The sequence below is a fragment of the Hippocampus guttulatus genome, chromosome 19 (genome assembly GCF_054856545.1).
Source record: "Hippocampus guttulatus isolate MCC_2025c chromosome 19, RoL_Hgut_1.0, whole genome shotgun sequence".
Classification (NCBI taxonomy): Eukaryota; Metazoa; Chordata; class Actinopteri; order Syngnathiformes; family Syngnathidae; genus Hippocampus; species Hippocampus guttulatus.
This window is the reverse complement of record NC_141279.1, coordinates 5563217-5678415: the sequence shown is the minus strand read 5'-3', so window position 1 is coordinate 5678415 and position 115199 is coordinate 5563217. Positions and strand designations below refer to the sequence as shown.

General features: G+C 44.0%; 10 protein-coding genes and 1 long non-coding RNA gene across 19 annotated transcripts; 4 read left to right on the top strand and 7 right to left on the bottom strand.

Moving 5' to 3' along the window:
- Positions 1 to 3424: 3424 nt before the first annotated feature.
- mrtfab (myocardin related transcription factor Ab) lies at positions 3425 to 27026 on the bottom strand. 3 transcript variants are annotated; one of them, XM_086138346.1, is made up of 20 exons: positions 26933 to 27026; positions 25528 to 25577; positions 24946 to 25113; positions 12612 to 12677; positions 10365 to 10420; positions 10021 to 10096; positions 9643 to 9801; positions 9042 to 9205; positions 8845 to 8967; positions 8588 to 8656; positions 8329 to 8513; positions 7988 to 8159; positions 7293 to 7676; positions 6570 to 7202; positions 6145 to 6345; positions 5981 to 6073; positions 5713 to 5853; positions 5498 to 5590; positions 5265 to 5325; positions 3425 to 5162 (listed from the first exon to the last, which is right to left on the bottom strand). In XM_086138346.1, exons 3-20 carry the CDS (start codon positions 25091 to 25093, stop codon positions 4609 to 4611), a joined length of 3378 nt encoding a protein of 1125 aa, XP_085994472.1. In that variant the 5' UTR covers positions 25094 to 25113; positions 25528 to 25577; positions 26933 to 27026; the 3' UTR covers positions 3425 to 4608. The 3 variants fall into 3 exon arrangements, with proteins under 3 accessions (XP_085994472.1, XP_085994473.1, XP_085994474.1); XM_086138347.1 differs by lacking the exon at positions 5498 to 5590; XM_086138348.1 differs by lacking the exons at positions 24946 to 25113; positions 25528 to 25577; positions 26933 to 27026 and adding an exon at positions 14795 to 17296.
- A 592-nt stretch (positions 27027 to 27618) lies between these two features.
- Positions 27619 to 31642, top strand: get4 (guided entry of tail-anchored proteins factor 4). Its single transcript, XM_086099398.1, has 9 exons — positions 27619 to 27815; positions 28640 to 28718; positions 28903 to 28984; positions 29069 to 29218; positions 29335 to 29473; positions 29560 to 29700; positions 29789 to 29864; positions 30052 to 30124; positions 30199 to 31642. The coding sequence occupies exons 1-9, from the start codon at positions 27676 to 27678 to the stop codon at positions 30288 to 30290; spliced, it is 972 nt and encodes a 323-aa protein (XP_085955524.1). The 5' UTR covers positions 27619 to 27675; the 3' UTR covers positions 30291 to 31642.
- Positions 28637 to 39388, bottom strand: vps35l (VPS35 endosomal protein sorting factor like). Of its 4 annotated transcripts, none has more exons than XM_086099391.1 (34): positions 39348 to 39388; positions 38625 to 38724; positions 38292 to 38462; positions 38023 to 38130; positions 37915 to 37939; positions 37754 to 37833; positions 37426 to 37554; positions 37235 to 37319; positions 37086 to 37142; positions 36865 to 36961; positions 36710 to 36757; positions 36522 to 36615; positions 36187 to 36387; positions 35920 to 35966; positions 35729 to 35840; positions 35531 to 35647; positions 35386 to 35439; positions 35233 to 35313; positions 35095 to 35157; positions 34779 to 34864; positions 34615 to 34695; positions 34477 to 34540; positions 34131 to 34229; positions 33939 to 34016; positions 33725 to 33839; positions 33442 to 33581; positions 33064 to 33229; positions 32841 to 32959; positions 32581 to 32733; positions 32203 to 32325; positions 30006 to 32088; positions 29361 to 29569; positions 29031 to 29208; positions 28637 to 28944 (listed from the first exon to the last, which is right to left on the bottom strand). In XM_086099391.1, exons 1-30 carry the CDS (start codon positions 39362 to 39364, stop codon positions 32227 to 32229), a joined length of 2886 nt encoding a protein of 961 aa, XP_085955517.1. In that variant the 5' UTR covers positions 39365 to 39388; the 3' UTR covers positions 28637 to 28944; positions 29031 to 29208; positions 29361 to 29569; positions 30006 to 32088; positions 32203 to 32226. The 4 variants fall into 4 exon arrangements, with proteins under 4 accessions (XP_085955517.1, XP_085955518.1, XP_085955516.1 ...); XM_086099392.1 differs by having other exon boundaries at positions 32211 to 32325; XM_086099390.1 differs by having other exon boundaries at positions 30006 to 32325.
- Positions 39389 to 39410: 22 nt separating this feature from the next.
- zdhhc16b (zDHHC palmitoyltransferase 16b) lies at positions 39411 to 45102 on the top strand. 3 transcript variants are annotated; one of them, XM_086099397.1, is made up of 10 exons: positions 39414 to 39912; positions 41121 to 41439; positions 41535 to 41729; positions 41824 to 41912; positions 42173 to 42201; positions 42275 to 42408; positions 42530 to 42615; positions 42707 to 42830; positions 42962 to 43032; positions 43529 to 45102. In XM_086099397.1, the coding sequence occupies exons 2-10, from the start codon at positions 41170 to 41172 to the stop codon at positions 43629 to 43631; spliced, it is 1101 nt and encodes a 366-aa protein (XP_085955523.1). In that variant the 5' UTR covers positions 39414 to 39912; positions 41121 to 41169; the 3' UTR covers positions 43632 to 45102. The 3 variants fall into 3 exon arrangements, with proteins under 3 accessions (XP_085955521.1, XP_085955523.1, XP_085955522.1); XM_086099396.1 differs by having other exon boundaries at positions 41117 to 41439; XM_086099395.1 differs by having other exon boundaries at positions 39411 to 41439.
- mms19 (MMS19 homolog, cytosolic iron-sulfur assembly component) lies at positions 44642 to 53399 on the bottom strand. 2 transcript variants are annotated; one of them, XM_086099388.1, is made up of 31 exons: positions 53284 to 53399; positions 52817 to 52865; positions 52539 to 52639; positions 52093 to 52178; positions 51899 to 51973; positions 51650 to 51719; positions 51431 to 51559; positions 51247 to 51308; positions 50699 to 50785; positions 50531 to 50605; positions 50332 to 50409; positions 50087 to 50225; positions 49836 to 49990; positions 49674 to 49752; positions 49306 to 49431; positions 49130 to 49211; positions 48957 to 49054; positions 48717 to 48869; positions 48305 to 48460; positions 48092 to 48191; positions 47778 to 47883; positions 47569 to 47643; positions 47373 to 47499; positions 47202 to 47308; positions 46976 to 47032; positions 46709 to 46895; positions 46347 to 46429; positions 46103 to 46267; positions 45941 to 46000; positions 45503 to 45603; positions 44642 to 45307 (listed from the first exon to the last, which is right to left on the bottom strand). In XM_086099388.1, the coding sequence occupies exons 1-31, from the start codon at positions 53369 to 53371 to the stop codon at positions 45277 to 45279; spliced, it is 3087 nt and encodes a 1028-aa protein (XP_085955514.1). In that variant the 5' UTR covers positions 53372 to 53399; the 3' UTR covers positions 44642 to 45276. The 2 variants fall into 2 exon arrangements, with proteins under 2 accessions (XP_085955514.1, XP_085955515.1); XM_086099389.1 differs by having other exon boundaries at positions 47569 to 47640.
- Positions 53400 to 53810: 411 nt separating this feature from the next.
- ubtd1b (ubiquitin domain containing 1b) lies at positions 53811 to 61079 on the top strand. The gene is made up of 4 exons (XM_086099399.1): positions 53811 to 54466; positions 58108 to 58335; positions 58421 to 58578; positions 58852 to 61079. Exons 1-4 carry the CDS (start codon positions 54385 to 54387, stop codon positions 59149 to 59151), a joined length of 768 nt encoding a protein of 255 aa, XP_085955525.1. The 5' UTR covers positions 53811 to 54384; the 3' UTR covers positions 59152 to 61079.
- A 4955-nt stretch (positions 61080 to 66034) lies between these two features.
- Positions 66035 to 86660, bottom strand: antxr1c (ANTXR cell adhesion molecule 1c). The gene is made up of 18 exons (XM_086099185.1): positions 86199 to 86660; positions 80045 to 80116; positions 79540 to 79611; positions 79142 to 79223; positions 78947 to 78977; positions 78793 to 78866; positions 78617 to 78685; positions 78155 to 78235; positions 77900 to 77960; positions 77600 to 77698; positions 77456 to 77525; positions 74825 to 74903; positions 73348 to 73443; positions 73125 to 73163; positions 72854 to 72952; positions 72612 to 72776; positions 71834 to 71914; positions 66035 to 69319 (listed from the first exon to the last, which is right to left on the bottom strand). Exons 1-18 carry the CDS (start codon positions 86363 to 86365, stop codon positions 69068 to 69070), a joined length of 1689 nt encoding a protein of 562 aa, XP_085955311.1. The 5' UTR covers positions 86366 to 86660; the 3' UTR covers positions 66035 to 69067.
- Positions 71984 to 85461, top strand: LOC147189761 (uncharacterized). The gene is made up of 3 exons (XR_015097436.1): positions 71984 to 72032; positions 73127 to 73200; positions 85177 to 85461. It is a non-coding gene; the product is annotated as an uncharacterized LOC147189761 (long non-coding RNA).
- Positions 86661 to 87082: 422 nt separating the features above from the next.
- rbp3 (retinol binding protein 3) lies at positions 87083 to 90229 on the bottom strand. The gene is made up of 4 exons (XM_086139157.1): positions 88941 to 90229; positions 88674 to 88864; positions 88064 to 88206; positions 87083 to 87724 (listed from the first exon to the last, which is right to left on the bottom strand). The coding sequence occupies exons 1-4, from the start codon at positions 90129 to 90131 to the stop codon at positions 87399 to 87401; spliced, it is 1851 nt and encodes a 616-aa protein (XP_085995283.1). The 5' UTR covers positions 90132 to 90229; the 3' UTR covers positions 87083 to 87398.
- A 1501-nt stretch (positions 90230 to 91730) lies between these two features.
- On the bottom strand, positions 91731 to 93769 carry gdf2 (growth differentiation factor 2). The gene is made up of 2 exons (XM_086138811.1): positions 93329 to 93769; positions 91731 to 92965 (listed from the first exon to the last, which is right to left on the bottom strand). The coding sequence occupies exons 1-2, from the start codon at positions 93684 to 93686 to the stop codon at positions 92067 to 92069; spliced, it is 1257 nt and encodes a 418-aa protein (XP_085994937.1). The 5' UTR covers positions 93687 to 93769; the 3' UTR covers positions 91731 to 92066.
- A 959-nt stretch (positions 93770 to 94728) lies between these two features.
- gdf10b (growth differentiation factor 10b) lies at positions 94729 to 98211 on the bottom strand. Its single transcript, XM_086139158.1, has 3 exons — positions 97792 to 98211; positions 95875 to 96707; positions 94729 to 95680 (listed from the first exon to the last, which is right to left on the bottom strand). The coding sequence occupies exons 1-3, from the start codon at positions 98051 to 98053 to the stop codon at positions 95489 to 95491; spliced, it is 1287 nt and encodes a 428-aa protein (XP_085995284.1). The 5' UTR covers positions 98054 to 98211; the 3' UTR covers positions 94729 to 95488.
- Positions 98212 to 115199: the final 16988 nt, after the last annotated feature.

Genomic DNA, 115199 nt, shown 5'->3' with positions numbered 1-115199 from the left:
AATTTTACCTTGACCAATTTGGGTACACTACGTCGTATGTCAGCCAGGAGTAGCGTACACAGTTACAAGTAAATTAATATAGTGCAAAACCTTTAATACTACCTATCTTGAATGTAATTGTATTCGGAATCTTATCTGTTTGTTTTCACAATAGAGTTTTGATGTTGACATTGGAGTTCTCACAACAAAAGTTCTCAAAATGACATTAATAATAATAATAATACATTTTATTTATAAGCGCCTTTCAAGACACCCAAGGACACTTTACAATAACAAAAAACACAAAACAATACGGGTTGAGCAGCGGCAGCCAAAACGCGCCAGCTCAAGAAATTGAGTGATACAACGTGCCCCCACACAAATTCTTTTTTTTGCAGCTCTAAAAAGTACTTACCAACCCATGGACCTCAAGAGAAAAAGGGAAGAGTCAAAGGTGGGAATTGGAGCTGTGCCACATTAATTATTGAAGTAAGGGAACACTTAAACATTTTAGTTCCACCCTATATAAATATAAGATAAGATAAGATAAGATAAGATAAGATAAGATAAGAAAACGTATAAAATAGATTTAAAGAATCCTTATGGAGAGTAGAATTCTCTTCTGTTTAAATGGCTAGCAAATAAACGGTGTGTGTGTGTGTGTGTGTGTAATGTTTGGAACCAGGAAGTCTAAATAACTCCAATTAATTAGTGTTTATCTTTTTCTAGAAGTCTATTCGCAAAGGGCCTGTAGGTGTCCAATTATCGTGTCCCCCCCCCTACACATGCTCTCACTCTCTCCAATGTGTTGAGTATTTAATATGAATAATTCAAAGTGTTGATGAATATTCATATTTTAGCTTTTTTTTTTTTTTGTATATGTGTGTGTGTGTTTGTGTCTCCACTAATAACACTTGCTCAAATTCCGCTTCTATAGTTATCACTGACAATCATGCAATTCCTCTGAATAGTAAAAGTGCCAAGTGGAATTTGAATGGTAGGGGAAAAGATTTGTGCTGCCAATGTTTTGAGTTGCGAGCATGGTCATGGAATGAATTAATCTCAAGCCACCATTGCCCTTTTAAACACTCGGTGAAATGAACTAGACAAGCTACTACTTTTTTGTTGTTGTTGTTGTTTTTTTGCTCTAAGCTTTGCTCATGATGAAGCATTTTAATGAAATGCACTCAACATTGTTCAGTTAACCAGCACTTTAGCTGCATTTCTAATGTTTGTGTGCACACGCTCATTTATTCATGCGACCACATTTTAATATGAAGGGTGCATTCGCCGGGGAAATGGAAATGATCATTGCAAATTAAAAATCCCTCACGAGGTTTGGATTCAATTGTGTTTGCTCCCCTTGCATATGAAAGAAAAAAAAATGTATATTTGCAGCGATAAAAAGTTTAATTGACAGACGTGTAAGGTTTGTCCCTTCCGGCATTGAGAAACTGCTTTCTTTTGGATGCTCATAAATGCTGTGCGTGTGCTTTGAATAATAATGCCACATGATGCTTTGCTCATGCACAGCAATGGCCACAAATACTTTCAACGTCACATGTGACTAAATATGTAGAAAATTTGAATTTGAAAACGTGTTTGCTGGTGCAGCAGCACTACAGTTTTAATATAAAAGGATGTAGGTTGGTAAACTTTTGATTGAGATAATTTCCTTAAAATCCCTGAATTCACCTCAAGCGTGATGTAATCCCGCAAGTTTTGATGTCCACACAGAGGAAAAAAGCAAACGGTGCCAAATGGGACGGAGAGTAATGAAAGTCTGTTAGTTACGCGAATGCTCCCTGATGTCCCCCCCCCCCGAGCGATTGACTGCACTCTCACTTGGCCAATTAGAAAAGCAAAGACAAAAGAGGTCAATCGTGTCCACGGGGCGCAGAATTAACAACAGCAGCGCCACCCTCATATGCGGACATTACGCAGCCATCGTTGTTTATTTGATGCTTGCTTGAGGTCAGCTGATCGGCATACTTGTTGAGGAATCAATGTGGATATTTAGACATAGTCAACGGCGCATGAATACGCTCATTGGACAGGAATTTAGAAATGTAATAATGTTCACTTTTGATTGAAGAGATCTTTTAATTTACAATACAGACGGTACTAAGAGCTGTTTCTATTTTTTTGTTACAGTGGCAATAAAAAGTCTACACACCCCCTGTGCAAATGCCAGGATTGTCTGGACATAAATGACACCAAGATAAATCAGAAATTAGGAATAAACTTCAACTGCGAGCGGCATTGAACCTGCTTTAAAAGCCTAAACCAGGAAAAGCCTGCTAGAAAAGCTAATTTATTTGGTGCTGACCGGAGCCTCTTTAACTTGTTTACCTCTTTGAAATGGTTTACAAATGCAAAGCAAAGCCTTTGGCACTGTCATCAGTATAATGTGTGTGTGTCTGTTTCTGTACTAATGCCCTTTTGGACCTCACTGTCATTGGTGACCTTTTCCGAAATGAAAGGAGATGCAAATTTGCAGCTTCATTTCAGACCCGCTACAAGTCATTTCCACCAGCAGCTCCTGTGGGCCCGCTTAGTTCGGGCAGAGCGCCACCGGCATCCTTTTCTCCACACAATCGTAATGAATCTCATTTGCCCGTGCCTTTGTGTCGACCTGTCCTGTTTCTGTCGCCATTGCCTCTGAAGTTCTGCAATTATTTTATTTGACTGACCGATACAGTGGCTGCAGCGACGGTGGACCCGCATCAGTGGGATGAAGGATGGAGATGAGAGCTTCGGCAATCGAGGCCCCGTGGCACTTTTGGAGCTCAGCGCAGTTCATTAGCGGCAGGGCTTTGGGACTTATCGGTTTCGCTATAGGAGGTCGTGAGGCAACATCGGGGAGCTGCTTCGACACGCGTGTGTGCCGTGTGTTGAGAATCTACATGTGAGCTTCAGCATGGGATCATGAGTGTCTTTGAGAGCTGAAGGAGAAGTCGGCTGGTGCTCCAGGGGATTGGGAGCAGCCAATGAAAGTCAAAGAAGACATGCAAAGCTCTCTTTTCAGTCCAGCTATATGGACGGACTATATGTAGAGGTCACTTAACAAAGAACTCCCCAATCGGTTAAACCTCTTAAATTTTAGTGTGCTGATCTGTGGACATATTGGTTGAGTTTAAGCAGTTGGTCCCCTGATGATCATTGGCCACCTTAGCGTGTTTTATTGTGGGAGGCCTAAGGCACACCTGTGCAAAAATCATGTGGATCAATAATCAGAATCTTGATATGGGACAACCCCACAGTGTCTTTTTTCTTACTTTTCAATTGTAAAATACAATATGATAACGGAAGATTTGAAGGTACATAATGCAAATCTTTTGTCGTTTGAAAATAATGTCTATGCAATGGCGCCCTCTTGTGGCGAATTGCAGTTTGTGGTCACCCTTCACTTTGTTTCAGCAATAGTAATGACTTGCACAAGTGGTTACTAGGATTTTTTTGGTTTATTAAAAATAAAAAAAATAAAAAGAAAAAAGGGAAGGTCCAAGTTTTGGGAGGCCCCGCCCTCACCCCATTCCCCCCCCCCCCCGCTGGCTAGCTCCACTAAACAACCAGCAAAGAAAAAAAATTGCCAAATCAACAACTGATAATATACACCCCATATACAGCAATACATAGTGGTCTACCATGTTAACAATAATGCATAACCTCAAACGAGGCTTCAATTGAAACTGTCGCCACTGATAAGGTTCATTTCAACAGCAACTGACAACCAATGACGGTTGTGCGTGTTTTTTTTTTTTTAATTCGCATGGGTGGGCATCAGGTTTCTAAGGTAATGGAGGGAAGCCACTGACAGCTGCCTTTCCCCTCCCAGCCCCTTAGCTGATCACTCACATAACATAAAAAGTGGCTTCGCCCAACATTCGTCGACTGACCTGAACGCCCCTTTAAACCGATTTGACTTAAGTGCAAAGTTGAGGAGGCACTGACACACTTGCGCTTCACGCACACTTCCATCTGATAGTACAATGTTGGATGGGTATTTGTTTCCTTGAAATGACTGATTCATTTTGGGCAAGTGAGCACGCAAAATGGTACGCAACTTGCTGAGGAACCCTCATTGGAATACTGCTCAGATTACTTGAAGCCCACCACATAGTGCAGAATATAAACCATTAATAGAAAGGGCTGTGTGTATGTGTGCGTGCATGGGAAGCCGCTTGAGCATTCATCCAATATCCTTGACATCCGTTGCTGAGTTCCATGTACTTGTGTACGCTTTGTTCTCACTAAGGGCGCACTAGTAGGGTCCAGGAGGCCACTAGTGCATGACGCAATACTCGTGGATGGGGCTGGTAGTGTTACCAAGTGCAGCACAGCAGTTTGCCAGTAAGGTTTAGTTTCATACTATTTGGCCAAAAGTGTCACTAATAGTGGAAGAACGATTGAACAAATAAGACAGTGTCATTCTCTGACTGCACTGTATTATCTTCCTATCGAGGACAAAGTGAACCAGTATATGGTCTTTAAGATGGATATCAAGGATATCAAACAAACACCGAAACAGCTTCCCATATGTGTGTGCCAGAAAGCCCAGCAGTGATAAGAGACAGCATAGAGAAGGTATCAAGGGGGAGTCGGAATACCGCACGCCGTCATCTGAGGCTACAGACACGACTCCAAGTGTAGCTGCAGGTCCGTGCTGTCCAGGAAGTCAGCAGAGAAGACACTCGGCGGTGTGTGCGGAGCCAGGGGAGTCAGGCTGGTCCCCCCGTCTCCTCCCCCTCCCCCAGTACTGCTCCCGCCGCTGGAGTTGGAGCTCCCCACCATGGAGATGTCCAGCCAGTCCATGCTGTCCAAAGCGGCGTCCCCAAAGTCCAGCCCTGCAGTGTGGGTTGAGAAGCCCAGGTCGGACGTGTCCATGGGGGAGGGCGGGTGGTCCAGGATGCCGGCGGTGCTCAGCATTTGGCTGTGGAGATCGTCGATGAGCGTCAGACCGCCGCTGGGCTCCACCCCGAGCAGCGTGGAGCTCACCAGGAAGTCCTCCAAATGACCTCTGCCCGTGCAGGGCTCCCTCGGCGGGGCAGGAGGGGAGACTAAGGGAGAGGTAGGGGTGGGAGGGGAGAGGTGCAGAGGGGACGGTGGGGAAGTGGGCGTGGGTGGGTCCGAGTGTAATGGAGCGAGCGACGGGTCCGGGTTGGCCTTAAAACCTGTGATTTCTTTTTGAGGGCACAAAAGGAAACGAGTTCAAATAAAAAAAATTGTGAGTATGTATCATTGTATGGAAACACAGCTTGAAAATGTTTGCAACATTTTCGTACCTCCACTCCTGAGAAGGATGTCAAATAGGTCGTCCATCTGCTGACAACTGACGTCGTTTCCCTGCAGACCGAAGAGACCGTATGACTTGGGAACGGTGTACACATGAATTTGAACACGTGCACCACAACACAAACTGCAGTAAGAAGAGATAAATGAAGTGCTGCAACAAAGCGAGAGAGCTCGAAAGGGAGTCAAAAGAAGGGCATCCAGTAGCGAAGGAGGGAGGACGTACTTTGGAACGCTGTGTAGGAAGAGAGGTGTTGGGTTTGGGGGAGGGAGGAGTAAACAGAGTGTGTCGGTCATAAGATGGACACACCCGCTCGGTCTGCCCGGATGGAGCGATGAGAGGAGAAACGAGAGGGAAAACGTCAATGAATGCGAGGAAGAACGAAGAGCGGCGAGGGAAACGGAGACGAGCGTGACGCGCGCCGGTCGCGCCGACGGTACCTTGAAGGAGGAGATCAGGCTGCTTTGGCTTTCGCTGTCCGACAGGTCGCTGAAAAAAGGCTGTAGGGTGGGGGGAGCGGTCACGCACGAGCTGGCCGTCGCAACGCCGTTGATGTTCACGCGGCGGTCTGCTTTCAGTTCCTGGGGGAGGTCATAAATAGCACGTGTCGATCAGCTGAATCGAAAGTTTATTTCAATTTATATGCAAGACAAATAGAAAAAAAGTGCGCGTTGATCATCGTCATCATCACAGAGATCGTAGTCGTACCTTTTTGACGAGCCCGCTGGCGCCCTGGCTGTCTTTCTGTTCTTGTGATTGCTTGTAAGTGCTGGGCAGCTTGTTCGGAGTCGACTGCAGTCTCTGGAGGGAAAAAGCCCAATGAAGGACGTGTGCGGTGTGTGCTCACAAGTACGTTTAGTTCCGGCCCGTACCTGCAAAGTGACGCGTCCGTTGCTTTTGGTCTGCGAGGGCCTTTGATTCTGGCTTTCCGCCGTGCTACTGGTGAGGGCGATCAAGTAGTGGTTGCCGTTGGTGTCGGTGACCAGTGTGCCGCCAGCCTTGAGGAGGTCTAGCGAAATAGCCTGAGTGTGAATCTGAGTGCCGCTCTGTTGGTTGATGAAGACTGGCGCCACCTAACGGGGGAAAAAAACATTTGGTTGTGAGTTTCTTTCACTTTTGTCCTGACTCGGCTGATGTTATTTTTCAAGTTGGAGCAGAATTTTGGGATTCCTTCCTGTGCTCGTGTTGCCTGACTATTTCAATTACTGCGCTTGTTGGAACCAGTGTGAGCAGTGTCTCCTGGGACCACGGCGCTTTTGCTTTGGGCCACCGCGTCACACACGCCCGTCATACTTGCCTCAGTCTCAGTTTCCTGCTTCACCTTCACCAGGCCATTGGGAGGCACGGGAGGTTGGATGGCCGGAGCTTTAATGAGTGTTTGAGGTTTAACATCTGAAGACTTCTTGGAGTACTGCATAGGCTGGACCACCCTTTTGCTTTGGGCCTCCTCCCTTACACCCGTCCTACTTTTCTCAGTCTCGGTTTCCTGCTTCACCTTCACCAAGCCGTTGGGAAGCACGGAAGGTCTGACGGCCGAGGCTTGAACGAGCGTTTGGGTTTTCACATTTGGAGACGCGGTCCTCTTGTTGCTTCCTTCCCGCTCCGACGACACTCCTCCCGCCATCTTTCCCAGCTCCAGTTGCGATCTGAGCGTCTCCACCAGCCTTTGCTTCTGCCTCAGCATCCGGGTCAACTCCTCGATCTGCTTGTCCTTCTCCTGCAGCATCTGGTCTTTGTCCAGAGAGGATGAGTCCATGGCGACCGCAGAGAAAGGCTCCGGGGGCTTAACCGAGCCGGGTGAAGACCTGTGGAGGCTGCATGAGCTCTGACCTTCTTCTTTGGGCTTACTGACTGGTAGGGAAAGAGGAGAGGTGGTGGATGGCTGCTGGGGAGAGGGATGCAGGGTGAGTTGAGTCAGGGGAGAGCTCACCTGAAGAAAAGAAAAAGAAAACAGCACAAAACATCAAATATTTGGCGGAAAAGCCTGAGAGACGAGCTTTTTTTGTGACCCGGCGCTCACCATCTCGCCAAACATGTCTCCGTTACAGCTGGTTTCATCTGGACTCAACCCCGCTAATGAGCGTTCAGATGGCGAAGGAGACACGGGCGGGCTGGAGCTGGTGCTGCCAAAACGTATGACTCGACCAGGAAAAGACTGAGTCAGTGGGGACAGAGCCACCTTGAATCCTCCTCCCTCAGCCTGCGAGGGGTCGCATCCCGCGGCCGCAACGGTGCTCGATGCAGAGGCGGCGCTCTGATGGATGGGTTGTACTACGTCATTTTTCGATACGGCCGCAGGGGTGGCGTTCTGCTCTTGGTAGTGGCGGAGCCTCTCGATGAGATCGTTTTTGGTGCCGGAGACGGTCAGACCTCGCAGTTTCAGTTCCTGTTTCAACTCAGCGACCTGGAACAACAGCGGGAGGGACTCACTTTACTCAACAGAGTGGAATGTCTACAATGTTTTGGTTAACAGCGGCATAGACATTCATTTTCATTCAAACTTTTTTGGTTGTCGTTTGTTTTCGTGTCCAGTAGAACTGCTCTGAAACGTTCGGCGAGGTATTTATCAATTCGATTTTTGATGCTACTGTTTATCTTTGATATTAAACTCCAGTTCGGATCAACCCTGAGACCTGAACTTAGTACATATAGCACAGGGGGTCCCCGGTTTATGGCAGTTTCTCTCCAATGGCGGCAACGTAACCTAATATTTACTTTGAACTCATCCAGGTTGGCGGGCAAAGTGGTCGGTTTGGCCCCTCCCACCGAAGTTTGGCCCTGGCGTGCATTCCCATTCGTCGGGGTTGAGGTGCTGTTGGGGGCCGTGGGAACGTTGCGAGTGGGGGAAGGGCTGGGGTTCGTCGGGAGGGGCTGCTCTGGTGCTGGCCTGGGGGGGGGGGGAGAACACACAAAACCAAGTTTATGTAGATGACATCCAGTTCCATGTGGCGCGAGACTGATTGCCTGATAGAATTTTGCTTTTATTATTCAGACTTTAGGAGTGAAAGCAAACACAAGACGATAGCAGTTGCGGGAGGAGAGATTATTACACTCACTTTGGAGGCGCAGGCAGGATGGTGTGGTAGTTGTAGTGCTGCTGTTGCTGGTTGAGAATCTGTAACTGCAAGAAGAGCTGCTGCTGCTGGAGGAGTTTGGCGTAGGAAGAGTCCATCAGAGGCGGGCGCTCCTTGTCCGCCTTCTGGTCCGGAGGGATGTACTGGTGGTACTTCAGCTTCTTCACCTGCAGGTCATGGAAATGAGTTACTGGAAGTGAACATCCTTTAGCCTTGTAAAAAGAGAAACAGGCTCGTTTACTTTGGGTTTGCTGTCCTTTGCTTTCTTGGATCTCAGCGGAGGACGGTCAGAGTTCGTCTTACTGTGAGACTGCAACCAGACATTGTGAGAATTTGAGAGTTCCTTTCTGATTCGATACTGCAGACATGTTACTTCAGATCAATACTTAGTTTTGACAACCAATCTTAGTGCGCTCAAGAGACTGAGTTTTACGGTATTTAGTGTCGCAGCACACACATCGAGAATGAGACAGATTCTGATCAATGAGTAATTCTCACCTTCAACTGCCCAAAGGGTGTGCGGGGGGTTATGGTCCCGTTTGCCACTTTCACGGGTGGGGGTGAATCTGACCCGTTTGCCACAGGAGCAGGAGGCGGCTTTGGAGCGGCCTGCATCACAAACTGAAGAAAAACAGAACATCTCACTCGTTAGATGAAAATACACGCATTTGTTTCATCGTATTCTTGGACAGAACCTGTGTGGGCGACATGTCTCCATTCTGGGCGAGCACTTCGGAGGGCGATGACTGCGGGACAGTACTCACAGGAGAGTCGTGATTGGCCAGCTGGTCGGGTGACAGCGCGTCACTGCTGTCTTCATCCAGAGAGGAGATCTCTCCTCCGGCTCCCTTTGGGGAATCTGTAACAGACCAAATACATCCGGCGGTGTCACTCTAACTAAGGGGGCGGCTTGCAAAAATAAATAAATAGATATATAAATAAAATAAAATAAAATTGGAGAGACATTACACATATTGTGTTCTATTACCGCATTTTGTTATTTTATTTTTGTGCTGTATTGTATTGTATATATATACCATGTTGCAAAAAAAAAAAAAGGGACACCATGTTCGCACATAGCTTGTGACATTTCTCTGCTGTTGTGTAACACACAGTATGTGATGTTACAAATTTATGAGGAAACGTTTTAGTCACAATAATAAAAGGCAGCGCATGAGTTCATGGGTGCAGATTCATGAAACGTACATGTTTGATGTGAAAGCAGATAAACCCCAATTGCCTGGTGTAATTAAAAAATTTAAATTAAAAAAAAAACATGGATGGAGACATAGTTACCAGGTGGCGAGTGCTGATCAGGACAGACAGACAGGATGTTCTTGTGCACCAGTTCGATGGGACCTGGTCTGTGAGAGATCTTGTCATTGAGGTCGTCGGCGAGCCGAGCTCTCTTCAGCTGCAGCTGTTTGGCCTGCAGGGAGGGCTCTGCCGACGTCTCTGCGGAACAGACATGCGCAGGTAAGCCGCGTGCATATATAGGACGAAGACCCTTTCTCCTTTCACGAAAGCAGGGGAAATGCGGGGCGACATTCGGGGCTGAATTTGAGCCTTCGGTGTCAGGTTAATTGTGTATTAACTTTCTTTTTTTTTCTCCATGCCAATTAAAAAAACACGAGTATCATAAAGTCATTTGAAAATGAAATGACAGACCCTCACCCTCCAGAATGTGCATCCTGACCAGCTCAGAGCGCTCAGGACGGCTCCGGATCTTCCTCTTGAGATAGTCTTCAGTCTGTCCGATAGCCATCACAACAAGCAGAGAACATACGATGGGGACATTTGTTATTTCGCAGGCCTGGAATTTACTGCCGCTTTTTCTGGAGCGGAGGTTTTACAACAATGGTACCTTTTTTTGGGGGGGTGGGGGGGGGGGGGGGGGTGCAAATTAGAGACTTACAAATCAGAACTCAGAATTCCCTGTTGCATGTACCAGGTACATGCAAAGGTAACTCATTTTTATTCATTATTTATTCAATTTTTAATTCAAGGGATTAACTCACCCTTGCGCGCTCCAGACTCCGCCGTTGCTCATGAAAGGCCGCCGGGCTCTTCAGTGCTAGGGTGGGGGTAAAAATAAATGTTATAGAAAGTGGCAAATGTGACAAAACTGCTAATGGCTGAAGTGGCTGCAGAAAGGGAAGGTCAGAATTGTTATTCCGAACCACGCGGCGATGATGATGACGACGTGTGCGGGAGCATAAGCACAATCTTTACAGACATGGGCAGCACAATGTATCTTTTACATAACTGTCTGAAGTGCGGCAAATGTTCATATTTAATATAACCTGCCCGCCAAGCATGATTTGAAAGGATGTTCAATTTTAAAAAATTGTATTTAGAATAACCGAGCGGGGTATCCAAATTGTGTTGTTTGAAAAATAACTGCATTTAGGGAAGGATATTGAACAGACAGTGGCAGTTGGGAGTGTTGAAAGAGAGCTATCGTTTGATTGGTCAAGGGCTGGTGAAATCCATGCCCGGGACACGCGCGGTGTCGACATTCTGACCACGAGATGACACCCAGCGTGGGAGGGTGGGAGGCATTCCTCGTGTCACAACCCCCCCGGCCGTTCTTAAGAGGAGCTACATACCGAGCGTGATGTAACAAGACGCCTTGACGTCACGACACGACCTTCTGTCGCAGTCACCGGGTGACACGAAATGACACGGAATGGGATGTTGACATTTCCAGTGGTATACGGTCACCTCTACGATCGAGTGTGCGCCGACTCCCTGTTGACTTCGAAATTCATCGTGACACTTTGCCAGTGTGCATACTTTTGGATGTTATTATTCCTGTATTCATCGTCATCGCTCCCTCCACTCTGCGTCATCTGTTGTTGTCTTACCGCACTACTGGTCTTGCTCAATGATTGTATTTTGGATTTATGTCCAAAAAGAGTATTGTGTTGTTGTTTTTTGCTATTGCTACACACTACTGGAGAAAATATGGAACACAGAACAGAAGGGAGAGATAAAAGATGTTGATGTTGATGCTGCGTATGTGCAAACAAAAACGTGCGAATGACTTCAGATTTTTCTCACTGGCATTGTGAATTCAACGTACAAGGCTGTATCGTTTTGTTGTCAGCCTCAGTGAATATATATGCATTATTTTCCATAACAACTCAGAGAGTGCTTTTGACATTCATGTCATGTCTTTGAAGAGTCATCTGTGTCCCCGCAAAGTCTATCAAGGTCGGCCGCTTGCAAGCAACAGCTTTTTTTTTTCTCTTTTCATTTTGCCTCTGTACAGTGTCAAATTATGAACAAGCAGGCAAGTGAAGCAAGTCCCTTTCTTCAGACCAAACGGTCATTAATGAGAAAGTTTCTCACTCGCACTTCCTACGGCTGCAAACCACAATTTGACACTGTGGCTGAAGTGACAGTTCAGTAGAGTGTATGACCAAGAGGATCCAAGTTTCTCTTCTCCCGCAGCGCACCCTCAATGTCAGGAGCTGAAATATCATGTTTGGTTCCTGTGCACTTTATGGGATCCTTCCATTGCAATAATTCAACATGGGGTCTTGCTCCATTGGAGGTGGCAGTCAAAAAGGACTGCAGAGAACATTCATGAAACTCGGAGCAAGGGAGCGCTCTGTTTAGTCTGCATTTGCACATACTGACAGTGGCGTATTCCGCCGAGACACTTTAATGAGATTGGCAGTGGGCCTTGTAACTTGTAAATGGCTGCACATAGGTTTAACTAAACCGACTTAAGAATGCACAAACACACACACAAAAAAAGAAAGACGCCGCAGTGCATTTTGCATGTTCAATGCATCTTCATTTCCTTTCTGTGAACATTGACCTCATCTTTACATCATGATCACTAGATTGAGAGTTCCGCGATCTTACGTTCCGTGTGGCTACATTCTTTTTTTTTTAATCTTAACCTAACCCAACTCTCTGATGTGCAAAAACCCCGAAACAGGAAGTTGGATGCGGCAGAGGGGAAACTGCTCGTTTTGATAACGTATGTGCAGAAACTGAATGAGACTAGCTCAGAATTTAATGACTAAGACACACAATGCAGAGCTGAAGTCTTTTCGAAGAGATAAGAAGGGTGGCAACTAAAGGGGGTTATCGTCATTAGTCACAATATTTTGCAGTAGACGACTGTAGTCTCATAGGTCATTGCACTTGCTCTTTGAGCACCTTTTGAATATGTTTCTAGAAGGCACCCGAAAGGCTTTTCTTAGTATCCGTCATCAGCGTTTGGATATTAAAGATACGTCAACACTTACGTGGCATGATCCCTTGACTGACCAGCTCCTCTCGCGTGCGCCTCTGTTGGAGTTTGAGCTGGAGGACTGCATGGAGACGGAGGAGGTGAGGGAGGACAGAAGGGCAAATCAGGGTTAGTCGGTGAGATCACCCCCAAAAAAACAAAAACAAAAAGAAAAAAGGGGGGGGGCTGCAGTTTGTTCTTTCTTATTGTCCCACGGATCCAGAGTCCATCGTCCACATTTAAATTAATAAACCGGCACAGGAATCCAGATGCCTTTAGTTTGACATGCAGAAGTCACACTTTCTAGCAGTTAATTCTCCCTTCAACTCAGCCCAGTCTTTGTGAGGTTTTCTTTAAGGCGACAAAGGAGGCGGGTAGAAGGAGGGCATGAGTAATGTACAACACACTTCCTCTTTCTTATAGATTGTTATAGTTTTCTGCCCATGTGCATGTGCATAGATAGCCCCTAAAATGCAACAAACCATCCGATGGTACGGCAAAGCAAGATAAATCAACAAAAGAACAAACAAGATAATACTTTGGAAGAAAAAATAATATGGGAATCGGTCCAGAATAAAGTCGATCGGGCCATCTTTTTTTAAAACAGGAAGCTCTAGTTACATAACACAAGAGACCGAGAAAGAGAACAAGACATAAGAGAACAAGCGTATGTGTATGCATATGTGTGTGTCTCTCTCTCTCTCTTTATATATATATTATGACACACACACACACACACACACGCGCGCGCGCACACACACACACACACACACACATATATACACAGCAGCTGTCCCTGCTGAAAGAGTCTTCGTGTGAAGTTGAACATAGCACCAAGGCTTGCAATTCAAGCACGCCTCTATCAGCCTGCTAGTTTGAGGACAAGCAGCACCTGTTACTTTGCGCTGACAAATTGACAATATTTGTACTGGTCGGGCCAGCGAAGCGTCCGCGCCGCCGCATTCGCGCTCTGTTATGACAAACGTCTGGCCGGCAACACGGTAAACGCCAGGAATTAGCTTAGGCCCGCGCACGTAAATGTCCTTCCTCGACTCGAAAGCCTCCCGAGAGATCTCAACTGCTCTGTTTTATTTACAAATGTATACACACTGCCTCTTTGGGGATCAGAACAAGCACAGGAGATTCACCCTTCTAAGTAAAGACACGTCAGTTCGTATTCACCAATGTAAACACCGAGACCGAAACACAGCCACGCGTCTTCAGTTAAACCGTACGCCTGCACAATTGTGCAGCGGCTCAGAGATTAATTCTCCCTAAGAAGTAAACACACTTAAGAAACTCACGTGCCGCCCAAGTGTGCCATAGAGGAGGAGGCCGCGTCAAGAGGACGGTGCCATGCCAACAGGCACTTCCCGAGATTAATTTTATTTTGGGAAAGAGAACCTTACACTTTACCTGGACTTTTATCTTGGCATCTGACCGACACCACTTAACTGAATTATTATTTGTTGATCCATTCCTTGTCACTTGGTGGACCCGCCCCTCAATAATTGGCGAAACACCAAGAAAACAGTTCCAGCAGTTTCCACAGTGCATCTAAACAACGTTCTCGGGTCTTTTAACATCGTTTTTCACTTTGACCTGCGGGGTATGTACACACTGTCAGTGATGATGTTAATATTGGCAAACTCTGGAAATCTCCTGTTATAAGCAGACGGCACATTCAGTGGCTTCACACTATTCCGTTCATCTGTGAAAGCCGACAAGAAATACAGCGGATCAAGATACACAATAGGCGGCAGAAGAGCTCTGATCGGACGCCGCCATTTTAAAGCCAGCGTAGGATGACGTCACTGCTCATTTAAGTCAAAACAGAGCACGCGCAGACCGGACGAAGCTTGGCTACGCTCGTTCGGATTGGCCAAAGTCATATATTGGCGTTGTGAAAGCGAATGAAATGTTGGTGTTTCTAAGGAGCATTTTCATTCCATTTGGTCACTCGGATTCATTCTAATCGGAATACATGACTACGTGTAAATTGGCCAAATCTGCTTGCGGGTCATGTACTGTGTTGAAAGTATTTGCGAGGGATAGAATATGACATTCTTCCAAACGTTACTTTCGAACTCCAGTTAACTATTTATATCACGCAAATGCGGACCTAATGGGAAGACTGAACACAAATCAGCTCGAATGTCCTGTGCCTCGATTGAGTGCGTGCGGCGATGGATTGCCCACCTTCTTTCAGGCTATGATAGACATGTCTATCATGATCCATCCTCACTCCCGCCTTGTCCATGTCATTGCCCATTGGAGGAGAACCCAACGGGGAGCGTTCAAAGGACAGGCAATGGTTGGTGTCCAGCATAATCATTTAAAATGGAGATGAGTTAGTTGGCAAGCATTTAACTTCAAAGCCACCTTCCTCTTCTTTGATTCGACAAAATAGCCCAGTTGTCCCTGTAATAAGCGGTCTTTGGAGCGGTCTCGGAGAAAATGTGAGCCAAATGTCCTATCGAGGTCCGGAGCAAGCCAGGGCAGAGCTCTAAAAATGAAAAGGGAGGGAGGCTCCTCTTTCAATGCGTCGCTTCTCTATCAATGTAATCGATTGGTCTGCCTCGCCGTCTCGCGCCTGCGTTCCCACTCTCTTCTCTGCAGTGGCGGCCGGCAAGTCACGATTAGGGCTGCCAAGTGAATCTTCCCCCCTGAAGGCTGTAGAAAAGAAATCCACAGGGCGAGTCGTGGGCAGGAAAAACAAGCCGTGGGAGGAAGAGAGGACAGCAGAGAGCTGAGCAGTGCCCAGTGAGCCTCTGCTGTGGCTGCGGCTCCTCCTGCATCTCAAGCGAGCGCTTGCACACATGCAGTAATGTGCGCGCGCGCACACACACACACACGCAGGCAGGGGAGTGTTGCCGATAAAGTTCTCTTGCTCAGCTGTTGCCATTCATTCAATGCTCCAGGCCGAGGCAGGCAGGCAGGCAGGCAGGCAGTCACTTGCGGAGCAGAATCAAGCGCCATCATCATCACTCTTAAACAAGAGTCGCAGTCAGAAATTCCTTTTCCCAATTGGCAACTGATAAAATTTGTCAAACTTGGTTGAAAGGCGCAAGTGATAAGTCAGACACTTGATTAATGGAATTGTGAGTGCTGTGTTTATAGTTTTTTGTACAACCGCGGCACTCGTGGTAAAGCTCAAGAGGAATGACTATCGAATGTGGAAGCTTATGCTCCCTGGTCTTGTTAAAAAATAAAAAAAAAAGTGACTTGCAGTCTTGTTTCACCGAAAAAGAGGCCGCGGGGCGTGCTTGAGGCTGACGGTAAATTGCCTCCCCTATACGCTCCACCCTCAACTCTGTTTTAAATAGCATGACCAGCTGGCAGTGAAGGGGGGCTATATTCAGCGTGGGATCACCTGTGAACTTACAGGGTAAGGTTACTTTCAGGAAAACACACACATAAACTCATACTCTAAGAAGGAATGAATGGTTTCGTGAGCCAAAACACTGCTTCTATTTCATATGCAGCACAGAGCAAAGTTTGTGAATTTATAAAAGAGTACGATCTAACACACGCAGACAGAACCGACCAGCACGGTCAACCACTACATCACACAGGTGACTCACAACACCCTCACGCAGAGCTAACAGCGGCCCTGGACGAGAATACCTCACAAGAAGGCCTCAGTGTTTTCAGTCCAGATGCTCACAGTCTGATTCACAGTCTGGACAGTGCACGTGCGCGCGCACACACACACACGCGCGCGCACACACACACACACACACACACACACACACACACACACACACACACACACACACACACACACACACACACACACACACACACACACACACACACACACACACAAAGGGGTGACAACACACATCGGTACAAGGAAGTAGCTGTATGGGCGGAGCAATATAAACAACACAGTACTCATCGATTATGTCTCAAGTGATTTTTGGGACACCCCATCAAGAAAGGCCCTGGATTGCCTCCAAAACGCCCGTAACGATAAGTGACTCGGATATTGGATAGATGGGAATGCTTGTGGCAGAGATTTGACAAAATCAGTGGAAATGATGTCAAATCGCATTATGACATCATCCGGGTGCCGCAGTTTCGATGGGAATTTTTTTTCAATTCACAGCATCTCAAAGTGCTCTCGCTGTATTTACATAAAAATTTTGTTTTAGATAGCTACTGAGTTTGGAGATGGGAGCACAGGGACATTCGCACGTGATATAAATAAAACAAACCCCTGCCCTGCTCGCAGAACTGCAGAGGAAAGGGTACGCTAACATTAGCATGCGTGTTTAATTTGTGATTACTCGCCGGGTATCCTCAAATGTTAACAACTATACTAAACTCGATGAAAGAGCGACCAGATGTTCTGGTTCTCCTCGCTTGTTGTTTATTTGAGCGATGTCACTCTTATTTATGGGTTCAATCCCGTGGGGCTTTCCCAGTTTCTCACAAAATTATTTGGAAGGGGATGTCGTTTTGCAATGGTTGAGAAGATACAGAAGACGACTGTAATAGGGCTGCTCCCATGAGGCAAATCACTTAAGATGCACACCAGACATAGAGTACCAAATTTCGGCTGCATTTATGCGCAGTTTGAAGACAATTTAACAGCCAAAAACATTTCGCGTAAGCCGTGGCAAGGGCTATCATAGCTAAGACTTTTGAGAACATTCCATGAAAGGTATTTGGCCTTGGACATTCTTATCTGGCTCTTTATTTATCCTCCACTGAATGACTTTTTTTTTTTTTAAATAAAGGAAATGTGAGCAGCAATACTACACTGTCTGACAGACTTCCTTTGGATTCGTAAAATGAACTGCAATGCCTCCTCCGCAATTTCGGAAGGTCATTTTAACCTGGACCGCTCGGGAGCTGAGTGTTAACAATAACTCCTTGGCAAATAGTCAATACTTGATAAGATTCGGTGTCAAGGAACCTTAAACTATTCCCAACAAGCCAGCACCGTAACCCTTTTCTGTGCACCGCTTCCCGTACATTTTGCAAGTTATTACAAACGCTACACCGAAAGCGTTCCAAATGTAGTAAACACACCTCATCCCGTAACCGCTAACGAACAAGACCAAGCAAGCCTCAATCAACCCAACGGCGCGCTAAAGGGGATCCTGTCAGAAATGCAGCAGTCTAAGTGAGAATGGCTGTCCATAAATAGAAGAGGCTCATGTTTTCACTTGGCCTGCAGAGGATAAGTTATCCATGCAGTGACTAGCAGTGAGGTGGAGAGGAAAATATATGTATATGAAGTATTTTCCAGGCTATAGCTCAAGCTTGGTGCCAATGATCCATCAAAAATTGTGTCAACCTCAGAGGTCCACGGTGCTCTCTCTCTTTTTTATTTCCTTGCTGAAAGGACTTCCAAATGCTGAAGGCAATGCATGGCAACATGCCCAAAAAAACCTAAAATAAAAAAATAAAAAATAAAATCCCCAAAACAATTAACAGAACCAAAACACGAAGCAGGCGAAGTGTCAGTCACACCAGCTATTAACATTCCAGCCGAGAAAACAGACGGTGTTGTTCTCCTTTTTTTCCTGGTTTCCTCCCTTCTGGGTCTGCTGCGGGGTTTATTAGCAGTGTTTGCATTTGGCCGGGACCCAACACAGTAACTTTTGGGATTTCTTATTGTTGATCTACTGACATTACTTGGGACTGGGAAGAAACAAAGCCCGAGAAATCAGGAGCAAAAATAAAAAATAAAAGACAGTGAAGCGAGTCAAAGTGTCTATTTTGGAACCAGGATGCTTCATTCAGGAGAACGTGCCTGCTTAAGCTGTCGTCAGATGCATGACGAGACACTCGACAAAGCGTTGAATATGACGCTCGAATGTAATCGGAGCGATAGAAAGGCGGCACTTAATCACTTAGTGTACTCCCTCCATGTTTGTACTGGAAAGGCCAACGTACCGCCAAACCCATCAAGTCAACTCCTTGCGCATTTGCGAATGAAGCCAAGGGAATCCAAAAGATATCGGAAGAATGCTGCAGTTCCACACAGCCATCCAGTTTCCAGAGCGCTTTTCCTCATGAAGACTCGTGGGTGAGCTAAATGGCAGTTCTAGAATTCCCGACTCCCTCCCTTAAGTGCCAATTGAGAGATTTGTTTTGTTTTTTTTCATCCAACAACACGCTATTGTTGATGCCACCGTTTCATTCAATTAATACAAAGAAATCAACCAATAAACGTGGTGTGGAAAGACACTTTGGCCCGTCACCTCCACCCACAGATTGTATCATTTTGTCACCGCGGCGACATTTTAAAGGTGACGAAAATGAAGCTGCTATTCTGTGGATGAAAAATATCTGTGCTCAAAAAGTCCAAAGTACACTAGCGGGACAAAAGAAGACTTTGGAAGTCACCTGAGTGCTGATCATTTTTTAGCGGGTCTTGGAAAGTTGAAGAGTTCTTTCTTAAGCAGGGCTGCAGTTGCAACCTTCACTCTTTGTCGCCGCACGTCCATGAACGCGGTCCAACTGAGGTCTAAATTGAACACTGTTGAAGGACACTGCGCAGAATGAAATCCAGAAGCGGAGAGGCCAGCTGGCAGCTGCTCCGACATAATAACACGGACCTTCGCTGTACACCAGCACGGACCCGAGATGAAGCTGTTGTGAGCACATGGGAAATTCCGAAAGAAAGAAGAGTGAACACAGCAGCAGGACGACAAGGTTGGGCAGTTTGTCACAAGCGGTTGCATAATTCCAACATCTGAAAGTAATTTTCTTTGTCCCAAAGCCCCCTTAACCTCCTACCCTACTTGCAGATGAACTTTGCTCGCCATGTTTCCTCTTCAACTGGCTTTCCAATTCAGTCGCGCTAAAACGGACCGAGGGTGGGTCTTACTAAGAGTGTTTCATCAGTTTAGAAAGAGAGAAGGTTTTTGGCCAGGCCTAACTAATTCTCTTTTCGACATGGCGTGTATGTGTGTGTGTGTTCTTTTTTCTTTAAATTGGTCTGCGGTATTATAGTCCTCTTTCTATTTCTGCCTGTAACATCCAATAATTAAAAAACAAAACAAAACAAAACTGCACACTGACTTCTTTCCCTCAAGCCAACCTGTAAGAGTAGTACACATTTCCATTATTGTTATTATTTTTTTTGGTGTGTGTTAAAGGTGCCCCATGAATGGGCCCCCAAATACCTCAATATACTTCTTTGTATAACTTCTGAATAAACGTTGCCAAAGATGCTTGTTGCATGCGTCAAAGAGTGGCAGTAACGCACCTAAAACCAATATTTAAAAAAAAAAAAAGTCAGTCAGAGAGGTTAAAAGGCCACTTAGTTGAGGCACAACATCTTTAAGAGGGCTCAAACGCCATCTTTTTAAAACACTTGCCCGGACAAGTGATTAATTGCACCAATTATCCGGTTGGTGTGCAAAAGCTAATCCTAACTTTTGTTGTGCAATATACGCAAGACAATTTGGACAAATTATAGTCTTGGTCAAACACTTTCAGAGCAATCATTAACACTTCCACATGCTTTCATGGTGGTTTGCGGACTGCACCATATCATGACGCATGATTTCAACACTTTGGGAACCTTAAGGCGTATGTTCAAAGTGTGTTGTTTCTTCAGCGGCATGAGTGGGCATGCGTCTGTGGGTGTGCGTTGGCCATCGCTCCTGTTGTTGCTAGGAGCAGAGCGCCGAAGCGCCGCTGAGATCTGATTTTGGCTCATCCTTCACTTCTCATTATCCAACAGAGCTTTCTTTTGTATCGCAAATCAAAGTATGCTAAAGTATGTGTACTGGATGTGTGCAAGGGCTTGTTGAAATACGACACCGTCGGGGCAGGAGGGCTGGCAAAGCCTGTACGTGCACGTCCGCGATTCCAAAAAGTGACATGAGCTAGGTAGCCCGCCTTGGGTGATGGTACAAGTCTGTGTGTGTTGGGGATGGGACGCTGTTGCAGAAACGTGTGCATTTATTCTACAACAATGTCGATCTTGCCACATCCTGCCCCTCGAACTGCAGTTGTTCAAGTTCATTCAAGTCCCTGTCACGGCAAATTGGTGCATCACAAGCATGAACGGCAGCCAGGATGTACAGGATCTACCTTTCAATTCGCTACGTGTTTATTTACCCAAATATTCCAAAAGAAGGATATTCTAGACCTGTGACTTTAATCCCATGATACTGCAATATTTTTGCTCACGTCAATATCTAATATCGGTCCACACCTAAATGTCATATAAAAACAATAAACACTTTACACATGGTGACACTGGACAAATCCTTAAAAAATCAGTGCCCCAAAAAAGTAACTGCAGCTCTATCGTACTCCGAGATCTTACAAGACCCCTGTTCAAACTTTTGTGCAACAACTTTGGTAGAATTCCAAAGTGCATGACCTCAGCGGTGTTCAACTTCAGATGTTCCGCTGTAAAGATTATGACCTCATTTTGGCAGTGAAGTCAGGACAAACATTGGTTGCACAGCAGTCATAGCCCCACAGGCCGGTCTCTATTAATTACAACTCAAGATTTTTTTTCCTGCCATGCTAAATCATCCTTTTTCAAGACATGGAACTATTTTCCTAACCCATTCTTCCCCCTTCCAGTCTGACAGAGTGCCGTGTGGCTCTCCGCTATTGGCAGCCTCCCCATCTGTTACATAACAATGTTCCCCTAAAACGTAGAATCTCGCCGAAGAGTCTAAACGCACTTCCGACTCCAGCATGTTGCTATCTGTACATTTTAGGTGTGAGGATGAAAACCCCTTCGGATTCCTATCAGCCTCAACCCAGCCCTCATTACCTAACATCCCCATGCCAGCTGAACCTATCTTTTGTCATTATGCAAAAGGGCGGGGAGCAAGGGATGCGATCTGTATCTGTCTTTGTTTACATGCCAGGATGATGTGGGCTACAGAGGAAGAAAAACAAAACACTGATGGAATTTCAGCATCAAGTCCTCCCTGCGTCTTGCCAGTGCGGACTGAAAGCAGCTGAACACGGTGGCATTAAGGAACCAAAATGAAACGCTTGGCCTTTTATTAAGGCCGTGGTGGCACATGGGGGTGAAAATAAATTAAAAGTGTCAGATTAGAGCAGAGCCTGTGTTGTAATTGGAGCTCATTGGGTCATTTCAACCCTCACTTCTTTCTACCAATCAGCCTAGCGTATGATACATGTCAGCTTTAAAATTGGAGCCACAATCATCCCAAAAAAACAACCAGAAGACGCAAAGTCATCAGTCTAACATGTATGCATGCATGGATGCATGCAAGCAATCTCACCACACCCGTACTCAGCAAGCGACTACGAATTAGAATCCGCTACGTGACTTCTCCAGCACTGAAGTCGTTTAAAATACAAAAAACTTGACACTGACGTTACCTGACAGGAGAGTCATATCCCTCTGGACCATGCCGAAAGGAAGCGTCACCCTCCGGGAGAGATTAGTTTTTCATCCTTCCAACACAGGCATGGTAAACAATGTGCAGAGGGGGGGGAATTTCACAGCTGCAACAACAAAGTGTTGCAGAAAAGTCACATTAAACACAGCAGCCACTAACTCCACAGGTTGCACCTCGCGTTGCCTTTCTGTAGACTGTCTACAAGTGAGTGCATGCCCCGGCAGAGAGGGCGTGTGTAGGTCGGAGTGGATGACAAGGTCCACCAATCAGTTTCCATCTCTCTCAAGAGGTTTTTTTTTTCTTTACATTTCTAACTTTGCAATGTCATTTACAAAGAGAGCATAAGCACTCCTAGTTGGTTGTCACTTTATAACTTTTATGTATGTATAAACAAAAAGCCTCGTCTTCTTCACTTGCACACATTTTGAGCTTTTCATTTTCCCCTCACGTTCCTTCGGTTCCCTCTCCGCAGTTATGCAATCGTGACGTTTCAGAGACCTCGCCCCCGCCTTCCTCCCTGCACGTCCTTCTTACAGCTTTGCTGTGCGGCGCACCGTCCCATACGCCAAAAAGCTTCTTCAACTTGCTAACAACAACCACCATGTTGTCGTCGGAGCACATTTAAAGCGCTAGATAACAGGAAAGGTTTTTCCAGCCTTGTTCTCATTTGATCAGAGACAAAACACACACGCAATATATCTTGCAGTCTGTTTATTGCTAAGGAAAGGATCCTTGTGCAAAGAATGCTATTGCATAACTTGGGTGTGAGATAGAAAGCTTTGATCAGCTTGACATTCCACTTTGTCTCCCAGCCTACACTACAGTATGCATGCGCACATGCCGCCTGAAAGCATCTGCGAGCGTGATTGCTTGCAAGACCGCTTGCTGCAACACGTCTGCCTTGCGCTGCTAGATTGGAGTAATAAATAAACTGATGCCAACAGAGGATGTTCAGCATTGGGGAGAGTTACCCGGAAGCTATCTGTGTTACCGTGATCATAGGCTTGAGGACATTTCTTTGATATACTGTACTTTTAATAAGCCATGATAAAATGTTCAATAATGAAACGTCTCAAATCCAATCTAATGCATTCACAGATGAAAGGTTTACAAAACTCCAGTGCTTATGAGTCATTGTGGATAACTCCGCCGCTGCTGGAAGTCCCAAAATGTGGTAAATGATTTACAAATCTATCCTTGCCCAATTCCCCTCCAAGGCAAATTCACAAGACTTCAAACAACCGTGTCTCCGCTCTGCATGGAGCAACACAGAAGTCGCATATGGACAGGCACAGTATGTACTCCAATCTGGATCAATGTAGAAAGACAATGGACACTGTTAAACCTGGCAGTATTTCACCATCGGCGGGAGGGCCACAGTCAACATAGGGTATGAATGCAAATCTTTGTGTGTGTGTGTTTGCGTGTGGTCAACACCCGAGTTTGACCAAACAATGTGATTGTGATGGTAAACGGAATGCTAGGCACGAGTGCAACCACAATGTTGCTACCTGTGGAGGCCTCAAAATGAATCCGTTTGACAACTCATCAATCATCAAATTCATGGACAGCTATTTTAATCTTCAAGTAATCGTTTCGAACCGTGAATTTAAAATTGCCCAACCTCTCTGATTTCAGCCGTCAACATGAATTATTCTCTGATTTCTGTAGTCCTAGTGATTTTTTTTCCCTCTTCGCTAACAGGAGAGGAAAAAATGTGTCTAACTGGTACATACTGGCACACAGGGCACATCGATCAGTCAATGGAAGCGTTGGCTCATCAATTTTCTGTTCGTGGCAGGCTCAGACATTCCTTGCCTTACTTTTGGTCAAGAGGAGCAAACATTTGGAGTCAAATTCCCTCTGCTTCTGTGAACGACTTGTCATTTGAGAAAAAAATAAAAATAAAAAATCTCAACAAAATGAAGGAAATAACTACAAAGGACAACACTTAAATAGTAGACTTAAATAGTTAAATTAATTCCGACAACATCTCAATGTGTTCCAATGAGACTCGCAGAAAATATGCTCATAGCATTTCAAGCCAAAACCTGCTCAATAAATAGTATTTTACACTTACTTTTCCTCTTCCCACAAAGGTGCTTGCACTGAGAACCCATTTTCTTTTATGATGTAAGCAAAGGGACCTCAGCCACACCCCTTCATAGTTATCCTCTTTGAAAAATCCCAAAATGTCCACTGCGGTACACGAGACGCTTGTATCCGGTGGATGGGAGATATTGACAAATGTCCTTCACAGAGGACAAATGCTTAATTCCGCTTTAGTTGGTGTTTTTAACCAATACCAAATATGTCAATAACAATAATTGTCTAATGAACAGTTATCTGGAAAAAAACTGGTCCTTGGATGTCTCACTCTGCTGAGGAAAATTCTCAGTTAAAAAAAAAAAAGGCTGTTGTACTCGAATCGACTGTAAAAGAGAAAAGCCTCGCTTACATTCCGATGACCTCACTCTTTGACTCACACGCGCACGCAAAGCTTGTCCCCAGTCTTTAAACAACCTCCATGCTGAGGTAAACTGTCCACTGAGAAATGAACAAGATGTACAAACACACTGACATTTACCTTTTGGTTCTGGCAGCAGTCCCCCCCCACCGTCAACGTACTATTTTACCTAAACATTTTAGAACATGTTATCTGTTAACATTTAATACACTTGAAACGCAGGCAGAGAACTTAAAACCAAAGAAAGCAAACCGCAATGCTACGGGAAATGTTTGATGTAACATTTGAACATTCCTGGCTGTCACACAAACGTAAATAGACATTTACCAGTGAAAAATCTAACTCAAATGAGTCACACAGAACATACAAATGTAATAAAAAGGCCACAGAAAACACCAAACCCGTTTAAGGAACTGCTTTCTGCTCAGTGCGATTTGTTGAACCGGGGATGGAAAACAAAAAGGGTTGAATTTGGTGGGTTGCTACGTTGTTTTTGTCGTTTGAGGGCATCAAGAACTCACCATTCTTACGTTCCTGCAGCCGCAGCTCCTTTGGAGCAGGCTGCAGGGACAGCTCCTGGAGCTCGCTGGTCACTGCCTCGCTTTGCGGGTTGTGGGTGGAAACACCCGCCCCCACGACTTCCATGCTGTCGGCTTGTGGCTGCAGCATTGTCAGGGCGGCGCGAAGACCTGAAACCAAATACACTTTATATTGAAATTACATCCCAATTGCATGTTATTCATGGCATATTAAGGCAACAGCTGCCTATAAATAAAATCAGAATGCACTCTGAATATTACTGGCCAACACAGTAGAAAAGAAGAAGTATATATTTTTTAATATTGGCAACAAAAAAAAAGCTTGATTTCAGTCATGCTCGTGCACACACCCTTCCTAGGCGTCTTTTTTTTCTTCTTCTTTCTACCCACCAATTTTGCTGCTGTAGACTGTAAATCTCCCCAGTGTGGGAAAATAAAGGATATCTTAACATGGACGACGAGCAGACAGAAGGAAAGACAAGTGCAGCAACATATTTTCGATTTCAAGCATCAAGATGAGGAGTGAGAGGTTCCTGCTGAGTCATGAGCGGGAATCAGGCTTACCAGATTCACTTTATCTTAAAAGGGTGTGCTCCCATTCCAGCAGGTTACAGCTGTTGAAGAAGATCAAAGAGACAAAAAGCATTCTTTAATATTATGGCCATAATCTTACTCTGATCCTACATTACTGGGCATCCAAAATTTTCTTGCCGGGGTACCCCACAGGATGGTGCCATTCTCCCTAAGCGGGGATTGATTAACCAACGCCCCTGTGCCCGAAATCAGCTGAGCTACTTCATCCATCACAACATACTCACACGGTGGATGTTTTATTTAATGACTCCATGCTTTAACTTGGGCACACTAACTTCATCCTCCATTGCAGCCAGGTCATCATAAAATGAGAAACTGCTTAAAAAAGTTAACCCACTCCATGAGATGCTGTAAGAAGTTGAAATACTGGACATCATATGAAACTTCAGAAAAAGCCACGGTTCTGACTTCCAAATTTAAATCTAATCCGGAGGATTTGTCAATGACATACAGATGTGGTTCATGACCAGCCAACGTGATATGCACATGAGCTGGTGGTACGCTGGACATCATAGGTTGTGGATGCAGTCCAATGCTCATTGTTTTGCGCCAGACTGCACCGCCCCAGCACTAATTCATCATCATCATGAAAATAGTTGATGTGTGTACATACGGGTACAGTGCTTCAGGTATGTGCATGTTTAATTGTCAGCTGTTTACTTTAATATTACCGGTACAACAATGTATGAAGATATTTGTAAGCATTTAAAATGCTGTTAACAGTGTTTTGGGATCATAGTTTGTTGTATAGTCATGGTTTAAACAATTATGATCCCTTTTTGTGTTAAATACACACATCATCACTGAAGATGCTTTTGTAATACACGTTTTGAATCGTAGAGAGACTTTTTATTTTAAAAAAATCTTTATGGCGACCACATTAATCAACCAACTGTCCGAAATGATTCCCAAAGCAGTGGCCGTGAAACATTTACCAAGTGTTCGCTCAAGAGTCCACGTTGCAGGAGGCATGCCCGGAGTTGTCATGGGCGAGCAACAAGCCTACAGCTGTCACTGACCAAAACAGACACACGAGCTACGCTATTGTTAGCTTGCCGGGTGGGAATGAAGTCCAGCTAACCAAAGACAAACCAGACGACAACACACAAAAGTATCATAAAAATTCATGTGTAGCATCAGTATAACTATGCACGAGAAAAAAAACACCGTCTGATGATGAAACCGGTTAGGCGTCCACGCTCGCTTCGCAGATCCAGCCCAAGTTAGCAAAACCAGATTAGCATGCCACAGAACACTGCCACTAATTCTTAGCTAATTCCCTGCTCACTGCTCGCGTCTATCACGCAGTGGTTTTCGAGATGACGCACTATTTAACGACGTAACTGAGGTGTATCAAATATGTCATGACTCTTACTCATAATGCTCGCCAGTAGTGTGTTTTCGTCTGCGAAGATACAGCTCTTGACACCCCGGCCGCTGCACTTCCTGATGACAAAGGAAACTTTAACCTAACCGGAAAACCCTCCTCTACGTGGTGGAACTCTTCAATATTCTATCTTGCTGAATTGTTGTCACTGTCCCGTGGGACTATAATATTCTGTTGCCATGAACGCGCACTAAAAATATATATACCGTTCAATATGCTATATTTTATTGCAAACGTAGTTAATGCAATTTGAACGCATGTGAAGGACAGGAGACATTTCCCTCAAGCTATTTGCTTCCGCCTGGTGTCACATAATTGTATTGCAGGTACTGAAGTGAGTGTCAGGGCGGCAAACAACGGCCCAGTGGTGCTTTAAAATACAAATGATGAAATTTACGACTATTCTTTTTGCAAAACAAGCCGTCTTTCAGCTGATTTGCTTTGACTTCTGCACACTTGTTTGTCTGTTTATTGAACACACAAAAGTACATTTTTCAAGATGGGGATTCTAATGTGTATGAGGATATCAAATGCACTTTACTACGATAGTTACGCCATACCATCGTTTTCGTGTGATATCGTCGGTGATTATTGTACAAAAATTATTCTTGTTTTGCCGGTAAATATTACGGCAAACGAAAAGGGTCAATCTTACTTAAGCTTCTTCCGGTTTCTGCTGTCAACAGTGAGCTACTCAGTCAAGTCAGCAGCACCGCTGCGGAGCTACGACGATGTCAGAGCAGGAGTCCCTGAGGTGCTCCAGTGGCAGAAACCGCGGCGGCGTTCAGAGGGTCGAAGGCAAACTGCGAGCCAGCGTAGAAAAGGGGGATTACTATGAAGCACACCAGATGTATAGGACGTTATTTTTTAGGTAAGATTTCACTATCAGATTCTAGTTTGCAGTTGGTGACTCCTCGAGGCCTGCTGTGTTCCAGATCTCTCTGCTGTAAAACATGCTTGTATAATTCCCGAATCTGATTGGGGAAATATCATTACGGTCCCGCCCATCCAGTTGGTCCGGCCGTTTGTTTGGACAACGGAACTGTCAATTAACTACGGTCTGAAAATGTACTGCTAGCGAAGTGCTTACTAGTAGCGTCGCTCCGGGTATAAGAAAGAAACAATGGAAGTTTCAATGTGGACTGACTACACGAGACAGCAATATCATAAACGACGATGTGTTATGAGTTTAAAAATGCTATTTGTTGAGATCATTAGCGCGTATAAAGCAATTTGCGGTTACTCTCCAGATGTGCTAGTAGCTAGCTAGGTAGCCGTCTGGAGTGTGTTACCTTGCATAACATTCTCCAACATTTTACATTGAACATGTAATAATTTTGTGTCTACAGTATGCAGACACAACTGAAATACAGTTGCAGTTTGTTGATGGTTTGCACATAATTCCAGCTGCTAAACCGATAGACAAGTACCCACCATCTCCGTTATTGTAACAAACAGTTTTACTGCCATTGCAAGATTTATAGTCATTCCTGGAAATCCAAACTCACACCAAATTGTTTAGAGAAGAAGAGATTCCCAACTATCACCCTGCTCCTTTTCCTTATGAAAGTGCATTATTGGCAACCATTCTTGTGGGCCACAAGGAGAGCACAGGCATGGGCTAATCTTGAGCTTGTTGTACAGACTGTTCGTGCCCTACACATTTGTACAGGTGACTCTCTTGCCTGTCAATAGGTACATGTCACAGGCAAAACACAGTGAAGCCAGGGAGCTGATGTACAATGGCGCCCTACTCTTCTTCAGCTATAATCAGGTAAATACAATCCAAGATGGACTTTTTCTGATTGGTGTCACTTTTTAAAAGGTTTGGTTTGCAGCCCTTACCCTAGTAGGTGCTTTGTACTTTCTGCAGTTGAGTAGGTGGGCCTTGGCCACTATTATATGAAAATGTGGCATTTTACTGATGACAGTTTAGTTTGCTGTGCTTCCCTCTGCAGCAAAACAGTGCAGCAGATCTGTCCATGCTGGTGCTTGAGGTGCTGGAGAAGTCAGAGAGCAAAGTGGAAGAGGATATTTTAGGTGAGTGTTGAATTCACCCAACAAATGGAGACATTCTGTCCCATACCTTCGGTTGTCGTTGATGCTCTCGCGTTTGGCGAGCAGAAAGCCTGGCCAAGCTGTTCAGCCACATGGATCAAAACTCTCCTGAAAGAGTAGCCTTCGTGTCCAGAGCCTTGAAATGGTCCACGGGAGGTTCCAGCAAATTGGGGAACCCAAAGCTACACCGGCTATTGGCTGTCACCCTGTGGAAAGGTATATCAGCCATAATGAATTCAAATGGGGGGGGGGGGAAAAATCCAACTCGTCTAAAGCAACCAGCCATGTCTCCAAAACAAATATCAACTGAAATCTTTTATATTTTTTTCTAGAGCAAAACTATAGCGAATCTCGTTACCACTTCCTGCATTCCTCTGACGGGGAGGGCTGTGCGCAGATGCTGGTGGAGTATTCGTCCTCCCGAGGTTTCCGCAGCGAGGTCGACATGTTTGTGGCCCAGGCAGTCCTCCAGTAAGTATGCGTCCACAAAACAGTGTAGTGTAGTTGAAAGGTCATCTGCGCATTGAAATTGTTGACCATCCTTTTCCATTTGACAGGTTCCTCTGCCTAAAGAACAAAAACAGCGCTTCCGTGGTGTTCAGCACGTACACAGAGAAACATCCGTCCATAGAGAGGGGTCCTCCATTTGTGCAGCCCCTTCTTAACTTTATTTGGTTTTTGCTGCTGGCAGTGGATGGGTGAGAAAACGCATATATTAAAAAAACCCTATTGTCTCAAAAAGATGGCATGTCATTGCTTCATTATTTTCCTTTTCCGTCTATTTAGGGGTAAATTAACAGTTTTCACAGTGTTATGTGAGCAATATCAACCTTCCCTCAAGAGGGATCCCATGTATAATGAGGTGAGTACGCCACATGTGTTTGGTAGCATTTTGTGAAGCTGTCGGCAAATAAGTGAGGTTTTGTAGCAAATAACGGAACGTGCATTCCCCCAGAAAATCTGCAAATAGGTGAATTACAAAATCTGTGAGGCTTTACCTTACCTCATAGTGTTTCTTGTGTCTTTGCCTCCTCTCTGGACATCTCCAGTACCTCGACAGAATAGGGCAACTTTTCTTCGGCATTCCCCCCAAACAATCTCCGTCGTATGGTGGCCTACTCGGTAAGTGAGCCGAAGACCCCAAGACTGTGCCTCGTATTTGCAAAATGACTTCACGAAATTGCTGTCCGTTGTAGGAAACTTGCTGAACAGCCTGATGGGAGCGGGCGAGGACGACGACGGCATCGAGGAGGCCCAGGAGGACAGCAACCCCATCGAGCTGGATTGAGCCAACGACTGAGGGAGCGAAGAGCAAAAGAGGACACATCCTCGGAAATACACACACACACACGCACACACACAAGAATGGGGAAGACCACGCCACCTCCACCATTAGTGGGCGAGGCGAGGCAGCAATTCTTATACTTGCTCCAAGGGATGGGTACCTTTCACAATTGAACTGGTTCGGTACCAGTATTCGATAGTGGCACTCAACGTTCGCAATTTTGATGGTGATAGGTGTTAATTTATTTCAGAATAAAATCTCAAATGTTCCAATTGTCACTGTATAAACTTTGACAAATAAGAAAACAACAACATAACTTTTAAAACAAATAAGCCATTTTCGGTACCCATCCCTACTTCCTACCCTTGAATAATTTCAGCCATCCAGTCCTAAAATGTACTGGACTGCATCCAGCTGCAGTAAAATATTTTAGTTAATCATTACTTTGGGCTGTGTTCTGAGTTTTGGTTTCGAGGCATTCTACGAAAGCATTGTTGACATGACGTTCCCTCCCTCCAGTGTTGCTTTCTTACATTGTCACCGTGAGGTGCCAATCTATTCCCGTTATCAGCATATTTTCCCCACCCTTAATTCAGATGTCTTGAGTAGTTATTGTAGTCAAGAGCACTTCTCATTTTCTCATCTGAGCGTTTGTCCATCAGCCGAAGGCAAAGCTTTAACATTGTGTGCCTCCGATCTCCGTTGCTTTTGGGCTGCTGGTTTCCAATCTGCAGGAGGAATTAGTTGTCTTGAAACGTTGCTCAATTTTTTTCCGACACTTTGAGAGAAACGCGGCAGCCGGGAAGGGGGGCGGGGTGAGATATTTTCTGTTGGGGAATTGCTTTTTCCCCCTTTATTATTCATGTCAGACATGGATCACAACTTAGGGTTAGGGTTAACATTTTTTTTGTTTAATTGGGCACTTGTACACAATTTTTGTATACATATTAGTGCTCATTAAAAGTTCCACCACGGCTACCGAATCTAGAATTGCTTGAAAATATTGTGTGGGGTGGTAGGAAAGAGCATCGTTACCCCTACCCCCCTCCCCTGCAGTGGTCAGTTTTGCATTGGAGGCAAAATAAAAATGAACACAGTTTCCTAAGAGACTTCTGAGAGTTGTTGGTTGTCACAGAGCTACCGTCTTATCATAAAGACAATTGTGTTAAACATTTTCATGAGTTTGAAACATGTCAAAACGTGCTTTTTTTGTTTTTTGCAAACCTGACATAAGTCACTGCTGTTTGATTTTTTTTTCTCCTTTGAAAACACAAGAGGGGCATTTGCCTTTTCCACCATACACTAACTGATTCAATAAACTAACATTGAGAGGATTGAGACTGACGTGAAACAAATGTTGTCCTGTCCATTTTCTTTATTGTAGCAGAATGAAAATCAGGATTGATGTTACGAGACAAATTCAGCAACTACATGGTTCTCTTCATAAGGATAAGCTCAGAAATGATCAGTGCCATAAATAAAATGGAGGGTTATGATAAATATATTAGTTATATAAATGGCACTGTGTGATAATACAACCAGCCTGGTGCTACGCGAGTCAACACAGCTGGTGGCTACTCTTGCATGTGTTACATTTTAAATGCTGCTGACAGGATTGACCAACAGCTCTGAGGGCCCACTTGGTTAGCAACACTTGTTAATGCTTGAAAAATTGTCACAATCCTGCAATTGGCTGGTGACCAGTGCAAGCTATACCTCATTTCTTGTCCAAAGTCAGGCGGCATGGGCTCCAGCTCATCCCAAGACCTTGTCAAGGACAAACACTCTCGAAAATGGAAAGCTGTAAACAAGTATGATCATAATTTGCATCAAAACTAACCAACCGTCCATCTTACATTTCATTAAGGCATTTCTTAGTGCTTTCCATCAAGTAGTGGGTCATATTTTTTTTTACACAAATACTTGTTGATGCTGGCGCTCAAGTCCGGGACTGCAGCGCGAGCCTCTGGATCATATCTGACAGGTGAGACATGTCGGCCTGCTTTGCCTGATGTTTCATGTACTCCAGCGTCCGAACCTAGACATAGAATTGGAGTGGGCATATCCATCATTTGAATTGTAGATATTGTGTGGATTGATTGTTTATTATGTTTTGAAGACATTGGGAAGCGACTTCAGCAAGTGGTTATCATATTTCTTTTCAAAAATGATTACAAATCTTAATGCGTGTACTGAGCTTTAGACTGTCCAGCGGGTTATGCGGAGAGAAGTTTGGCGTTTACCTTTTGAAATTGAATCTAAAAATGTAACCTGTTTTGTGTGCGCAACTCACGGAAATGCGTGTCTCACAGTATCCGTGTTTGTGGCTGAGGTTCCACAGGTTGACGGCCAGCTGGCTCAGCTTGTTGTTCCTCAGGTCTCCGTGGGCGAGCAGGACGCAGAAGAGAGAGAAGGCTAGAGTGCCTTGGCGGCGTGTGCTCTGCTGCTACCCAAAAAACAGAAAACTTTCGGGGCAATCCTTTTCTAAAACATGACAAGCCCTGTCCTTGCATGTCGGGAGAAGCTCATAACACAGTTTGCGCTTGGTCTCACCTCCTCTCGACCGAGAGACTTCAGGTGGTCGAGGATCTGTCCGATCAGGGTCTCGCACATCTTGTTAATTTCCGACAGGAACTTTGGGTCCCCCCCGTAAAGAGTCTCATTGGAGTCCACTGAAATGTTGAGGGAAAATAACAACCGCGCTTAGAAGTTTGCGATGATTCAAAGATGAAGCTGTAACGAGTTGGTTGAATGGTGTGTGTGTGTCTGTGTTTACTTTTTGGAATCGTGTACAGGTACGTTTCCTGGCTCATGGCAGCCAGCAGGGGGATGGCACAGACGTACACGCGCACTTTGGCATCACTGTTGTCCTCCCAAGTGTAATCCTGCACCATGTTGAGCACGCCGCGGACTAAGTAGAGCACACCATACTCTGGGTGATCCTATAAGCATGAGAATTTGGAAGAAATTAAATTCCAGTCTATAAAATGAACTCATTGAATTGACACCATTGCGATGAAATTAACAAACAACATTTTACACTGTACCAAGCCAATGCCAAAAGGTAAGCAAAGCTGCACTGCCAACAGTGTTAACCTATGAATATTTTACAGTGTGGTGCAAGAAAAATGCATTCTTTAAAAGGTGTTATTACCGGGACAACTAGAAGCGTAGCCAGGAAGTTGTTGATGAAGTCGAGCAGGAAACTCTCTGAAGAGCGAAGCTTCCCTTCCACGCTGATGGAGCGCGGAACCTCCGGAAGAATACCGACTGCTGCCTTTAAGAAAGCGTCCGCTGCAGGCCAAGACCGAAGTGGAAAGTCAGCAATGTAACTCGAAGTAAGATTTTACGGGAGAATAAGAACACACACTAAACTATGATTGAGCTTCAGTGTGTAACACAAATGTTGACTTTCTAGAATAAGGGACGCTGCTCACCCTGCGATAAACACTGGTTGCCCAACGCAACCTGACCAGACAGCAGATAAAGGTGAAGACGACTAAAGATGCTGCCCAGGGACGGGATGGTGATGAAACTGTAGGCAGCACACGCCTGGACGACGGGGAAGAGGAAACAATCCATCAGCTGGCATGAATGGGCTACCACTGGTCTTTCAGGGACAAAAACACATAGGATGTCAAGCAAACTCACCCGGACAAATGCTGCTGTTTTGCGGGAATGATTGCCTCTCATCACCCTCCTGGTCTCCATCGCCAACTGATTCACCGTCTGAATATGACAATACAAATGAATGGCTATGTGTGTGTGTGTTTTGACACACATACTGTACACAGAAACAGCTGCAAATCGTGAAAAAAAAAATCAACTCAGATTCATACGGACGTGAATGAGGTGCACCAGTACTGGCTCCAGGTTACAGAATGTGGCTCTGGCCTCCACGCAGAAACTCAATTGCTGCTCAAAGTCACGACCGAAGGAAACCTGGACACCAGGAAGGAGAGACAAAACAGTGACCTCCAAAAAGTCTTGAACACTTGTGAAATCACAGAGCGGGGGGCAATAATTTCAAGATACCCTCAAGAAATAAATGGAAAAATCCTTCAACGAAAATCTACCCATTGTAACAAGTCAGGTTGACATAACTGTAAACGTGAGGTTGCACACAAATAATTACCAATGAAACACGAACCTTGGCAAAAGTAAGGAATTAGACACAAGTATAGCTCACCACACGCATGAAGCCAATGATCAGCACGGACAAAGATCTTTTTTCATCCTCCAGTGTGAGAGCGCTGCAGAATGCCACAGACACAATCTGAATCACTCCCCGAATATACGAAACAATCGGTGATATGTTTTGCCTCACTTGACGGAGTCATGCATGCTCTTGCAGATGTGCATCACGGCGTTGAGGATGACGGGGTCTCTGGTTGGCTCCAGCTGGTGTCTGCGAGTGAACCAGACAGCAAATGCATGAAACCTACTTGGACGCCCACCAACTACACTTTGCATACCCGAGAGAGCTCTTACTTGATGAAGACATCCATGATGGACCTGCACACTTCCACCCTGACACCGTCCTTCTGGAACATGTCCAGAAATGGCAAGAAACGTTCCTGGAGAACAAATATCGAACGTGATGACACTGTTGCATATCGAGATGTTCAGCCCCAAGTTCAAACTAATTCCTTGCTTGCTGTTCATGTTTACAATGTTGTTCTCGAGTACGATTTTGAACCCTCGTATGTCGCTAAACGAAAATATTCAGTGTGCTGCTCCGCTGCGAACCAAATCACACTAATAAGCATTGAATTAACACTCTGTGCCTTGCTGCTGCTGAACTCACCATGGAGAAAAGGACTGAGAAGTCGTGGAAGTGGGCGAGGATCTTCCTGATCACGGACTGTAGCTAAGTGCAGAATCAAAGATGGAGTCACTGGAGAGCAAGTGATAAGAGGAAGGTGAGCTGTTGAAGAGTACGAACTTGAGCGTAGGCATCCTCAAAAGCCCGGTCGGGCGTCATGTGTTTGATGATGTCTGCTAGAACGGTGTTCACCTCCCGTTTCTTAAGAGTAAACACAAATAGAAACGTTTTTTCGAGAGTTATTTTTCTTCAGAACGGGACCCATTGGCTTACTGTGAAATTTCGGCAGGTGAATTCCACCCAGATTTCAGCACAGTTGACATAATCCTGTGTGTCAGAAAAAAAAAAAAAGAATCTGTCAAACTTGCTATTTATCATCATGGGTTTCAGCACGCGTGAGAACGCAGCATCACGTTACCCGAGGATTGCGGACTTTGGTGATGACCTTCCAGGCTTCGTTGAGGATGGTCAGCCTCTCTGATTCTGGAGGGTCGGCGCAAGCCAGACAGCGACCCAGTGATCCGAATAACAAATGCTAAAGAGGAGATGACAAGATAAGACATCTCTTTTGCGATATTCTCCATAAAAAGGGGTCATTTTATGTTTTCATGCTCACCTTGGGGAACCCGGCCTCGTCGCAGTCTTTGATCATACCGATAAAATCCATGGCTCTGGTGGCGACAAACTCGGGCCTAAATGCCCTCATGACTGAATTCAACAGCAGGGCACTGTGGGGCATTCGATTCATCTTCATAATCAGACAAGCATGTAACAAACCAGACCATGCAGATTGTCCATAATACGCACTTGTTACCCAGCTTCTTACACCTCTCCATCATTTCTGTTAGAAGAGTCTAGAATGGAAACGCACAGGTTTAAAATAATTACCTTGAAAGCGACAATAGAATGAGCCGATGAAGCCAATGAGCGTGTACTAATTTTGCTCCACTCCTTTAGCGAGATAAAATCAACATATTACAAAACGGCTCTAAAATACAAGGCAGTGCATTTGTAAGCCACTGCAAAGTAAAGATCCACATATTTCTTTTCAACTCGCCGAGTCTCAGTCCACACCTCTGGTGCTCTGTAAGCACTACACTGCAGGATCCAGTTGATCGCGGGCGAATAGAGAGTCAGGTACTCGGGTATCTCCACCCTCTGCGCGAGCAGCTGGCTGCGAACGCTCTCCCCGCTGATCTGACGGAAGGTTCCGAGCAGGTCGAAGAAGTTGCGCTTCAGGCTGTCTTTCAAGCTGGGGGCGACCTCCATGCCAACCTAGGCAGACAAAGCGCAATGAGTGTTGATATTATCCTTGCTGAAGGCACTGTCAGAATGAACAGTGCGTTGTATGTGATGCTGATGGCATCTGTGTGAATGTTCGGAAAGATCGGGAAAAGCTGTCAAATTACCCTGCAGAGGTAAGCTCGGGTGTAAACAGCCACCAAAGGGTCTCCAATCCCTCTGATCATGGCGGTCAGTCGTGGGAGAGTCTCCTGAATACCGCTGTAGGGGGTGGAAGAGTTACTCCATGTGGCATTGCTCTGAATCAAATTGAAGCAGCTCACAAATGGCCGTACGGGATCCAAAGACTACTCACGATTTGTTCAGGAAGCGACTGCACTTCAGGATAGAGGCTTCGACGTATCTGCTCACAGACTTTATTAAGGAGGAAAATTCCTGAAGGAACTGCCCTAATAGTATATCACAGTAATCACATTTTTTTTGGGTGGGGGGGTGGTGGCTTGGGGATACAGTCTGGGCAAGAGTTCTCTAATGGAGGCGATCTTGAAGAACCAGTTGAGGCACGTCTCCTTGGCTGTGTCGTTGACATCGTCGACCGTAAAGGAGTCTGACAAAAAATAAAAATAAAAAAAGCACAGTTTTGTAAATCCTATTCTGAACCCAATGGTACAATATGTATCACAGTAATCAGTTAGCAAATCAGCAGCAACCAGTGGATGTGGAATCCATACCCGGTAAAGGTCTTGGGTCTGTACACATGCTCCAAATTCTGTCATACACAAGCTGGCCTACAAAAAAAAAGGGAAAATAAGTAGGGTGAGTAAAACAATCAGAAAGAGCAAATTAATTGAACCAAACGATAAAAAGATTCACTACATACCAAATGTGTCGAGTATGTCAGTGATGAGAACAAACTTGCTGGGGTAAAATTGGATTACAGAGGTGTCGGAGAGAAGCTTGGAGCACTTGGACACAGGTCAGCAGGAATAACCAAAGTCATTCTCGGGATCTATTCATTTCAACTTTATCCCAATTGAACTTTCCATCAGTGACACATAAACTATGATGTACCTGGATTACAATCTTCAGGGCTTTGACCTTCTGGTCCGAGGCCCAGGCCTCTTTCAGGGACTGGTTCAGCTCTTCGATGCGGTGAGCATATTCCTGCTGGGAGAGATTGAGCAGCTCTCTCTGGGAACCCTGCATGCACACAAGTACACACAAATGCCGCTTTTCATCATTTAAGAATACACAGAAGGGGAGATATTATGGGAATTTTTAACTTAAGTGTACTTTATTACGTATATTGATCCTCATTGGATAATACCTACCATTCAGATGATCAATGCAATTTACTTCACTCATGTGAAATAAACTAATTTGTGATACAAGCAATTACCTCTTCTAGATCATCCAGTTCCTCCAGACGAGTGCGGACCTTTTCCGAGACAGCAGAGGATCCCGGATTCTGGGAATTTCCTGCAAGGTCAGACAGCACACAAAGAAAAAATAAATAAATCATCATCGTGGTCAGTCAATAAAATACAAACTCTTTCTTACCCATCTCAGAGCCCATGCATAGATTCTAAAAAAGAAACAAACAGAAAATTAAATAAGATGGTTGAAACAATAAAATTTATTCCCCGAAGCGCTCAGAGGACAACTCACGATCGAAAGTTTTTCAGTGGTGGTGAACCTCGCCAGGATTTCGCCTCTCTTCGTGGACCAGGGCTCAAAATCTGCACCCACTGGCTCGTCCTCCTTCTTCCTCGCATCCTTAAAGCACAAAACCTCAGCTGAGTACGATTCGCAAATAAATGCAACCCTAGTCCTCATTCATATAAACAATCATCATTCACAATCAATTCAATCCATGATATTGTTTTGAGTGTCTGTCAAAGAAGCAATCAGTGGGGTAGCGTAATAGTGCAACTGACCCCGGCGAAGGGGACATGCAACGTAGATGGAGTCTCAGCTGCAAACATGGAGAGCGGATCTGTTCCATCCAACATGCAGCTGAGGGGGTCCGGCGCCGCTAAAGAAGAGGAGGACGAAGAGGAGGAGGTGCTGCCCTTGCGAGTTCCACGGCGAGCTTTGGTGTCTGTCACCTAAGGGCGGGTTAACAGAGAGGGGACAATTTATTGATTTACTCTTAAGTCCATTTTAAAAATCAAACGTGGCGCTGAGGCAAAGAAAGTTTGCCCATCTGCTCAACACTCGATTCCGCTCTCAATCCAACTGGTCAGCCAGATGAGAAGCAGGCATCTTACCAAAATAGGTTTGAGGGGATGAGAGTCCGAAAATTCAAGTGACGTTGCCTCCAGACGGGCACTCTTCAGCTCAGCATCGTAGTTGCGCCACCGGGAACGCCTGAATGAGAGTAAAGTTAGAAATATTAACCATGACTACATACTGTATATGTACATTATACTCATATAATCGAACAATATATGTCACACAGGAAGTTTTTTTTTTGCCCGCTATTTGGAGATGCAGAAGAGGCACTAAATAAATGGGCCACTCTATTAAGACATTAAATGAAAACATTCTGATGCGGGTACATCTGAAGGAGTGCAAAGGACAGCATCGCCTCATTCCATCACATCACTAACATCACATGGAAACTTACTTTTAAAATATAAAAATGCGTTGGCAATAGTGGGTTTGGTGAATTTGTCTGTCTGTCTGTCTACATTTGTATTTGACTTCAACAATTTTCTATAGGTTTTATTTCCTACAACAACAATAATGAGAAACGCCTGACGGATAAATTCGAATACAAGAAAACCACACATCCCACAACACAACAGAATAACCACAATAACTCCCACGACATGATCTTGCTTGTGCAGGAAATCCTGACGTCCTATTTCCATTTAAAATAGCCTAATAACTGGCACAGAAACGCAACGCACTTTGACAATACGAACAAAGAGTTTAAATTGTGGCGTAAGAACAATATTTACATTTTAGGTAAAAAAGAAGGATCTTACCACATCACCGCGGCCATTTTCAGTGATCACATGACACTCTCTACTTCCTTGTTCCGGCCAATGTCGTGCTTTCAGAAAAAGCGTGGAATATTTAATATACGCAATATTTTTATAGATACAACGCATTTCTTTATTACGTGTATTGTATTCGCAAAAAGCTTGAATTGGTTTTATCGTTCAATCGAGCTAAACTTCATTTCCCATTACACGGCGATCACTAGGCACCGTCGAAGCAACCGTAAAGAAAGATGTATTACCATGTTCAAACTTTACGCTCTCTGTTATTGAGAACAGCGAAGAAGAAGCTATGAACAGCAACTTAAACAGAAACCGCCAACAACAGCTACATATCTTTTTAAAATGATATCCATTTTAAAACTGTATCGTGATTAAACTGGATATACAGTATTGCAGGTTCCCTTGTTTAGTGGCACGTCTTCCTGAAAAGACGATCTTGGGAGCTGTTTGGTGCTGATGTAAAAATTGACGTTTGAGGATCCTCCAAACATGACGTGACCGTAAGGCTGTCACTTGCTCCAAATGTCCACACAGTTCACCTGAGCAGGTAACGTATGTCAACATTTTCAACATTTGTGTTGTTTAATATGTAAAAACGGATTTAGACAAAGTGATTTAGTGTGTTGTGTGTTGACAGCTAGCATTTGGCTAACACTCCAGCCATAGCAGGTTATTACATACGAGAGCAAATGTTTAATCTTAATTAGGGGGAAAAATATTCATTTGGTCAGAAAATAAGAGGTAATTTTGATTTCTAGTTTGATATAACTTGTGGTTAAGGTGACTAAATATGAAAGCTGGGGCATGTATCCAATCATCACAATAGAAATACTGTGTATTTATTTTGTTTGAAATAAATCTATTCCAATTGTCATTCGTGTTTACTGGGCAATAATTAAACAATATAATAGTTCTTGTCGGTAATGAAACAAACACTGACATAGAAACAGGAGTTCAGAACATTCAGTGACAGATTCTCCTTGCCCATTAAAAATCAATTTGTATCAGTTATTCCTAGGACGACACGTTGCGACAGTATGTAGAACATCTGCCTCACAGTCGAGAGATTTGCATGTTCTCCCTGCGCAAGCACAGTTTAGGCCACAGTTTACATGCGACCCAAATGAGTTCCTGTCACGTCCACATCCAAAATGAAACACGAGTAGACAGATATGTGCAAAGTGAAATCTGATATACGACAATTAATGTTTATGTCACCCCTGATATTTCATATGCTTGACTTTTCATACTTCTGTACAGAAGTAACAAATTCCTTAGTAAGACTTTATTAACGATCATATTTTCATGAAAGTGTAGGGTCTTCAAGGAGCAGCATATACAGATTGCCACTTTCTTTGGCCTCGTATAATTAATTGTGTCCTCCTCAGGAACAAAAAAGTCGCATCTATGTAATCAATATGACGTGCCCAGGATCAGGTGGTCCCTTTGTTCATTCTTAAGACATTCACTCTCTTTTGTGTTTCCGTCTTATTAGGTTACCACTTTCCATCCGGACACTAATTTTGTCCCTGTGAATTATTAAATTGATTACTTTGGGTGGAGGACCTCATTCTCCTTGACTGGCAAGTGGCAGGTAGTAGTGTGGTTTCCCAGATCCAGGATCCTTATTTGTCTTTCTGCATCTCCCATGGAAGAGTCACTTGTCGTCCAGCTTCGCTACGAGGAGCTTCTTTTTTACGCAGCCTGTGTTTCTAACTGTTGCTGCGTCTGTTTGTGTGTGTGTCTGGAAGGCAGGGTGTGTGGGCGAGGGGGAGGAAGACGAGGAGGGGGCGGCGGTGGTGGTATGCGAGTGGGCAGCAGCTGGAGGTGGCATCTCTCCCGGGCCATGCGACTAGCACTGGGATGGTGCCGACCGTGCCGTCCAAAGACAGGGGGCCGAGGCAGGAGTGGCCAGCCGCGGCCAAGCGTCGGGCTCGGAGAGTTGTGGAGCTACAGCAAGCTACTGCTCAAGTCTCTTTACTTCAACAGCCTCACCAACTCGGACACAGTGCTCGACTGCGCTTTCGAACCTGTGTACTGGATCGTGGACAATGTGACTCGTTGGTTTGGAGTGGTGAGTACTCAATAAAATTAAGATCAAGTCAAACTACTCTAAATGGCTACGTGCTGAAGTCTCATGTGACACCCCTGACATCTTTCATTTCCCAGGCATTTGTCACTCTGGTCATCCTTCTGACGACCTCGGTGGTGGTCATCGTCTATCTGTACGTCCTACCCACAATCATCGGCACCTACGGCGTGCCTTGGAGTGTCTGGCACCTGTGCTGCGGCCACTGGCTCCTGGTCATGGTGGTCTTCCATTACTATAAGGCCACCACCACCTCCCCCGGACACCCGCCCAAGGTACCCTGGTGCTCCTCTTTCTTTCACAAAAATATAACGGTAGGACCAGTTTTCCCCAAAGATTTTGACTTGTTATGGTGTTGACTTCTTTTAGGACAACATCCACATTCCCTCTGTGTCCATTTGTAAGAAATGCGTCAATCCAAAACCGGCGAGGACACACCACTGCAGCATCTGCAACACGTAAGCTCTACGTGCTATTATTTTCACGACGATGATGTCAGTGAGATACTTTTTATTTTAAACACTTTAAGAGGTATTCAAGTTTGATTGTTCTCCTGAACAATCTTTGCCATTATTCAAAATGGCTGCTGTGAAATAGCATCTAGCTCGACTTTGGAGGATATCTGCTGGCATGCATGAGTTCGAACATGACACCTTTCCAATTTCTGTCGTGTCATAATGTCAGCTCTTCAGTAATGTTGCCTCTGCTTGAATTCCAGCTGTATCTTGAAGATGGACCATCACTGTCGTATCCTTGCAACAAGCATCTGTGTCTCTACTTTGTTATATATTCATGTGTTGAACTGAACACACCCCCCAAGCTTGGCTCAACAACTGCGTGGGCCATTTCAACCACCGCTACTTCTTCTCCTTCTGCCTCTACATGACTCTGGGCTGCATTTACTGCAGCGTCAGCAGCAGAGACATGTTCCTGGAGGCCTACGGTGCTGTCGAGGTGAAGAATGTGATGATTGCCGCATATCATTGGAGATTTGCCATGCAGATAAAACAAATGGTGGTATGATGATGAGTAAATATGAGCCAGTAAATATCCAATAAATTCACATGTCCTTCAGAGTTACTATCAGACCCCTCCCCCACCGTACACGTCCACAGAAAGGACTGCCCACAAGAGCATCATCTTTCTTTGGGTGCTGACCAGGTGACTGCACTTTAAACCCCCCCGCCCTCCCCCATGCCTGCCATACAAACAGAGACGTCATGATGGTCCGTGACCGCCTGCTTCCCCGCAGCTCTGTGGCGGTCGCCTTGGGAGGGCTGACCCTGTGGCACGCCGCGCTCATCTGCCGAGGGGAGACCAGCGTGGAGCGCCACATCAACCGCAAAGAGAGCAAAAGACTAAAGGAACAGGGCAAGGTACAGAGAAGCGGTGGGTGGGGCTGGACGTTTATGGAAAAAAATGATAAAGCATGATTATTTTGGGGATTGATATTGAAATCGCTCTTAATAAAATGATCACTGATATAAAATGTATGATTGGCTTTCAGGTGTTCAAAAATCCATATCATCACGGAAAGATGGACAATTGGAAGCGGCTGCTTGGTGTGGAGACCCGCAAGTAATTCACATAGATGCATATTCTAATTCAAAAATCTGCAAGTAATTCACATAGATGCCACAAATGACTTCTTCTAAATGAAGGTCCTCAACTCACTTCAACCGTTCTGTGGTACCAGGATGCCACCAGATGGAGCCAAAAGATAGGTTCCCCAAAAATTCTGCCAATGCCAAACCATGAATAAATTTGGTTTCACTGTAAAGATACCGTATGAAAATTTGTAATCGTTGTGTTCCACATTAACAACCATCCATTTTCTATACTACTTAGAGTGGCAGGTCAGCCTGAGCCCATCCTAGCCGATTATCGGCAACCAGTATCCAGTATATTTACTTTTCTTCAAGCACTGCGATATATTATTGATCCCAAATTTGCAAAGGTAGAATTTTTGTGACAGCTCATGTCTGGAATTGCTTTCGATTGTTAATGTGTGGGTTCCTGAGGGTGCTCTCTATTTCAGCCAACTTCTCCATAATGTATATATTTTGTTTTCCAGTCAGTGGTTCACGCGTGTTCTCCTGCCCTCGAGTCATCTTCCCACAGGCGACGGCATCATGTGGGACTGCACCTTCTCCAGGAGAGACCCCATGGCCATCTGAGCCATCTACACCTTAAGCGCCATCACCTCGTCTGGGCAAATAATGAGCTGCATGTTGATTTTGGACCACCTTTGTGCCTAATGCAGCCAGCCTTCCAAAGTTAACTCTGAGATAAACTTGTTTTCTTATTTCTGAATTTCACTTCCACAATCAGCCAGCATATATACATATTTTTTTTATTGAATGGAACCTTCAAGCATAGCTCATCTTATCACTTAAATTTTGCTCATGAATTATCTGTTGTGAGAAGGGCAATCTATACTCAGTGGACACAATATTAGGAGCACCCGGAGACCATGAATTGGTCGCAAGCCAATCTCACTGGCACATAGCATGCACATTTTTGGGATGTGGGATGAAGTTGCAGTACCCTGAGAAAAATGCAAGTAGAGAGAGTGTGAAAACCTCACAGGACCTCAGCCCAGATTTGAACCTATGGCCTCTCTGTGAGGCAAACTGCTACCCACTCATACACCACCAATACTGAATATCCAATGAATTTGTTTTAGACCATATTGCATTTTCCAGGTGTCCCCAATGATGCGGCCACTGAGTCTCTATCAAGTCGGTATTGAGAAATGTCACTGTTCATCTACTGAGAACGTTTGCACGTGTGGCACTTTAGAGTGGGGCGACAGGACATAATGATTTTCTCAACAACAGCTAATTGCAGTTATTTTGACAATGTATGTGGAAACAATGGTTTGTGTATGTGTGTTGTGATGCTGATCTCACCTTTATATGAAAAGTTGTGGTGCCAAATGCGCGCGCTTAGAGGCAACATAGCACGATGTCCCGTTTCAACCAATTATCAAGACTGTGAATTGCTGTTCTAATACTGACTTTTTTTTCCCCAGCGCAGCATATGTTTGCCACGGAAACGAGACAAGTGACCGAGTGATCTGCCCACCCCAAAAAAAAAAAAGAAAAAAAAAGCTGTGCTCAATTAAATCACTGACATCCGTCTGCATTTTGATTTTGTGACTAAAAATGACACCAAATGCTTTACATTGTTTTAATTCATTTATTAAGCGTTTTAAATTAATTTCATTGGTTTGACAACAAATAATTATATGGTATCGCTGCGTGTTCTAAACGTGAAAGCGGACAATGTTTAACATGACAGACTGTAAAAATACGTCAAGTCGCAAAGCAATAAGGTACACTAAGGCTATTAAAACGGGAGTCAGTTCATTTGGGTAGGTTCATGTGGTTTTGTATGTTATATGGCTCATATTTAATAATATCTACTGCATTCACGTTTATTCCCGAGAGCCATGCTTTTCAAACGTAGTCCTTTGGGGTGTAGACAATCCCTAAATTATCTTAAAAGTAGAATGATTAAGTCATACCTTAAGGCCTTGTTCACTTGACACAGACGCTCGACTGCATTACATTCTTCAGAGGACACACATTGAACAAAAACTGTGTGTTGCATATATAAATAAATGTTAAATGATGATGTTGCAGAGGTCGGCCCAGATGTCTCAATTGTGCGTCACTCAAATGTTCATGAAAACATGAGGAGTCATGATGAACCACATTTCAGTAGGAAGAAAAAAAAAAACGATCCGTAATGAAGTGCATGTGAATGTGGGAGTCCATCTGTCTTTTGCCATAGAATGTGTTCGGTGGAAAATAAAAATCACCTTCCTCCAGGACTTCCCAAAAGGAACCTTAGAGAACGAGGGACATGAGATGTTATGAGGCAACTGCTCAAAAAGAACAGGAACATTCCTGTATTTCGACATAGCCTCGTTGATCGCCATGGAAAGTCTTCAACTTTGAAAATTCCTCAAACCAAACTGAAGCCAACATGAAGTGACTGGTAAAGTGTAAATGGACAAAATGGTGTTGAGTGACAATCTTACCACTCTCCCCGCGCCTGAACTGCCTCTCTCCTCACCAGCCTCTTCTTGTCGTCCAGAGGTCTAGCCAAGGCCCGCAGCACTCGGGCCCGAAATGGCAACACCTACGAGTTAAAAGTGACGCTTAGACTTTTACTGTGACATCATGTTTGGACAGCTGCTAGTCTCAGACGATGTATAGGAAGAAATACAGGAATCAACGGCCATTACCATTGCCTCCATGATGGAAAACAAAGCTCAATGGGAGAAGCGTAATTATTGTACACATTCTGATGCATTTAGAATATTGCAGTATCATTTTGCGTTGACACCATCTTGTGGCAATGACAAACATTTTGAAGGAAAGGCGTCAACTTGTAACTGATGAATCATCATTATATGTGGCAGGGCTCAGTTCTTATCCCAAAGTGAATCAGACAAAATGCAGCATAAATTCTTCACCTCATGCTCAGGGAAGCGGGAAAGGGCGTGGATGCACCGCAGCGATGCGATCTTGACATTCTGCAAGACAGCAGATATTTAAACAAACCTGGCTCTTGTGCGTGCCTGTGCGAAACGACCGGCTTAATTGAGGCTTAAACACTCCCGGGGGGTCTCGCTAACCATGTTGGGAGCGGATGTGAGGGGCAGCAGTCTGACGACCAAAGCCTCCAGCTGTTGGATGAGCGCCGGCGGTGGGTCGGCAATGACGGGCTCCAGACAGGACAGAGTGGACAGCTGGACGCTCTGGTCTGGATACGTCAGGGCCTCAAGCAACAGCGACAGCAGCTGAATACGCACATAAAAAGTATTTTAAAATCACAAACTTCATGAATTTATTATTATTATTTTTTTTATCTTAACTCACCGCTGGTAGTTCAGTAACTTGAACCTGTTTGGGTAGTTTGTTGACTATGTTGGACAGAGCCTTCAGGTAGTTTGGTTTCTTCTCTGGAGGAGAAATACACAAATCAGAAAGAGAAAAATATTTAAGAGCAGCACAGTGGTATAGTGGTTAGCAGACAAGCCATAGAAATGATGTTTTGTGTTTGAATGGTCAAGTCCACAACTGCTAATGAAAGTACCGGTAATTCCAATATAATAAACCCTTTCAGGGACAGCGGTTACTACAGTGGACAGCTTATCAGGTTATCATTATTTGTGCACGAAATGGTTGATAGTACATACAGTAAATGAACAGAAATATGACCAATGTATCAACAGGTCCACCTTGGGGGGCCGCGTTGAAACCTTGCACCAGCTTGGCCGAGTTCTCGCTGAAGAAGCGTTGGCGGTACATGATGCGCACGTCTGCGTGACAAGCGCGGCTCAGGACGTCCGCCGAATCACTCATCAGCAGCGAGAAGCCGTCGGCCGCCACGGGGCCCAGATCGGCATCATCAAGCAGCGAGAAGAGCTTAGGTGACATGAGAAAATACAGTTGGTTGGATATACACTGCAGGTCGAAGTAACCGATTCTACTAAAATTATCTTCACCTTGTCAGTCAGTGCTGCGCATGTTGGGTGATAGCGAAGAAGCAGAGCCTTGGCAACCTGGAGACACGAGCAACTTTGGTCAAATTTTCAGCTGTCAATATGGCACTATCAACTCAAAATTTCCCATTGAAATGTCAATAAACTGTCCGAGGCACCCACCAAAACAAATGTCGTTTTTAATGAAGGAAAATAGTTAAGGAGTTCACCTTAGTGTAGAGTGACTTACCCATATCATGAGCGTGAATGCCTGCATGCGGACAATCGAAGCTGCTGAGTTCAACTCACTCGAAATTCTGGTCATTGTCTTTTGAAGTAGACTGTCAAGAAAGTCACCTAAAGAGAAGATTTTTTTTTTAACTTCAACATGGGTTCCAAAATGAAAAAGTAATTAACAAACCCGCGGGGATCTTGTTGAGCAGGCCGGCAAAACACTTGGCAGCGGAAATGTATGACATCACGTGGCTGCACGTGCAACTCATCTCTTCCAGCTCTGAAAGCAGGCGCTCCATTTGGGGCACCGCCGCCTAAAAAACAAAGACAACTTTTTGAAAAGAAAGTAAAAAAACAAGACTGTCGCTGATTTGCAGACTCACAGTGCGAGGTAGCGAACACACACATCCCATCAGCAGACAAACCATCTGAGATTGCCTCCAACAGTTCCCATGCTGCTTCGGGGAAAAACAAACAGTGACACAAGGAGGTGTTGTAAAGTCATCGAGTGACAGTGTACAGGCCCTTCTAGTCTAGAATATACATTCGGATACTTCCCGCTATTACATTCCAATCAAAACCAGGTACATACATTTGCAAGCAGCTTTATTTGCGAAGGGAAGGAGTTGCCGGGCAAAAAGGAGACGTCACCGTCCAGGAAGAGCGACACAAACCGCACAGCTGTCTGGCCCGCCAGTCTAAAAATAACGAGACAAGACGAGGAACCACAACAGGAAATATAAACCTTGTGAGCAACGTCCGACGGGAAATAAACTTGGCAGCTTGGATGACATCACAATGTACGACAAATCACAAAGCAGACAATGTTGCTTTGAAATAGAATTCAATGTGTGATGATCACTAACTGAGTGTAATTTGGCTTGTCAAACAGGTGTTTGTACTCACGTGGGTTGCAGCCTGGAGCAAGCTGTACTGATGACGCCGACCATGGTGGACAGAACCGCCTGCTCTGTCAGAGGAGTGTGGTGAGCAGATGAATTCTCGCCTAAAATGGCAGCACAATGTCAGAGACACAACATGAAATTCACCTTTAAAAAAAAAAAAAAAAAAGTCACTTCGCCGCGACGCCCGGTGGAAAATAATTGTGGACTCGTGCACCCTTAAGTGCGGCTTGCAGCGCTAACGAAAGCAGTCGCGGGATGATGATGTCGTAGAAGCATCGTCCGGAGACTTCGGTGTCTTCGACTCGTTCGGCTATTGTCTTTAAGCTGCTGCACGCCAACACCGCCTCCTCTGATGAGAATCCAAGTTCGCCTGAAACAAGACAGTCGAGGGGGTACTCATTCCAACATGGTTCCAAAGTAAAACAACAAAAGCTGTGGAGTTGAAACCGCTTTAGCTTTGTTTGACATGAATAAGATGGCAAGCGCTATCTCTTAAAATTCCAGATATTTCAGAGTGACTTTAGAGGATTTTTTTTTTCTTCAGAAATATTGTTTACATTCTAAAATGTAGAAATTTAGCTGCAGTTCGAGGGTCCATGTATCAGGAAAATGGATGAGGGGTTCACCGGAATGTGCTGCACCGAGGACTTCCAAGAGGACGGGCGTGCTCTCCTGAGCGACGCTGGGCTTGATGGAAACCGCAGCTAACACGGACAAACAGCGTTGACGCACGGCCGGCTGCGCGTGTTGCGCGGAATCTCCATCTTGTTGTATCGACTCTGAGATTGGGGAAACAAACGAAAATCACAAATAGCAAAAATCAGCGAGTATGACACTCCTCTATAAATGGTTATGGGGTGTCTTACCAGAAAAGATCACTTTCTTTATCCTCGGGATCATATTGGTGATGAAAACGGTCGGGTGCAGTTCTGCCAAGGCGCCAGCGCACGAGATCACGGCAAGGCTGATGGGAGGAAAACAGTGAACGTCATTTGTAAGTGGAGAAGAAAAAAAAAAGACAAGGGAAACGTGAGCTGACCTGATTGTGTCGTCTTCGTCTGACAGTACCAGACGAGCCAAATGATCGACAGCCAGCTCGATTTGAGAGTTTGATAATAAACCTAAAAAAAGAAAATAATAAAAATATTGGTTTGGGAGTGCATACCAAATCTGGTTAGGGAAAACGGTCCCATTTCAGACTTCACCGCATCTCACCTGCTTGTCGCGCTAGAGAGATGAGCACAGACATGGCTGTGACCTGCAGGCTGCCGTTGGTCTCTGACAGAGCTGCGAAGGTGACGCTGCACAAGGACGGACAGACGCCTGAAAGCACGAGCTCTTCTAAGGGACACACAATTAGGGAGATTTTGATTTTTTTCAGGATTGTAAATCTCAGTTAAATGCCGTTTGTTTGGCTCAGTGGTTGATGCAGTGGAATTGAAGGCAGGTTACATTTTTGAAGACATATGACATTTTGAAAATGCCTCTCCGAAGTTTTGTGGAAAACTGTTTTTAGTTTCAAATAAATGAAACAAAGTTGCTCATTATTTACAACCTCATGCCCTATAAGTCCTCCCACTCACCGTTTTCTGACAACTCGCTGCTTTTTACAGACTGAACGAACCGCTGCATCACCTCCAATAACGTCCGTCGATGAGAACACTGCTCATACAAAAAACGCAAAGAGGCGATGTGACGTAAAGCAGCATTGACCAAACGGTACAAACCACGTCGGGGGTACCTACCTGGTTTTTGCTGTTGTACTGCTCGATGATCGCTGGCATGACAGCTGCTACTATGATGTGACTCGCCCTGTTGGAAGCGCTGCAGGCAGCCTGGAGTAGCTTAGCGGTGGGCCACACTAGCTTCAGGTCGGGCTCGCAGAGGTGATGCTTGCAGTCTGGAACAATGCCGTGCTCTCATTAAATAATTAATCAATAATATCAATTAATTGCCCAAGCCCTATGTCTTAGTGTGAGAAAGTACAATAAATCACCGTTGAGAACCATCTCCAGGAAGATGCCGAGGGCATCTTCAGAATCTGAGCTTTGAACCGAGCGAGAAAGACAGGAAGTGACCGCGGTCAGAGCGGCGAGGCCCGCTGACTCGATCCTTTCACTCGAAGTTTGGAACACCTGTGAAGATAAAAAAAAAAAAAGGGGGGGGGGAATAAATGACAAAGTAAATATGTGGACAAGGCTTCCGAAAGAAACTTGATACTGTACATTGGAAATAACAGACCTCTCTGCGCAGTGATGCCCACAGTCCCTCAAGGAATCCTGCCAAGTCCTTGTGTTCATACCGTGCCACGCAAGCAGCCTAAAAAAGATGAAATGAGGGGAGCGGAACAACATGGTACAACATCCATGTCGCTAAAAGACTTCTCTCAACGACTTTAATGCTGTGACGATGCTCTTGGGAGATGAGTGAGATTTCTCACCAGGGTCTGAAGAGAGTCCAGCTTTGCACTCTGAACGTCAGAGTCCAGCTTCTCAACGATTAGGGGCAACAGAAACTGGAAAAATAGTATAGATATATTTTTGTTCTGAAAAGGAGCCACAGTGGTGGCATGTAGCAAAATGTAGGTATGAATACAATATAGACAAACCTCAGCAAATTTCGGAGTTCCCGTGAGGACTTCCCTCAGTTCTTGTATCAGTTCCTCTCTGGTGATGCCGTGAGGGTCATTGGGGGGCTGAGAAACGTGGTAGGGGTACAGAGGGAGGTTGACAAGAAGCAGCAGGCAAGACATTGAAATATGTCTGCCCATCTTTCCAAAAGGCAGGATGTGGCTTTTGATAGAGTCCGGCTTGTTTTTAAATACGACTTTACTGATTTGATTTTTATAAACTGGAAGATGGAGTATGTGTACATAAAACCTTGCACTGTAGTGGCCTTAACACAAATAGACATGGTGCCGCAATTAAGGAAGGCAGGTCAACAGTATATTAATTTTACATAGAAAACAAACTATAAAATAGCGAGACAACAAAAGTCCAAAAACGAAACTTTCTCTCAACGGCGACAAAAAGGTGTGAACTCACTGGACTGGTCTCTTCTACAGATTTGTCAAGGTCGCTATTATGAGAACGTAACACCAATTGTGTCTGCTTTCATCAATTGCTCACCAAAGCAGCTGAATAAACAGGAACTTACCGGAGTAAAGTCAATGGGGAAATAGCAGGACGTCACCTCAAAAAGCTCCTCTGCAAATTTACCTGGAAAAAAAAAACAGAGGAAATTACTTTGACGCTGAAGAGATGAACATCTTGTTGCGTCTAAAAGTGTGCAAGACCCCCACTCCCCAATGAAAAAAAAAAGGGTGAGTCACCGCTCTCACCTAGACTGTAACCTCTGTGGATGATCCTCTTGGCAATTTGGAAGGCTAAGAGGAGGTTACGAGGATCCCGCTCACCATCCATCGACTGGACAAAACCAAACACAAAGTCGGCTCCTAATCCCTTCAATTCTGTGGACAGAAATTAGGGAATTAAATGCATTCCACATTCTGAAAACGACTCCGAACTGTCAAATGTATTATTATTATTATCATTATTACCAGCCTCTCTGGTGTCCATGACATGAATGAGCATCTTATAGACACACGCTCTGTCGGACAGCAACAGCGACTGCGGAGAAATACACAAACCATAAGCAACTAATTTTTACAACAATTTTTGACCACACGAGCTGTTGGTAGCACATGACAAAGTGGTGGAGGGTTTCCTGCATTCGGTAGCGCTGATGGTTTGTTCACGATGGAAAATTGCAGAGTGCTGAAATTGATGGGGGAAAAAAAAGACCTCACCTGAACATGAACATCCTGGAACAAGGATTTCAGTATGGAAACTGTTGCGCCGGGAGGCAATGTTGGGCATTGGATCTGGGAAGGAAAAAGAAAAAAAACATTGAATCGGATAATAGTGTGTTTTATTATTACCTGAACTAACCATATTAACTAGACCTTGGTAAACAATAAAAAGTAGTCCTGGCAAAGCTCACCAATGTCCTGAGTCCCTGTAAGACAGGCGGTGTGGTGACGTAATGGTCTTTCAGCCGGTTCTCATAGAACGAGAGAAGAACTTCCACTGAGGAGACACGGGTTACAGTTATTTTACACAATAACAGAACGGTATAAAGACGTTTGTTTTCAAAATAGCACTATAAATGTAGATACTGTAAGTGTAGCAATAGCAGAGCAAGTTGCGGGATGTTGGGAGATTGTCCCAGCAGTCACACAGGGCACATATTGAGATGAACAACCATGTACACTCACATTCACACAAGTCAGGCAACCATGCACACAAGTCAGGCAAGCGTATCTCCACACCCATTGAACTTCATATTCTCTTTATTAAGTACAGTACATGCTGGCCCTGTCTGGCCCTGTGCAAACGGAGAACCTCCAATACATTAAAGTGAACCATTGACTGAATGAAGAGAAACACCTTCTTTCTGTGTGAGGTCTTCATAGCACTCCTGTAACACCTCAGAGAGCAGTTTGATTCCTCTGGCTCGAGTTTGAGGCTGAGTGCTGGTCAGACTCGGTCTAAAAAAAAATATATATATATATACATGAAACCACTTGAATAACTGTCACGAAACAACTACAGTTGCACTCCATTGTGCTGCTCCAAAACGGCAGAATGAGAAGGAAAACATCCCAGTGTAATCAAACTGTCGTTCAAGGTCTGCTGTCTTGTTATTTGAAGTATCAACAGCTCACCCCAATGCTTCCACCAGCTGCAGAACAGTAAACTCTCCATTTTTGAGACCTGAAAAGAAATATACGAAAGTATAAACACACAAAAAATGGTAAAGTACACAAATATTCCCAAATGATCGCCAATGATCACACATTCACATTCGCTCGAAGCATGCAGGTCAAAAGTTCATTTCGCTGCAAGATGTTAGCAAGTAACGTGCCGTTAACATGTAAGCACGATGCCTAACTACCACTTTTTTTGCAAGACTAATTGCCCATGACAGTAGGGTTAAATACATAAATATTACACATATCTTTAAAAGGATCAAAAGTCAGATGATGATAAAACGTGTACTGCGATTCAATTAACAAACAGGATGTTGAAACGCTAAGTTAGCTAGTTCACGGGCATGCTGCTTTGCACGCACTCAAGGAAACGAAAGCAAAAGTATTAAACGGAGGGTCAAACTGAACACGTATTCCTCCACCTGCGGCTGTATCTTTGGCTTTACTGTCTTGCAATACCGAGACAAATTCATCCACCAGTGACACCAGCACGGGACTTTCTTCAGCCATCGTGCCTTTTCATGCTACTGGTGCACGCATGCGCACAAAATCGAGTTGCGACATCGAAGTGTGGATAGACTTTAAAAGATTAAAAAAAGGCACAACGTGTACAACTAACCACGTTTTACGTTTAAATCCAATTCCACGTGGGGACAAGAATGTTACAACTTCCAACTTGTAATTGAAACAACATTTATTATTATTATTTTGTGACGCCTTCAGTGAAAAAAGACATTTATATTTTCACCGTGAGATGAGTGGCACTTGAATTAATCTTCCTGTTTTTCAATAACAAAATTGATTATAAAAAATGCAACTATTTTTTTCGCGTATTAGTGATAGTTGTGTTCACTTTAGAATTCAATATCAGCTATTTTTAAATAGTTACAGTTTATCCTAATTCACGTGAAGTCATCATCACGTTAGCGAATGCGCAGGCGCAAAAAAAGTTGGAATCGAGCTCCTCCGTCAGTAACCTTTTGCTGGAAGAGGAATGATATTTAAAGGTTTAAATATGGAATTGACAACGGACGCCACATTGGACTATCGAAGTAGAGAACAACAGGAGCGGAAAAGTAGCTACTGACCGTCTCCACACTGGGAAAAAATTGTTGTGGAAAATACCACTCGTGCTCGAAGTTAATGTTTTCCTGACGCGGAAGCTAACTAGCTAACGTGATTAGCTTGGGGCGAGAAAGGTATTTGGACGATTTGTCAACATCACAACGAGGGACAGCAAGAAAGAAAGATACCCTTTGATATGCCCTTGCTCTCTGGCTGGACGTTTTGAAAGAAAACTGAGTCGCTCGGTGAAGCATCAAAGTCTTGGAATCTTGTGGCCCACGAGTTGTGACGCTCTTTAATCGTGTTTGAACATAACTGATCCAGGTAACACGCAGTGATCTGAACACGCTTGCAACACCAAAACCCGTTGCCCACCCTCACTGCTGGGCTACAGTTTGTAATGGGGCCCCTGCTGAGTTAGTCGCACGCTTGGAAACAACAGTGCATCCCCTCTAACCATGGGAGGATGTGTGGGGAGATACTGGGAACGATGGGATGATACACAGAGCAGAGGCTCTTCCAGAAACGGTGGTCGTGGAGGTAAGAACACCATGTCAGGACTACAACACATTCCCAATGAGAAATGTGATGATGACCACTTGTGATTGTGTTTCAGCTTTTGCTTTGCGTTGAATTACTGCGTCGTTTAGCTTCTGATGCTGACCAAATGTATGCAACACAGAAAAAAATGTATTGTTTAGAATTAGCCTCTGATGTATACATATCCAATTTTATTTTTCATCTCGGTTGCAATTAATTAAGTTTATCAATGATGTAATGGGTCGAGCATGAGGCACTTTCACTTCCCATTCCCTTACCTGATGTTAATGTGGGGAAACTCGGCACACATCTGTACCCTGCTGGAAACCCTCATATATTTTTATTTTTTATTTTACAGCATGAGGAGACTCGTGCACAACATGACGAGGTTTTTGAGAGTCGGAATTTAGAGCTTGTGATACCGTATCGCCAGCCTTATTCTTATTTTTTAGGTGATAAAGTTTTAAAATATATATTTGGTATATTAGCTCATTTTTTAGATAAATATGCAGCAATACACAGATTGAAATGGATTTTGAATAGTAATTTTGCAAACCCAATATCTGTGACACAAACAGTATTTATTGCAGACACCCCCGAGAATGCCTATGATGTGGTCAGTATTGTTGAGGAGGTTTATTATGTCTATTATCTTGGAATTGAACATTCTTCAAAAGGTAAACACTGGCGCCAAGCCGTGTTTTGATCTTCTTTCCTACATGGAATTTGGATGGCTGCAGGAGCACTTAACGAGAAGTAAATATTATATTAGCCACCAGACTAAACTGCAGCAGCACACAAACCGGCATGCTATCTGAATGGCTGCATAGTTTCGGATCCGGAGAACAATTCAAGAGAAATTTGGCTTGGTATGCCGTGTAAAGATTCCTTTTGATGATTTGGCACTTCGACGCTTTGAAGACAACATTGATGAATGTTGACGGTTCGGTGACGGTTATTTTTAGAATTTACAACAACAAAGCTCATCTTCTGAAATAGGCGTTCCCAAACGTTTTCTGCTGAAGACCCAAATTAAAACTGTTGTTCCTCCCTGGGACCAGAACTTACTAATGTGAAATCACGTGTTGCAGGACATTGACACATACTTGACATCAACGAATGCTAAAGTACGCAGCAGGTCAACGTTTAGCAGCAACCTTGGAATCAAAAAGCCATTTCGCCCTTTACTGTTAAACCAGGAGGCCCAATATAAATAGACACACAAGTCCATGCCTGAGTGCGGGAACCCGTTCTCGAGACAGTTAAAGAATCCCCAAGAGACTGTCGTTTGTGCTCTTGCTTAAAAAAAAGTTTGTGTCCATATATAATCGCTTCCACTTGACATCATAATGGTGTCAATATCACATGAATGTGGGTGTTTTTTCCCCGAGTGTAGTGATCACAAGCCAAGCCTGGCTTGTAGCCACTGTCTCCATGCACCCCCGCCGCCGCACCCCAAACAAAATGTCTAAACTTGTCCCCTCCCTCCATGTTGACTTACTGGCATCACCAATTATTGTACCCTCTCTTTCTTTCTTCCTGTCTTTCTTTTTTTTTTTTTTTTTCAACAAACACATTTTTTATGAACTTGGTTTTGCCTTTGTCATTAGTCAAGTATTGTCACTGCCTTGTCAGAGTTTCAAATCCATTTGCCCCATGTCTGACTGTGATCTTTTGTCTGAGCTCTCTAATGATTGTGTGCAGTCTAGTCAGGAAAAGGCAAATCTGCTACTTGAGGAAAGAATTAGCGAACCACCACAAAACCCTGGAATCATTGATAACTATTTACAAAAAACCCCAAAAACAAAAACAAAAAGGCACTTCAATGCCTTCTGGGTATCTAATTCCTTCAACCGACTCAAGGCTGAAAAACAAATCTGTTTGCCGGTCTAAATGTGCATTTTGCACCCCAACAAAACAAAATGAAAAGCAAAACTGAGAATTACATATTTTAATTTTTTTCTGATAATTGATTGGCGGAAACATTCGCTATACTGGATGTGCCTGCCACAACACGCTTACGTCACTAATGGTGGGGATGAGATTGGCGCTATGCCGTGGAATCTATCAAATATCGGAGTTTGGCTGGTTCCTGCTGAGCTAATTTTTTGAATTTTTGATTTTATTTTACATCAGTTCCTACAGTTACATTTAGGAGACCACCTTGGAAGATGGCACACTGAAGGATTTCCTCCGCCACACATCAAGCATGGGCACAGAACAGCAAACAGATAAAAAGGTTTTGCGAAAAAAAAACCCTGTTGTAATGTGGCAGGGGCTGGAGACTGAGCTTCTGTGTGTGTTTTTTTGTTTTTATCTGTAGTCACAGACGACCGAAGTGTTCTCCTGATAAGATAAGCAGCGGTTTAGGGAAAATAGCCCCTATCTTCTTCAAGTATACATCCTCTATGTTCACATTCTACAAAGAAAAAGACATACGTTGCAGTACAAGTTTGCCAGTTTGCTTGGACCATTTTCCCCCCACAGGAAATAACGACAAAAGAAATGACCTGTAACCAGTTCCCATCAAAAAAAAAAAAAAAAGTCAGAAGGAACATTTTGACATTCTTAACTGTCACAATGTACAAATAAGCTCATGACAGCGACTTGTGTACTGAATGACCTGCCACACGGCTAATTTGGGTAAGAGGCAAATCCAACTTGTCACGACGCTACTGATGCCACAATGACTTCCATTTCCCCGTTTGGCTTAACACTGGGCGACATAAACTCTGGGGTGTTCCACCAGGGCTTCCATTGTATTTGTCTGGATGCAAAACAGTCCTCAAAAAAAAAAAAAAAAAAAAAAAGATTTAGAAATACAGCAATTGGAGGCGTCTTATTTTTCATTTACAGGATACTGTGTGCATTTATATATTTTTGGACCACTTTGTGATAGGAAATAAAATCTTTTGGCCCATTTTTAGGGGGGGGAAGTGTGTCAACGGAATCCTGCATGCCGGTGTATATATTATATGTCAGGAAAACTTGAGTGCTTGCGCATGTGCTAATCTTACACCATGACACCATGTCCTTCTCCCTAAGCTGCTTGCATGATAAATAATTAGTTTGAAAGTCCTAGTTTCAAGTCCTCTTTTTTCCATTGCATCCCATCTCAATAACCGAGAACCTGGTAGTAATTCACAAGTTTTAGTTGATATTTTTCCCGATGTGAGTTTGATGATAAAAGCTAATGTGGCTGTGATCACATTTCTTTTTCAAGAATGGATTGGAAACTGTTGCGGTAAAAACGTGCATGTGTCCAGCAGTCTTCCCTCCTGTTAGATAAGTGCTTAAGGTAAATATTTAATGACAGGGGAAACACAAGTCAAGTTCCATCGATAACAGCGACACATGCTTCATGCATATTGCAAACTCGGAATGGAGTCCAGACTAGATCCAGTTGTGCTGGATGTTCTCCGTCGTCTGACAGCTAGACGTGTCGAGAGACAACAAAGCAAAAGGCTGTTGTTGATTTAGAGACATCACCTGCACCCTTCCTCCCGCAGTCAATCACATCGCTTTAGTTTTCTGACAACAACGTATCCCACAAAGCAATGCGAAAGCTCTGTCGCATTGTGTGATGCGGCAGCCATTTTGGAACTCCCACATTAACATTTTGGTCCCCTTTCTGTTGACAGCTCGTAACGAGCCACTAAAGAAAGATCGACCCAAGTGGAAGAGCGACTACCCGATGACCGAGGGCCAGCTGCGGAGCAAACGTGACGAATTCTGGGACACGGCGCCCGCTTTTGATGGCCGCAAGGAGATCTGGGATGCCCTAAAGGCCGCCGCAGTGGCTCTGGAGTGTAATGACCACGAGCTGGCCCAGGCCATCGTCGACGGGGCCAGTATCACCCTGCCACATGGTGAGCCAGAGCACAACATGCACCGGTCTCCAAAAAGAACCAGTTGATCTCGTTATGCAAACACCGATAACGATCATTTTCCCAGGTACTCTGACGGAGTGTTACGACGAACTCGGCAATCGCTATCAGCTACCCGTCTACTGTCTCGCTCCACCCGTCAACCTCATTTCAGAGCGCAGCGACGACGATCACAGCGACAGTCCCCAGCTCTCCGTAGCGCCGAAGAAGGAATTTCAGCTGAAGGTACAGATGACACTTGTGTTTAATTCCTTCCATTCTGATACCGTTCGCCCCAGTGAAGTCTGCATGTAGCATCCTGCCCTGCAAGTGCCACACCTCCCAAAGCATCTTCTGTGTTTATTGTGCCAGATTACAGCATTCATTCAGTATGACAGCTGACGCACGTGTCGAAAGAGCTGCTGGCGAGCGCATTGTGTACACACTGTGTACACAATTATGTTACCTACAAAGTTTCTCTGGGCCGGTGTCATTCTTAACATTGCACGTCGACTGCAGGTGCGCCTGTCCACAGGCAAGGACCTGCGCCTGAGCGCCAGCATGACGGACACTATTGGTCAGCTGAAGAAGCAGCTGCACGCCCAGGAGGACATCGAGGCCGCCCACCAGCGCTGGTTCTTTTCGGGCAAACTCCTTACGGACAAGACACGGCTGCAAGACACCAAGATCCAGAAGGACTTTGTCATTCAGGTCATTGTCAACCCTCAGGCACAACCCAAGATGTCACCTACAACCACCACCCCCACCCCAACCCCCACCGCCGCCGCCACCAGCAGCAGCAGCCCTGAATCGGAGTAGTTGAGGTCAAGAACCAAAGCAGTGTGGAGCGTTTTATTCTTCAAAACGGATGAAGCCAGCACAACGCATGCAGACTCTGGCCGTTGCCCTTTTATCTGAACTAAAGCTTGCCAGGTGCCAATGGGGAGAACACGAGGTGGCGTTTATGTGCGCGTCAGCGGACTCTAAAACGTCGCCGCGATCCTACTTCTTTCCAAGGGGAAGGCAGAAAGCAGGACGACACTCTCCTTTAATATTTTCTTATATTGTGAAAATGTTGTTAATTGCGCGTGGTTTTTTTTGCACATTTTAAGAGAACTCTTGTAGGAGTTTGTGTGCCTTCTGCAAGACAAAACAAAAAAGGGGTTCATATCCACATGGATAGTATATTTGCCGGTCTAGCCCTTTTAAAAACTCAATCCGAGCTAGGTTGCGTGCATTTATCCACGTGCGAGTGCGCGAGTGCATACTTGCAGGAATATATCACCCTCACGTTATTACATATCTTCTTCAGGAACTGCAGTCGCTTATTCAGGAAATCAAGAATTCCTATCCAAATACGATGTAATGTCTGTTCCTGACACTCCCAAGGGCCTTTTCGTTTCGTTCGAGCTGTACTTGCCCCCACCAGTCCGCTCACCAGTTGTCATTACGGTCCCGAAGAAATTGCCCCTATTTCCTGTCCCAGACTAGGAACAGTCTTTTATATGAGTTGCAACATTTGGAATGGGTATTCGATTCAGATTCTTCACTCGACAGTGCGTAAAATGAATCATAAATTAACGGTAATCAATTCATTGTTGTCTTTTTTTTTTTTTGGATTACTTGTCATGGGATTGAAGGAGCTTCCTGAATGTTCTGAACTCCTGTTTCATAGTCAGTCTTAATTATATCAACAATTATAATCAATATTATAATAGCTGTATATAATATTGGACCCATATTGCCCACTCTAATTGGTCATATTAAGTGAAGAGATCTTAAATATGGCCTTTTAAAGGGCCTTTTTTTATAGTCTTAAATTGGTATTCCATCCGTAATACGCTCTGGAATAGAACATATCTTAATTTGTGGCGCCTTGATTTCGACGACTCTGAACTAATCCTCCTCACGCTGACGTTTTCAAAAGCACAAGACTGCATAAAAAGTAGCAACATAAAAAAAAAAAGCAGGTTTTGATGAACCATTTTCAGATAACAGTATGTGACTAACTGTCACTGCACATCATGAGTTTGTTTTGTCTAGAAGGCAAACTATCCTGTTTGCTGCCGCAAAGAAAAAGAAAATGCAATGAACAACGTTATTGCTATTAAATAGCTATCAGGTGAATTTTTCAAGCTGGAAAAAAAAACCGCGTAGCAAAAGTGCAACTACACTTGAACTCAAATCAGATTCAGTGCAATGCAGTGGCTCATCTTGTCTCATACACATTGAGTTTCTGGTTGCTGTCACACTTGATTTATGCTGTTTTTATGTTGATATTGCCTCTTAAAACAGGCAACATCATTGGTTTGCAATGCCTTTTTTAAAAAATTAATTTTAAGTAACACCATTGGCTACATCTGTTTTTTTAGAGTACAATCATGGAAATACATTTTAACCACATCTCACCATGGCAAGATTTCAATTCCTTTCAGCTTGTTAGCCAGAGCTTTTTGCTATTGGGTAGGTTTCTTATTCATTGTATGCAAACGTGAGTAAGGAATGTCATCTTTGTGCAATAAATATCCTCTAGACGTAGGCCTAGATGACCGTGAATTTGATGGAGCACCAGCTGTTTATGCGAGTTCCATATCCAAACGGGAACGAGCACAACCCTTTTATCTATAGAATCAGCAGATGCCTGTGTCAACTGTTTGTTTACCTTTGACACTTTGTATTCCAAGCTGTCGCTCTGACCTCTCACCTGGGAGCTCATCTTTTTCAAAATTAAATAAGAATTCTTACAACCTGCCCATCTCATGTTGTCCTTTTTTAAAAAATTAAATCGTGCTCTTGTTTTTAGCCATAGGGTCAGTGTATCATCACATCTCCTCAATGTGGGAGCAAACTGGAGGAACCCCAAGCACGCAAAAACACACAAGCTTCACACAGGAAGGTTGCAGGCAGCATCGAACCCACGATCTCTGCACTTTGAGGTCGATGTGCTCACCACATCACCGCTTCAAAATTACCTCCAATACGACACCTGAAGTAAACGGCATCCACTTCTTGCACAACATTTTTTCATTCTAATTCATTGGTCTCTCTTCGTAACCCCGATACGTCTTAAACTGACATTGCAACAAAATGCCAGTGTTCTAATTTACCACAAGGCGGCGCTCTTCACTTACATATAATGAGCGCAAAAGGCAGGAAACCGAAGATCTGAGGCCATCGATGTAGTTAGTGAATCTATCCTTTCAAAGCAGCGCACCACCAACTTCCTCCCTCCTCCCTCTTTCTGCAAACCCAGTTAGTCACTAGAGGGTCTGTAAAAGGTTGTGGTGCAAGTAGGCCTAGGGGGGAAAAAAGCCCCTATTGACAGTGGAATTTCACTGGGAGCTCCATGTTTGTGGTCACTCTGCAAGTCTCAGCTCATTCTACACTCTTTCTAAAGCGAGAGCCCCAGTGTGACCCGATACTAAGGAACTAACGAAATTACTAAAACTAAAAACGGAAAAAGCACATTCGTTGACAAGAAAAATAAATTGCATCTTAAATTTCCAAACCTATCTATAACTAACTATATTTTAGCGAAAATGTCATTTGAATTTCATTCATAAGCTTTCAGGGTTGGCACTCGAAGCTACACAAGAAGGAAGGTTAACCAATAGTTTTAGAATAAAGAGTTTACTTAATTACGCAACACTTAGAGACCTATTTTTGATCTTTTTATTCTGCACTTGATTAATACTACTCCAAATGTTAAATAAAAACCCAAATCCATACTACTGGTTTAATGGGATTAAAAATGGGGTAATTTCAGTCAGACTGAAAATAAAAACTAGTATGTCTGCTTCTTATTGGAGCTCATTTGGAGGGTGCATTATTTGTGTTTATCAAAAAAAAGAAAGAAACGTAACTGAAACAGTATTTTACGTTTGCAAAATATGTTTAGTTTTCATCTATGAAAATTTATTTAATATATGAGTCTTTGAGGTTGATTTTAAATGTATTAATTCGATATTAATGCACGGCCGTTGTAAATGCAGTCGAACAGTAATCTGGGAGTTGTAGTCCATTTAATCTGTTTTCCAGACGCATCCAACAGCAGCTAATTAAAAAAAAAGCGCGAGCAGATGACGTAGCTCCTAGGCGACGAGTTTACGACTTTTGCCTTGATTGTCACACCTGCTTTTTTTCCGTTTAACTCAGCCCGAAACGCAACGCTAGGTAAATAATGTTTTCATGTTTTGGTTCATATATAAACAAACTAATACAGTATCTAAAAAAATAGTACAGTGTTCAGCCGAGGTTAATACTTCTCACCAGGAATTCAAACCACAAATCTGCTTTCGATAACTTCAGACGTCTGTGGACTATTATGTAGTACCTATATGTATTATACACATCTTCACATCACTACACAATACTTACCATAGTGTTGCACACAATACACACCTTTCCCAAACGACAGGGATTAAATACTGCCTATGAGTACATGTTGAAAAACCTTTCACTTCCACTTAAGTAACAGTGTCCTGAACAAGCTTTAATTGCTTCTGTTTTCCATCACATTCAACCTTTCCCAAAAGTAAACATTCACAATGAAAAAGTGCAAACAGTACCAAATCTATTTTTGCTTCTCCCACTGAGTGCCATTTGACACTGTCATCCAAAGGAGAAGTCTCCATGTTTTCCTCATTTACTTTCTGCCTGTTAACTTGGTGTTAGTTAACCACACAGGAAGTGGCGCTCCTATGTAAGACACCGAGGATTGTTTGTGATATAATGTGTGCTCACAATGGTTTATTAATATATCAAATTGTTATGCAAAGTTTCCTACCAGAATAGCACAAGACTCTAACCAGAATAGATAGAAAGGAGTCAAATCCTCTCAAAAGCCAGTGTTTGTAACGTCTAGTTTTGGCGGCTTAATCCTCCGTCTCCTATTCTCACCACGCTTTTATCTACTTACCGAACGCTCAACTAAAGCTCAACCGTGTGTGTGTGTGTGTGTGTGTGTGTCACTTGTAGAGCTTTTGCTGTACCACCACAGTGAACCTGGTCACCCGCTGTACCCTGACAGGCTTGGCACAGGGCCCAGTAGTAATGCAGCCAATAGAAGGTTGAGCATGGACTGACAAGGTAAATAACATTGATAGTGTTTTTTTTTCTCTGCCAGGTTAATAAACCCATACATTTACCTTACTACTGCCGTGATTGGAATATTGTAGCTTAATTTGCAGTCAGTCACCTAGAGAGATTCAGTAACTTTTATTCTCTTCGCAACACTCCATCTAAATCATTAACTTTTGACAGGAGTGAGGCGCACTCTTGATTGAAAAACACACGCATCTTCATAAAAGTGGCCTACATACAGAGCCTCCAAGCCGCACCACAGGGCACGGCAGTGGAAAATGACAATTTGTGTCACTGCCTCTTGTGCTATCAGGTTGCGCAGTCGGGATTGCTTGGCTTCCTGCGACATCAGACAATCACTGTGGCTCGACGGGGAATTCACATTCATCACATTTTTAGGAGGGGGGGAGCAACACAGTGACGTCTGAGTAGAACCACTAAAATGGAAAGATGCATGGATAGCTTCCTGAACTCCTGCTGCTTGTGCATAAAGCATCCAAATGTCTTTTTTTTTTTCGAGAAAAGGGAAAGAAAATTTAGTAACGGTACAATTCCTACGAAAAATAATTGCGATCAACTCTCACATTTTCGATATCAGTGGTTCTGTTGAACATTGATAGTCCACAAGACATCCTTAAACGTGCCACAGGAAATTATCCAGTTTCACTTTGCAAATAATTTGCTCATCTATCGAGGCCAAGCGATGTGCAGCGACGACGTTTTGTTTGATGGTGTGCCATGAGATTTCCCGAATGCAACTACTGTAACGACTTCCACACTAAGCTGCATTTCGCGCAGCAGCCTAAAACCAGACAGCACATTGTTTTTGTGAAGTCTCCATGTGATACACTTGTTTGTTAGGGTTTGAAATTTTACCTTCCTTGTTTGTGTGTGTGCGTGGATGCGTGGGCTTTTGTTTTGTAAGAGATCTGTTTGTCCCCCTTCCTGATGACTGTTTCTGATGCTAATAATCGTCTTTGTGTTGTTTACTGGACACAATCTGGGTCAAATTAAAAGCAACCTGGCGAGTTGTTGTGATGGAGCGCACACTATTGCAGGATTCCAATCTGGATCCTCTTGAATGTGAGGCAGATGTGACAACCACTACTCCAATGCATTGTCTCTTTATAGTGATGTCATAGGTTTTGCTTTCAAGGGATATGCTACACGTCACCACTGTTCAAGGGGGGTGCGGTGGGGGGGGGCTCTGTTACAGATGGGAGTGGAGGGAAACGGTGACTGTGGGCTTGGGGAGTAGATTCTGTGATACAGCTAGAAAAAACAAATTCAAGTTAAACAACAAATTTCTCCCTCGCAGCAACGCAAAGTGGTTCCGAGGCCGCGAATGATTTGGTGTTGACTTCAGTCGCCATGGTGACCAGGAAAATCCAGGCAACAGTCATGCATCAAACCAACCTCTCGGCATGGTGTTTTTCTGTCAGGTCAGTGGTTTTCAGTCTGGCGGTAACGTGAGACGGAGATGAAACATCAGCGCATTCCCAAATTCTTCATTTGTCTGGGTCACTAAGAAAGGAAGGATGAGAGACAGCGCCGCGGAGGGAAAACCAAACGGCCGTAAACATGTCATCAATGAAATTAGAGACAAAGAGCAAATTATCCCTCCTCAGTTTCTCCATCCTCATGTTTTGGATAGAGTCCATGGCTCAACCCACTTTCCTCAGCATGAAGAGGGGAAAAAAAACACAGACTCTACAAAGTATTTAACTGGAATTGCCATTGGGCAATATCGTACCATAAACACATTCTAAACACATTTGTTATTCCCCACCATAGCAACTCGAAGGTGAAAAGTTAACTCTTGCAACTATTACAGATTCTTTATGCATCCCGGATTCCACAAAAGTGACCGCACAACCTATATAAATTACTGGATATCAATCAATCTAATTTTTAGTACAACTTTTCATGGGACAACACTGAAGAAATGACATTTTCCTAGCAGGTAAAGTAGGCAGTGTACAGCTTGTATTTCAATGTAAATGTTCTGTCCCCTCCAAATAATTCAACACACAACCAGGCAACCTACGAAATTAATGTGTAAATAAATCCCTGGCAACAAAAGTGAGTACACCCCGAAGTGAAAAATTTGGGCCTGATTTGTCATTTTCCCTCCCTGGCATCACGTGACCCCTCCGTGCTACAGGTCTCAGGTGTGATTAGAAAGCAGATATATTAAATTTGGTGTGACCACACTCACACACTCCCATACTGGTCGCTGGAAATTCATCTCATGGCAAGGAACTCTCTGAGGGCGTGAAAAAAAAAATGTTGCTCTGCATAAAGATGGCCAAGGCAATGAAAACATTGTCGAATAGCCTGTAACTGAGCCTGCAGTACACGGTCCTTGACCACATCGCGGTTGAACAGGACAGCTTCCACATAGAACAGGCCTCACCATGGTCAACCAAAAAAGTTGAGTGCGTCCTCTCTAGAGCTTGTCTCTGGAAAAGTCGATGTCAGTGTTGCCAACGTTGCTGCAGAGGTTAAAGGGGTGGGGCTAGTCAGCTTAGATAGAAGGCAGCCTCTAGGTGCACACAGGCGTCTTGCACTTGACAATGACATTTGGTTTCAATCCACACATAGAGTCGAAACTGTCTGATAGAAGCTTGGACGTCAACCTTTATTGATACAGTTCAAAAGATCAAACCGGTAAAGAAATCATATATGTTTTTCATATTTGCTTCGGTACTGCTTTTTTTTATACTGCAAATGTAAAAACACTGATTAGTATAACACATGCCTCTTGGGAATATCCTGTCCCCCCCCCCCCCCCCACACACACATGTAAGCCACTGCAATTGTTCCCCTTTTATGGAATTCCTGCAGTAGGAAAGACTTACAAAAGGCCACAGATACTCAAGGTTGACTGTGTTTTAGGCACTCGGACAGCTCCCACCCCACCAATCAAAACAGGATGTGGCTGCATAAATGGAACGTAGTATTATCATTATTTTTTTTACATGTACAAATTCATCAAGTGCATTCAAAATCACTGTGACGATAACAATGATTACACACACGATAGAAGACGAGTGGTTAATGATAGAGTCAATAAAAATGATTGTACATCGTTGATAATAATAATAATAATAATAATAATACATTTTATTTATAAGCGCCTTTCAAGACACCCAAGGACACTTTACAATAACAAAAAACACAAAACAATACGGGTTGAGCAGCGGCAGCCAAAACGCGCCAGCGTTCACTCAACCCGAAGGTCAGAAAGAAACCACAGGGGAGGGAGAGAGCGTTATAAGTACTTCAAAAAGGCATGTTGATTTATTTTTATTTTTTACCCTTGATTTTGACACGTGTAATTTTGGCTGTCAAATCAGCCGGGCAAATGGCATAGCATTTCCTTCAGCAAAGTGATTTAAAGCAACAATTGATTTCTGTGTTGTACATCACAAAGGGGACAGAAACAAGTTCGAGAACAAAGCCCAAAAATAACCACTGAACAAAAGAAGAATCCATAAGGTGTAATAAAGGAATGCTGCTTTTTTCAACGCTTCTTTTATCGCTAAAATAGCTTACAAAATACACTCACTGAACACTTGATTAGGAAAAACAACATTATGAGACGTCACTACCAAGAAGACAAAATGTTGTGGCCTGCGAGTGCATATAGTACCCAATTAAAATGTTAAGTTCTGAAAACATTGCAGAGGTGATGATTGCAAAGCTATGAGGCCTCGTCTGACTGGCAATCTAGTCGTAGACTCTGCGCACAGTGTTTATGTCGGTGGTTGGACACCTTGTCGATTTTTCAAGTACCGGTACTCTCCTCCATTTCTCTCAGGAAATAAATTAGATGCTCTGTGAACTGCCCTGCAGTTGCAACGTGACCTTTGCTGATTAAAAAAGAAAAAAAAAAAAGAATGTAGACATAGCACTATACAAAAGTAGAGAATCGGGATTGAATCCGGGAAAAAAACAAACAAACAAACAAACAAACAAAAAAAAAACACGAGGAGAGTCATTAACCTGATTTATGGCAGATTGAATTCATGAGTTTTAAATGCCATGGATGCAAACAAAAACAGCGTACTGTGTTCCAGCAGTCTATGTACGTGGATTAAAAACAAAACAAAATAACCAACAATTACATATTGTCATGTTGTAAATCAAATCACGTGGTATAAGGACAAACTCCAAAGCCTCAAAGAGAAAATTAAAAAAAATAACCAACAAAAACACACGTTGAAAATATAATGCAAAAACATACCTTAGAAAAAAAACCCCCTTCTGTACACTTCCCTGTCAACACATATTACAAAAATGTATGTCTTTCAACATGACTTTTCCTGAATTGAGAAATTGCTTTTAGCACGTTGTTGCCTAAAAAAAAATAGAACATTTTGACCAAAATAGCACCGACATTTTAGCTAACTGTCTTTGGAACTCAACCCAATCAATTCTGGGGAAAAAATAAAAAATAAAAAAAAAATCCCAAATTCGAAACCCGATTATTCTTTAATTCTCGATGGCAAAGGCATACCTCAGTAGTTGATTAAGAAAACATCCAATAAATCATATTTATTGCTTCTATTGACTTTGGTCCCAAAAGATTTTGCTGTCCTGCAACAATCATCCTGTTCAACGGTTCCCTGCATCATCCCCCCGTTCACTTTGTATGAAATAGAACATCAAGTTAAACTGCTTGGCAAGTCATTAAATGGTGTGCAAAACACTGAAGAAAAATGTGCTTGTCGAAAAAGCCCAGTCGGGTATTTTCATAAAAATTCTCAGTGAGGGGTTGGAATAATACAGAAGCGTAGAGCTGCCATTGTGGAGTAAAAATATTTTGACTGGCAAATATGTTGAGACGTAGTCACGCGTGCATGTAAATAAAAATCGTTATTTCTTTTTATTTATTTATTCATTTATTTTTTCATAGGTTCATAAATATGTTTATATTGTTCAATCATCATTTTAGTTTTATTTTTTCTGGAGTACATGATTTACAGATTTTTTTTCCCCCATAACAAAAAAACTAAACTTCAATCTTTTCGAATTATACCAATAAATTTAAAAATTAAGTAAACATTGTTTATCCTTTACTTTTATGCTTTTATTATGGCTGCAGTGTATGATTTACATTCGTCTTTTTTCGCCATCATGCATGCGCAGGTCAACACCTTGTGGCATTCTGGGAAAATGCTGCGTACGTTCGAACGTATTTGCCACTCAACATATTTTTACTCCACATTGGCAGTTCCATGCTTCCGTATGTAAAACATTTGTTTGACTGTTGAATTACAATCCTTTCATAAATTTAGTAAGGCCATCCATCATACGGCTTTTTAAAGACTGAAACGGCCCCCTTATAGTGTTTAATGAAGAGACCGCTTGGTGGAACCGACATGGTAAACAAAAATTCTTTCAGGGCGTAAGAAGCATGACAGGCAAATCTTGGCCAGTGGACTTGACGGACTTTCCCATACGAAAGAACAAAATGATCACACTGGTGTTTTTTTTTCTGGGCGAATAGCAGAAGAATCCCAGGCTGGAGGACTGACTTCAGACTGAAGGAGCTGGTCAACAGAGTGGTCAGTCTGTGACGTTTAAGTGGGTCCACAAGGGGGGTGGGGCTGGGGGGGAAGCTGTGGGGGACGTTTACCTGGGTCAATCAGGGTCGCAGGCTAGGCGGCGGACGTGACGGCGGTGGGCAGTGAAGCCCGGGCGGCATGCGTGACGGCGGGGGTCCCGGCGGTAGCTGGACCAAGGGCGGTGCTCTGGCCGGAGGGCCGGAGGTGACGGGGGACTCCGGCACGTGGCGGTAGTCGGGCGGTGGCTGCGAGGGCGTGTGGATTGGGGTGCGCGGTGCCGACCTCGCCGGTTGGGACTCTCCTTTCACTCTCGTGAAGTTGATACACCGACCCTGAAGTGTAACAAAATGAAAAAACACAAACTATATGGATGTCAAATACCAAAGCCCCAAACAGCATATTTTGGTAAAGTAAAAAGTAAAAAAAAAAGTAACAGCCTCATATGACTTGTTGTTTTCTGTGCAACTTTTGTGTTTGACTTAGCTTGTATTGTTTTTGATTCACCGTTTTGAATTCTTGCCTCGGATTCATCCATCGTTTCCTCATGTTGAGGTTTTGTTCGTCGCGCGTCTCTTTTCAGTCCCAATAATTTGTTACATTTGTGTTTTGAATTTTCTTTGTCTTTCACGACTGTTCCTCGTCTGGCTTTGAGTCTTCCACCTCCATCCATCCATCCATTTTCCGAACCGCTTGATCCTCACTAGGGTCGCGGGGGTGCTGGAGCCTCTGTCCCGAATTTCCAGCTTTGCATTCAGTCTTTTGAACTGGCTCTCGTCCTTAAAGTTACGTCCTCGAGAATATTCCTTGAGTTGTTTTCATTTCCACAAAGCTTGACTACTCTTTTCCTTTGTTGAAACTGTAAATGTGTGTACGTGTGTGCGTGCGTGCGTGTGCGTATGACATCTGGTCAGTCAAAAAGTATAAAAGACTGCTGGCCAGTTGTGTGGCACTGGTATGACTTCATTTACCCTTTCGAGGGCAAAATGGCCTCTTGGGGAGACTCGAGAATAAAATGTGGTCAGGCACTCACAGCACAGTCTTTTTTTTTTTGACCGTGTGTCTGTGTGTAGTTGTCTTTTGTGTTTGGAGCTCAACTTCATGCACGCTCTGACGTCAACAGAAACGATGCGGTTCGGAGTGGAGGTGACTGGGTTTATTGCTGGGAAGAGCCGAAAGGACTGTTTGTGAAACCATCAAGCTTAACTGTCCGGAACTTAACCCGTCCGACATGTCGCAAACATACAGTACAGTTTAGCGCAGTGGTTCTCAACACTGTGGGACTCGCGTCTTCCTCTTGTTGAACATTGCACCCACCTTTATGGAAGTTAATTAAGAATCAATTTTTTAATGTTTAAAAATAACCTTTGAAAATACATGCACAATATATGTGTAAACGCTGTATGAAAAAAAAAAAACCTTTCCTGAAAACATCCCATGTTAATTCATCAGTATTCTAGCAAACGCGTCTGCAGCCGAAAATGGACCGATTGCTCATCGCGCCTTTCTTCCTCGGCCCGTCTCGTTCACTCCTACGAGCTAATGTCTCCCTCGACTCGACTCCTTCATTTTCACACCTGCTTCGCATTACGGACCAGAAATGGGTTTCAATGGTTGTGTGATTGCTGGCGCCGTGTCATCCTTATAGCTTGATGCCGCGTGGTTTATTTTTAAAGCCCGGCGACTTTGTATTAGAAATAAGATAAGATCTTCTCTGAGTTCAGAAATATCTTATAAGTGATCTGATTAAGTCTTCACCAAAGTTAAATACTCGGACGTGTTCATGTGAAACTATTTCATTTCCGAATTTATAGTCAAAATATTGTTCACCTTTTTCTCAACTTTTATCCCGCCAGCTTTTCAGCACTTTCCAAGCTATCGTTTGCTTTTATCTGTTCTGCTCTAATCTTCGTCTGTCCCCATGACATCAGATCGCGGTCCAAGCACCGGTTAAAATCATGCCGCTCTTTGCAGAAAATGTTCCAATAATTCTTTTAGCAGGAATTTCTCGTTTAAAGCGTGTTGTCTTGGCATGGCAAACATGTCCAGCCCTTTTTTTTTTTGCCCCCAGAGACTAAAAATCGCTGTCAGCTTGCAACCTTGCAGGCACAAAAAGAAAAAGATTCAATTTTCCTTACTGGCGCGTTGCAACCGGGTGACTTGTGCTGGCTGGGCATGATGCAACGTTTGCCTTTAAGAAGAAATCATGCCATTTTTTTTTCCACTAAAGTCATATGCGGTTTGCAATAAAGCCCTAAAAAGAAATATCTCCAGGCTAGCTCATTTCCAGGCACTGGAATGCTGTGTTTTACTCGGAGTGGAAACAAGCAGCTTTTAATGTAATCCTTCGATTTGAAGTCGCGTTACCTGAACTTTATTTGGGGAAAATGCGCTTGACAAATAACACAGGCATTTTTCAAATAAATAGTGGCGTGCAAGCGGGCATTAACGTTGCCACAGAATGCTCGCTCTTGCCGAGTCAACAGCTGTTTCATTATTGCTGTAAATGACATTCTTTGGACTTTCATTCGACACACAATGTAAATCACTCAAAGCTGACTTACTGGAAAACTTCTTAGAGGTTTGACATTGAGTCTTCAGTGTTGACATGTGGATGGGTAATTAGATTCACTTTTGGAAACAAAGCTCCAGGAACTATTTTCGGTTCCTGGCAGTGGCAATATCCGCATTGTTTTTCGTCCTCTCCAATCATGTTAAAATGATACACATGGAAAAAAAAAAATGCGCCTGATCAAAAAGCGGCGGACCTTAAGTCGGCTTGAGGGCAAAAATAAATTCAGCCGGAGGGCGGTAAGAGATGAAGCAGAGTCGTCCCGTTGGCTACTTACGTGATCGCCAGGCTGGGGTCGCATCAAAGAGACCTGGTCGTACCCGCGACGAAACAGTGCCCAGATAGCATCCAGTTTCCCCTGAATGAGACAGATGAGAACATCGCATCTTTCGACTCAGTACTGAAATATCATTTGACTTTACAGATGCCGTTGGACGAGTGGCAAAGTACACCCTGGACTGGTTGTGAAATGCACGGTATGTACGAGCCGCTGTTCTCTTCGATTAAGCTAACATTCAAGTTTTGGAAATGTGAACAAAGAACATAACAAGTCCACACAGGAACTGATATTCCATACCAGAACCTCAGGATTAAACGATATAAATCCATGCTGCTCTATTTGACTTGATGTTTATTTAGTCACGTGGCTGATACCCTTCATTAAGTGTGGCACGGCACACTTAACAGAGGCAAAAAAAAACAAAAAAACAAACAAACTGGCATAGCGCCGTACCTACAGATGTCGATGGGAATCTGGCTTCATTCCTCTCTCCCAGATGATCAGTTTATGCAACTCATAACTGGGATTTATGATATTCAATGAAGCATTAGAAGGGTAGCCTACATCTTGAAACGGAACCTAAATGGAGGTGTGCTGTAGGGGGGGGTTCTTTCCTGACATAAGGGGAGTCCAGTCAGCGCGCAGAAACACACAAGGCTGTACAGTTTCACAGGCAATGTGTACAGATAACAGTAAGCGCTGCGTCTCCCATGAATGGCCCCCGTGTTGTTTACATCGAGCTCTCCTTGCACACGAAACGAAACGAAAACCCTACCTGAATGGGGGTGTACCACTTCCGGTTCTGAGGCGGCTTCTTGGGAGATTTCTTAGGTTTGGGCTCAAAGGGTTCGTATTCCTGTTCTGGCATTTTCACCACCGCATTCTTGGGCTTCTCCAGCTTCGCCCCCTCCTCGGTTGAGCCCTTTCCGCCCCACCGCACCTTTTTCAGACACAAGTGCGAAACGTTACCCTTGATTATTTTGATTGCTACTATCGCCTGCGAGTAATTTGCATCACCTCCATCCTCTTGATCCCTCCAATTCCTCTGCCTCCGTAATATGAGGCGTCCACAGTGGGCCACTTCTTCTTTGGCTGACCATCTTCGTCATCTGACTCCTATAAGAGCCAAAAAGTAAAATTACCTTCATCAGTTCACAAGCAAGGCTTGTTGTTACTTGCGCTCCTTATATCGTGTAGTTTTGTTGTCTAATTTGTGTTCAGGTTATTGAGAGATGTGCGCATAGCTTTCCCCCATTATTTTCCACTCAATGGTGTTTTTCCAACTTACAGGCTCGGGAGGAGGTGGAGGAGGAGGTTCTTTGATCACCTGGAAAAGCAGCACAAATTTGACATGTTCCCAAGAGGTAAAAAAAACAACGTGGTTTTGTTTTCGCTTCTCACAACCACATTCATCTCAATAGCTTCCTTCCTTTGAGCTCTCAAGAGTGTTTTGGAGAGCCCTTGTGTTCCTGTCATTTTTTCGACACAACGTTTCCTTTTCGTGTTCTTACCACCGTGCAGCAGAGAGGCCAGAACCACCACATGAGCAGTAGGGCCAGGAGGAGAAACAACACCAGCAGGGTGATGAGAAGAATGGTGCCATCAAACTGTAGACGAAACATAGCGTAAAAGAAAAGGAAGCTGACTAAACTTGCAGACATTGTCTTATCTCAGACATTACCCAGGGTGGCACTAAAAAGGAATCCAAATCAGTCAGGCTGCTTTCATCTCAGGACATGACTAAAGCTAGTTCTTTCCTAGCGAGACCATCTTATGTGAGTAGGACAAGGTACAGTAAGGTCAATTCCTACTCAAGATACCCGAACTGAACCGCTCACTCGAATTGGTCATCCAAAAAGGTGCAGGTATGGTCCCAAGGGGGGTAAAAGGCAACAGTCAAAAGCACAATAGCAGTATGTTAAAGGCATCACCCCAAGCTATTGAGATGACATCCAGATGTAGCCCTGGATGCGTCCATGAGGAAAAAAAAAAAATCATGCACGGTAACACATCAAATTCAAGAGAAGCGATTGCACCCGAGGTAGTCAAACTAATAGATTTTTGTTGAAGGTGTGACCATTGCTGCAGTCAACAAACAACTTTCCAAACGTTTCATTGGCTTTGACTGTCAGTGGTCATTCTCGTGTTTCGTTTATTTATTTTTTGTCTCTCTTCAATGACAGCAGTACACGTCATCTGGGTAATCCCTCCGCGAATCCGTCAGTAACTTAGAGCTAAATGCCTGCGAGCCAAGTATGGATCCCATTACGGACGACAGATGAGGATCAGATGCCAGGTTGACTTAAGGCTTTGTCTCTCGCGGGCTGTTTATCAGAGATCGGCGGCAACACCGTCGCCGTCAGCCAGTCACCACCGGCGGACCGATGAACGGTTTCCTAGAAGTCAAATAGTACGTCGGTGAGTTCCGTGAAAATAGCTGGCACAAACAAGTATGACGCAATACGACTCCACTGCTTTCGTGGAGCATAATTTGGAAATGTTGGTCCGCCAATATTATAGACCTCCGAAGTGGGTGATTTAGAGTACGGTTACTGTTTATTCAAAGACGCTGTACCTTCCCCCAAAAAATGTGAAACTGCTATTTCAAGGTCAAAAAAGGTCACAAATGCAAAGTTGTGTTTCCATGAACAAAGATTACATACGTACATAATACACTTTTTGGTTGAGGTGCTGCTACAGTATCCAAAGGGTCACATTTGATGTTAGTCTTCTGCTGCCTTTATTATCTTTTGTTTCGCATGTTAAGTTGTTTTTGTAAAATTCAGTAGCTATGTTATCGCTCGATTGAAGTGGCTGACATAGTAAGCTATCCTTTCTTGGATGGGAACGCAAGCCAGATGATGTTTCGTAAACCGTAACATTTGGTGGACACGCGACTACAGTTGAAGAGGACAGAAAGATGGTTGTAGCACCGGACGCTAGCAATAAAGATATCAAAACCCTCCAGACCAATAAACTACCACTTACACACTCTGTGGTGGTGATGTGTACGTTGCTGCTGATGAAAGACAGACCGTCGTTCATGCTCACTTGAAGATAAATCACCCTGAAACAAAACAACAGCCGCAATTTAATTTGGGGGGGCGGAACAGGAGGGTCAATACCAAGCACGTTTTTTATTTAGTCTGACGTATATTCGAATGAAGTCATTGAATTTGATACCAAATGTCACTGAACCTCCAAAACTAAAGAGGTAAGGTCAAACTCGCCTACAGCCACTAAACACAAAGTCAAATCCTTCCCTTCTACAACGGTGGGAAAAATAATTCTGGGAAATCCTCGTGACCTTTGGTGATCCTTCGGCATTGAGTTACGAAAAAACAGGGACGAATTTGGATGCGCCCCCCCCCCCCCCTCCACCAAAAGTCCCTCACTTGTTTTGTACTGACAGAATGAGTGAACGTGAAAGAGGTTTCGCAGATGGAAAACAGGCGACCAGCTGATAAACTCGGTTTCACGCTGACATACAAAAGCGGTCTGGTGAAAAGGGGGCGATAAAGGGAAGGCTTAGTGGGTGCAGTTCATCAACAGAACCACGCATATGACGTTGACACTGTTATTACGTGAGTTTAAAAAATGGACGTTTGATGTGTGATATATGTGGGGAGGGGGTGGCTTTTTCCAGATGTGGTTTGCTTGTTTGCGTCACATATACTGATCGTAATCAGGAGCATATGTGATGAAGTGAAAGTGGAGTACGTCAGACAATACAGTGTCTGGTTGTCTAGGTTTATGTTAACAGGCCACGTTCTGCTTGGGGTGGGCGGGCAATAATTCTACCGTGACTCAAACCACAAAAAGTAACTTGTACCACCGCTTAAAGCTGTCCTGATGTTAAAAATTGGTTTGTATGTACCTCACTTAAATAAAAGATCGATGCAGTTGATGAGTAGCATACATCTGGAGGACTCATAAAACCCCCAGAAGAAGCATCGTGTAGTATAAATTGCTACCATCTCATCTTTTGAATGTATATTTATGGAAACACGAGAAATGAGATTCATCCATGTTCAAAATAATTTCCATCTGGCTGCATTTAAGAGGCTTAAAATAACGCACAAAATGACAAGATTGCGGATTTCTCCGAAGTAAACCAGCCTCCGATTTTTGTAACTGACATTCCGACGTGCGCAAATAATATTTTTAATGGCCATGTGTGCTGAAAAGTTGCGAAAGAGCACTCCCTGCGGCCTTTCCACCACGCTGTGAAGTGAGACGTGTACAAACTCAACACATGACCTCACGTTTGTAAGACCCCCACTTGCTGTGTCGAGGCTTTGATCAGTGAGATTGATAAAGCTGATGAGATGACAAGGTTTTTTTTTTTTTTTTTTAAGGGACGCGGTGAAACGTGGGGGATCGGGGGGCGGGGCATAGATGGTTTGTGAAGCCATAGTGACAGCAAAAGTCGAGAAGCAGAGAGGAAGAAGGCTGGGGAGGGAAACGGTTGAAGTGTCAGATGGTTAGGTGGTGATGCATGAAGCCATGGAAAGTTTTTAACTTTTAGAGGATTTTTGTTTTTTTGAGTGGGACACTCTTGTCTGTGTTTTAGGCAGGAAAACACTTCATTTTTATGACTTCTTTGCCACGGCATCAATCATGATGTGTGATGCATGATGAAATGTCTCTACAATGCCGCTGCCACGTTAATAACTTTAACATCGTCTGGAAATTTGGTTGGTAACTCTTGTGAGGAAGTACAAAATCAGGAACTACATTTTATTTTATTATTTTATTTTGTGTTGCCTTTCATATTTGCAAAAAAAATGGTTAAGTTGTTAAAAATCGGGATCTCTAAATCTTTTTTTTCTTTTTTAACTTCCCCATTTTTTTAGAGGCGGATCGAATGTTGATTTTGGTTTAGGCTCAGTCCAAAAAGTAAACTCAAAGTGATTCATTCGTGCGTGTATGGATCTTGCGTGCAACGCAGCATTACAAATACTGTAAGCAATTTATAAACTCAGCGGCTGGGCTTCAAATAAATACGCAACGTCGATGTCTTCATTTTGCGACGACAGATTTTACTGCTGTGTTCTCATTCAAGACGGAAGCAGAGCAAATGCACAAAGCTGCTTAGATTTTAGTAAGCCGCCCTGGAATTCGGCGAGAAAAGGTACCTTGAATAGGGTCAAGTGGACATGTTTGTTCCTTGTGTTTGAATATACACATGCATGCGACGCTGTTTTTCCGTGTTCGAAGAATGCATGCGGATGACGTTGAGCACCTGGTATTCATTGCGGTAGCGTTTAAAGGGGACATTGTGGGAAATGTACTTGAATGCTGCATTCAAGTAGTTGTGTCTCTGGGGTGTAAAAAAAAAAACAAGTGGCAAAACTGCTTTCATTGTCTTGCGTGCTTGTTTTCTGGCCACCACGAAAGCTTTCCACTGAGCCAGGTGGAAGAAGAGCGGATCGTTTGGCGGTCTGCTCCGCTTGTTATTTTCACAAACGTGGGGGTGCTCACCATTGGCGCAGCCCCTCAAGCAAGCCGGTTTCAACCCATACTCATGCAAATATACTGTTAAAAAAAGTCTAATTCTTGGTCCTTGGGTTACTTTGATGCAACCGGTGATTCAAATTGTGACAAAGAGAGACTTACTTCCCGACTTCGTCAATGACAGGAGCAGGACACAGCAGGAAGGTGTTTTCTACACTTGCAGGCTTCTCATCTACAATGTGAATCGGGCACATTTTATTTCCACGTCCTTTCGGTTCATTCCGGAGCATTAGAGTGTCTACTTACTGATTGTGACGGTGTCGTTGATTTTAAAGCTGCACAGCACCTGGTTGATGTTCCTGCCATGGAGGAACCCGTTTCCTCTCACCACCACTTGGAAAGTCTCTGGTTACATGCCAACATTTTGGACCCATGAGACGAGTATGCCATGACAAGAGCACATTTAATGCTGCCTTGTTCAAGTGGCAGTGGGTGTGGTATGAACAGAATTGAATGAAAAGATTGACAAATGAGTTCTTTTTGGATCCTATTTTTAAAGTCGAACCAAGTGCCCAGACCGTGAAACAAATATCTGATCCACCCCACCTCCTGCGCACACGCTGGACGGCTCAGCTGCCAAGATCTCAATGCAAGATTTCTTGATGATCTGAAGGGAGGAAAATTAAAAAAAATAAATTTAAAAACAATTCCACATCGTATGTCATTTACACGGCATGTTCCAATTTGGATCACCCGATATGTCATTAAAACCCCAGAACCGCACGGTTGGAATCAAATGACGTCATATCTCAACGGCGACAGCGGCACAATGCAAATTTGACAATGAAGCCCTTTATTTACCGAATCGATGACACCCCGGAGAGCGTGGAAGCCTCCCAAAACAGGAAACACATGTTCTATGGTGTCTGCAATGGTCGCCAGCTATATTTACCGATGGAGGGAGGAGGGGTGGGGGTGGGGGGATCAAGTGGGAATGCAAAGAAGAAAAGAGGGAATTAATTAGGATTCCAAAAGTACTTGATCGACACTTTGCACAAGGTTAAAAGACGTTTTGGATCATTCTCTCCATTCCAAAAGTTCTCCAACTACAAATGTCAACCTCCCAATAGTAAACAATAGTACACAATGTGAATTGGATGAGATTCAACTTAAGTGATGATTAAGCTAAAGGCCAGATCCGGCAAGACTGAATGTTCTCGTTGATATATCAACCGCGATGGCAAAATTGAGACATCTGGCGGAGTTGGGGACCGGTACGCGCTCTCTATCAATTTCTAATTTGAAACGGGTAACATCCAATACCTGCGTCTCATTGAAGTCTTTCACGCCAACGCAATACACGATGGCCCCAAGCGATCGGGCTCGCTCGGCCTGTTGTAAAAAAAACAAACAAACATGTCAATTACTCCCGTGGAAAACAAGCAATCAAACAATGGGTGTTCCCTCGGCTTCCCGAAATGTGCAACGTGTGAAACTACCTCTTGCTGTGCGGTGATAAGTTGAAGCTCCTGCAGTTCTCCGTCTGTAAGCGCGATGATGACGCTGGCCTTGCCTGCAAAAATAAGATCAGCGATCTGTCTGAAGTAAATAAGTAATGCACCAATTTTTTTTTCTACTTCAGTCGCTGCTTACCAAAGTTCTCCTGGTATATCTGCTCATTCGCCTTTAATGAGAAGAGAGCTTGATCAGAATGTGCCAAAGCAGCGCAAACTTCGGATTTGGATTTTAAACGCAAACACGTGAGACTCTGCACTAGGGTGCCACTTGATTCTCTTTTTGGTTAATGTCCTTTTATAAATAATACAGAGCGGGGCTTTAATTGCCTACCTTTTGCAGTCCAAGGTGCATAAATGTGTCTCCACCCGGGGTCTCCCTTTTAAGCGCATTCAGCCCCTTTTGGATGTCCACTCTGCAAAAGATACCATGCACGTTCGCTTTGAATACGTCTCCTCTTTTCATCAAGTCCACAAAAAACAACCAAACAAAAAAAAGCCAAGCAGTAACAGCTACAAGATCGTAGGCGTTCATTTACAGCAGCGTGTCGTCAGGGGGAACATCTGCTTTCACTCCAGTCCCATGCTTTGAATCAAGTTTGATGACGATTGCTTCCTTTTGCGTGAGAGCACTGTAGTGTCATGCGGTTTGGGCGCCGAGCCTCCTCAGCTACTTACTTTTAACGATATTAAAGTCATAACGTGGAGGGTGAAAATATGTCTTTGTCTTACCTTTTCTCCGTAAGTTTTAGGATGGTGGATGCTCTTGAGGAGAACGTTATGAAGGACATCCTAAGCATCGGACTGGGGGGAAACAAGCAAAAAAAAAAAAAAAAAAAGGCCCTGAGGACTTGCATTTTGTCAGCGGTCAGGAAGGGAACAATAACGTTTTCGGGAAACCCCAACACACAAAACGAGAGACAAGTTATGCTGCTCAACTGATCGAAAGGTTAGCCTGCTAAGCGTTTGAACATACGCTGAGATGTAGCGACGTAAGGGATACTTTGAATTTTATTACTCTGCAACGTGTGTATGCATGTGCGTGTTTCTCTGTGGAGAACTTCGTCACGGGGCTTCAGGAAGTCCACTACGGAGGAAAGACATTTTCCAAAGTGCCCGCAGTCGTAAACTGGTTTTATGCGACCTCATACGGTCCACTTGAATTCTTGGACGCTCACACAAAACATGGCCTTAAAATAGCACACTCTCTGGGTCTGCCGCTCGCATTGCATCTTACCTTTTGAATTTCTCTGCTAAATTTTCCACAAAGTAGTAGATTTCATCCCAGTGATTCTGCACACTGCCAGATCTGAAATGCAAAAACAAACCATCAATCAACAAAAGTGTTGCTATTGATAATGTGCTTTCACTTGGTCACAAAAAGCTTTCAATTGAATGTTAAAAACAATACAATTAGAGTTAATTTGAATGTTAGCATATTTTTTCTTTGTAAACTGTAATAAATTAAAAATGACCTCGCATGAACAGCTTTGTTTTCTTGCTAGAATGCCGGTGAGCAAGTTCCTTTCCCCGTAAGCAACAATATCTAGGCTCTTAGATCTGGTGAAAAATAGCCAGCAGGGGACTGTACTCATGTAGACCCCCCCCCCCCCCCCCCCCCAAGAGGCTAAGCTAATAAATTAGCTTAAACCATTAGTGACTTGTGAATGGTAGGTTGTAAAGCATTTCTCCAGGCTAATTATGACTGAAAGCATACCCAGAGCTCCTTTTTGCTCCCAGGGGGGCATTACATGACTGGTCTATAAATGGACATAATAAAACATCACAATGGAGCAACATTTCTTCTGGATGAAATGTTTGTGTCTGCTAATTGGTCATTTTGATCAATGGTCTGAGCCATCCTTTAGGACGCTTCCGGCACAATGTGAGCAGTCATCAAGTTCGTACCGTAGTTAAGTTGAGAGAGAGAGATGACACATGGGAAATGAGCTAAGCGACTGTGGTAAAACTACAGCGCCATTCAGATGATGACGCCTACACGGAGTCAAGTTCAAGGGAGACAGAATGTTATTGTAGGTGCTGACTGACTGATGTAACAATATTAGACGAAAGCGCGCCGACAAGTGTGTTGCTGTTTCTCTCTGTAAAGGACAGAAGGTCAACACTGTTTTTCCCACAGCGCTCACTTTGGCTTTCCTCCCTTCATTGAAGACGGGGCGCGCAAATCGGCCCGATGATTTGATGTCTCTTCAAGATTTGCACCCAGAGCAAAATGTGAGTCAGTTGTGACAACAGTTCAGAACCACTGCCCGAGAAGACTGCGCATGTTTGCCCATGTGGGCATGTGAAGACTTTTCGAATAACCCCACAAAGTTCTTTGGACTGTGCGAGGAAGTCGAATATCCAAGAGGAAAAACCCACACAAGCGCCGCAAACTCTTCGAACCTTGTGGTGCGAGGCAAACAGTGCCACCCACTCATCCCAGGGAGGGTGCTGCAGCAACATCAAATGCTGTACATTCTCTGAGCTCATTGCTTGGGGAATTTTTGACGGATCGTTTTTGGCTGTGGGGTTGCATGGTACATAGAGAAGACTTTGTCAATGCCAAGTCTCATCACATAGGTGATGAGCTGAAGAAAGTTAGAGGCATTGACTCGTATTCCCAGCGAAGGGAACAATCGCTGATGAGCAACACTACCCCCTCGGTGACTCCGAGTTTTAGAATTCCCCGTGTAGACCACACATGCTGCAAATATCTCCTACCCAAGACAGAGAGGTCTTCCACAATGACATGGACCCCATGAACTCTTGCGCCCGCTTGTGCACAGAAACAAATGGCAGCCGGCGTTCTACCTCAGCATTTTGTCTCTTCTTGGTCTGATAAATCCCACTCTTTCCACACACACACCAACACAAACATGACAAGACTTTCTCATGCTGACTGGGCTGAGGAGGAGGACAAGACTTTTAACAATTTTCAAATGGCGTAAGCGCATGTCGAAGGGTTTCTCGTTCAGCCACACCGATTTTGGAACTGTGTACAGAGATTGTTTCCCTTCCTGTACCAGAAGAAAATAATGCCTATTTTCTGCTGCAAGTATTCAAATACACTCCTCTCTGATGATTTATTTAATGTGGTTTATTTGCTAGTACTTGTTATTTTACTTGGATCATACCCATTGTGTGAGGTGGCTGCCGTCGTGGGACTGAGGTCTAGCTTGCAGTTTCGCTCACCTGTTCAAACACCACCGGGGAAAGGAAGTGGACCATTCTGTGCGATTATTTTATCTGGAGTGCATTGCCCCTACTAATTTCTTTTGAAATCATATTTCGGTGGTTTGAGCTGAGCCCTAAATCGGACTGGTTTGGGGTTTTGCAAAGGTGATGGGGGCGTCAGAATGTGCGGACAAAGCGATTGAGGCCGAGTTGCATCATCGCAAACCATTAGGTATCCCTAAAAACTAGAAGAGGTTTTGACCAGGCTCATCAATAGCGGACATCTGGTTCTGTGCGTTCTCACATTTTCAAAATTGGTGAGGATGTACAAAATCCCCACTTGTGTACAGATGTCCTGCAGGACTTTTAACACCATTCCCGTGTTAATTCTCATGAGACGATTTTTGTCTTTGTCAGCGTGGGAGACCTCCTGATCATGGCATATTATTCCTTTGTGGAAGAGTGGGTCCCATATTATGGCTTCATCGCTGGGCAACGACATTTCATGGCCACCGACAGTCATAGCACCCGGTGAGAACAGCCTGTTGGAAACAATGTCGTGCATCGTTTTCCCACACATCTCAGCAGCAAGTTTTGCTCTGTGAAGGACTTTGTCTGTGGGATCACACGCAGACTGGAAGTGAGGCGATGTGAAAACTCTGCTGTCTCATTTGCCTGCCAGATAGCGTGGTGACGATTTACCAATCATCCGAGGGCCAAGTTTTTGTGTTTGTGTGTGCGTGTGCGTGTTTTTAACCTTCTTTCAGCGCAGCTGGCAAACAAGTCAAAACAGCTCAGAAATGCACTATTAGCGCCGCACTTGTGATGCGCTAGCATTCTAACCGTAGCGTGCTGAGTGGGTAAAACGCAGCGTGTCGATGTGAAAAACAAAATGAGTCAGATACACTTCTGTGTAGACTCGGGGGAGGCTGCAAGTCAAAATGAGAGAGAAAAACAAAGGAGATGGTGAGGAAAGACTAAGGCAGGAGATATACACAAACATTATTTCTTTCTTGCATATAATTCAACCTCTATCTTCATGTTGACCTGGAATCCAGCTGTTTGCAGCTGTGTCGTTGTTGTCGCCTGGTAATACGATCTAAAGTCGACAAATAATGGAAAATTGTATGTAAACAAGAGGTTGGGTCTCTGGGGTGCCTGCCCTACTTATTATGGTCTGTTTCTAGCATTATGTATTTCTGGCAAAGGTAATAGTCAAGGTATGGGACCCCAAGCCAGGGTGGACGGACGTCGGCGAGGGTGGATGACAGCATGTGTGGGGGCGGGGGGAAAAAAAGCCCTGTTGGGCCGAAGGCTTTGTGGCTTTCGGCCTCATTCTCACGCTTCAAAGTGTGGACGAAGGAAAAATAAAATGTGAAAAATCCCTACAGCGACCAAGACGGCTGTCTGCCATTCCAGCTGGGCCTATCCAGACCACCCCAGCCTGCAGCCAATAATGGCGCTCCAATTCAACTGACTGGGCACAAAGATTTGTTTGTTTAAAACCACTAACCTACTTTTACAGCTAGTGCTCCGCTCTGACTCTTTGCTGTGGCACTGCTGAGCTAATGCACATGCATGCAGGTACATGCAACTAAAAGGGAATGTTTGGACAAAATCAAATAGGGCAAGTCGAGAGACCTTTCATATTTACATTGTAGCTTTATTTTCTCTGAAACATTTCATCTTAACGATTAAAAACCATCGGTATTGAGATTAATCCAATGATCCAACTCTGCAATTTACTTACATTATTTTACTATAATAGATTTTATTACAACGCTGACATTGGGATTTAGAACCAGCCAAGTGCAATTAATTCCGTAAAGTGCTTTTATTTTTTATTTATTTATTTTTTACAAGGCAATAAATGCTGCTCGAGTGGTCCCACACCAATTTGTATCTTATTCGACATGACATTAGCATTTAGCGCCGAGCAAAGTTGTGCTCTGTACTCGGTGAACTGCTGTTTGGAAAACATCTTTTCTCGTCTCATCTTATCAGTTGTTTTAGCCTACCGACATGAGCATTTAGTGCCACCAACAATAATTACACTGGATGGTGTAGAAAAAGCTGACAAACTAGTGCTAAGTTTCATAGCGTATATGGACTCATACTATCTGTGTTTGGTAGTATCTAATCTTGTCGCACGTGCTGACACTTTAGAAGCTGATATCAAGAGATTGCGACCTAAAAATAGCATTTATCGGGGGTTAAGAGGCGAGAACATCTTTTTTCCATTTGCTTCCAGTGCATGTGGAAACATTTTCTGGTTGCATTACATCATGCAATATAAATCCTGGATCCAATGCACACCCCAAAATATGTAGACAGGAAGTAACATTCATGCCTAATTAAAATTCTGGGTTTCTGGGATTCCATTTAAATTCCCAGGAAGAGATTACTATCACTCATGAAAAGTACCACGACTTTACATTCTCTTCTTTCATACGGATTAAGCCCGGTTCATGCTGTGTCTGCGAAAAAAAAAAAAGCCGAAGGGATAAAACTGGGCGAATCTTTTAAGATTACTAGAGAGCTTCCTCTTGTTTGAAGTCCACCAGCCATGTCTGCTTGTGAGTTTCAAATCCTCCCCGGAGCAAGCGCTGAAGCTGGCACGAGAGTTAACAATAGCAGCGGCCTGTAGTCACGTTATTCTTAGCACGTGCCTTCGTGTTTTAGGCAACAAAAGCAAGTCAACAACGGACTGCACATCTGGACTGCAGCCCCCGTGTTTTAACTTCTAATTTGAGTTGTACCGCAGTAAGAGCACAGCGTGTCAAACATAAATCTGTGTGGTTAGATTGTATATTCCTGATAAAGACATTCGCCCGATGCCTTGAAACGTTACATCACACCAAAAACTGACCTTTGAAGGTTTTGCCTGTCCTACATTTTGTTCAATTTCCAGTAACTCCTGGTTTTTCCCTTCACACACACCCATAGTCATTCATACCTTGTCTTGCCTTCACAGATCAGTACTGTAAATGGATAGATAGGTTATATTTGGGAGGATAGATTGATGCTTGAACAGAGAATATAGATAGAGAAAGTCAGTCCTCTGATTAACACCCAGTAAAGTTCAGTTGTTCCTGTAGGCTTTTCTGACATATTTTGCTTTCTAGCAGAAGGTTTTGTGCTAACACCGATTGCTAACACCGTTCATAATTCTGTCTTTTTTTTTTCTCACAGGTCCCAGTTCCGGTGAACAAAAAACGGACCCAGAGCATGACGCGACCTACCACCACCACGCTTCATTGCAGGTGGGGTGCTCTTCTGCCGTGTTTGCGACAAACATACCTTTTGGATTCATGGTCGCAAAGTACAACCTTGGTTTCACTGGACCGTGACAAAATCCCCCGAACACGATTTGAACAAGAGTGTCAATGTTTTGCGTATATAAAGAGTCGGATAGAGATGCAGAGAGGAATGGATAAGCAGATTGTTTTTAGATTGAGCGATGAATGGACGATTCAGTACCCGGAAGAAGAAATTGACAGATGTATGGAAAATGTGGATTGATAAATGTGGCGAGGTGATGATGTCTATTAAATCTACGTTTAGGGGTTGATTGTCTCACTAAATTTGAAACTATGTGTGGAAGTGCCATCCCTGCGGACTATTCGCTGCTTACTGTATTATAAATGACAGTGCCCTTATGAGTGGCTTTTTATGATCTGTGAAATCCCCCAAATGGAAGAATGCAATTTTTTTTTGTTCACCATTTAATTTTCTTCACTGGCAGTCTGCGTCACACCGCTGAGGTCCAGTGCCCAGATGTCACTAAACCACAGCATTTTTCCAATGCGCGACGACAGAAGCACTAATGACAGAGTGATGGCTGAGCGTTCTCTTTGCAAACATGTAAAAAAAAAAAAGAAAGAAAAGAAGTAGGGATATGCGAGTAGGTCAAAAAGTAGTGACACTTCTCGATACGTTTTTGTTTGAAAGGATGAGTGCATGAATTCTACATTGCGCTACAGAGTACATGACGGTCATCCAAACAGTCGCTCCTCTTTCTGCTTATTCAGCAAACCACAAGACCTCCTCCTCTGCTGCGTCACCCCCATGCACATGGAGGTAAAGATGCACATTGAAACTCGTGGCACACTCATCTTTGTCTTTTACAAATCAAATGTCGCACACAAACCATGCAGTAAAAGCACCAACATGTTTTTGGATAATATGTATTAACGGAAAGGACCAAAACTTACTTATCAAGCACAAAATAGAGGTCAAAAGCGCCTTGACAAGAACTCTCTTCCTCCTCTTCCTCTTCATCCTGCAGCTCCGGTTCTGCTTTGACGGGCGATGAAATGAGCAAAAATAATCCAAACAAAAGCAGAGCAAGAGACATGCTCCACAATAATCTTGGCACCATTTTTTCTTTGTTTGGGGGAGGAAAAAAAAAAGTAGTTCCTTAGCGGCTTGGAAAAACACACAGTAATACACAAAGTGCTCTCACATCCCACCAGGCAGTTGTAAAATGAAAGGGATGCTTGGAAGAAACCAAGAAAAAGTGTACCCGGTGTTTTTGCGAAAACGATTAAAAATGGAGGGGGGGGGGGAAGTTTCCTGTCAGAGAGTCAAAACATGAAAAGGAGGTGAAGAAGCGGAGCCTTGTTGGCACTCGAGGATCTGGGAACCCGTGGGACAAGCTGGACTCAAATGGACCCGGTTTCATATTTCATCTTGAGGAGGAGAGATTGAGAGAGCGAGTGAGAGGAGAGAGAAAACGGGTCAACTTCCCACTTTGCTCCTCCCATGTCAAACTGGGAAGAAGAGGAGAGGAGGAATAGGCTGGTGATCCCTAGCTGGGATCTCCAAAGTGTGACCCTTCAACTTTACTCCCAACTCAAAAGATTTTGTGTATTTTATTGATTAAAATTTTTTTTGTCACTTTCCATCCGTACAAATCAAGTTTGCCTGCTTTAGTTGTGCAAAGGTGAGAAGCTGAGTGAATTTTACTCTGAGGCAAAGCCCTACCAGATTCAGCACAAGAATACGAGCCACACAGAGGTTAAAAACGGGACCATCTCTTAATGTGATCCTTTCAATTAATATGTAACATTTATAGTTCAAAAACAGCCAGCACACATTTGATTAATATTTTTATTTGGTCTCGCAACAGGGACAGATGGCCAAATAGGTTTTCGTCTCATAAAGTTACCATCAGAAGGGGGTTTACCTTTCCCAATTTAAAGTATCCATTAAGAAATACCAGCAACAAACACTCTCAGTCAGACTTAGTGCCAGTTTTTGAAATGCTGTCATCCACAAAATACTGTTTTAAAACGTTGCTCTATGTCACAAAGAGACTAAGTAGGTGAAAATAAAATAGCATTCTCTTCTTTCTCTCCAAACAAGTCGAAATCCAACAATTTGGTCAAAGCAGAAGCGAACCTTCACACGATTCACTTCTGAGCACCCAAGTGCTTGTTTAAAATGCCCTTCGCTGTTTCGAGGGCCGCCGCCGCTGAGACGGGTATGTGAGGTGCAATGCCACTTCTCTCCCAGGCTGGCGCCAAGGTGGCATCAGAGTGCACTGTGGGGATGCTCAGGAAGACGTCGCTAGCACCGACTTGGAAGGTCTTGGCGGGGTGGCATCCACCAAAAGTGGGCTCTCCCACTATCATAGCACGGCCAAGCCTCTTCATGATGAAGACGAACTCCTCTGCCGCCCCGGCTGTTGCGCCACTGGTCAGGATGATCAGACTCTTCTTGGACCCGTACCTTGTACCTGAATTAAACAAGAAGGGTTTAACGCCAAGAAGTAATGAAGTATGAATATTCTTACTGTACCAAAGTAGGTTTTTCAGGTGTCTTTACTTTCTACATTTTAATACAAATGCAGTAGCTTTACTTTCTACTTGAAGCAAAGCTGGTTTTCAATGTAATACTGGTTGTGGAGGAGATAAGGAACTTGCAATGAGTCATTGGCTTAGATGGTTTAACCACAGGAGGACACTATGTCAGGGATCTCAGTAAAAACCTTACGCTTTAGTCAAGAATCCAGGTTAGCAGTACTGTATCGCAGAGCAGCATTAAAAGGCGATGGCCTGATGCCATATCCAATTACCCGTGAGTTCAGGCAGTGTCTGGAGTTCTGTAGTGGTGCCAGACTGTCTGTCTGTCAGCGTGTCCAGTACAATCTGCTGGTCGGCGTCAAAGAAGTAAGAGCAAAAGCCAGCGATCGCCGTTGTAGGCCCCCCGAGATTGTTCCTGCAAATGCATTTATAGGTCAAAATGAAAAGTATGATTCAGGCGCACAGTTAGATAAGATGGTTCCACTCCACAACAGCGTGACTCAGCTGCTCCTTTGCTGAATTCAAGCACTCCTACAACGCAACTCTTGCGTGAAATTGGAGTTATAATTTAACCCCAACTAACTGCAAGGAAGTTGGCTGTGTGAACCACTACGCTACACACACCCAGATGATTCAGAGTGAATGGTGGACGACACACAACTGGTTGCCAGTTGATTACAGAGCGGTGATGAAACTGGAGTGACAACGCAACACCTACCAAAGTGAACGCTACCAGTCGTTGATCTTACGGCATCAATAGAATAGTTAATGTACTTTTTTGAGGACACCGATATACAGTCTATCTATACCTGCAACCATTTTAGTTAGCCATCCTGACAGACATTTTGAAAAGATATTCGGGGTTGGCCAAAAACTTCCCACCTGAGGTCAATGATCATTGCGTTAGTGTTGACAACTTTGCTCCATACGTGCTCCACAATAATCTGGGCAATGGCCTTGACCTCCTCGAAGTCTCCGAACATGTCAAAACGCAGGTAGCCAATGTTGTTCTCGAAAATGTCCGTGTGGAAGGAGACTTTGATGAGATCAATGTACATCTCCGGAGTATAATTCTGAGGAGGCAGGAAAACAATACTTTCAAAGATGCGACAATGACAACAAAAATCAGTCTGTGCTTTGGGGTCTTACAATGGGGGGCAGGACTGGGGTGTTGCTGGTGGTCTTCAAGTTCTTGTCACCAGATAGGGTCTTCAGGTCTGCAGACAGTTTCTCTTCAAGGCCGCTCTTCGAGACAACCCCGCTGTAGTCGCCATTCTCAAGGAGCCCTTTCAGCTTTGCCGCAACATCAGCACCGGTCTCCTCAAAAGCATAGTTGTCAGCAATCAGGGCCGCCGATCCCCCAATGATGGCTGGCACCTGGACGCGGAGTTGAACTATCTTGATGGCTGTAGCGAGGGCGTCCTCTGCGTTGACTTGAACATCAGGGGTGACGCCCGTTTGCTCCCAGGTTGAACCAGTGATGGGGTTGATGGACTTTGCGGTGGGCAAAGTCACATAGAAGTCCGTATCGCCCACTTTGAATTGATCGATTTTGACTGAGCCGCCGGCGGTCTTCTCTCCAACAACGGTGGCCCTCTTCAGGTTCTGGAGGCAGTATGCGACATCTTCGGCAATGCCCTTGGTGTTCTTGCTCGTGAGGATGATGAGAGGTTTGGTGTCGTATCGCTCGCCCAACAGCGTGGCCATCGACAGCAGCTTCGTGGTGGTGTTTGAAGGACGGTCATACACACTGTCGATGTGAATCGCAGATTCGGCTGCGGTGAAGTACGAAACAATATAGGAGAGTCCCGTGATGTCCCCGCTGACTGTGTGGCGCAAATCAAAGATTAGAGCTGAAGTGGGCAGGACTTTGTTCCAGACTAAGTCCACCAGCATCTGGCCGATCTTGTCAGCAGCCGCCTCCCCGAGGATGTGATCGATCCTCATGTACCCGATGTTGCCCTCCAATATGTCCAGCTTAATGGCATTCTGGAGCATGGCGACCAGCTGTTCAGGGGGCAGGGCGGGCATTTGTGGTGCAACCACAGGGACGAAGTCTGGCTCGTAGGTGATCTTCAAGCGTGGGTCACTGATTGTAGTTTGGAGTCCAGCGCTGAGAACTCGAGACAAAGACTCACCATCTGGAATATTGAGGATCTCTGTATTGCCGCTGGCTGCGGCGATGGCCTCCTTCAACCCTGCCAGCTTCTCTGGCGAGCAGTAATTGTTTAAGACAATATTTACCATGTCGACGATAAGGCTTGGAGGAAACGCGGCATGGATGAATGCAACGTTGCCTAAAATGACGAGATACAGCACCGCGAATGGAGCCTTTGCCATTGTTCTGTCAATTTAGCCACACTGAAGATGAGTGCGGCTGGTGAATGGTCCTCTGCCCGCAAAGAGGTTCTCTGTCAAATGCCTCTGTTATGGCTGCACGATTTCTGTTAACGCACTCATAAGAGGATTGAGCCCACAATAAACCTTTAATCGTATTACACCTTTTGGAAGGCAATAACACGCTTGCCAAGTGGGCGTAGAAACCGGGAAGCGTTTCTAAAGATACTGTACTGTATGTAAAAAAGGTGTTTTGAGCATCGATACCAAATTAGCATTATAAAAAGAGGTGAAATGTGGAGAAATCTCCAATAAAATAATTTACCCTGAACATGTCTGCAATGGCTTTTATCCTAAACAACACAACTTGTTCTAATCTTTATTTTTTCATTATTATACTTCATTATTATATATTATTATACATTATAAATGATGTACTGGTACAGTACATAATTTACCGATTTGGATTAGGAGCCAGGCATCTTGTTGTTGTATATGGTAGTTTGTCGCCCTCTACTGGTCAAACAGAACACATACAACAGACAACAATCCTGCATAGTGTATTTCTGTATCAGTGACAAATGTAAAAACAATAATCTTGCGATTGCATGGGACCAAAGGCCCCCTATTTGTGAATTAAATGGAAGATTAAACTATATATTTAAAAAAATCATTTTCAAACATATGGCCAAAAAACAAGCCCTGGGGTCTTATGCATCAATGGGTTAATTATTGATTTTTACCAAGACGTTATTCTGCCCTGCTCTGAGGAAAAAAAAACTCTGTTCCAAGATCATTATTAGGCAGGCTTGAATGTAAAAGACCCCTTTTCAAAATTGACAATGACAACGTCCTGTTTAGTAAATGGCCCAAAATTCCAAGCGTGCACTTTTAAGCACTCAAATATGCTCAAAAGCCTGATCACACTTACATATTACCGAATTATGAAAGCTCGCGGCAGCGGTGCACTTGAGTTACAGTTAAGTGGTTGCGTCTGGGTCACTTCACAGCTGAGTGTTTGTGGACTTGTGCCATAGCTGCTTTTAATCACTTTTTCCTTCATGACGGAAACAAAAGTGAACTTGCTCCATTTTGAACTCCTTAGTTTAGTTTACAGGACGATAGAGCCTAGTTTGGTTTAGCTGAGGACCTCCGGGAAAGTATGCGCACATTATTCTCTATTGGCAAGGCAACTCTCGGAAGCTTGGATAATCTTTTTAGTCTCAGTAGGTACAGAATGCCAGCCGTCACAGCCGCTAATCTGATAAGCTTTTTAGCCTCCCGAAAGATTTAACTAATTTACAGTAATAAACAAGAGTTGATTCATGGTATGTTTTCGGTTTGGCCTCTGTGGTGCAAGTCCAGGGACTAGTCCGCATTCATTCTTCATCATCCAACCCCCTCCTGTGTAGTTTCAATAAGTGTAAGCCTGTCTGCTACACGACAGACTGCTATATTTTCCCGATCTTTTATTTAATGCACGGTCAGCCCAAGATTGATTAACACAATAGAAGTTCTCAATTTTAACTCACTCCGAAATACCTTTTTTTTTTTTTTTTTTTTTTTTTTGGTGTGTCAGACTCAAACCATATTTAAAGTCTGTTTTCAGTGATTATTATGCACAGTTCTTTATTCATGTATTATGTCACCTTTTCATCATGAAATGTAAAATATCCTGCATCATCTCTGAGCATTTCCACATCGTCAAAGAAACCGATGTACTGTACAGGACTATATACAGTAACTATTAATCCTATCAGTGGCAATGGTCCGTTGACTACTGGACACATTCTGTACATTGTGATCCCGTAGTTGGAAGCTATATCTTGAAATTACAAATGTACAGATTTACATGTATTCCTAAAATAGCAGGACACCATAAATATGGTTTTAATCATAACAATAACCTATGTACTGTAATTGTGGCGTTCTTTCTGACTACCGGCATCCACACTCTGCCACCTTCATCTCCTCATACAAATGTCTGATCGTGACAAATCCGTTCTCCTTATACATGACAGTGATAGGGTCCAGTTTGATGGGGACGCAGCACGCCATGTTGGCCTTTGTGGGGTTTCGGATATTCATCAGCGTCTGAATGAGAGCGTGCTTGGATGGGCTGGAGTCGTCTGTCAGCGGGTGGTAGCACAAGCCCCGACATTCAAACGCATCATATTCCGGAGGTGCCACGATCCAGCTGTCCCAGCCGATGTCCTTGAAGTTGACCCTGAGAGACGTTCGCCTGCAGTATTCCCGCTCCGCCTTTCTCCTCTTGCGGCGATACTGAGCTCCGGGAATCTGATTGGCGATTGGATTCTCGGTGTTCCAGTTGGGCTCTGAGTGGAAAATGGTTTCTTCTTCATGGAGCATCATCTCTCTGAGTTCTTTCTTGGCCTCCCGCCTCCTGCCGCCAAGGTCATCTGAGAAGACGATCAAAGCTGCTGAGGTGTTATCTCCCACTGAAAGGCTCAAGCTCAAACCGCCGCTATCATCGTCATAGCCGTTCCCTTCCACCACCACATCCAATGCAGTTATTCCATTGCCGGACAGGACTGCGTCCTGTACGGCTGGGGTGACATCCAACGTCACCCACATGTTCTGAGACCCTTTCAACTCTGTGCAAGCCAGAGGCTGTGGGTTGGATTTCAAACCGCCGTAATCCGTTTTGTGGACATTGACAGAGGCCGTGAATCTGTGGGAGGTCACCCTTGACCTGGCATCCGGGAGGAAGAAGAGTTGTAATTCGGCTGTGATGACCTTTTCATGGCCGGGTATGCTGATGTTGAACAGCAGCATGTGTCTTGACTTTCCGCCGTTTGTCAGGGAATGTGCGATTTCTGGAAGAGAGATACGGACAGATCAGAAGAGTCATGCTAAAAAAAAAAATTTAAAAAAGGCAGGGAAAGCCAAGTGGAACATCTGGACTTTAAATAGTGACAGCTGACTACTATTTAACATGAGTTGACGATTGAGGCGTCCGGGTTAAATGTAATAACAATGGTTTAAATTGGTCCCCCAGAAAAAACTGACGTTGAACATCGGCATCTAGACGTTTTATACTGATTGTAGTTCACCTCTTCCAATTTGTTGGATTTGTTTAGCTAGGTTTTTATCACACTTATTTAAGGCTTGGGACACTCATTTTGTTGACTTGGATTGTTGCTGCAATTTTGACTTTGGCTCGCGCTTCCCCAACGTACCTTGGACTGTGAAGCTGCGAATAACATCGGACTGAGGGATCACCGTGGTGTCTGAAGCATACTTGTTGTAGAGCTCCATCATGAACTGCGGCGGGTAAATTTTTCCGTGCCCCTGAGGTACATCGGAAAGGTTGAGTTTCCTCAGGAAGTTTTCTTTGATGGTTCTGAGGAGGTTTGCCATCCTGGAGTCCACGTCCTCCTCCATTACAAGATCCTCCTGTGTGGAGTGCTCGGAGTAAAATCCCTCGAGGTCATCGTCGCCGTGGATGTCGTTGCCGAGCGGCTTGCAGGTGCAAGAGCCCGTGGAAAGCACCAGACCCAAACACACCTGGAACAAGAACCTCCTGGAGTTGTGCATTTTTCAAACAAACAACTTGCTAGCTTTTGTGACGGCAACGTTGGACAAAGGAGATTCCCAGTGAAAGGACCATGGCAGTGATGTCCACTCCCATGCTCCCAAGAGTAAATACAGGGGTGACTCGTGTTGACCAAAATAGTAGCATGGCCGTGCTTATCACCGCCATTGATGGCTTCTTTTAAGCTTTGTTATCACTGGAGGGCTGGACGCTAATGAAGACAGTGTAAACACTTGATGGCGATAATGAGGGTGGTCCTGGAACAGGCGAGGTTGCTTGCGCACGGGGTGAAAGAGTCAAGGCCAGCGGAAACAATAACAAAGAAAAAGTCTATTAAAAGATACACATTGCGTTCTTTAGCACCCTGGTTGCCGTTTGCACGACTTGGAAGGAATACAGTAAGGGAATCCTCACATAGCCGCAGTTTGGCGTTCGCAAAGTCATCGATTCCAAAATTGCCTTTTATATACACACTGGTAGTGATTGACATAAGAGCATTTCACACTTATTTGTATTTGTTGCCCTCATCACAAAAACTGTGTGTCATAAAGATATAAAGATGGAGGACGGAACAGCACGTTCTGGTGTTTTGCACTCAAAACCCAAGGCAAAGTGTCTGCGGCCATTGGCCCAAGTCCCGGCCTATCTTGAAATTCCCATCTTTCAAGCCATGAACCCATCCAGCGTTTTTGTCAAATCATTTCCAGTGTGGCACATTCATGCTTTTTAGAAGTTCCCACTGGAGTCGTGACAGTGATGGAAGTTAATGATCTAATCACGGAATAATGGAGGCTTGCATGAGGGAAAACAAACACAGCAGGGAGATCCAAGCTAGGGAAAAAAATTGGAGACCCCCCCCCCCCCCCCCCTGATTTGCGGAAGGAGATTAGAAACTACCACAATTGAGGATTGTGCCGGCATTGTTGTTTCACGAACTGATTGTCCATTGGTATGAATATGAATGGAAATGGTTGATTGGTCATATGCACCCTGAGATTGCCTGGCAAAAATTCCACTCAGTCATGTGCAGAAAAACAGCTGAATTTAATGCATCATCATTTTCAGTAAGGAAAACAGTAATGAGCGCCATTGTTGTCTGAAAATACTGAAAACAAGACAGTGTAGTCATGCACTTATTACTGGCAGATACATGCGAAAAAAAACCCCTCCCCAAAATGTATTAAAATTTACTCGTTCAGCAAATGGAATCAGCGGTTACATTAGCATTTCATAGTGTTTACTATACATATCACAAACTGTACACAAACGTTTATGTATTAGATACACTGTACTGCATGATTGCCGTTTCCTGTAATGTTTCCAGAAATGAACAGGAGAGGGCAGCAACACACAAGATTTCCTTCGTAACCGGACTGAAAAAAAGTAAACTCCTCTCTGGTTACTTTCTTTCCAGTAATTTAAAAAAAATCACTCATTATTTACAACATATAAACATTGCTAATTCTCATGCATCTTGAACATACTCTGACGGCTAAATAGGATATTTTAAAGTGATATAATACACTTTTTTTTGGAAGGATTAGTGAGTTCACTTGAAATGATATCATTGGCTTGCAATGGTATGCACTTATTTCAGTCTTAGACGTCACACTTTTCCCAAAGATGTCCAGGGCTCACTAAAAAGAGTCATTTAAGGTTGCTGGGAAAAAGAGATTGTAGCTAAAAAATAAAATCAAATCAAGGAAAAGCCTGAGTTTCTTTTCAACCAGTGCCAATGAAGTCCTGACTACATATGACCACTGCCTGCACTTCTCAGCACCTCTCGGGAGGGCTCCATCGGCTCCTACCGGCAGGCGCAGGTATCCACGGACATTCCTGGATAAACCTTGAGCACCATATTCCTGTCCGGGTCCAGGAAAAGCACACTGAGAGGACTCATCTTTTCAGGCACGCAGCACGGTTCCGGAATACCCGGCACGATTCCCACAGCTCGGACGATGCTCTGGATAGTGGCGTGATTAGATGGGCGTACCACCTTGAGGAAGCGAGCATGAGTGTTAGTACTTGATATGAGCTAGGTAGGACAATTCTTGGGACATATGGACATTAAATATCAGATTTTTGTCGGCTTCACATTTGCACCATATTGTATTAAAACTAACTGCAGTGAAAAATCCAAAACGATCATAACCCTGGTCCCGAACGCGGCCCCTGCAAAACCTCACTCACCTTGGGAAATCCACAAGAACCAGCACAGTAATAGGCGTCGAATGACTTTGGCGCTAAAACCCATTCACTCCATCCTATGTCGGCAAAGTCCACCCTGAGGTAGCGCCTTGCGCAAACCCTGGGCTCGCTCCATTGCCTCCTGCGGGCCTTCTTCATCGTCCTCTCGTCAAAGTTCAGCACCTCCCTGCCCTCCTGGTTCTGCTTCCTTCCTGCTTTGCTTTTGGATTTGGCAGGAAAATAGGTGCTCTGCCACAGTTCGTGGTTCTTCAGCGTGTTGAACTTGACCTCTGGAATGTCGTTGGTTTGGATCTGCAGCTGGAGCTCTCTCCGGATCCTTGAGGATGAGGTGGTCGCATCCTCCCCAATGGGGTAGGGTCCGTATCTCTGCAGGGTTGTGGCCACGCTGTTGGGCTCGCCAATGGCTTGATCATCAGCGTAGAGAATTATAAACGGCATGTTGTCGTCAAAGAAACGCTCCTGGTTGTTAAGACTTCGATGCTGCTGATTAGCCCTTGTCACCAAATCGGTCTCCACCATGATGATCAGGTCTTCTCTCGCTTGCTTGGTCACAGTGGTAACATCCCTTGATTGCCACGCCCCTTTCTTAAAGGCGCTGAATGTGAAGTTTCCCAGTAGCGTTGTGGAGGCCGAGTTTGCCGACACGCCGTGGAAGAGAATCTGCAGGGCAGGCGGATGGAAACGAGCTCTCTGGAAACGCCACGGCCGCTGGTGTCGGCGCTTGTAGAAGAAGTGAAAGGAGGCCGAGAGGATGACCTCCGAGTCTTGGATGGAGGAGAGGTTGAACTGGAACATTTCTTTTCCACGCAACACTCCTAGGGAGTGTGGAACACAAGAAGAATGAACAACATGGACATGGACGATACATGCAAATGTTTCCTGCCATTGTGTACCGCTGTCTCCATGACTCATCATCCCCTGACCTCAACCCTATTGAGAAACCGTCACACATCCTTAATAGGAAGGAACTCTTCTTGGATGTGCAAGTGTCACCATTGCATGTTTTCTGCCTCTTTACTGCACAGCCTCAGACTGGAATGTTTGATTGACAATCATGATATCATCCACCACTACTGCCATACACATTTGAGGGATATAAGATAAATCACGGAAAATATGAAGCACAGTAAAGTGGCTGTGTCCCTCATGACACAAACCTCTTCTCAGATCACCGCTCACTTTACTTTTCAAGTGAGTACTTCCACCACAGTCCAAAACCCAAACATTGGATCCGTGTGATAGCATATGGAAATGCTTATGGGCTTTGTCTGGGTGTGATAATAGCCTCTTGTGTAACACCTTGGACTTTTACAGCTACTGGAAAAGTCAATAGCTAAAAAAAGACCCCAATTTACTAACTTGTCACAACGCTGACAGGCCATAGAGATGTGTATATATATATAGATTTTTAAATGGTTTAATCCATTGCATTACGACATCCTCTATACCTGGACCTCATTTGGTTGCAGATGTATCTAATAAAGTATCCAAAAATCCATCCAGTCAATTTTCTGTAGCGCTTGTTATCATGAGGGTCATGGGTGAGCTGGATCTTACCACCTTTGGGTGAGAGGCTACCAGGGTACACACCAAGGGGCAATTTAGTCTTCATTCAACATGCATATTTGATCTCTCCGTCTATCTATCTGTTTACTGTCACTCAAAATGTGTCTAAAGTGATTCTGTGGATATATTTAAAGCTGAAATTCTGATCCACATCAAAATTGCGGAATAATTAACTCACAATAGCAATATTTTGTGTCCAAATATGTGCGGACAATACAGAGAGTGAAAGGTACCGTGAATTAGTGTCATCTCCTTGTAAATTTAACGTTCGTTTCAGTGATTGAAACCGCGTGCGCTCGCGTGTGTGTGTGAGCGCGCGCGTGTGGGACTCACTCGGGACAGCCGTGAAGCTCCTCACGGTGTTTCCCAGTTTGTGGCTGCGCGGATCTTTGCTGTAGCTCTCGTAGACTTGAAACATGCTGCTGGTCACCGCATCCCGGCCGGATCTCGGATGCGCAAAGACGCGCCGCTCCGACGCGATTTGACGCACATCCTCGGGCACCGTTTTAGTCCAAGCCAGCTCCAGAATCACCAATAGACGTAACGCGTAGACGAACCACTTTGCCATCATTGAATTTGTTCTCCAATATTCCATCGAAATTGAAGATTAGCTAATTGAGCGTTTTCCAGGTATTCCACATCGGACCGTCCACGGCGTGCAGCTGTTCTCGCGGTGGGAGGAGAGTGGGATGCATGCAGTTTTGCTGTGGGATGACAGAAGGTGACAGCCCAACTAGTTTACCCCTTCTCACGGTGTGCAAAGTAGTGATGTGGGCTTGAAGGGGTGCCCACGCATAAATAGAACATCACGCCCACGCCCATGTACGCAGCTGGCCTTTCCACCAGGGTGGGTCGTTATTTCGTGATGGTTTGTGGTCATTGGGCATTGAAAAAAAAGGCTGATTAAGTAGGAAATTACAAGGCACCAAAATTAGAATTTGTGATTCCCTCAGAAATGGAGTATAAAGTAAATCGACTCAGGACTACACTATGTGTGTACTATTCTTCATTTTGTGGGTAAAAAAAAAATCTGGTTATAATGACATTTACGTTATAAAGCTGTTCATTGTAAGCCAAATTGGCAAATGGAAAATGAATGACGTGAAATCGGGTGAAAATGTTAAAACAAGGTTCGATTGTTTTCTGTTGAACCAGCAAAATTTGTTCAGAAAAGCATGACATGATTTTTTTTCCTAACTATTACGGTACTCAGAAACAGACATTGGACACATAGTGTAGTTCAAGAGCTAATAAATGACCGATGTTTCATATTTTCTCCCACTAAATAGTGTATTGTAACATTTCCTTCGGAACGACATCAGCTCCACATGGACTCTCCGTAAAGCCGACAAATTGAAGGGGGAAAAAAAGGTTTTACAACACTGATTAGCTGCCACATAGGAGCGAATTGAAACCACTGTGAGTACATGTCACGGCCACATTCGTCTTCATGGAGTCTTTCACTTTATGGTTGGCCGGCTCCACTTATATGGGAAGTAAAGAATATGTCAAAGCGGAGTTTTCTGGCCGTCGCGTAATTTGTGGGATTGAAAATTCAACCCAATGAGCACAAATTCTCAATGATCATAAAAGGCACCTCATTATAGCGGCCTCACCGCCAGACTTGCGCTCACGTCAGCCTGGCTCCCAATATAGCTGCAAAACTAAGTGGAGGGTGTCGAAAGAGTGGAAATCAAGCAAAAATTGCCGTTCTAAGGTGCTTTGAAACATACATTCCACTAGACTGCAGTCTCCATATGGATAAAGGCCTTTTCTTCTGTGCTTTTAGCGAAACAGCTGGCCATTGGAAAACTCATCAAACAAATGACTGATCTTATCTTGGAGTTATCCTGATGGGAAAGAGGCTTTATTTCCTTCACACGAGTATGGCTTCATCAAAAGCATGGGTGAGCTGAACTTTTTTCTTATCAGGGGCCTTTCTCAAACATATGTGCATTTGTAGGCTTTTAAAATGCTAATTCTTCTAAGGTGTTATTTGTTTTTCACGTGCAGTTAAATTTTTTTGTTTTAATTTTTGCACTTTTTTTTTTTGCTTTGCTAACATGTAATTATTACCATGCATCATACATTTGCTTAACAAGTACGTCAAGTTGAAGTTGACTGGTCTATAAAATGTTTATTTCAATACAGTGCCACAGTCCCTAACTTTTTGGGCCATGGACAGAAGGTCCTCGTGAAAATTTTAGTTTCCCACGGCGCCCCTGATGATCTTTCACGGCACAGAAATTTGCCGCGGCCAAATGGTTGAGTGTCACTAGCCTATGTGGTCCATGGGCTGCAGGTTACCCACCCCTCAATAAAACGCATCACAGAAGTGAATTTGGCATCTCCACAATTGGTAACGCGAGTCAGTCAGAAAGGTCATAAATTCAAAATGCATTACGTCATTATTTGCACATTAAGAATCATTGACACATTTTTTTTTAGCTTGAATGACATCACGGATGAGTCACCTCTCCACTTTCTGCTGGTGAGATAGACGATGAGCCAACCCCTCAGTAAAGACAAAAATGCCCTCATTCACTGAATATTTGCGCGGGGTTCTCATCCGACCCACAACCGTGAAGAGGACAGGCAAGCCCACCATGTTACTTTTGGCACAGGACCCGATCCTTCATCGCCTCCACCCCCCTCCTTTTTTCTCTCCCCTTTGATTTGTTTTCATACTGTTGGCTGGGGCTGAATGAGCAGTCATGCTGTTCTGTTGGATATGGAAAGGGCCATGACATCCTTTCAAATGATGGATGCCAAGCTCGCACACAGACACAGTGAAATAAGTCTTGCTGATATATGCTCATACTCAAACGCACGAGTCACCGACGGGGTAGTGGTTCACTTGGTTAATGTCAGCGTGGGTTCAGTACGCACTCAGTGATGGGCATTGACTACTGGGGACCGGGGTTAGTATCGTGTGGGATTATTTTTTATTGAATTGAGTTTTAATTTTATTTTGACTTTTGTGTTTTGAAATGATCAGAATAATACTGCCTGAAGGAGTTGTGCCAGAGCATGGATGTCGCTTAACAGCGTCCCAACTGGTCACAGACAAGTACTGCAGTAAAATGAGTACTGCATTTCCACTCCAGTCCTGCAGGGTGCAGTACCACCAGTTTTGGCTAACTGACAAATAAAATTAACACTCTTATTTGTGCAACACGTACACACGAAAAAAATAGAGACATAATAGGGGGCATTGTTGGAAAAAAAATGACTGCTGTTTTATCCGACAACAGGTTTAGTGTGACAGACTCTCAAAAGTCAAATCACCTTTTCTTTGTTTTTTTTCAAGGGACCACACACCACACACGCACCCGCGCGTACACTCACTCCTTACCGACAGTCAATCGCATGAGTCTGAGTGCCTCCCATGTGAGCAGCTTTCATCGGTTAATGGTCATCACTCCCCTCACTGTTTTGGAGATGGCAATTTTACCCCAAAGCTGCCCCCCCCCCCCACCCCCCAACCATTTATCCTCGGAGGGCCCCTGTCTGAGAACAATCATCCACTATACGTATTTGTCAGCTATTTGAAAAATTGACAACAATCTCAAATTGCACTTATTAGTCACATCGCAAGCTGCTGGAAAAGATTTGAAAAACCAGCGAGGAGGTGTGCACGTGTTGCGGGTCCAACGGGAATGTTTTGCAGCGCCAGATGCTCTTGTTGTGATTTCACACACTCTTGCCCTTCACCCCTGCCATTGCATCAAAAATTGAATGCTTTCTACCTTGAATCCCGTGCACCAAGTTGGGAGAAAGCCTTTCAACTTCTTTTATTAACGTCCTTTGCCTTTGTATGCCTTCTTTCTCCCTTTCTGCTCCATCACTTGTCATCTCACCTTGTCGATTTGGTTTTCGTGCAGGCGGATACTTTGTCTGTCAGTGCCCCCGTCGCCCGCCCACAATTTTGCACGCCGCAAGTTAGTCTTTCCTCACGCAAAAGAAAGGAATTAGAGTTGCATTTCAGCCCCCCTGTTCTTCTGGCCAGGGTCATTGTTTTCATTGGCTACCTCCCTTTAGGTTGATTGAAACAGGCCCTTTTTTTATTTTTTCATGTCTATAAGTTGACTCTTTTCATGACTTTTTGACTGAACGCTCGCACTAGGTGGAGATTTAGGAGGATAGATACTACACCACACTCAGACAGGGGATATGAGATTGATGCCACACAATGAAAAACACCGCACATTCCGTCTGATAGGAAACAGCAGGCGAAACCTAAACGAGCCATTGTGGTAGTTGTTGATATTCTTACCGGTGTGCCGAAGACAACTGCAGAGGTGGTGACAGTTGTTAGTGAATTACTTCCCGTCTCTGAGCTGAAGAGCGAATAAAATGAAGGCGGCAGCAGGCAGTCCGAGTCATTCAGCCGTTTGACTTTTTTTGCTTGGTAGGTTACAAAAGTTGTGCCTTCATGACATTTGGGGAATTTGGGAGTATTTTGCATTCAACTTTTTTCACCATTCACACCTATAAATAATTTTGAAAAATAATCTCACTGCAGGCTAAATTAGCCTGTTCCTAACAAGGGCGATCAAGCCTGACGTTTTCTCATGAACACTCCGATACTCTTCAGGGTGAAGCACACATCCAAATAATGTCAAAACAAACTAATATAAAGTCCTCACTTAAATTGTTCCAGTGCCTGAAGGTGTTCATGGACCAGGTCCATGTGGACTAATGGCAGACAAAATGAGGCCTCGGGAATGTTTGCTCTTTCGATTGCTTCCTTCTACTATTATTGTGTCATATATTCCCCATTTATTGTTTTTTTTTTTTTTTAACCTACAGTTATTGTACATTGACTTGAACTGCACACGCACACAGACACACTGTCTTGCAGCGCAAGCTCATTTAAAGTTCCGACTCAATTATTTCTGTCAAAATAGTGCCCCCGCCGCACACAATGCGGCTTGTCTCAGGTTGCTGGAAACGATCACATGACCCTCTGCTGAACCCCCGGCATCAAATGCTCCAGATGTAGCGCGACGTGATTGTAAAACGTCAAGTCGAACCGCAGTGAACCCAGAGGGCCCGTCGCCGCACTTTGCCCTTCATAAAGTGTCACCGAGCAACTCCCAGAGCTCAACCCCACTCTTTCCCTTCACACTTGCCGTCATTCTCCGTTTTCCGTGCGTCAGGCCTTCATTTAGCCGCCGAAGTCAGCCTGCTGCGTTCTTTTGCCAAGACCCTCGCGGCGAGTAATTCCATACATTATAATTTGAGATGGAGTTAGCCGAATTTGTCGCTTCACAATTAACTTTATGACGCAAGATAACATTTTGGCAGAAACATTAAAATGAAAGCAATGTTGCCCGGGTGGCATGAATAAATAACGACCTTCCAAAACGCGATGCTAAATGAGAACCCCTTTGTTCTGAATTGGTTACGGTGCTGAGAGTTTTGAGTTAAAACTTTCAATCTGTTGCGTGTGATCAGATTTTCGCAATATCCCCATAACATTGAGTTTTAAACAAATATCATTTCCCAATCGAATGTGACGCCAAACGAAACCATATGAGTCGATAAAAGCCGGAAACTTTCTTCATCAAATACCACTAAAGTCTTAAACTGAAACCACTTCAATGGTTTAGAAATGTTGCCTTTTTTGAAGAAATAAAAAAAACAGTTCTTTGTGTTTATTGACCGGCTCGTGGCTTGTAATACATTACAGAGAAAAGAGGCACTGTTGTTGCCTTGGCGACTGAACACTTATTTTACTTGGATTTGATCATGCCGGACCAACCGGACACTTTATATTATGTTAGCTTTAGCATCTGTGCTAATGTTAAAATCAGGCAACGCTTCTTTCAAGACATGTTTTTGTAACACGTTTTGACAATTAAGGGAAACCTTGAGTAAAAATAAGTATTGTTTTGAAATGTCGCGTTAAAAAATAAGAAAAATCTCTTATTTACGAGGCCCCTGCGTTGACAAGCACCATAGAAACGGGATGGATATTTCAACCTCTTTTCAACCACTTAGAAAGTGTCACATTTGTTTCTCATATGACTGTAATTTCCTCAAATGTGTTTCTCATTTGTTTTTGTTTTTTTTGAGCTCTCAATTACTGTCCCATTCACATCACAGGAGTTGTAACAATAAATGCTATCGCATCGTTTGGGTTCCTCCACCTCTCCGAAGTGAGAAACGCGCAACTGGGGGACTGCCACTCAAGCAACCGCGTCTTGCGATCAGTTTATTGTTTAGCTTTCGTGGCCCCGTCAATGTAGCGCTTGGCTGGCTTTCACAGATCTTATCCGCCCCGCGCCCAGATGGAGCCGGCGACTTGGCCAGGAAGCGTCAGATAAAGTATACGCCGCATCAAATGGAACCAAAGAGGAAAGTGAGCCACATGCGCAACATCGTGTAAGGTGAAGAGTTAAAGAACCCCCTCAGGACAACTGGGGCCTAATGGGACGTGGATAATGGGCAGTTTTCAAACAAGTGCGCTAACCTTATCAAGATCTCTCCACCGCAATCTCATTAAAAAAAAAAAAAAAAAAAAAGCCCTTTTTGATGTCCTGCACTACGAGAGTTCATAAAATATAGTGACACGAGGCGTGAGATGTGACCAGCAGAACTCGATCTGGAGGAAAAATAACATCCGCGTGGAAATGTCCCAGACACGCTCCTTCACCAGACATCCACGATGAACCCCCGAAAACCCCTTTTGGGGACCGCCATTCATTTTTTGATTCTTCCATATGCCTTGTTGACCTTTTTTGTTTTATCTTTGGAAAACAAATACCTATTGTTTTGAGTTGATCCTGCCTTGCCTCCCTGCATCGGGGTCCCCCACCCCCAAGTTGTGACGGCCAATGTGTGAATAGGAGCAAAAACATGGCATGGGAACACGGTATTAAAGAAATGACAAAAAACGCCGTGGACTCAAGTTGTGGCTGACTGCAGACGGCAGACAAGAGTTATTTTGAGTGCCTTTGTATTTCAGGCACGCTGTTTCACATCTGTAAGCGTGTTCAAAAGAAGACTCCCGACAGGACTGCGGGGACATTCATCAGTCCTATTCTAGTTGGACTGCTTAGTGACCGACAGCAGCCAAAGACTCAGCAAGCGGCCTGCTTTATTTCATCATGAAACTTTTACACACGGAAAAATAACGAGACATGGAGCCGAGTGGCCTGAGAAAAAGAAAAAAAAACAACCCCCTGAGACAAAAGACGTCTGTTGAAAAAAACAAAACAAAAAAAAAATGTCAATTAGCAACTTGCCATAGTCTCCACTGAAAGAGTGTTTCTGGTCAGGAAAAGAATGAGTCAGGGTTCCATTGTTCACATTTTTTATGTTTGGCTTTAACACCCGCGAGCTCCCCTACGGTGCATCTAACGACTTTGCGACCAAGCGCAAAGAATAATGGAGCAACCGCCATTTACTCTTCCAGTCGCTCTCCCTTGACTGATGCCGCAAAACTAGAAGGGAGTCATTTTTCAAAGAGAGCGTACAAGTATCGAAAGGTGACACACATTCCGCCGTTCACCTGAGTGCCATCCGTCTCCATTTACAGGAAATGTGCGCTCACAAAAAAGGGACTACGCCGGTCTGGACTTGATTCGGAGGCGAGCGGCGAGCCGGCCAATTTGTCATCATTTGGGTGACAAGTGGTCTGAGTGACGCACTCCCTCTCTGACCTCGCCGTGTGCTTTGAACTGACAACGCATGTCACGGGGTGTTTGCGGGTGAAAAAGCAGAGGAATGACAGGAGGCAAACTGAGGACGTTTAGAGGGAGAAGAAAAACAAAACAGCGGGTCTGGCTTAAATGGGAAAACTCTTGCGCCTATCCTAGCTCAGCTGACAGTAGACAAGAGGATTTGGGATACACCCTGGACTGGTCGCGAGCCCATTATGTTTAGTAATCATGGCTACTGGTTCTAGGTAGAAATGCCCCAATTTTCAGGATCAGCAAAGATGCCGAGCTAACCGCTCAGCTGGCCCGAGCTTCCAAAACCTTGAAAAGGGCATGAGGAAATGCGCATGTCAAGACATGGCGACCGCTCCTTTACCACCCAGTTTGGCTACTGTAACAAGCCTTGCTTCGTTAGCGGGCAGAAACGTCTCTCCCTGTGCGATCGCGGCAGGGCGCAGGCCTTGGAGCAAACTTGCGCTCACTTTGCACCGCAACCAAGGGGAGTCTCCATCTTATGAATGTTTAATGAGCGAGGAGCAGGGGCCTGTCATTTTCCCACGCATGCACAAACTTAATGAGGGCCGTCTCACACGTAGACTGAAGCCAGGAATGGGAGGAATGAGTCGAAGAGGTGTCGGAATGCTTTACGAAGGCCTGTCATGTATCTGCATGTATAAATATACAGGTGTCTGCATAAGAAATCTGTGGATGCCTTTAATTTTCGATTTTTAATTTGCCTTGTGGCTAACAAACCATTTTATATAATAAGCTACCTCACGGGAACAGGACTCTTGTCTTCTGTTTTTGAAAACATTGTTGCAAGGTAGATTTGAAAGGGCCCGATAATTTGGTAGCGCGACACTTGTTATGTAACGCAGATAGCAGTTCCAGTTGTGCCCCAGCTATTCGGAGATTTTCACAAGTACGTAGACGAGTTTTTATTGGTGCTTTTATGAGATACTGTACATCCACTTACTATCTTGGACAATTTAAGCCATGAAAGGCAGCCAAACATCTGAGGTGGCATAACCGGAGGAGAGAGTGTGAATCGTGAGTGCAGAAATGAAATATGTGCGAAATATGACATGCAGGACCGGCGGTAAACCCCCGACGGTTGTAAATTGTCTGGAGGTGTCTGAGTGATAAAAGACTCGTGGAGTGAATGCGGGGGCGCCGACACAACAGCCTGTGGGCCATACTTTGTGCTTCCTATGCGTTTTGTGTTTTTTGGGGGGAACTAAAAAGAGTTTGATCAAAAACAATCCAAATTGGGTCAAAAAGGCTGACTTACTCATTTAACACCAAAACATTGGGTCAGTTGAACAACCCACCAGACAACCCAACAGATTGCCTTGTTTTGTACACCCACACTTCAAAATAAAAATCGGTGTTTTTTTTTTTGTTTTTGTTTTTTTGGTGTATCCCAGGGGTGTCCAAATCCAGACGTTGATGGCCACTATCCTGCATGTTTTAGATGTCTCCCTCCTCGCAGCAAACCAGGTTCAGGCTCGTTATCAGGCTTCTGATGAACTTGCTGATGAGTGTGTTGGAGAAAGGGAAACTCCTAACATTTTAAAATAATAAAATGTTCACTTTTTTTTACTTTTTGTGCTACGAATATTTTCATCATCCCTAATCACGGCCATTCATTGACACGGCACTGCAAATGTCCCAAGTGTGAACTCATCTCTGACTCTTGCAGGGACACCCACCACGCATGAAAAACGATGGCGGTCCCGTGCCTGATCATGTGCCGAGTCGTCTGGGAGCATGCGTGAGGAGATTCAGAGGTAATCTACGTTCTCACCTCCTAAAACAACCTTTACAGACACAAAGAGGACTGGCGGTGATGGATTGGAGTCGGAAAATCCCTTCCTTACTGATCCTTCAAAAGAGAAAAGCCTGCAAAACTCTTTAAGGCACATCCTCTCAGCACGTAGACATGAGGCGCATGATTCAGATACTTTATTAAGATCTTGAGTCACAAAGCCACTGGAAGACGTTGTGATCCACAGCCGATGGGGCGCCGTGTCCGATGGGCTGCAAGGAAAATGTTTGATGCCGAGCATACATCTGGGATACAGCTTTGGTGCAGAGTACTCTGTGCTGGAGTCCGGTCCATGTCCTGCAGACATTTCCTCAGCACTGGACTGAACAAAGATTAATATCAGGATGCACAAGAGTTTGAGTTGAGCCAAAAAAAAAAAAAAGTATTGGATGCAAAAAAGTAGCCATGAGTCTCTAAAAAGTCATAAATCTTCAAGTGGATCGCATTACAGGTGCAAAGAGGAGAGTGCGGTCAGTCTGAGCAGACCAAAGCAGAAGTGGAGAAGAATCCATGTGTTTTTTACCCTGCTTAAGACCGTCTTTGGCAATGTCAAAACCCCCCATCCATTCACATATATTTTTTTTTGTACCGCGTATCCCGTTCAGGGTCATGGATGAGCTAGGTCGTATACGGACCTAAAGGCAATTTAGAGTCTTCAATGGATATAGTGTGTGTGTTTTTAGAACATGAAAGGAAAACGGACTATCTGGGGGAAAAAAAACCATGACCAAAATAGAGAGAACTATCAAAGCCCACACAAAATTTAACCAGCGCTGTACGCAACAAAATTAGCCTAACTCTGGACATGATACAATACAATACAATACCATACATGCTGATTTATATAGCGCTTTCACAACGGTTTGAACGCGCATAGCAGCTCGCTGATGAGATCGATCGCCTGTTCATTCGCAATTGTACAAGTTGCGTTTAGTTTGGTGAGTCGAGTGATGCGCGACGGTCTTAAAAGTACTTTAATGTCAAGTAATGTAACACAACCTCATGTAAGGTCAAAGCAAACTAACAAAACACGGCGCAACGTAATGTCGAAAAATTGGGTGCCATGCCCTTGAGTTGGCAAATTTTGCCCGTTAGTCCATTTCGGTGAGTGTTGGTAGTACAGTACTCTCTGACATTCTCCCTTGTAGTTTCCTGGGTTACGCAGCTGTCCTATAAAGCTGCTTTCTTTGTGTAATGTGTGTGTGTGCGTGTGCGTGTATGTGCATTGAGCTTGTTACTTTTATGACATGCTCTCTGCTTTTTTAACCGCTGGCCGTTTTTTGACCATTGTAGTCCGTGCTCCTTCAATAAGACTTGCATGGCTGAACACAAAGTCAACAATTGGAGAAAGATCGCCACAGTGTGTGGGATTGTTTCACTTCACTGGGCACCAACACGCACCACCGCTCCCAATGGTCCCGAGTATTTTATTTCAAGCGTTGCTCGTATATGCCGCTTTTATCAATAAGTCACCCGGAAATTCAGCCTCAGGATGAAAGCATGAAAGGAAACAGTGCGCCGTTTGTAATTTCAGTTTTGACTGCAGCCTTGAATGACTCAAAATGTGTATTCAAAATGCACAGAAATCGTTTTCGGTCTATGGATGCCATTCGCCGTTTCAGTATTTCGAAGAACACTGACCCCCCCCCATGTTGCAGTTCATCTTTAGCGCAGCTGCTACATTGAAACTAAACATTATTAATGAAACTGAGAACAGCAATGTTGTGTATGGATATCCTCAATAAGTAGGAGCAACCTCTCACTGACCTCTGTGACTCTTGTTTTTGTCTTTCCTGATGCCAAGGGGGCGTGGCCGGCAGGTTAGGAAGTCGAGTCAGTGCCGCCGTACTCATTAGCAACGGGGTCCATTTAAAGCCGGTTCTACGGAGTTGGCTGTGTCATAAAGCATCCCTTCATGGGCGTACAAACCCCACGTCCGACTGTCACTATGATGCCTGTTGCCCGGCTTGGCCAAACACAGTCTGCAGGAATGCGAGTGTTTAATCAGAGGACAAATGCCATGTTTTGAGCAGTTTGTTTTTACGCCCCAGCGGGAGTATGTGATTGCAGTTCTGTGTGCGCGCTGGTGTCCAGATGAATTTGTGCAGAAGGCACATGTGTTTACTTTATGGATGTGTGCATTAATGCTCGTGGACAGGCCAGTCAATACGAGAGTGCACGTTTTCTCAGAATGCATGTGCCAACCTGCCGTGTGTATACCGCCGACTGATAATTTGTATACACCTCGCTCTTTTTGAGTTTGCGCTGCATTTGTGTATGTTGGGCTGTTGGCCCAAAGTGGCCACCCATGGTGCTTTTCGGGCCTCTGAGTAACACAGCTTGAATCAACAGCAACACAAAACGCATCTGAACCCTGCTGAGTTCTTCTATGGCCATTTACAAGAGGTTCCCTCAAAATACAAACAGAGCATATATGGACCAGTCTACTCGCGCTAAAAACTATGTGGCTGGCCACCTACATGCATCCATCTATGGATTATCTCGGCTGATTATAGGTCGAAGGCGTGGTCTGGACCGTAATAGTAGTCAACCGCATTTATGTAAGTGGTTCGACACAAACCCTTTGACTAAGCACAAAAAACCTTGGAAATTTCTTAACTGCCTGTGGCGGAGTGGGGGGAGCACAGCGTAGTGAGTGTACTGGGCTGGCCTCCCAGATAAAGTCTGACTGACCTGGAGCATGTCCATGAAAGATGTTCTAGCAAAACTCCTCTTTGAGCCAGATGCAGGCCTGATCTGATTCAAGCAACACAGGCGATGTACAATAAAATTTGGTGAACTAACGTATTGTTGCGGCCCATGTCAGGAGAACTGAAAATAATCACACAAAATTGTGTTGACTCTATATTTTTGTTGGCAGCTGATGCATATTTGCTGCCGAATGAGAAAAGCGGTAGCAGGTGTTTGGACAGGATTTTGAGTTCCTGTTTATTTAATGTAATAATGATAACTTCTAATTTGGCCTGCTAGTGGCTACCTCACACCACTAACCTCTGAACCACAAAATGGGCATTTCCAGACATATGCAGTACATACAAGAAAATGTTGATGAAGAACGTTTGCCTAATCTTCTTGTTATATTGCCTGTCTACACCTGTTGCTCCACCGATTGTGTTCAAATATCTGTTGCCTAAAGGGTTGCAATGCCGTGACACCAATGCTATTCGTGCTCCTTTCTCTGCCATTTTGCATTGTATGTTAGCATTATTATATTGGATACTTTCTTTGGTTGTCACGCATCGTGTAATTCCCGTGCTTTGATGTTTAGTTTCAAAGCAAAGCAAATCAAAGCAAAAAAAAAAAAATCTGAATGCTTCGTATCAAAAAAAATTTTGGGGGAACGCCATGTCACTCGAAGCTCAAGGCAGCAAATTTCAGATCATGTTTTCCTCTTAAATTTTTTTTTCAAAGAAAAATAACTGGCGTGCAAAAAAAAAAGATTTCTGACTCAAAGATCAAGTGTCTGCCATCTTTCCTCTTTTGGACCGGGGGAAAAAAATGTCTGAGGGTCGTGATAAATGAAATGATGGCAAGGCTACAATAAGTGAAGAAACATGCAGACACACCTCTTGTGCATTTTAACAGAGCTTCTGGCGGATGCGTGGACAGGGATAAACGGTATCATATAACGTTCATCACACTCATTACGGGGAGAAGATGACACGTGCGTTGCAGTGAAATATTACGCAGGCTCAGTGAAGTGTTGCGTCTTGTCACACACACTCACACGTGTGGAGAGGATGGATTGCAGATACCGAACAGCTACAAGATATTTCTTTGTAACCCAAGTATGATGTCATCTTAATCCGAACTGTTCACTTCTGGGCCTACATCTCCTTGACTCTCCAAAGATATCCTTTTTTTTTGTAAAGATTGTAAAATTAAACTATTTAAATGCTGTAAATGTTTATAGCCATGGTCACCTTTTACAGTCCTGCGGCTGCAAGAGAAAATAAATCCCGGCCGTCTTTACAGCCTATCCAACCATATGATCTTGAAATCAAAATTCTATGTGTGCCACAGTGGATTTACTTTGCCATGTGGGATTTAAAAAACAATTGGAGGTATAGGAGAAATGTTTATTGGGATGAGACCGTGAAGCTGGAAGCGCAGAGATTTTTCATGGGACGGTTTTAAAACAATGGCTCAATTGTGCATTCAGGAGAGAAAGCTCAGTGGGATACCTGCACTGTACTTTAAATCATGAACATACAATTGATGTTCAACTTAAACTAATCAAGTAAGCAATTGACTGGTCTATTTTCCCCAAAAGCACAACTAATGAATACATATATTTTTGCCTTGAACCACTTCAATTCCAAAGTCCCCGTACATACCCACCTGCTTATTTCAAGTAAGAGATCAAACTTGACGGGACATACATTGCAGTATTGACACCGCCAGCTCTGCACTGCCATCTTCTGTTCATCCAAAAGTCTTGATTGAAATACACGCAGGCGACGGAGGGTGTGTGCACCGTACTTTCCAAAAATCTAAATCACGATTCACCGACATTATTTTGTGACTTTTTTGAAAAATTGTGTTCTGAACAATGAATGCATAGATGAGGTCTTATGATATGAAAATGTCCCAGTTTGAAAAACAAAACAAAAGAAGAAGTCATAAAAATGTATTTATTAATTTACTAATTATTATTCTCAATTTGTTTTGCATGCATTGAAGTTTTTGGTTCATGTCCATGTGTAATATTGTCCAGGACTGTATGAGAAATCACTAATAGCATCCGCTGATGAAGCCGTTAATGTTCGACGTCTTTTTTGACAGTTGGAGGCGAAGCGATCCATCCTGTGATTCCCGTTGATGACAAGCCGCCCGGCGGATTTGTGCAAAGTACCACCGACACACGCTGTCAACTTGAATGGTAGGAGGAATCCGTCATCTTTATCGTTGCCATTGTTCAACACGTTAAACAGAGTCCACCTTGAGATCTGTAGATCCGATTTCACTTTATTTGAACCCATGGACATCGTCCTCGAGAGTTTTCAAATGAAATGACTCGGGAGAATTTGGAGATTTTATGACTTGGTGCGTTCACAAAACGGAATAATACAGATACTAAATAACAAGTGGGGGACATATTCAAGCCATTGTTCAAATCAAATTGTGGACATCTTGCAGCCTTCCATGCATGCATGCATCGTTTCTTCATTTCAGTTCCAATAGACTGTGCGCGCCGTGCCTTAAATCAACCGTTTTGAGCGAGTGATTGGAACAAGATGGTCCCGGGGATGGTGATTTATAAAATAAATGACAAGGAATGATTTACGGGAATCTGTGCCACTCTTTCAAAACATTTGCCGGGCAAGGCATTCAGCATAGCAACAATGGGGCTTTTATAAGAACCGATGGAAAGATACGGCTGCGGGATTTACAGCAGTTTTTTTTTCTTTTAACCTGCTCATCCTCTGCGATTCATTAGGCCAAAGACAGAGTTTGGGAGGATAAGTTAAAGGTGAAGAGGAGGAAGGGTAAAGGGAGTGTGAAGGAAAGGAAGACAAGAACTACTTTTTTTTAAACCTCTCAGGCTCAAAATAAGTTCTTGTTACAGGTAAAGTAAAGGTACTTGGTTGTTACAAATCTGCATCACCTGCCCTGAGAGGGTTGTAAAAGCCTGCCTGGAGAAATTAGTCAGTAAATCAATGACTGATTATTTATTTATGTATTCATGTTTCTTTGATTTCCTAGCTAGCTGTTAAAGCCTCTGGAAACTGGCTCGCTCTGGTGCTAAAATTGAAGTGAGCCAAAAAAAACAACAAAATAAAACGACAAAAAAAAGCAGTCTTTTGCTTGTGAAAATTGGTGGTCTTTAGTTTTCAGCCCCTTTACCGATTTTGTCTTTTAGAGCAGCTTTACTTTCCGTGAACATTTTTTTTTTCCTATGGGTCTTCAGGGAGTGGTTTGAGTGCGGAAATGGCACCTAAGGGGCGGAAAGGCAGCGGTCTGATTGAGGGCACGTCGGCGAGGGTCGGTCTTGTAAAACTGGTCTGGACCCGATACGATCTTGCTGTTTGTTTCACGGTGGGTGATGTTAACTGCTGTAGCGAGGCGGAGGGTCCCGGGCCTGGTGTGTTTAAACTGGAGATGAAGGGGAGCTAGTTGCCAAAAGATGGGAAGGGATAAATTTTGATCGTCCATCCTCTGGGTGCAGACAGGTTGGATTTAGAAACACATGTGAGTTGTATATCGTGTATGCATTTGTTGGAGGCTCCTGACACCTAAATGACAAGACAATACTTGCCTTCAAAATTCATTTCCTATCCATAAGGAACATCCGGGAGAGATGTTTTCTTCATCTCGGCCAGTTCAGAGACCAGGGACCCTCACAGGAATATTCTCAAGTATGTCCTGCGTACTGAGTTTGTACACTGGGCCGGTTGAGTTCATAGGCGCCCCCTCCTAATGTTAAAAAAAAAAAGAAAAAAGAAACAGCTACCATCTGATTTCTTTCTTTCACATTTGTGCATGCAAACCTGGGTGGTCATCCTCCTCAAAATTCATCCTCGTAATGTTGCGATGGACTGTGTTTTAAGTATGAACACATCCGGTTCAGTCTCCCTTGCAAGATCCTTCACCTTCTGTGGATCAACTCTGATCTCGCTCTAAAAGTTGCATCAAGGGACCTCGTTGGATCTATGGCTGTGGTTTCTCTCCACAATGTCTGATTTTTGATAACCACGCATGCCTCAAAATCCGAGGCCATGATTTTTAGGAGTAAAAGTTTGATTTGAACCCTTTGATTTGGCGTCGCCGTCCTGACTTTGTTGGAGAAATTGAAGCATCACTTGTTGTTCGCAAGAAAAGGGAAGGAAAGCATGTGAGATCAGCTGCAGCATCAACAATGATGTGGACACTTTATTGGACTTTGATGCCTCCTGGTTGCCTCCCTGGTGAGGTGTTCTGGATATTTCCAACTGGGAGGAGGCCGTTGGAGGAACTATCTCACAATTGGGCCAGGGAACGCCTCAGCATCCTCTCAGGGGAACTGAGGAGGTCAGAGACAAGGAAGACCGCTAGCATCGCCAACTCCGAAATGGATAGCCGAGGGAAGATCATGGATTGGATAGACTATGACCATGTATTCTGCGCTTCAATCCCGCGCCAACTTTGTCACAAAAGAAGACAACAAGAAGTGGCGCATGACAATTGCGGCTTGGTATTTATTGGCTGCCAAAGTTCATACAGCCAGACAAAAATGGTCAAGGACAGTGTACACGGCAGCAAGTATGAAATGTCCACAGCTATTTAACTGTTTAAAAGAAATGCATGTATGCGTTTATTTATCTTCCTTTGGCTGGTTTCCATCTCTCCTTGTTGGTTCATCGTTAGTTTGCTGTCTCTGACCTTGTCGCTCTCGCTTGCCTCCATTTTGTTAAATGAGGTATCATATTCCTGTTGTCGAATGAGCAAATCTTAAAGCGCTAGCCCGGGGCGCCGCGATTATCTCACCAGGCTGTTTTGCTTTCTGAACGCAGCCGAGACGAATGACGATGGTTTCCGTTGACAGAGTTGCAGAATTCGTCCCTCGAGTCTGTCAACCGGCATCCTCTTGGGATGACCACCCCCCCCCCCCTCTCACTGAACTTTTTTGACATGCTATACTCGGAACTTTGCCGCCTAGCCAATTTGTGTGCATGCGTATGAAGCCCCTTCAACCTCTATTCATTTCATACATTGAACTTTAGACTACTTTCACTTAGCATATCCGCACGATCATTTCAGTTGTGGAAATTAGATAAACGAGAGGGTACATAGAGACAGGCAAATGGCCCCGATGCGTGCACCCGAGCCTGCGTTGCTGTCTCTCCACTGGAGCATGCGTCACAGTAAGCGGCAATGGAAAATGTGAACAATAACCTGTAATGCTGAGCGAGGCCTTTGATGCCTGCCAAAAAAGCATCACTGTGCCCATTTGTCTGGAGTGATGTTTCACGAGGCCCGAGCATTACAACAATCACATTTAACCGTGCCCTTGCGTTGTCAAGGGCACGGTTAAATTATTTATTTATTATACGGTTAATTTATTTATTTAATAAATAAATCAATTAAAAATAAAAAACTCCCGCCGACTTTTGTGGTTATGCTTTGATTCTCACAATGTCAAATCGTTTTGCTTACAGAACAATGAAGTTAATTAAAGAAGAAAAAAAAGATCATTGACTAAAGATGATCTTTTGTTTTGTTCTCTGGCAAACTTGTTCAGTGAG

What these genes read in the sequence shown, in the direction of transcription:
- rbp3 (XM_086139157.1), bottom strand. Translation starts at nt 90,131, where the DNA reads ATGGCAAAGGCTCCATTCGCGGTGCTGTATCTCGTCATTTTAGGCAAC. An exon ending in GCAATGATCATTGACCTCAG is followed by an intron (nt 88,207 to 88,673) that starts GTGGGAAGTTTT and finishes ATGCATTTGCAG; the next exon opens with GAACAATCTCGGGGGGCCTA. An exon ending in GACACTGCCTGAACTCACGG is followed by an intron (nt 87,725 to 88,063) that starts GTAATTGGATAT and finishes TGTTTAATTCAG; the next exon opens with GTACAAGGTACGGGTCCAAG.
- vps35l (XM_086099390.1), bottom strand. An exon ending in AGAGAACTCTTGCCCAGACT is followed by an intron (nt 36,758 to 36,864) that starts GTATCCCCAAGC and finishes GTCTGTGAGCAG; the next exon opens with ATACGTCGAAGCCTCTATCC. An exon ending in TCACCTGCCGAAATTTCACA is followed by an intron (nt 35,314 to 35,385) that starts GTAAGCCAATGG and finishes TTTACTCTTAAG; the next exon opens with AAACGGGAGGTGAACACCGT.
- gdf2 (XM_086138811.1), bottom strand. Translation starts at nt 93,686, where the DNA reads ATGCACAACTCCAGGAGGTTCTTGTTCCAGGTGTGTTTGGGTCTGGTG. An exon ending in TCGCAGCTTCACAGTCCAAG is followed by an intron (nt 92,966 to 93,328) that starts GTACGTTGGGGA and finishes TCTCTCTTCCAG; the next exon opens with AAATCGCACATTCCCTGACA.
- antxr1c (XM_086099185.1), bottom strand. Translation starts at nt 86,365, where the DNA reads ATGGTGCCAAGATTATTGTGGAGCATGTCTCTTGCTCTGCTTTTGTTT. An exon ending in TTAGCAGAGAAATTCAAAAG is followed by an intron (nt 79,612 to 80,044) that starts GTAAGATGCAAT and finishes GTTTCCCCCCAG; the next exon opens with TCCGATGCTTAGGATGTCCT. An exon ending in TCCGGGGTGTCATCGATTCG is followed by an intron (nt 77,961 to 78,154) that starts GTAAATAAAGGG and finishes TCCTCCCTTCAG; the next exon opens with ATCATCAAGAAATCTTGCAT.
- ubtd1b (XM_086099399.1), top strand. Translation starts at nt 54,385, where the DNA reads ATGGGAGGATGTGTGGGGAGATACTGGGAACGATGGGATGATACACAG. An exon ending in CAGAAACGGTGGTCGTGGAG is followed by an intron (nt 54,467 to 58,107) that starts GTAAGAACACCA and finishes TTCTGTTGACAG; the next exon opens with CTCGTAACGAGCCACTAAAG. An exon ending in CAGTATCACCCTGCCACATG is followed by an intron (nt 58,336 to 58,420) that starts GTGAGCCAGAGC and finishes TCATTTTCCCAG; the next exon opens with GTACTCTGACGGAGTGTTAC.
- zdhhc16b (XM_086099395.1), top strand. Translation starts at nt 41,014, where the DNA reads ATGGAAGAGTCACTTGTCGTCCAGCTTCGCTACGAGGAGCTTCTTTTT. An exon ending in TGACTCGTTGGTTTGGAGTG is followed by an intron (nt 41,440 to 41,534) that starts GTGAGTACTCAA and finishes TTCATTTCCCAG; the next exon opens with GCATTTGTCACTCTGGTCAT. An exon ending in CCCCCGGACACCCGCCCAAG is followed by an intron (nt 41,730 to 41,823) that starts GTACCCTGGTGC and finishes GACTTCTTTTAG; the next exon opens with GACAACATCCACATTCCCTC.
- gdf10b (XM_086139158.1), bottom strand. Translation starts at nt 98,053, where the DNA reads ATGGAATATTGGAGAACAAATTCAATGATGGCAAAGTGGTTCGTCTAC. An exon ending in GAGCTTCACGGCTGTCCCGA is followed by an intron (nt 96,708 to 97,791) that starts GTGAGTCCCACA and finishes CACACTCCCTAG; the next exon opens with GAGTGTTGCGTGGAAAAGAA. An exon ending in GTTCTTGTGGATTTCCCAAG is followed by an intron (nt 95,681 to 95,874) that starts GTGAGTGAGGTT and finishes CGCTTCCTCAAG; the next exon opens with GTGGTACGCCCATCTAATCA.
- get4 (XM_086099398.1), top strand. Translation starts at nt 27,676, where the DNA reads ATGTCAGAGCAGGAGTCCCTGAGGTGCTCCAGTGGCAGAAACCGCGGC. An exon ending in GTGGCCCAGGCAGTCCTCCA is followed by an intron (nt 29,474 to 29,559) that starts GTAAGTATGCGT and finishes TCCATTTGACAG; the next exon opens with GTTCCTCTGCCTAAAGAACA. An exon ending in GGGATCCCATGTATAATGAG is followed by an intron (nt 29,865 to 30,051) that starts GTGAGTACGCCA and finishes GGACATCTCCAG; the next exon opens with TACCTCGACAGAATAGGGCA.
- mrtfab (XM_086138346.1), bottom strand. Translation starts at nt 25,093, where the DNA reads ATGCTGCAGCCACAAGCCGACAGCATGGAAGTCGTGGGGGCGGGTGTT. An exon ending in GGAGTCTGGAGCGCGCAAGG is followed by an intron (nt 10,097 to 10,364) that starts GTGAGTTAATCC and finishes GCTATCGGACAG; the next exon opens with ACTGAAGACTATCTCAAGAG. An exon ending in CCAACCTGGATGAGTTCAAA is followed by an intron (nt 7,677 to 7,987) that starts GTAAATATTAGG and finishes CTGTTGTTCCAG; the next exon opens with GTCGCTGAGTTGAAACAGGA.
- mms19 (XM_086099388.1), bottom strand. Translation starts at nt 53,371, where the DNA reads ATGGCTGAAGAAAGTCCCGTGCTGGTGTCACTGGTGGATGAATTTGTC. An exon ending in GGGCATCACTGCGCAGAGAG is followed by an intron (nt 50,226 to 50,331) that starts GTCTGTTATTTC and finishes TTATCTTCACAG; the next exon opens with GTGTTCCAAACTTCGAGTGA. An exon ending in TGCTCCAGGCTGCAACCCAC is followed by an intron (nt 47,884 to 48,091) that starts GTGAGTACAAAC and finishes CGTTATTTTTAG; the next exon opens with ACTGGCGGGCCAGACAGCTG.